This window comes from Varroa destructor, unplaced genomic scaffold (genome assembly GCF_002443255.2).
Source record: "Varroa destructor unplaced genomic scaffold, Vdes_3.0 BEIS01000003.1, whole genome shotgun sequence".
NCBI lineage: Eukaryota > Metazoa > Arthropoda > Arachnida > Mesostigmata > Varroidae > Varroa > Varroa destructor.
In genome coordinates this window covers 17,331,344-17,453,239 of record NW_019211456.1, presented here as the reverse complement: position 1 = coordinate 17,453,239, position 121,896 = coordinate 17,331,344, and the positions used below count along the sequence as shown (strand labels likewise).

The 121,896-nt window shown below is 41.5% G+C and overlaps 2 protein-coding genes, 2 long non-coding RNA genes and 2 pseudogenes across 10 annotated transcripts; 2 read left to right on the top strand and 4 right to left on the bottom strand.

Annotated features, from left to right (window-relative positions):
• Positions 1 to 2,425: 2,425 nt before the first annotated feature.
• Positions 2,426 to 7,888, top strand: LOC111247110 (toll-like receptor Tollo pseudogene; annotated as a pseudogene). The gene has a single exon (XR_015322738.1). The product of XR_015322738.1 is annotated as a toll-like receptor Tollo pseudogene (transcript).
• On the bottom strand, positions 6,654 to 19,452 carry LOC111247175 (uncharacterized). Of its 2 annotated transcripts, XR_015322750.1 has the most exons (4): positions 19,315 to 19,452; positions 14,575 to 14,747; positions 14,142 to 14,474; positions 6,654 to 11,892 (listed from the first exon to the last, which is right to left on the bottom strand). It is a non-coding gene; the product is annotated as an uncharacterized LOC111247175 (long non-coding RNA). The 2 variants fall into 2 exon arrangements; XR_002671992.2 differs by lacking the exon at positions 14,142 to 14,474.
• On the top strand, positions 16,663 to 47,820 carry LOC147756602 (uncharacterized). 2 transcript variants are annotated; one of them, XR_015322758.1, is made up of 4 exons: positions 16,663 to 17,040; positions 17,541 to 17,714; positions 44,771 to 44,918; positions 47,440 to 47,820. It is a non-coding gene; the product is annotated as an uncharacterized LOC147756602 (long non-coding RNA). The 2 variants fall into 2 exon arrangements; XR_015322759.1 differs by lacking the exons at positions 44,771 to 44,918; positions 47,440 to 47,820 and adding an exon at positions 33,551 to 34,656.
• A 9,483-nt stretch (positions 47,821 to 57,303) lies between these two features.
• On the bottom strand, positions 57,304 to 64,606 carry LOC111247533 (toll-like receptor 7 pseudogene; annotated as a pseudogene).
• Positions 64,607 to 93,787: 29,181 nt separating this feature from the next.
• LOC111248009 (uncharacterized) lies at positions 93,788 to 100,394 on the bottom strand. The gene is made up of 2 exons (XM_022799675.2): positions 99,182 to 100,394; positions 93,788 to 94,352 (listed from the first exon to the last, which is right to left on the bottom strand). Exon 1 carries the CDS (start codon positions 100,225 to 100,227, stop codon positions 99,238 to 99,240), a length of 990 nt encoding a protein of 329 aa, XP_022655410.1. The 5' UTR covers positions 100,228 to 100,394; the 3' UTR covers positions 93,788 to 94,352; positions 99,182 to 99,237.
• Positions 100,395 to 110,816: 10,422 nt separating this feature from the next.
• LOC111246875 (sodium-dependent glucose transporter 1A-like) lies at positions 110,817 to 116,583 on the bottom strand. 4 transcript variants are annotated; one of them, XM_022797209.2, is made up of 6 exons: positions 116,319 to 116,583; positions 115,806 to 115,929; positions 115,312 to 115,438; positions 112,519 to 112,677; positions 112,182 to 112,329; positions 110,817 to 112,008 (listed from the first exon to the last, which is right to left on the bottom strand). In XM_022797209.2, the coding sequence occupies exons 2-6, from the start codon at positions 115,872 to 115,874 to the stop codon at positions 111,165 to 111,167; spliced, it is 1,347 nt and encodes a 448-aa protein (XP_022652944.1). In that variant the 5' UTR covers positions 115,875 to 115,929; positions 116,319 to 116,583; the 3' UTR covers positions 110,817 to 111,164. The 4 variants fall into 4 exon arrangements, with proteins under 4 accessions (XP_022652944.1, XP_022652946.1, XP_086838447.1 ...); XM_022797211.2 differs by having other exon boundaries at positions 116,346 to 116,583; XM_022797214.2 differs by lacking the exon at positions 112,182 to 112,329 and having other exon boundaries at positions 111,833 to 112,008.
• Positions 116,584 to 121,896: the final 5,313 nt, after the last annotated feature.

The following is a 121,896-nucleotide window of genomic DNA, read 5'->3' as shown; positions in this document are numbered from 1 at the left end:
AGCTCGGAAAGTTAACCAAACGCATGAACATTAAGCCTCACGATAATAAACATCAGGGCTGTTTGTACAAACCGACTTATTTGTTCAGAGCGAGAAGATCAAATCTAAAAAGGTGCAAATTCGCAGGGTATCGGGAGTGACTCTGCGCAAAACCAACAAGAAGGGCTAAATGTTCTTAGTATTGAAACGTAGGTTTGCTTGTTAACGGTTGACCAGACGGACGAGTTGGAGACGCTGGAGGACGAACGCAGTGGCGATTTTGCCGCATCCGAGTTAGTGTTTATTTATCTGTTAGGGCCGCTGAGCACTTCCCTCGTTCAACTTCAGCTCATAATGAGCCAATAGTTGTTTAGATCTGTTTGCGCTGAGTCCCTTGTCGTCTTCACATTTACAGCTATTCGCTAGCCGTCACAAGGACTCCGTAAGCCGTCACAGCGCCAGTTAACTCGGTGACGGCACGTCGAATGTTTCAGGCAGGCCGACGTCGGCAACAATCAAATTTCTTTGAAATGTCTTTCAAAACAATTGTTCGGTGCCAATGCTATCTTTAGGCTCTAGTTTTCTTTATCTGTTTGGCCGCCCGGCAAAGACTCGTTGTGCACCGATCAGGGATATTCCTCGGATGTTTTGAACTTGGTGGCATAGCAGTCAGCGTTGCATGACGAAGCACGAGTCTCGTCCGTCAAAATCTGTGTTGATTGACGATCGCTTCCCGTGCCGATGCTCTTGAGAGCTTGAAAGGCCCACGACCGCAAAAACAGTAGCAGCAGTTATGGCGGCGTGAAAACAGCGGCGGAATTTCCTGCACCTTTTTTTCTTCGTTTACTGGATCTCGTTCTCAGTGCTTGATTCAACCGAAGGCGCCAGCCGCAAAAATTAATGTCTACTTCTTTCTACCAGCACTAATGTTCTCGTTGTACGCTGTTGTTAGCCTTAGTCCAATCAAGGGCGTGTGTATGTTCGGTGAAGTATTTGACACTTTGTGGCTGTTTTATCTCGACAACGCGAGTAGTTAAGGTAAAGTGTTTCGACTACCTCCGGGTAGCCGACGACGTGCGCTCCTTGTAGCTCTTAAATGGCACACATATATTTTCGCTGTCCACTGAAGGCTTATAAATTTTATATTATATAATATTTTGCTATTATCCCGCTATCACATTATGTAGTAGGTAGGTAGTTCAAATATCCCCTACAATATGAGGTTATTCACAGGTGGATTTAAAATGTATCGACAGTTCAGTAGCTCGATTGTCTAATGTGATATAATGATTGGACTGGCGAACTTGCAAAGAGGCCGATACCGGCCAATGAGTCACCAGGCCGCTGGAGAGGAACAGAGACGTATCGAAAGAAAAGGCAATTGCTTGGGTTTCCGAAGAAATCCGCATGAGTTTACCATGTGGTGGACTGACGCTAACCTGAGGTGGTGGATCGGACCCGATATTTATCAACAAATTCACCTGATAATTATTAGAAATTTGTAAATTTTTTCATGAGCATTTGTTATTCGATATAATTCGCGTTATCAGAACAACGCCGCTATTCAGCCGCGCGAATCCATGGTAAAATGTTTTGCTATTCGCGTGATAGTCAATCCTGGACTCGGGATGCGTGACAGACTGCTAGAAACCTCCACCTAGAAATCTTCGTCATTCCTTACCGAATAAGAGACGCTCGGCTGATAATTTGAAGTGCGAGATTGTGGGGCTGATCTACCTGTCTGCTTCGTCGCGTTCCGTAAGACATTAGAGCATGTCAATGGTCCAATACCCGAAAAGCAACGCAGTGTGTACGTTCGCTCTGTGCTTTGTTTGAGCCTAAGTAAATACTTGTACTCTAAGTATAGTTAGCAATGTTGTCGTCGAAAGTGCTCGCTCTGTTCAAAGCGGCTCTCGCAAACGACAAAAAATTATTGAACGAGCTCGCTGATTCTAACGTCCTAGAATAAAGGACTTTCCCTGTTGAGAAGCGTAAAGTTCGCTCTGAAGTGCGCCAACGCACGAAACACTAAATGAAATTACTAACATTACTTCAATTAAATTTAGTTTAATTTGTGACTTGAGGTCCAGTTAAAAAAAACACTCAGATAAGTTTACTTCGAACACTCTTCGACGAAACGTATTCAATTTTTTTCAACGATCATGAAGCAACACTGGATTTTCCTTCTTCGGTCGGTGATCGCTTTTATACAAATTGTTCCATGTTTATTGTTGGGTTTTTATCGGTTAGTGCCCGCCAAAGTAGATTAGACATCTCGTGCGGTCTCTATCAATGAACATCGGACATCAAGAAGATCTGCACAATGAAACTAGGCAACACCCGCTCAACGGCGCTGCACTTTCCTTTTGATCCTTCTCGCCGCGCCGATCCTCTCCCCATGGGAGAGGGCTGCTGCACAAATCTAACAGAGGCACCCAACGAGTTGGACCAAATCCCCGATCAGTTCTTGACTGAGGTCCGTTCTTGAGGGCTAGCTGATCTTCGTCATAGAGTTCCCGCTGATGTAAACAGACTAGGGTCTCTTGTATGAAGATTTAATTTTCGATGGAAAGATTCCGTTTGTTGAGTATGCATGTTAACGTATTTGCCGAAGATTTGCTATCTGCCTAGCTTAAAGGACATGCGCATAGCAGGATATTGTGCTGTGTTATGCCGTGTAATGACCATTGGATAATAATATGAACTTAAGGAAAGAACCTGACTCGACTACTGCCATATTTGAGGATGATCGAAACAACAAGCAGATTTATGAATACACGTGCAAGTTCGGTCATGAGTGTCCAGGACACCTTTTCCATCGGCTGTGCCAGCATATGGACAATCCTTTGGCTCGCATTTCTATCGGCGGGGTGCTGCGAAGCGCGTTATGTACGCCCAGAAGACTGCACATGGGAACCGGTAGCCGATGCTGCCGGCGTTTCGATCGCGTGCAGTGTACGAACTCTACAAGCCGGAATAAACCCTACAAACTTCTCGCTAATTATGCCAGCTCATACTGTTCAGCTAGCTGTCATTTGTGGTGATCAAATATTGCAGAGTGAGCTGGCGAACAGCCTTTTCGTGCACTTGTACGGATTGCGCGAACTTTCCATCGAGCACTGCAACCTTGCTCACTTGCCATCAAAAACCTTCGAAGGCTTATTAGACCTGAAGAGATTAAGTGTGAAAACATTCAACATTAAAAGGGGCCGTTTCTCCTTGCAAGTATCACCCACAGCTTTCAGTCCGCTTAAAGCGATCGAAATGATTGATTTGAGCGAGAACAGTATCGATTTACTACCTCACACGTTGTTTTGTGGTTTGGAACATTTACGTTTTGTGAACCTTTCGGGAAACGCGTTCCATGACAGTGCTAACTTAGGTTTATCCTCAAAATCGCGTTGTAGGCCAAATTTTCGCGGGCTAGATGTTACGCGTAGTAAACTAAAGGTTCTCTCAACGAGAGGCCTCGAGACGCTAGTAAGCCTTGAAGAACTGCGCATGGAACGCAATCAGATCGCCAGAATTGACTCTGATGCTTTCAGTGGACTCGCAAAACTCACACGACTTGACCTGTCGCATAACTCTTTTTCTACATTGCCTTCCAGACTTTTTCAATCTACGTCGAAGCTGGCCGAGCTCTACATGCGGAACAACTCTCTCAATGCATTGCCATCCGGCCTGTTAGCTGGACTCCGTGAGTTGACCCTACTCGATCTGGCACATAATCAACTTTCAGCGTTAGGATGGCTACAGAGTGCCCAAGACCTCGCGCAACTCGCCGTACTGGACCTCAGTTATAACCGACTTACACGTCTCAATGCTAACGTGTTTACTGCTCTGAGCGAGTTGCAAACTCTCCAACTGCAAAACAATCTCATAGAGCTCATTGCGGACGGTACGTTTATCCAACTTAACAATTTACAATCGCTGGTGTTGAGTCACAACCGATTGAAACGGATAGGTTCTCGTATGATTGGGGGACTAAACTCTGTAACGACACTACACTTGGACGATAACCGGATCAGTGAAGTCTCTGATGATACGTTCGCTAATATGACTATGCTTCAAGAGCTCAATTTAGCCAGAAATGAACTTATAGTTACACCGCTCATTGTGTCATCGCTCAATATGCTGCGAACGCTGGATTTATCGGACAACAAAATTAATGACGTGGTCAATTTTTCGTCTCAAGGTCTAGGCCAGCTTTATGCCTTAAATCTAATGGGCAATAGGATCGGCAACCTCAGTCGAGGTGTTTTTAGCAGGTTGCCTTCAGTTCGTATTCTCAACCTAGCCAACAACAGCATTCAGACAATCGAGCAGGAAACGTTTGACGATATGCCGGGCCTCCATTACCTCCGACTAGATTCAAACGTGATTGAGGACGTTAACGGATTATTCAGCAACCTGCATGACTTGATCATGCTCAATATCTCCGTAAATCGAATACGCTGGTTTGACTATGCGCTTGTGCCTGTGGGTCTTCAGTGGCTGGACATCCACGACAACCAGATTGAGGCTCTTGGCAATTACTTCGACCTTGAACAAAGCCTCAAACTTCGCACACTAGACGCCTCCTACAACAAACTGACCGACTTAGATTCGTCGTCTCTACCAAATGGAATTGAAATAGTCTTCCTAAAGAACAACAACATCAAACTAATTCAGCCATTCACCTTTCTCGGGAAACACAACCTGACCCGGGTCGATTTGACCAGCAACCAATTGAAGGTTCTAGAGAAACCGACATTCCGACTGAGTGAAGTATCAACACGTCGACCACTACCCGAATTTGCTATCGCAGGCAATCCATACGTGTGCGATTGTAACATGGAATGGCTACAACGTTTACATAACCCCACGGCACAAACTAGCTCCGATACTAACTCGCTCCGCCAATATCCACGGGTAATCGATCTGCATAGCGTCGAATGCGAGCTAACCTTCTCGAAAAGTTTCCAAAAAATGCCACTGGTCAAGGTGGACTCGTCACAATTTCTGTGCCCATACAAGAGTCACTGCTTCCCACTTTGTCACTGCTGTGATTTTGATGCCTGCGATTGCGAGATGGTCTGTCCCGCTAACTGTAGCTGCTACCAGCATCAGACGTGGAGAACCAACATCGTCGACTGCAGCTCACGCAGTCATCTTTACAACCCGAGACAGCTGCCTATGGAGGTGAGCGAATTGTATCTTGATGGCAACAATATACCTGAGATCAGCAAACATTCGTTCGTAGGCCGGAAAAATATGCGAGTTCTATTCCTCAACAGCTCGAACATCGTGACGGTACAGAATCGTAGTTTTGCAGGCTTGCACGAGCTGCGAGCACTTCATCTCGAGGACAATCGGATTTCTGAATTGCATGGTCATGAGTTCGATGATCTTGACCGACTCAGGGAATTATATCTTTCCAATAACCAGCTTAAGCATCTGAGCAATATAACATTTACCCGATTAAAAAATCTAGAGATACTCCATTTAGATCGAAACTATCTGGTCGAAATCTCCGTGTGGAGCTTTCAGTATAATACGCGTCTGACAGAGATTCGTCTGGCAAGAAACCCTTGGACCTGCGATTGCCAGTTTCGAATGGACTTCAGTCAGTTCCTGTTTAATGAACGCGGTAACATCGCGCGCGATCTTTTTGATCTCTTATGTGTCTACAATGAAACGAAAGCATTACCATTGTGGGAGCTGAACGTGACTGAATGCTTTAGCCCTTCAGAAGCGACGTCATTGGTCCGATCGTTCCACATTCATCGTGTCGAAGATCTGGTGCCTGCCCTCGTCGTTCTTGGCGCCGTCATCCTTCTATCAATGGCAGTTACGGCGGGAATCGTCTACCGTCGCAAGTTGAGCGTATGGTTTTTCAGCCGCTATGGAGTTCGAATGTGTCACCGTAACCCAATTGAAGAAGAAAAACTCTTCGATGCTTTCGTGTCGTATAGTAAAAAGGATGACGCCTTTGTGGCACAAATTCTAGCTCCAGCATTGGAGTGCGGCAGTCCGCCGTATCGGCTGTGTTTACACTATCGAGACCTGTCAATGGCTGGGGGCTACCTAAGCGAAGCTATCCAAGAGGCTGTCGAGAGTTCCCGGCGAACGATTGTTGTCCTTTCCGAGCACTTTCTTAAAAGCGAATGGTGCCGTTACGAGTTCAAGACAGCCCATTACGAAGTGCTGTACAACAGTAATCACAAACTTGTCGTTATTTTCCTCGGCCGTGTGTCCTATCGTGAACTAGATGCCGACATCAAAATGTGGTTGAAACGGAGTACGTTCTTACACTGGGGTGAGAAGAACTTCTGGGATAAATTGCGCTATTCTCTGCCTGATGCACGCCACCGTAAGGTTCAACGCTCGGACCTAAACTCAGTCACCGTCCATATCTGACAGTCACAGTTTCAATTTTGGTCTAGACAATTTGGCAATCCATAGGACACGTAATGATCTTTTATGCGCTCTTACGATCTCGGCATTTAGGCTCATGTTACCACTTTTTTAAACGAACAGGACTTCCCGAGGATCAGTTGTAGGGAAGGCGGTAGGAAAAAGTCCATAATAGGAAATATAGCGAGTAAATAATTCAAAATCATAGATTAAGTATCAATACTAACGCATTAAGGCCAACACTGTATTTCGAGCTGTTGACGATTGTTTGGTAAAGGACAAAAACGACGACGACGACGACGACGACGACGACGACGACGATGACGACGACGACGACGACGACGACGACGACGACGACGACGACGAGAGAGAGAGAGAGAGAGAGAGAGAGAGAAACTACGGTACGATTGCAACCCTCTGTCGACTTATGTCACCGTAAACTAAGTCCTAAAAGCTATCAATGAATATGAAACTAGGCCAGTAACGGGAAATCAATGAAAACAAGTCAAATGGTGCGAACACTATAGAGTGCGCAATGAGCCATTGAATGAACTATAACAACAGGTTATTTTTTTAGTTTACTTCCACGTCGGTTGGTATGTACACATTTGTAAATACGCAGACAACTAGAAATAATAGAAGGATGTGGTCGTTTATGTAAAAAGTTCTTCGAAGAAGTTATGTAAAAATGATAGTAATCAATTACGATAATACATGGTGATAATGATTAGTATGACATGCAAGAAGCAGCGTCCAACTGCGGAGATCTGTGATAGCCTATTGTTGTAAATAGCCTGAAATGTAACCTATCAGAATGATCCAGGATCATCGTTCTAGGCACGGTAGTGACCAACAATGAATGAAGGTGAATTATTTATTCGGAAACCCTGTATACAATATTTATTTGAAGAGATTTAGAAAAAGCTTCTGTGACTAAACGGACAATGTTGTAATGAATCATCATGAGCATGGCTGAAATAGTTTGTATGTCATTAAATTATAGAGGTTGCGATGCCTTCGTGTTGTTGCCGAATTATCTCCGCTACTGAATTTTGCTCCTCGTTTTCATTACTTCGGTTAATTCCATAAACAGGATCAAATCCATTGTGCGCCATCAATCGATGTTTGGACTACGCCAGGCAGTGTGCTATGTTAATGCTTGCAGAAGAGTTTGCTTTTCCCAGGCAAAAACAGACTTTACCTCACGGCGCGACTTTTTCCTTCAATGATTAACTCGTTTTTGGGATCCCGATCCGTATTAGTCAACAACGTTGGAGTGAACATTTACAAATAGGACAAGTTTGTCTGTGTTTAGAGTGAAAAAGAAGGAAGACATCGACGCTTGAATATACGGATATTCAACTCATAAGGCGTTAAATACATAATTTCTATATGAATTTTTACAAACTATGTCATTAAAATGAAATGTTTTTGTCGCAGCTAGAATGAAGGAATTGACAGGACGAAGAATAAAACAGGCCGAGAATAAGTTGTGACCTGAAAAAGAGTCTAAGTATTCTACTATTTATTAGTAATTTTGATATGTTCTTCTAACCAGGTAGGGGTATTTTACTGTTTAGAAATTAGTATTCGATTACCGTTGAGTTCTCTGAGTGGGAACTAGTTAAGAAATATTTTATCGTAATTTACATTTTCCGTCACCTGACAACCATTGCACATTATGCAAAGTAGGAAATTTCGGACAAAAATTTACACTAATTCCACCCAAAGTCGTTCAGATAATCATCTGATCCAGCCATGTTTTCGGAGGTACCTTTTGCTTGAAACTTACGTTTACAGCTACGCAAGGTCTATTTCTTTTTCATCCAAGAGTATCATTGAAATACATGATTTGCCCCTCACAACATATTCAATAACTATCTAAGGACACCTAGTGGACATGAGAGGAAAACATTGCTTCCCTAAATTTACAGATGTGGCTACACCCCTGCGATACCGGTAGGTCGGCACAATGTACCAATAAGTTTTAGTTTTCCGTGCAGTTGCAAAGGACAGTTGGCGATACGTGTTCGTTCAGTTTTTGACAAGGTAAGGCGACTCAACTTCCTAAGTAATTGTGACCTCCGACAAAAATTTGTCCCTTCCGTGCCGTCTGTGCATTTTGAGCGGTAAACCACCAATGAAACCGAAATGCTATTCAGCAACTAAGAAGATTGCGGAGAAAGCTTCGTCTCCCGGTTGGTGCGCTTATTCGCAAGACTCGATTGCTCCTTTACTAACCCGACCCAGTTGTGTGCATGTCAAATCAAATTATTAGGCTCAAGGTTACAGAGTGTGCTGATATGCAATGATAGAAGCATCTTTCCGCCCATATTTCACTCTGTTTGAGCGGTAAACTCCCCTGCGTTGCTACTTACCCATCATCTATGTGGGTCTAGTTTGTCGCCTCGCCTCATTTATAGAACCCATTTTGTAGATTTTAATAATGAGAGCGACTAATTTTATTCGATTTTTCGAACGTCTTTACATTCTCCTATGATACGTTGTTTGTATATTATATTCATTCGTCGTGCCATAGGCACTACTACGGAATGCGATATTGGCGCTAGGAGATTTCAGTCCTTACATGAAACTTGTTGAATAAATTTACAATTTACAAGTTGACTTTTCTGCTTGCGTTATTTTCTTTCTCCGCTCCTAAGCGGTAGAGTAATAGCTGAAGTGATCCGTCAGACGCTGCTGTTCGATGGTAATATGACTTCCCTTCGAGTAGCTCAGCCTTCGAGTTGTTCCGGCTGCCTTCCACTCTTTGATATGCGGGGGATTCGAGAAAACGTGGCAAGCAGCTGCCGACTGGAAGAAGAAGCAGCTCTGCAATTTCATGCGTGGCTACGTGACTCGATGCAACTTGTTCGATCTGGTTAAAGCAATGCCAGGACCAGACTGCGTAGCGAACATACGAAAGTGCCTTTCGAGTTAGGCTCACGGCGAAGTTGCCTTGAGCCCTCTCCTCGATCTTTCAAAACGTATGAGGTTGGTTTGCCGACTCTAGTGCACGTTTCCTATTTTAATACGTCTTTTTCCTTCATGCTCATGAATATTAGGCTGCTATGTAGGTTTGACAGAATTATTCCTTTATTGATAAGGTCGAAATTTCACCTAAATTCATACAACCTATGTGACCACATAGATTCATTCAAGTGCATTACAAATTGTCGGCTGCAGACTTGCTCATAAAGAATTTAATTTATAACTTCTAAGAATTTTTTTTTTGCTATTTGTGGAAAAGCGTTACTTGCCGTTCATGAAGCATTGCCTGAAGTAGAGCATGCATCAATGTAAGCGCAAGATATCAATGTGCATACCAGCATTACAAACTTCTTTTCGTATCAGAGTTACCAGACACCATTGGAGAAACAGCCTTATACTCAGACATGGCGGTGTTTTTGATGGCACTAACATGCTCAGCCTTTGTCAACGTATCTCTGATTCGTTCCAACATCATTAACGATAAATTTAGCTTTGTGACTCATCGCTGTAGCACACTAGACCTGTACTCTAAGGTGATTTATCTTTATTTTTCTAAGCTTATCTCACCGACCACAATGTTGAGTAGAACTGCTAAAGGCGAGTGTCAGCAAGAATTGTGCTTCGGGAAAAAAACATCGTGCTTGCAAACAACAGAGCATTTTGGCTCACCAAATATCACAAGCTCAAGTCCGGTCGGAATAATGAGGATTAAAGAAACATAAGCCTGCTGAAAAAATCTTTTTAGAACGAAATCGTTATTTTTTTTTTTGGCTTGCATCGTATAAATGGAATGGAATGGACGCTTCGGTCGGGCGTCATCTTTTGTATTTGAATCTTAAAACGTATTCAATATAAAAGGCCCCCAGGGATTGGTACTGGGTAATCGCGAGCGTGATACAATGTTTGCATTCAGTGATCAGAATAAAAACGAACTACAAAACAAATATTTCAATTGAGTATTATGTTCAAAGAGATTATGACATTTTGAATAAAATAACACCCGTACAGTTGATCCCTAAGACAGATTCTACAGGGCGTGTACAGCTGACGCGTGTGCGTGTTGGTGGCCTAATGCAATGATTAATATATTCTAGGTCTGAGCGAAATTTTGTGATCTCGGTACCGTAAGTATCGCCCCGCGTGGCTTGAGATGCCTTGCCGTTGTTCTCGCTGCTATTGCTGCCAATAATAAACATCACAGCATGACATCACATCTATTTCTCCAATCCGTTGCCTCAACCCCCTGGATTGCCTTATCCGTAAGATAATAACGGTCTACTTACAGCTCCAGCACACTACAAAAAAGCGTTGCTAGAGCTACACCTTGTACATAAAAGGCCTATCAGTAAAAGCGCCCTGCAACAAGGCTCGTTACCTTTATTTGCGGTTTTTTTTCTTATTATTGTCAACAACAGCAGTTGAAGAGCCGTAACAGAACGCATCAACCTAAGCCACTTAGCGAAGTAGCACCAAACGACTTGAAATGGTTTGTATCGTTTGTTACACGTGTACGATCTTTGTGGCTTGGCAAATTTCTGTAGATAATTCCCCCTGTAGTATTCTCGAATCGATGAGTTTTCGATTTGTGTGCTTTGTTGTGCCTTGAGATAGTTTTTATTATATCCTTCTAATATGTACGTACGTATATATATCTGAGTTTCGATTCGCTCATTTGCGCGAACCTTCAAGGCTTCTTGTCTAATTGTGTCTCTGCGCGCAGTTATCGTAAACACTGCAGAGGGGTGGGTCAAGATCAAATGGGTGACCAGCTTATATCTGTAGAAAGATAGTTACGTAGATCTGAACAGGCGATGTTTTAATGAAAAACAAAAACTAATGGAGCTTTGGATAGAGTTATGCATGAATCTGACGCATCGACGCCATCCTCTGCGCTGGTAATTATTTCAATTATACGCAGAGTAACACCTGCTGAAAGAGCATGGTCTGTAACGCATCTGCTAATGGGGCCATTGCAAACTTCTACAGCCTGCTTTGTGTATTTATTATAAAATCAAAATATGTCACAGCATAAACCGTACTGGCATCAAACACAACGCTTAGCGCACAGTCGTGATTATCTGGGTCTTAATTATTCCCCGTCCTCTACATTCATATCGACAATAAGTCATAAAAGAAAATATCAGAAAAACCTGAAAAATAAGGATATAAATTCGCCCTCTCTATCTCTATGATCCTTTTAATAGTGGCCTTCTATTGGTGCGAAGATATTAAATAGACACTAAATACAGGTAACTGCGGACATGGAGACATATTTGATGGGTCTATTTACTATTACATTGGTGTATGCAGAAAAACATTAATGAAGAGCTATAGCCTTCACAATAGTGGTTCCTCGGCCTTGCCATGTGGTTCAGTCAGGGCGAAAAGAATGCAGACGTTATGAACGTTTCAACAAGTCACTCAGGCGCAGGTTACACTTTTTTCGATGTATTCCTTCTCAACTTCAATTCTTCAACCATTGCCCAATATCATCTTGCCTACTACTATATACATGTATATTGATTGCTGGAAACAAACAAGAACAAAAACAGCGTTATTTTCAATTTCTTTGTAGACAATAGAAGACTTTTCTCTCTATAATTCCGTTCAGCGAAGGGATATTGCATGCCAGTAGTATATAATACGGTGATTCTCATTTTTCTTAAAGGAACTTGATTGTCATTCCGGGTGCATCTTTGCAGATTTCTGTTACGCTTAGCGTGGGCATCTTATTAAAATTAATCTGTCAAAAAGAGGAAAAGATACTTATCAAACTAAAATTAAGTGGCCGACAGCCTGATAATGTTGTTGGAAAAGAACCATAATAGTAAAGGTCGTAGTACCTATGTATATTAGCGTTAGTGCACTAAATGCAAGAAGAATAGAAAAAGCGCATTTATTTTGAGTAACTCTAATTTGAAGAATAGTTTGCCTCATCCTGGTGTCGCGGACCTGCATAAGTAATTGATTTTGCTTTGTTCGAGGATGGTTAAACACACGGGACTTCTCTGAGGATTCCGACGCTTTAACAGCATCGTCTGGATTGTTGATGAATGATTCAGCAATAGCTGGGCCTTAGTCCACAACAGCAGCATTCGACGTGACCCAAAATTTTACTCGTCCCTAGCATTAGAACATACTTTTCTAACATCTTTCGTTACATCCGAGAAATCAGAAACAATATGATCCTATATTATTTGCCCTTCTCGAGATGTCTCTTTCGAACTGGTCGTCCCCTTTCGAAATTGTAAATTCCTATCGCACTTCTTATGTTTTACCGTGTGATAGTTTTGGGGCTTGGCTATACGCGTAAATGTAAAAATCATCTTCAAGTCCTACAGAATGAGGCCTTGCGTGCCGTTTTCGTAGCCTTTCTATCTCTGTACACTACCTTCGTCATGCTCTTTTTGATATCTCTCAGCTCTATAGACTGTGCCTTGGTCTGTCAACCAATAAATCAATCAGAAGCTCCTTTGGCAACAACCATCACGATGGGTTCTATTGCCTTGGCCCGGACCCTACCTGTGGACATCGTTCACCGTTTTCACATCCGATATTCGTTGAAAATTACTGCATCAGGGGATAAAAAATCAATTTCCCATTGGGCGAAACTCTCCATCTCTCTCATCGCCAAAAAAATCTCCTCGTTTCAAATTATCATTATTCAAGATTAAAATGTTTGTATTAACCTTTTCTCACAAATTTCGAGATAGCTGCAGATAAAGCTAGTCCACTGTCATCCTTTTTATTGAGCACTGCTTACCGATTACTAGCATGGTTTTGCCGACCTGCTGTGCCATAGTCTATGTGTATTTTTCGAAAATAAAGAAAATTACAAAAATGACAACATAGAACACGTTTGCATCACCGGATGTGACCTACAAACGTGAAGATGTCGTTAGACCTATCCTAACTTATCTTGGAAAGAGCATTTCGTCTTATGTGCTATCTTGATTTTTACCTAGATGCCGTCTGCACCTGCCTAGCTCTTCGGAGTCGGTTAGCGATTGCGTACTTTTTGCGTGCCGCTGGCCATACCATGGGCTCGAGGTCGTATGCATGCTCAGATGGAGATGCATGATTCTGATTCCCACATCAGACTTCAACCAAACACTACATTACCCAAAGAATTTGTACGCGTATACGTCTACCGAATGGTTTATCTCTTTCCAGCATTGTTGCTGTTGGCGCTCGCTGTTTCAATCACACAAAGCCACTACGCTACTTTGATTCGATGTTACGATGATTTTTCCCGGTAGGCGAAGCACCGACTAGAAACGATGGCTATAAATGCGTTGCAAAACGTGAGGTGCATCAGTAGCGAGATGAAATGGGGCCTGTTAGTAGCAGCGAAATACAAGTATAACAAGGAAGTCAAGCCTGCGATTCAAACAACGACGACAACAGACAAAAGAGGTGTGAAGAAGAACGCCTAGTTCGATAGCCGGCTAGCGTCTGTTCACCATTCAAGGCACAAATCATAATAGATGAATTCGCCAACCCGAAAGTCAGCTTTTTCGTGCAGACTCCTACAGATACATTACACAGGCCGCACACATCAATGGAAGAGAACGACTGATACACTCGATGAGCTGTCAACGGAATGGCCTAAACAAAAGAGCGTAAAGGATGAACGCCGAGGATAAGTTGGCTAGGGATTGGAACGTGTGACAGACGCCTGTAGAAAAGTTGCCGTTTCGCCCGTTCATCGTCATTGCGCCTATCGTCGAGAGTCAAAATAATAACAATTGTAGTTCACAACAATGATCGCTCACCGCACTAAGCGGTGTCACCACATGTTACAACGGAGACGTAGTGAGATACGAGCGAATCACCACGAAAAACCGGCGACGCTGGGGCACGATGACCAATGCCACGGATATGCTAGGCAAGCATGGAGTCGTTTACTGGGGTATCGGTGGTCAGTGTTTGTGTTGATTATCGTGATGTTCGCGCTGGCGATGGCTAGCCAACCGGCCAGAATTTGCTGATTAAATCTCAGGTGAAACCGCCTTTGCTGAAGAGAGTTTAATCGATCGGCCAGGAAAGCAGTCGCCGTGTTTCCACGAAGATTAATCCTGACTACCGTAGTCGACATTGCTGGGAAGCTGAAAAATGGGCCTCGATGAGAAATAAAGGGAAGAATGGTGATTTTTACAGTGCGATATATAGATATATTGTGCGCAGTGAAACAGCGAAGAGACGTACCATAAAATATCGGGTGGCACCTTCTGTTGAGGGTAGCTTCAGTCTGTGCCGTGATTTCGAAGCAAGATAACGGAATGGAGCAAACAAAAAGATGAATAACTCGCAAAAGAAGGTTGAGCCGCTGAGCGGTTCGACTCGAGTCTTGAAAAGGTGCTGTACCGTTTGACGTGGAGCTGGAAAATGGCGGGGTACAAGACGAGAAAGAAAAAGTTCATTGGCGTATGGCTAGGCGAGATCATAATGCAATGAGCCTGTAAACCGGTAATATTTACCAAAACTATCCCTGACAGAATGTATTTACCTGCAGAAAGTTGAACTTTTCTGTTTTGAAGGGATTCGAATAGTTACATATGGAGGCTTTTCGGTGATGTGGGCGTCTTTCCTAATTGACTAAATAAGAATAGAGAACTTTTTGAAGAAATAGGCCTATTTATTGATGTTTTGTTGAAGCACTTTTCCAATAGATCTTCTAATTATGCCTAAATTACATAGTTTCAGCCTATGCGCAGATTAGACAAGTCTCCAACTCAGTTATTTGTCCTGATGTTGTACCTACTTTGTTCCGATTGTCTAGGTAGTAAAGCGTGCTTTAACTTGGTAATCCTTGGTGCGGATATTGTTATTTTCTAATCGTTATTATTAATGGTCATCTTGGAATAACTAATCAGCTTTTAAACAAATTAAGAATATAGACTTCGCGATCGGTCGGTAGAAGCAGATAAAAAACTAGATCCACGGAACAATCTAGTCGACGATCGATTCGGGCATACCGACACGTTCAGTGGATTCTGCTATTGATGAAGATTCTCCAAAAATCACTTAAAAAAAGAAAAATATTTAATCTTTCTTCGCAGAGATCAATTTAACTTAGCTCGAAGCTGTCAATAGCTAAATAGCTAGCTTCTTTTCAAAAGTACAAAATTAACATTGTACTTGACATTTTACGCGACGCCATCATTGCCGAATCAACCTGTGCGGCAGCTATTACACATAAGAGCTGCAGAACAAACAGCTTTTTTGCAATCGCCGAAAGTTCCTTCGTACTGTAAACTGGACTTGCCCCTATTGGTCTGCATGGAGATCTGAATCTCGTCCGCTCACAAGACAAAGGACGCGATGTGTAGGGCATGGAAGCAGACGATTTCTTTTCTTTGGTAAGCTAGCCGTTCCAGGCTTGCAGTGACGGAGCAGGCCACCTCCCCTAAACGTGGAAGCTTATCCACTTTTGTGCCGGCTCATTTTGACTGCTTCGCTTCACTGCTTCAGTGCACCGACGACGGCGTTGCTGTTGCCGCAGCCGTCGAAGTTTCCGAAACCAGCGCTACCGCCGAATCTGCTTCGGTTAGCTACTGAGAAGAAGTCTGTTCTCTTCAAGCCAGCCACTGCTGGTCCCTAGTAGTCCATCCTCCTTCTCGTTGCACTCCTAGTTCTTCTTGCGTTGACGGCGATTCTGCTTACGCGACCCCTATCTCCTTCCGGGTTCGCGCATGGCTGGCCATGTAGCCGACTAGTTGCATTGAAGGAACGAAGAGAAAACACAGAGATTGTGGCGTGATCAAAGAAATTGGCTCCGCTTAAGTCTGGCGAGAACTCAGCCAAGCTACGTGACTACGCTGAACTTGTGTGTCTTGATTCATACGACAGAAACACGTATGGCGAAATGAGGCTTGTTCTTGGTTGGTCTTCGAACGGATGGCGACATAGCGATTGAGGATCTACTCTGCTTTGCAAAGCGGCGAACAGATAGAAACCTGCCAGAGGCCCCTACCTCATTCATTCCTATCTACTAGTAGCACTGACACTCCGTCTTAACTCTTTAGGAAAAGTCAATACAGTGTGGCCGGCGCTGCGTTGTCAAACTGCAGGAGCGACCTCGTTCCTGAGCTCTTGTTGTCAAAACCTCTCACAAGCCGCCTGAGAGGATGATCTGGCGGGTCTTTAACTCTTTGGCCGGTGCATAGCCCTGCTCCGACGGAGAGAAACAGGGGGAAGGGATCGACGAGCGAAACGTCAGCAGAGTCTAACCTGCCCTTCACCTTTCTTCCCGGTGAGTTGCTCATGCATTCACGCTTCATGGCTTTCCCCACTTCGATGGGAAGTGTTTCCTTGCAGGCGGCTAAAAGAAGAAGACTTTGTGTGCGCGCATGAAGTCTGGCGACAGGCCTGCGTATGAAACATTGGTTGTGTACGAGGTCGTTTGATACGCTATCATATTTTCAATTCGAATAGAATGGCCTGATCGACGCTGTCTAACGCAACAACTGCACTCCGATTGCCTTCGTCAGGCTGAACGTACCATGACCCTTCTCGTCATCGAGATAGGCCAACATCGATTTCCATTTTCTTGCGCTGTTCGCAAATGAAATTGTTCATCTTGTGTGTGCTACTCTGGTTTCTTGAGGTGTCTGTTTGGAACTTGAATTCTTAGTGGCTGTTGTACCCTACAGCTTCTCTCTGTGCGCACAGGTACGTCATAAAAAAACATTTTCTTATGCATTTTTCACTTGAGTAACACTTCTTATAAAATCGAATCCAATGTAGCTAAAGCGCAATCGTACGTCGTAGATTATTACTATCGCCTTCTTTTCAAAATCGACTTTGAAACAAATTCTTCTAATATAAGTGATGCTTTAGGCTACTAATCGTTGTCCCCTTAGCTACAATAAAGATGTCGCGGCGTTTTTATCCCAGCCACAAACCAAAATAACGTCGCACTTATTGAATAGCTCCATTAGAACAACTTTATAATACGTACAAGTTTGATTTGTTTTGTTTTCACTCAAGTGAATTACCTTCATTTCATCGTTACCATTTATGCTGTTTTTTCTATTTCTACGCTCTTTGCTTACCAACCTATATATTCTAATACATGTAGAAAGAATTGAACTTATTTCAATTTGGGTCATTATGTCCTTGACTAAATAGAGATTGTCTGGTTACGTCACACGATAACGACTGGCCTTCAGTCTGCCCACAGGGTTTCCCAATAATACCGCTAGCTGTACCCGCCAGTCTGAAACGTCCTGCTGCTCTTTTTACCGTGGCGATCACTGCTGCTGCTGATATTGCCGGCATTTGTCAAGTGCGTCGTCCCCAATATTCATACGGCGGAGAGAGAAAGATGGAGGAGCGAAGGGGAGGTAAGAACAACTCGTTGTTTTGTGTGGCTTGCGCTTGTTAATGTCCGTTTCGTGTTGACTTCGTAAAAAGGTAGCCTACTCATGTTCTGCTTAGTACTAGAAAAGTCAGCGTCCTATATTTGCTTGACTCTAAGTTTCGTAAGTATCGTCGTTGCAATAATTCTCTATCGTAGAGGCAAGAGGTGGATATACTTTGAGCGCAAATAGATTGGTAACCGAACTATTGTGAGCAATTTACACCAGCTAACGTTAAGAGCTCACGCAAGGACGACTGTACATAGGATAGCCATCGTCTGCGTGTCGCAGAACAGAAACTAGTTTCAAAACAAGCATTATCTTCCATCGTAAAATTGCTTTTTTTCTATAATTGTATTTCTCAAGGATGTATGAACTGAGACAGCAAAGATCCCTTCTATTTTGTGCAACTTTTGTAAGGAACGATTGTGTGTGTTCGCAGGATAGGTGTATGCGATGTGATACATGCGAATTTCTAAAAGTTTAACTTATCCTGTCATACATTCAGATCATTACCTGATAAAGGAAAGCCCGTGGTTGTATTTAGAGAAATATCGCTCGAATCCTATATTTGGTTAATCTGATTGTAGGAACTATCGACACTCACATGTATTTCATTGATTAAGCATCCCTAATTCGTTTGAAGTCAAATGGGTTTATCTGTACACACAGCAGTGAGCTTAGCATGGTATATGCCCATCCGCGGATTGAGAAAGAAGTGATTTGGCCCAAAAGTATTCGAATATTGTTCAGGCAGCAACTAGGTCCAGCTAGAGTAATTGACCCTTCTATGGAGATATGATGAGTCTGATAATAATTGCAATCTCTTGTACAGCAAGGCCAATAGGCGTAGGTTAGGCGTTTGCCGACACAAACATCACAGTTGTGCTGCTAGTACTGCCATTGTTAAAGCGATAGGTGACGTACGTCCAGAGCGTAAGGATAGTTTCTGCGTGCAGTAAAGGTCTGCGTCGCCCTCTCTATTAACTATCCTCACACATTCATAACAATCACGCACTACAGCGCAGGCCGTAAAGCTAAATGAAAATAGAGCTGGTTCCGTAAATGAATCTGAGGCTAGGAACTAATATATGCTAGTGATTTTGCACAATTCAGTATGAGTTGACTACATTTAACAGGTGGATAGCATGGGTGTAAGGCTGATCAGGGCAGGACCGATCTGAAAAGAGTGTCTAGCATTTACTCAGATTGTAAGCAACTATTTTAAAAAAATAGTCGTGTTTTCTTTTGTTTCGTGCGGTCTTCTGCTGTATTTTGACTAATGTCGATTTCGTCCGAACTGTGTACACTTGCTGAGTGAATTCAGAAACCAAATCTCATTTTTACTTTCATTAGAGGTAGTCAAATACAATTGATTGAGAAATGCCGAATGAGGATACGAAGATATATCGTATAAGCGAGAATATGTTTTACGAGACTTCTGGAAGGTTCTTTTGTCATATCAAAGCCTTAAATTTGGATAAATATTCTGTCACAACGCCAAGAGGATAGGATGAGGAAAAGCGGCGAAACGTTATATTGTCATTGGTCAAAAATTGAACAAAAATCAATTTATACAACCTACCTGAAAGATAATTGCTTACTAAAGACATATTAAGTTGTCCCAAGTGTGAACACCGTATAGGACCAAAGAACTACACATTCTGCACCCGCACCATCCTGATTCACATTGCTCACACCGACATTTAACCATAAATGAACGGTAGACTCATGCTGCTAAGGTCGGACCTTAACATGCCACGTAGGTTAGTAGCACCGACCACTGCGCCGCCCCTCACCCACATCGACGCTCGCGCAGAATGCAACCCACATTAGGCGGCTGAAACTTCAAAGCATCTATTCAAAATACACGCAGAACTCCTAGATATAATGGACTCATGCTTCAATGTAGCACACGAAGTTGTAATCTACGAAAGAGTGTGGCGAATAGGAATGTGGCGCTAGGCCTGAAGATGGCAGGTGCGCATAGCGAACACAGTCGTGTGGCCGTTCGTTGAGAGGAACATGCAAGAAGTAACCACTGTCACTGCCTCGAAAGTGACAGTTACACCGTTTTGATTACAAGTTACGAAAGTGGCCGAAAGGGATCGCAGCTAAACTTATCCACTTCAGTCTTATCCTTCTAAGTTGTCACAATAGCGAACTGCATTTTGCCATAGATTCATCATCTTATATGGTAGATACGAAGTTACCCTTTGGTCACATCCGACAACCGTCGTTAGAAGGGCCCCCAGTTGAGGTATGATTAACTAGACCGAAGTAGAGTTCCGACCACACGTGACGCGTAGTAAAATTTGATTTGCCTAGGATTATCTAATACAATTAATATAACTAAAATAGCATGCAGGTGGAAAAACAAAGCTCGTTTTTGTAAAATTTCAACAAAATAGCTTAGTTCTTACGTAGATATATTGTAAAACCAATTCATTTATATGCTTCTGTTCCTTTAAGTTGAAAGGGATTCTAGAGTTTAAATGGAACCTTTCTATTCTAATGCTCTCATTGAAGTTAATTGTCCAATGACAATTAGGACGATTTAACAACTTTGCGTTGTTTGTAAACCTTCTTTCATCTGTGTCGGTTTATAGCATAATGTAACTAGTTATTCGGTCGTCTTGACTAAGTAGACTTTATATCCGCGATATTTTGCTAACTATTGGTAAGTTGCCATATGCCTGACTTGTGTAAAAAGGTGATCTACGTCTACACTGCTATGTTTGCCCATAACTCTTGCTATATGTATCAAATACCGTATCTGTGTCTAACTACATAATTCCTACATGCTACTCTTGTATCCATTAAGGCGCCCGTAACAACGATTCCGAGATACAAGTGACAATATGTCTGCTCTCCAGCCTATAGTGATGTGCTTACGTTCCTACATATCGCCGTATTATAATTTTGAGCCCTACGTAAAGTATGTTTGCTTAATAGGAACTTGTCAGAGTTTCACATTTGGCTAGCCTGCTTCTAATTACTATGGATTAGTTACGTTCAGTTTGGGATGCCGAGAATCCAGTCATTTATGGGGCTTACATTCTCCTCGCTACGGTGTTGGAATATCGGGGAATCTCGCTGTCCATTATATATCAGAAGCTAACAAATGAGCACTTTTTTATACCTGTATATAACGGTGCCAAGTGTTTACACAAGGAGATCATTTTGCATCCTTGGACAATTATCCCTTCAGATGTATCTATAACCAATCTCGATGGAACTATTCGATGGATCAGTAACAATATATACATATACACTGGCGAATATATCGGGAATATTTCGAGACAGGATCTATATCAGCATCATCAAAGTTATTATTCTTTAAAAAAAAATGTGCGTGCAATTACGGTACAATATGGAGCGAAGGCATTGCTGGCTTCTTCCGTCACTGGCGTTTCGATTAGACTGGATCTCCTCGAGAACAATAGAATTGTCTTCACCCGCGTTTTGGTGAGGTTGTCGATTTCGTAACCGGAAGAAGCATTGATCTCTGTTAACTAATGTCCTGATTTGTAGAAGGTGGTCAGCCCTGTAGCACTAAGAGTATTAAACTTAAATATTATACCGGTCCCTTTGCCGCGTCGTCTTCGAAAGATGAAGTCATATTGTCTGGCGCGTGATAGCAAATTGATTCAATAATTAATCTGAAATTAGCATTGCAAGCCTATTAGAGACTATGGTCTGGAACATATAGCTTCGATTTGTAGAAAAACAAGATACGATATAGAAATCTAGATTCGAAAAGCATATACAATAGTATGTATTCATATCAGAGGTATCCAGATGCGCAGTCCAGATCAGTATCTCATAGACAACTGCCAAGAAGCATTTAGTCAAAAAACCCATTTGATTTTTTAAATATATAACTAGCAATGGGTTAATTAGCACAATTAAATAGCACCAGAGAACTAACAATCAGTGGGTGCCACCGTAGTACCATCGTAGTGTCCGTAGGCCGCCGTCGTGAAAGAACTTCAATTGAAGTGAGGGATTTACGTTGGCGTAATAATGACTAACGTCAAAGCAACAATGCACACCAGATATATTATTATCGCATCATTACAATTGTGCTTTATAAGAATGCGTATTTACAGAAGGGGGTCGAGAATGTTTCTTGGAGAGCTGTACAAATTGCCTCCGAACGGCCCTCAGGATTACAGATCGGTTACCTATTAAGAAAGATTCATAACGTACCTCTTACTAGGTTTCTCCGTCTAATACTTTTACTAGGTTCGTTATCTTAAATTTAACATAACTGGGTTCTTCAAGCCATTAGCGTTTGTAACTCGTAACGGGTTAAGGGAATTCGAAAGGCAAGGGTGTGCTCTCATGTAAAGATGTAAACGTTCTTGCCCGGTTAACTGCAAATATGTCGATTACCTGACCCGTGTCAAGTCGACGACAGGACGATCGTAGGACTGACCAGATAGCCAAACAAGTTTCCCTTCCAACTGCACACGTACTACTGTCTGTCGATCTGTTGTCTAATGTTATGTGATCGTAAACAAGCTTGACGATATTGAAAGAAGTATTAGAAGCTTGTGTTTAATTTTAAGCGTCTGGAGTTTTTACTCAAGCGGTTACTTTACCAGTTACTCGCTTACGTCGTGCTATAACCTGACGCTTCCTAATTTTAGGGAACTCTAGCGTAACGTAAGTCCTAGCTCCTCTGCGGGTATTCATTAAAACATGTTTTACTACTTGACTGATCAGCTGTTTGAAAAGTGTCAGTAATCTTATTGTAGTCGCCGTACTCCATTATCCTAAGTACTGAATCTCTCTGATGAAGGTGACGGAATTAAGTTCTTGGCCTACGGCATAAACTGCAGGCATTTTAAATCTCCGAAAGTTTATACTGGTCCTGCCCGATCGTAAATAACATTACCCAATAATATTTGTTTTAAACAAATGTCTGAAACTGCTTTACGATTCCTACGATGACAAATTCAATATGTATGGGTCAGTTTCGATGGGTCGGTTATATGGGGTGACTGGGACTAGTCTGACACAGATTTCTGTATATGTGATCTGAAAGCGTTGTGCGGCTAGATCGGTTCTCCTCTCCATTGAAATGGAACATTTATCGCTGAAGCTGTGTTCAAGGACACAATTATGCAAAATGAAAAGATGAGTATTTCCCGGGAGCTTGAGACACAAGTTCATTCGTGACGGAACTCAGTGTCGGTCATGCTCGTCACCTAATTTAGTTGCATTTCGGTTTGTCGTACGCGCCACGCTAATTACTCCGCCTTCTTGTTCTTCTCGTGACGAAAGCCGTAGGCAACCATAGGGCTTGGAAGCGTATGGAAATGAGTTGTCCGATAAATCATGTGGCGTTTCGGGATATGTACTAACAGAACCCGAATTCCTACAATTTATAGAACATTTAGTTTCAAATTTGATCGCATTTTATCTGGGTCGCATAATTACATTGGTCATTTTGATAAAATGGGGCGTAGTATTGAGTTTAAATGGATGCGACTCTCGTCACCAGCCATTATCCTAATGCTGATTAACTTTATATGATTTTATAGTTGTGGTCGATGTTAGAAGAACGGTCGTGACAAGACTAGCAGGTAAAGTAAACAGAACACTCCGAGATCGAATGTATGTATATTTAACTTCTAATTGCAGGTCTACAGCATTGCCCTTGACATATCACCTTTTTAGAACGTCACCTTGATAGTCCCTTCTGCCGTGTCGACTGTGAAGCTACGATCGCCGACTTCAGGCTTGCATGAAAATTCTTGTTTATCTAAATATGCTAATGTTTTCTTAATTATGCCGTATCTCTTACACTGTATTCGTATTGAAACGCCGTTCTCTCTATGAATCAGTGATGACGAGTGGGCGAACATCCTGTGGATGGGTCGACAAGCACAAATGTCGAAAGGCCCTTGTGGCTCTTTTTAATGTATTCTATGTTCCATTCATTCATGAAAATTACCGTCGAATTAGCCTTGCCTTTTTGTAGCACACTTAGTTACAGGGATGACAATGTGCCGTTAGTGACTGACAAATATTAACTTTTAAAAATAAACCATCAAAAGGAACCAAGTGATTTCTTCGACTTGAAGAAACTTAAGTACACAACATTTCTTTTGTGGAAAGGTCGCTCTAATCCGCCGTGTGATAAGTTCGTATTGAGACCCTAGTCATGCCAACATATGAGGACCTGAACTTACTAACGGAGGCTGTCAGCAGCATATAGCTATGTAGAGTGGGTTATCACCTAAAAAGCTCTATCAAGACGACGTGCGTATGCTTTAGGATCATTTGAAAGTATTTTTCTAGCCGGCACCGAAATACGTGATTGTTTGTCCAGACTCGTCCTCAAGAAGAAACATAGGCAATATAGGCACAATTAATTCTCAGAATTCAATTGAACATATACCTGATTCATATCTAAGACTGCCCCTGTAGAGATCCAAAGGAAGACAACAGGTTCAGAAGAGCAGCTTTTTCCGATGGCTATCTAACAAGTTTTTTTCTCTTTTTATTCGTTATCCAGACAAAACCGATTAAGATGTCTACATTTGCGTCATAACTTGATACACGCCTACGTCTAGCCACTGCGTTGTCTGGCACTAGAAAACGCTATGGCTTGTCGCACAGTATATTAAACATACGCTCTACGGCAATAAGTGACAAATAGTGCTCCCGCATGATCCATATTTTACAATGATTTCCAAAAAAATGCTCAAAAACGAATCGATGGTCGCACTCTTGGATGCATCTGAATGCCGTCTGTCACGACGCTTACATTTTGAACGAAGGTCGCGTCTAAGTTTCACCACCAGACCACGCTCCCCAACGTAAGAGGTTTAGACATAAAAGGGCGTGGCGCCGGGCGCAGGTCTCCAACCCAGGATTATAATGCTCGCTTCCCTTTTACCTCCCCTAACATTAGCACAGTGTCGGGATCGGTTGGCTTCTGTGCGTGGAGTTAAGCTGGGCCACAAGGCAAGTCTACCATCCCCAACCAGACAGTCGACTGGCGCCTCTCATAGAAAATAAGCCAATGATAAACCCCCCAATCCTATTTCCATATGTATAACAAGGAAAAAACGCTATTACTCCACGACCACCCGGTTCCCGTGCCGTTTTCCCCAGAATTTCTTTTTGTCGTCGGGTTCGGACGCCACTGCTGCTTGGTGCTGGCTACCAAGGTCCACTCGAACCTTCCCTTTTCTTCCTATACCGTGGTATATTGCCCGAGAGTCTTTGCAATGGCCACAATAGCGAGATACTTACCCAAACCACTCCCTAATGATATCCGCCGCGGAATACTGCTGCCTTATATTGGTACTGCGTAAATGTCCACATTCGGCGGCTCTTACGACGGATTTAGATTTTCACCGTCTCCTGCTTCCTTTGTCCACACAAAAACATACTCGAGTAGCACGAACGATGCTTTCTAAACGTCGATGTGTTATAGTACACAATGCGATGCAGTCCACTGAACATTCAATGGTCGGTGACCGGAATGGAAACTCGTGGAGAATGTCCTTAACGGTAACAACAACAACTGGACTATGCTAAAATAGGTCAAAGTACTGCGGTCTACACAAAACTCAATGAAGCTGTCAGGACGCAACTTTTTTTTATGGAAAAAGAAAGCTCAGACGACCAGTATAACCTATGTTAAGCAAATATCATGGAAAGTATTTCTGGTTTTGGAGGTATGTGCAAGCTCAATTTGGGCCTTCTACCTATGACTTCATTCATTATATCGTACATTCAATTTCTCTAACCCGATGTGTATGCACCGCATCGACACAACGGTCAGAGTATAATGGTCAAGCAGCCTGCAATTGGCTAGCTTGAATAACGATTCCTAGCGGTTTTTAGTAGAGCGTCCATACGCTCGCCGACAAGTTTAATCTATCAGCTCTATTCGAAGTATTACTGAATGAAACGAGTAACATTTTCATTCCACGTTGACCAAATCTCACAACAATTGCTTGGCCACATATGCACAAGTCAGGGCAATCTGTAATGAGCTTTTCATTCTTCGACGGTTACCGCCCACTGCGAGCCTGTCGACCATTGCTTTACTGCAACAGATTGAGTTTTCCGCATTGTCTGTCCGACACGACGGTCTTCCTAATCTATTTGTAAACGTAGTCAGCAGGTAATAGTTATGGTAACGTTAGATAGCCATGATTATGGCTGTAGTGGTTAGAAACGATAGAGCAACGGTTCGCGTGCCTATGAATAATAACGCTGTAGACTGTTTCGTGGACTCACAACTAAGCATAGCCTCACCTGCCTGAGCGCGAACACCGCTCCTCCACGCGTTCCGACCTAGCTTCAGTCTTTTTTGCAATTTTAATGCAATTTACCTCTCGCCTTCATTTCCTGGTTCCTAGTACAGATTCGTGACCTCAGATCGTCTGTTTTTCTTGTAGATATTCTTTCTTCTAACTTTTGATCCCTTAATTTAACCCTTCCTTAGCCCCGTTTAGTCGGTTCGTAATGGCAAAGCAACAGTGAAGAAGAAGCAGCAGCAGCAGCATATTGTGGTCTCGTATCTGGGTGTCTACACAGCTTACGAATTATGCCCTGTCTATCTGTGTTTATGTATATGTACTCTGTGGCTGCTGGTCGTTAGCGTTCCGTTCACGCTCGCGTTCTATTTTCTGCAACTGCAACTTGTTGTTATAGTGGTCCAATAGAGTTTTTACACTATCTAAGTGGCTTATAGAATGGAAGAAGCTTTCGACACATCGAAATGCAGCAGTCTGTCTTTGCACGGCATACGCGTAATGTTTGAAACCCATAGTCATTCATTGTGCATAGATTACAAACTTGTGCATGTATATTCTATACCAAGTCACTGGATGGAGTATGTATGACCTCATAATGTGGTTGTATTTTATAGCTATAGTCTTCAAAATATCCTACTTGACTATTAATTGTATTATTATAGAGTGCATATAGTTTCCTTTACAAGTTCTACTATATTCTATATGAGATCATTGTGTACTGCTACGTACAATATTTAGACACATTTTTTTCTACCTTTATGTACAATACGCATTACGTACGTAAAAAATATTATTATCATCAAGAGTAGCATCGTCGAAGCTCTTATAAAGCCGTTTCATGTTTACCTTAGAATCCTACGATGGCAATAAACAAGACTCGATATTCGTCGACGCTCTGAGGCGGCTCTGAGCTGTCTCTAGATCCGTGGTTTCTGCAACGGAAGCTTTTGCATTTGTCGTATCGATTAAGCATACGGTAGCATTCATAATAAAAGTAACAACGGTAGTCATACTGCTGTATGGTGATAGACTATCCATTTGCTTGTTCGCGATTCGTAACGCCCTTAGGCCCCCATAAATTGCTGCAGATATATAAAGGCTGTTCGGATGTATCTATTGTCCTAACAATAGCGCACTCATGTAACCGCACGTGGAAATGGGTCAAAATAATATTATTATATTATATAAGAATATTAGTCAAAAATGAGCAGGTCCGCAGACATAGAACGTCTCCCGTTTGATAAGCATATGGGGTATGCACGCATGCATGGTTAAGTTAAGTGTGCAATAGCCATTAAGAGCAAACGGGCACGTGCAACAAGCTAACGACCGTTGGCCTATGCTAGCTGAGTCGAATGTCATGGCAGTGAACGCCTACGTTTTCGGCGTTATGGCTTAAATCGTTGCTTAAAGACGATGCGAAATGAATTACAATGAGTTACGAAAAGGCAAGACCGATACCTGTCAGACTATGTTCTTCAATAGCACTATTTTGTTTCGGCCTAATTGAAGGTGATCATAGTGGTCCACGTCGCGTTGCCCTAATTTTTTTTTTGTCGATCATATAATTCCGCGCGTATCCCGGCTCAGTAACATTTTCGCTGTCGTTATGAAAATAGTCTGAGTGTCGCCCCTTGCGAAAGTAAACCTATTAATTGACACGGTATGTATCAATACTAAATGTAACCCCAACTAATCCCGTCATTACCGCTAGATAGGACTAACATATCATCTGGATGAGCTGCATTTATGCAAGAACTAGTGCGAGCAGGCAGAGGTCGGATCGTTCGAGTACAGGGATTAGTCACTTCGATGGTCGAAGTGGTCGGTCAGGCTGTGACGCTAAAGTTCATAGTAAAACATTTCACAGAGGGTGTAAAAGACGTGGTGTTGCCACCGAAGCCGGGGCTATGGACTAAAATGCTGTAAACAGTGGCGTCTCATTAATGAATGTTTGAACGGGATTGATTCAAATCATTTGTGGACAGCACTGGGATGTGCGGTACTTCAAGCCTCGCAGTAAAAAAATGTGTTCATAGAGTTGACGAGGATTTGTGCCCACGCATGAGAAACGGTTTCTATGAAAGTGTGTTGGGTTGCCTATTGAATTCGATATGTTTCTATTAGTCGTAAAAAAAAAGCGTACCAGTTCGACGACGTTGTGAGTCACCTCACTGCAACCTCACTATTTAATTTCATAGTCCTCACGCGCTGGCGAGGCCAGCCGCTAGTGTGCTGTGTAGCCCAAGAATCTGTACCTGCAAACCTGATGTCTTGCTGTACATCTCTAAAACTTGCATTCTTTTCTCGTATAATTACCTATTTTTTCGTGTAATTGATTAACTTATCATCGTAGCACATAAAGGAATAAGGTAGCGTCATGGCTAAATCTCAAAGTCTTGCATATTTCAAACAGAGCACAATTGCTCCTATACACAGCATGTACAACTCGTGCTTCTTCTCCTCCCTGAATAACTTTTCAACGAACTACGAAGTTATGGGCGATAAAATCAGAATTGTTTTATCAATATTTTCATGCATTCCAATCGGAATATTTTTCTGAAACATAGAAAACAAGCGATCCTGAAAGGCTAAAAATAATAGCAAGACATATTGTGCCTAGTTCCCTTATCTATATTTTTAGTTTTATTCGTTTACATTACTCGGCGATTAAAGGCTAATTTTTTGCTCTAAATTTCGCCATTTAGGTTTAGGCTCTTTCATAGGATAAGCAATAGTTTAGATCTTTGTTATTGATCCACCAAAGAGCGCCGCGTTCACTCTTCTCCGCTCTATGTGTACTCTCAGTGCATCCCCTCCTTCTTGCTGCTACGTTGCTGTGCGTAACGGTCAAAACCATTTGTGAGTCCGTAAACTACACAAAAGGAGCAGGAATTAAGAAGAGATGTTTCCCTAGCTTTCGTGAGGGTAACGGACTCATAGGATAAGGCCCAAAGAAAGGACATGAGGAAACCGGACCCCTGGACCAGGTAGATTGTTTCCTATTGCCCGATTTTCGTTATTGCCCCCGCTGGCCTGTTATTCGGAGATAAGTATCATAAATCACTAGGCGAACGATGTACGGTGAGCGGACGATAATCCCACGCACCGGCATTTTGTCGGTAGGCTACCAATCGTGTAGAAAAGGATGAGCTACCGACCACTGTCCGAAGTACTGTTACTCGATCGCTCCTACTGGGTCTTCCGATTCTTAGACAGAGCACGCAATATTTGCTGCTTTAGAGGTCACATAGCGAGGATATCCAACGTAGATACTGTACATAGGAAGGCAAAGATAAACTGAGGACAATCAGTTAGCCGACCGTGCCTCTTATATTGGAAAACTCTATCGATAGTGGAGGGCATTACGGCGTGCCGTTCCATGCTACGTTATGCTACGGTTGACTGTGACTTGAAGCCGCGTGGAAGGTTGTATCGCAAACGAAAGTAGAATCTTATGAAAGCAAACGAAAGTGTAGAACGAATAGAAAATCGATTTTTGGTGGACGTGAAGAAAAACACGGATTATATAGCGTGTATATATAAAAAGGGCCCATCTATCACTCGTTATCCGCCGCCCATCTATTCATAGGCGTTTTTTTTTTCGCTTCTCTTCGTCCACCAAAGGACAGATGATCGTAAAGAATTCACTTACAATAAATCTTCTCAAATTTATGAAGCAATAGATTAGTTAGCTTCTGAACGATTTTAACAAAACACGGAGAGCACCGAAAACCTAGTGCTAAAGAAATAGCATACCAATGACTTTCTATATTTCGAGCTTAATGAAATTAATTGCTTATATAAAGTATAACACACTTTGTGTATTAAAATAATATCGTTAGTGCATGGTAACCAGGAAAAAAGCGTTGTTAACGAGAGTCGACGCCGCGATTCCTATCCTCTAACAACCAAAGGGGCGACAGCCTAAGCCACCACCTCTACGTAAGGTCCTGTTCTTAAAACGTTTGCTTCACGCTATTAAGGTAATTTAGCATTTCGACCATGAAAACAATCTAATCATTGTACTAAATATCATCCAATCTAGTTGAAAGTAGAGTAGATTACATCTGGAAAATTATTAGCGGGGAGGAAAAGGCCTGTTTTTCTGCGAGCCATGCGCGATCCAAATGATACGCTCCCACGACTTCGATTTTATTTTTTACAAGCTACTCAATGAAACAGTTCTATACAGAATGTACGGAAGATACTAGCGACAGTCCTATGACACATTACCGTGATACGATTCAAAGATCCGATGTGTCGAGAAAACCTTCCGGGTTAACGATACAAAAAAAGCCTAGGTGAGAGAGCTTCAGAGCTTGGGTGAGGGTATGATACCGGCCATAACAGAGTGTCCTATGTAGCAGAATAAGTATACAGGCGTTCAAAGTGCTCAAAACACCTACTTCCTTCCCATTTTACTCGATTGTAAGGGGGCTAAGTTTTCAATGTCACCGAGTCGCATAATAGAAACGCTCCGAGACCTTGCGTTCGGGTATTTTTCCACGACGAACAGTGGCGGCATTGGTGAATCCGGGCCAAAGATATATGACTGGACTGGCAGCGCCTACTGTTTACTGGATGGGTTTCGCTGTCGTTGGCGCATCATCGAGAGCGATCGGTCCGTTCTCCGTCGTACGTTAAAACAAAGGAGTCGAAAGCATACATGAACACGTGACCCAGTATCCGATATATGGGCAAGTGAAATGTACGATGGTATACATAAATCTAACGATTCGATCGATTTAGAGGGCTCAGCGGTCCAGATTTACCCGACCACTAAGCAGAAAGATTGTCCTACTCCACACTGTCCGTGACCTCTGTGTTTTCAAAAATCGTGAAAGAGGTACGGAGAGTAGGCATGGCGACTCTGGGAAACATGGGTGACACTGCATCCTATCAGCAAAGAAACGTCAAAATCTCAACGAGCGGGAATGCTTGGCTTGCGTCCCAAAGGGCTGTCATTACATATGCCATAAAGGCCTTCTCATCAGTGCGAGTAGCAGACGACAAGAAATCAGCGTAACTCTGAGAAAAAGCGGCAGAGAATTTCAGGTCTTCGTTGAGAATAAGACAGTCATTCAAACATTGTGCGTCCCGCTTAAATTTTGATAGAGCTGTACTCGATATCCAGTTCGTTCATTGTTTATAACAAGGCTATCACAACCGTTTGTATGCTCATGTGAATACAACTAATTTATATTTTGTAAACGGCCAGTACATCTTGTATAGTCTCTTGTAAAAACTCGCAAGCCAAAAAGCACTAAGTAATTACTCGGCAATTTTTTGGGTTTAATACATTTACATAGTATGAATAGTGTTAAGGAATAGGAAATTAACATATAGTGCTGCGCAAATTAGCCAAATTCTTAAAACTTCTTTAATCGTAAATGCGGTTTCGTTGACGATGTTCTGCTGTATAGCGCGTACAACGTTGCACATTGTACCTATTTGGGCCACGAGTTGAGTTGCCCGAAAAATGGAGGAGTTCGGTGAGATAAAACTTGCTTTAATCTGACTCAGAGCCTCATCCAGTACATGCACACAATGAAGTCCGAATATTTCCTGAAGTTGCGATCTAGTTCAGATTTCCATCCTGCGGCTCTATTGAAATATTAAACCTCTATCTCGTGACACCCAGAGGGTGAGAACTGACGATGTTCTAACTACGAAACTACGACTACAATTTTGTTCCCTAAATAAACTACGTCACTAACAACCATTCTTAACGTACCGACGTTAGCGGCACCAAATCCTTGATGTGAAGCCGGCCAAATCCAGTGACTGTAACACGAACTCATTTCAATAGGCAAGTTTGGCTTGTCAAGATATCCACGTCTTTCTGCCCAGATGGTGTCTAGCCGTCCGTCTCGTTTTCTGATTCCTAGATTCCCTTCAACTGGATTAGGTCCTTTGTTACCTAACTCCTTGGATTGCACACAGATTCTGTGGTCTCCTGTTGTTGGTCCAGCAGAAACAGCAAAGGCCTAGGCTGACGGTTTTGCCGGAGCAACACTAGGCCTCATGTCATTAGGATCTAACTGTCGGAACAGTGTTGCATTTTCAGCTGAATAAGAGTAAACATATCGGATGCCAATATGGTCATTTGTTCTCCAGCTAACATCATCGTCAAGCATCAGCTGCGTACAAAAGAAGGCATCAGTTGCTTGCCATCCAATGTATTCTTAGTTCTTAATCTGATTGAATAAATACCATTGAACACAAAAGCGGGCCCGTGCATGTTGCCATCATAATAGTACGAGATAAGTACTCGAACCTTTAAAAAAACTACTCCGATTCAGTTGTACTAAGGTTTACGGAAGCTTGACACTACTACTACGGAAGCAAATTTTAACTCCCACCCGAGAAACACAATATGTGTCAGCATATTAACGGTTCAAATTCTACGTATTACAGGCGACTATATTGGTCTACTTCTGGTTCAATAGTTACCTACTATAGTACAAATACAGATATTTTCCCATATTCGTCTTTTATTTATTACATTCTCACTTCTCCATATATACTCACAGTAACCTTGAGAACTAAGATTCATAATAAAATTAAAAAATTGTTTTCTTAATTTTAGCTGTTACTCATCCGCTCCAGGCCTTTCGTGCTGGTTACTATATATATATATATATATATTGTAGCAAGTTCATTAATAAGAGTAGGTGTCAGACAAGTCTCTTACATTGTCAACTAATAATTGTAGGTTTACTACTAAATACAACTAAATAATTATAGGTTTGGCGTTTCAGTTTTTAAGAAAAAAAAAAACTACGCCTTCATTGTGTGCTGCTTTCAGACGTAATGTTCAGCCGTCTATGCTTTACTGTTCTTTGCGCTGTTTTCATACTTTTACCATAGAGGGCGCTACCTGTGTTGCGCCCTTTTCTAAAAAGCAAATTGCCATCCTCCTTCATTGAGCTGAACTATACTGTACAACAAAGGGAAATACTTTTTTGTTGACTACGATAAGTATGGTCGCTGTTTATCGCTTTCCGTTTACAATATCTCGTTCACTCAGTGGTAAAGAAAAGAATTTTGGTAGTTAATCCAAGATTTCGAGTAATAAGCGGGATCCGCGGGCGTTTGAATCGGATTGAGTGCACAAGGAAGCATATATGTACATACAGGACAATATATATGTTTGTAAATATCTAGAAAGCTTTACTAATATATATTTCTTTATGTTTATTTAAATAGATGCACTCGTTGTGAAAGAGCAGGACAAGAAGCACGTTAACACTGTCATCTACGTACTATTTCGAAATGATGACTACTTTTCGAGCTATTATAATATTAAACTGTTACATTTTTGTGTTCATGTCTTCTCAAAGCTGCATTTCTGACTTCATATAAGCTAGTAACTTGAATCGACTGTTGCTCATGGGCTATCATGACCTGGTAGGTACGAGTACGCTCACCTCTTCTAATCATCGTTGTCCACTTTCAGCGCTGTAAGATAGAAGCTTCTACAAGAATAATCTTTTGTTTTCGTTCGACCCGTTCCTCCTTTTCCAATAGTGCTCCAAAGGCGCACAGAGATAACGAAAAGATTCGAAAAATATGGCTTTCGTAACTAGAACAGCAGCTGCTGCACCGAAAGAGCAACAAGAAGGAGGAAACGGAAAAACGGGAAAGTTCAATGGAAAAAGCGGGGAGCTGGAGGAGGCAAGCAGCAGGAGAAGGAGGAAGAAGGTGCACTTTTGATTCGGAGCGACAGAAATGGATCGATAAATCTATACATTGCTGCTTCAACCCCCTAGTACGATTGCCTTCACGCACGACTGTCTCTGCGCCATGATGTAGGACATATATATATATATATGGGGTGTCCCAAAATAGTGTATATACTGGTGCCAATTACTTAACTCTACTCGGAGAATCGGTCGAAGAAGCACACATTCGAGAGGGTTCGGCTCAAATAAAAAATTTATATTCTACATGAAGGAACACCTGCATACTATCATTTTGAGGTAGCAGCATATCTTGATCAGAACCTTTCAAGCATATGGGTTGGACGAAGAGGTCCAAAATAATGCCGTACCGGTGCCTTAGACATGACGCCAATCAACTTCCTTTGTTAGAATACTGTAAGTATCAAGTTCACGTCAGAAAACCGAAAACACTGTATACTCTGAAAGTTACGATTGAGCACGAGTTTACCCCAACACCAAGAGAAATATCACTGACAAACGGGCGCCATTGAATACTATATGATTAAAGGCCCTGTGCTAAAAACAACCGATGAGAACATAACAGACAGAAACTTGTGCTAATTATTTAGCATCTTTTTACCTACCCACGGTTAGTATTGATGTGGACTATTTTACCGAGCAAATTTATGTATTTAAGTTACTCAAAGAAGTTAGTTCATAAAGGTGCTGATGAACTTACTTTTATTTATTCATAATCGCCTTTCTTCGGCTATACGTTCGTCACGGTAAATTGATATTTCCCATTTGTGTTGAATGTATCGATATGAAAGAACAAAGCACTTAAGAACACAGTTATATTAAGTTGCTTTTAGATGAGGTAGGGCAATCCGTTAGCAGCTAAATTTTCTCCTTAAGGATGGATTTTTTGTACTTGTTATATACCCTTTGATATAAATACATCGGTCTAACTTATTGATGGTATTTTAATTTATATTTTATTCTCTCTGTAAATCGAAATTCCGCTCAGCAATACTGATACGTCATACGCGATCTAATTGCTGTGTTCGGCTTTCTTCATAATTAACTTTGTTTTGAATATATGAAGGATAAAGCGTGTTGGGTTGAATCACTCCAAACGTTGAACTTTTTATGAAAAGTAAGCGTTGACGATTGTTGCTAGATATACGATTCCTTCTTTTCGTCTGGCACATTGTGAGGAAGCAAACGTAAAAGGACAATTTCACCCTAGTAGACCTGGAGAGGGTCGGTTGACGGTAGAGGAAGCAGGAATTATTCAGTCGAGTGGCTTCAGTTAGGGAGTGTCCGTCAGTGGGGTAGAGATGTCACCCGACGATGGACCTCTAACGCGCCGCCGTCCGACGACAGTGGCCAAAAAGGACTGTAGTTGGCTGACCAGTTTAGGATCATCCGGATCCACCTTAATATCTGGTGGTTGGAGCGTAGTGAACGGTGGACGCTATAGGACAGGCAGCGTGGCTCGGATCAGTCTAGCAGCTGCTAGGAGCGTCAACGAGAACGCCAGGACACACACACACACACACACGCAACGAACATTACGCACTCACTCAATGAGTGAAGATAGGCAGACAGACAGAACGACGAAGACGACGACGTTGAGTTAAGGGTCGTTTTCATGAAGGGAAAGCTTCCACCCGGCTAGCGAGCGGATAGCTCAAAGGATGGGACAATGCACCGCCGTCACGGGGGTTGCACTATTAGACGATTGTGCGAGGGCTCTTCATCAGCTCTGTGTTTGGTTGGCTGGCCAGTGGAGGCGTTTGACTGCAGATGGGACACCAACAGGGTTATCGGACGCGGCCATGGGTCGCAAATGGAGCGACTAACTATTCTAGCATGCGAATAGAAACCAGTAGCGATCTTTGAGAGAAATACTGCAAATGCAAATTATCGTCGGAGACACAAGAAAGGCAAGGGACAAAAGCAGCGGCACGGAGAGGCAAAGAGCCCTTAGCAGCATTGACGTCAAAATAAAGAGAACAGCCATGATATGAGTCTTGTAAATCCCATAAAGCGGGAAAGCGGGATTAGTCGTGATGTCAAGCTGAACAGACGAAAGCAAAAGAGAAAAAGGGGTTAAACGGAATGAGCAGGACAAGATGGATGGGAACTGAAAATAATATCAGCAGCAATAACGTCCGAAAAAGCTAAGGGGGGAACCGAGGGGATGGTGGCAATGTCATCCGAAATTAAGCAGATGCCTGTACATTTTAAAACATTTAGCCTATTACGGGCTGCATGCTTAAAAAATTAACTAAAGTCAGTGGTTCAGGCAGAGGGACAAGAGGAGTTGGGCTAGGAGCTGGTACGTTAAGTGAAGGGTGGGAGACAAGAAGACCATCCTAGAATCTCGCCATACTTTTTAACCGCGAAATATAAAACACATAGTAGTGACAATGCAGTGTGTTCTTAAAATATTGTCTTAGGAAGTAAGATTTTTAGATTTCAAATAAGACCAACAGAAATCGTTTGGGCCTGTATAAAAAGCTTCCTATATTGCATTATCTTGTTAATTCGAAAATTTCTCAAAGAAAATTGTCAACGATAAGTGCTTATGGATGCTTGCAGGACCGTGCCATTTATCACCATTCATTTAACAACAAAAACTCATCTACGGTAGAATCACCAGCAAAGACCACTTGATCAAACCAAAACTAATTTTACGCAATTTGCAGACTACTCATGATGAGATCAATACAAATCATGCAAGGCCACTCCATTTGCCATTCTCGACAGATTCCTGTTTTGCAGGGAAACTCACGCCCTGTTGGGCCAAATATACGTAGTATGTAAAATCTTTTTGCAAAAAACATGAACTTACTGTCAAAATTACGCTCGGAAACGCTATCGAAATTTGCTCAAGCCGTGATAGTCGCCATCAGCGTAGGCCTAAGTACGTAAGTTCAACCGATCAAAAAAAAAGACTGCGGATGATTAATGAAGGCATCAAGCAAAATCAGTATTCAAAGGTATAGCTAAACTTCCGAAAATTTAAACAGAAAAATTTGATTTGTAGAATCCATTTAGGACTTTTGATAAGAACCCTACGTCCTATTAACAATTTGAACAAGGTACATGGTCCCATTCCATTTAAATAGTCAAACAGCTACATTCTACGTTTAGAGACAAAAAGTATAACAATCTGAGCTTAAAAGTTCCTCCCCTTGTCATTTAAATACTCTTAGTGGTGTTGTGGAGGTATTTTCGTTTCCTTTGGTAACTTCGCCCCTACCGATAGACAACGCGTAGGGCAGTTAAAGATTTACTACAAAGGCGACGCCTGCTGCTGTCTATGCTGCCGTTGCTGTCAGTTGCACATGGAAGTCTCCGAAGACGCCATCAGGCCTTCGTCTGCACGTGCTTGAGGCAAAAACTCGATCAAGTAACCACGGGCGAGGAGCGCCCCATATTAGTTGAAGCATCGGTATGACCATCAGCAGAAACAACATCATCAGCACCTTAGAGCCCATGAAACGGGAAGCACCAACACTTCACGAGCATAGAGATAGATCTGAAGGCTTCTGCAATAGACAGGTTTTTGGGCCATAAATCTCTTTGGCAGCATTGGCTATCATGTGTACGCAAAACGTTTAACTACTTCCGTCAATCGAATACCTTCTCTTAATCGAGAATAGCAAATGAAACGTAAGATTTCTACAACAAACTTCAAGGTTAGTTTTAGCGGATGATGATCGTATGGTAGTTTTTTGAAGTATGCTAAGTTTCCGAAACGATTAAACGTCGAAATCATCAGTAGAATGATGAAAATATTCCATTGCTAAGCGTTATAGAAGGTTAACAGAACAGCTGTAAGTTACTTATTATTATTCGATAAGTGACGTGCTCGCAGTTATGAAGATGAAGGGAAGAGAATTTATTGAACATAAACTACGAAAAAGTTTTCTGCCAACTTTGTAACCCAAACCGAACAAAAGGCCAGATCATGCATTGTGAAAAGTTTAACTTGAAATACACCAAATTAGATAGTAGTAATTAGAAGATCTGTGTCAGTATGTGCATAACTCATAACCGCCGCTACTTCAGGCAGCAGAAAATGGTACACTCTACCCAACGCAGCTAGCGATTAACGGCTGCAGCTTAACAAACGTTGTGGCACCTAAATCGATCTGAGACGATCGAATGCTTTTCCTTCAGATACTGAATCGGAAGTTCATCCCATCGTTATGGGCTGCACCTTGATAATTATAGACAAACAATTAGAGTATTACGATCGTGATATATATTGCCGCTAAAGGAGCGGCCGTGAAAACATTGAGAAAGGAGAAACATGATTAATTGTTATTACGCCAAAGCACGTAGACTCAATTTGGTGCCAATGCAACCTCATCAATACAGAATTATTACAGAACAGAGCTCCAACTCCGAAACAATCTTTCCACTCCTTATCAATAGACTATAGCATGATACAGTTAGTTACTTTGGTGAGCTTCTTGTGTGCATATGATTGGGAGACCTTTAGGCCGCTTTGACAGGAGGAAGCATTGACAATAGACGCGTTTTAATATTACGGAATAGTTCACAATGCCATTCGTATAACTTCAAAAGGATGATACGACAACTGTTATTATTCAAATGATAATAAGCGACCACATCTATACGTTTATATAGTAAGTATTTGCTTTCGTGTTTCCTCAACACGCAGAATACATGATAAATGCTTCGTTTCTGGCCTTCACATGAGTCTGTGTCGCAGTGGGATATTTATACTGGCTACTGATGTAAAAACACACGTTCATACTTACGTACGTCTAGTTTCTAACGCTTTTCTAACCCCACTGGTTTTTAGTCATCGATAGGAAATATGCTTCCGCAAACTTTACTTTCTGGGATAAACGTAAAAAGAAAGTACATTCAAAGTAAGTTGTTGACAACTAAATTTTATAGCTTGGTGCCGACAACACAGACCAGGTAAAACTCAACTACTTAGCTTAAAAGTTACTTCATTTTTCGATATAAGGTATATATATTTGGCTAGCCGCTATACACTTCTTATAGGATACATTTAAATGTTAATATGATCAGTTCGTTTGGTAGAATTTGGTAGACCTGAAAATTTTAAGTAAAAATTGTGCAATTTACAACAACCAAAACGATTGTCTGCCGATTCCAGCAAGATGTATAATCTGTAATTAACTTATAATTTTCAGTGATTTATCCGCGCGAATGTGCTACCTATTTGAAAATTATCTGAATGTTACTGCGTTTTCTTCTTGACAAAGCACATCTGAAAGACCTGATACATCGCGTGTTACCCACATACTATTTGTGTATATAGTATACTATAAAGGCATCAAGGTGCTAGCAATTGCATAATAGGTGGTTTTTAGGACTACTTACAAACCTTTGAATCCACCAGAAATCAGCGGAACGTGCACATCTAGTCGTAAATCACCGCGACGGGCTATAGTTGCCTAATATCGCCGTAATATCCACGCGCGACGTTTAAAAATAGCCGCAATTCCGGGTATGGACGAGTACTTACCTGACACTTTCGCTTGCGAGGTAAGATGAACTTTGCTTTCAAGGTAGCGTCCCTTTAACCTTGGCCCCGCTGATAAGTCACGTTTTCTCCCTGAATGATTGCCTCGTGGCGCCGACACTCTAAACTGCGGGTCCTGCAACTTGCTTAGTTCGTATGCTCATATTTTAGTACGACTATAATTTCTGTTTCTTAGGGCTTTTACGTCGTCAGTATCGGGCAGGCGATTGTAAACTATAAGTGACGAGTTGTTGTTGCTACGTGACTGGGCTAACTGTACACGTCAGGCAATTCCCTACCAACTCCAGTACAAAAGCAAAACCTCTTGCTACGATGGAGTGTTTGTTACATTAACGCTGCTTCTGTGAATAAGACGTTGGAAACTGACCTAAAAAGCTGGGTCCTGTACACAACTTTTTAAGTAGTTTGAGCCTTATCACGTGACGTAATTGTAACTAGCGGCCTTTTGGGAGGCCAGAACAATTTTCACTTGTCGCGCTTCGATTGGACATGACCAGACAAGAACAAATCTGCGCTTAATTTAAGTTCATACTAGTTAGCATAGCATAGTTATCTAAGTTAGCATAGCGTACTTACTACGTTTCTGCCATATAAAGATCCTAAGCAGCGTAATTCTTCCTTATGTCTAAACATTAAAGCTTTGTTGCGAGATATTAAAATTTAATTCTAATAAAGAATTTAGATAAGCCTTGGTTTACCATATTTTCTTATGTGGGGTATGACGAGAATACACACATATTTTTTTCGAGGACTTTAAGGACTAACGGATGATGCAGGCCGCACTTGAAGGTATTTGCCTGATTCTGTGGGGCCTTCACCCCCCCCCCCCCCTAAACCCTGGGGCCTTGTATGCCAGAGTCGTAACCCAGAACTGATTCAAGTATTACTGCAAACTATGGCGAAAAATTAGAACAAAGCTAAATGGTTAGAATAATTGTACTCCGCTCTGTTCGTTCAAAGGCTAATATAGTTTAATGGTTGGTTCTTAATTTATTAATACAAAGTAAGTATTAACATGTCGCATTTGATGGAGTAATGTTTCTATATAGATTTTGTCAAAAGCTAGAGGGTAGACCTGATCAACTTACTTGGCCTAAGTAGAGCGATAAATATGGAAGGATGCTTTTTTATACATCGTATATAATCTGATCAATTATATAGCAAGCAGAAACCTTTCTAGGGTTTCGTCGGCATCATTTAAGTTGACCTATATGTTATCGTGAACAAAGCAGGGCTTTATATGGCTTGCAGGCTATATGTTTATCATTACACCTCACGATAAGGCAAAATAAAGCCTACCTATTTACTTTCGAACAATTATGACTGGCCCAGTTTATTAATCGTCAACCCTCGAATTCGAAAAAACAGACCGGGCCATATATCATAGTATAATGTTTTTTCATTATAAATAATTTTCTTTTCATATATGTGGTGTAATTATATATGAAGCGTTTTATCAGTAGACAGCCAAAGCCACTATCACGTGGGACAGATCAGCTTTGCAAGGTTGAACAGCGTCGATTTCTGTAGATTACGCTATGTCCGCCCGTTTTGAATTCAATGCGGTATTTCAAAATTGACAAGTGAGACTCCGATTGACTGAAGGCTTTTGAGCCTCGGAGCAGTTCCTCGACGATGACATCGATGTCTCAAAGCACGTCATCCAAAAATTTACTAAGGTAACTGCTGACATGACAAAATAAAAAAATCTCCCAAGCTGTTCTTCGCTTTAGGCGAAACACAAGAATGTATTTAGTCAAGACGTGCTAACTGTGAGATTTTTTATGGCCTGAAGACTTGATACAGGATTTGCAATGCTTCGACAGGCTTACCGTTATTTCTAAACAGCAGTAATACCCAAATCCTTGCTGTACCCTAAAATCTTCAAACTAACAGGCGTTCGATAACTTTTCCAGCAATAGGGCAAACAAGCTCTCGATAGACCAACAAGTACGGGTTCAGGTTTCCTTAAACTGGTTTCTAATTAAGATGGATGATGAAGACGCCGGAACAAATGATTTTACGCTGAATACATGCTTTTAACTCGAACCAAACCTATGCATGTTCCAAAATAAGGTTTTTATTTCTCTATTCATTATCCGAATTGGCATTTTACGTTAGTTCACTCTGCTTATTGGAATCTCGCAGAATTACGTAGGATCCTCCAATGTTAAATATAAAGGTTTGACGTGAATAGAATAAAAATGCAACCCTTTTGTAGCTTCGGAACGAGACGAAGGTTGCAAGTTCAATAAAGAACATTGAGTCTGTTTAAGGATAGGGTTGCCAAGATGATAATCTATCTAGGCGCAAATACCACAGAAAGGTCGAGTACACAAAATTGGTGTGATTTGGAATGAACATTGATGGAGTTCGCCGATGAGGTTAGTTAAATCCGTACGCGCGTGGGTAAAATTGAACGTGATAACCCTGCTACTAATGAACGCTAGACAGCAACGGATAGCGTCGCGCTTGGGTCAAGTAATGGCATAAACTTGTATGGGTCTCAACAATTTATTCATACAATATCCAGAAAGCCATAATATGAATTCCTACGGAGACACACTAGACACTGCTTTAGCCATTGTAATTAAACTTTAACAAAATTCGTATGATTTTCAATGGAATATAGCCGCAGGTTTCTTTATATAAGTAGCTTACACAGAGGCTTCTCTTAACCTTCCGAAATCAACTTAAATGTATGTGCCCACCATATAGACGCGGGGGCGTAGAAACTCACCGCAGATACAGGGTACAAACGCAGGCTGTGGTGCAATTTCCTTGATGCCTTATGTGCATGTGCAGAAAAATTTCTCTATTCTAGTACTTGTTGCTTTGGACCGCGTTGGGGACAGTTTCGATTATTTATTCAAGTTGCTACCCAGGTATAGAATACTATTTTTACAAAGACGAATTTGGCTCGGCATTGGGGGGTGGCTCAGACCCACAGAGGAACAAACCGCGACGTCAATAACCTCCATTCGATCTCCAGGCTTCACAAGCCAGGCACCGGCTCACTTCAGCGGGCTTTTCCTCTGGAGAGCGAATCGAGTCCGCATCCTTTAGTGTCGGTTGCTATCACTGTTGCTATGAAATTGAACATTCAGTAAAAATAGCCTGTGCTATTGCCTTCTCTACCTTTCGAAGTTCCTATTTCTCGTTTTCGTAGTACGTACGTCTTCAATGCAGAGCAACGCCGCCACGTTGCTACGACCACCGCGGCTCGTTGCAGCCTGCTTCCTACATCAGTTCGGCTTTCTATTCCTGCGTCTTTCTTGCTCGAGAGTGGGACCGTATGATAGTGGTAGAATATGCAAGACGGCGTGCGGATGTCGGCAAGTGCAGTTAGCGGGGTGTGTATCTGTGTGAGTTCGAGAGGGCCGGCTGAGTATGGCAAGCTTGTGACTATGTTAGATCATGCAAGCGTATGTTAGCATGCATATCCAGCGAGAAGTGCACTCGAGTAAGAATCCTGTGGATTTGCGGCACGGAGAAACAGAGCGGCAAGGGGAAGTGTAGAGAGAGACGCTGAAAGCGCACCCGCCAGTTTTCCTGCGCCGAAACTAGAGCTTACGGCGAAAAGCAACGAAAAAGCAAGAGAATAATATAGAAAAACTCCGTCGTTGCGGAATCTGTTGGAGCCTGTCGGCTCAGAAGCCTGCCTGCTGCCACTGGCAAGGGGACCAACTCGGCGTTCACGCAGTGCTGTGGCCAGACGCAGCACTAGCAAGCCAAACGGTCGTTTTTTTCTATAGGCATCCTGCTTCCTATAGGGCAATCCCTCAATTCCCTAGAACCGCCGCTGTGCACTCACATTCACACAGGCAGAAAGACGGGTAAACGCACACGTATACACGCATCGACGCAAAGGCTCTCAGTCATACCACCTAGCATGCGTGTTTCTATCGTAAGCATGCCTCTAGTGCCGGTGGCAACTAGGGATCTTTCTTTTCGACTGAACTTGGCAATCGCCAGACAGACAGCCGGCTTGACAGCACAACGAAAACTCCCTGAGGAACGAGGGATACCAGACCGCGAGGTCGAGCTACTGACAAGAGGGATAAACAGAAAAGTGACAGACACAGGAATAGAACCAGGACATGGCAATTCGTAACGGAACGAGAAAACGCACCCGTCAACAAGACGACATCTACGTTTTCAAGCAGGACGAAGTTGTTTTTGTCTTCAGGTCGGAACAGGATCTGTTCTTAGGTTTCTCCTGTGCCATATGGATCAGTGTGGTACACGGTCAGCGTACAAACAACGCGTGTGAAGCATGACGGCATATTGTCCGCGGTGGTGGCCAAGTACTCTACTTTTCAAATGGTTTGCATCCGGCACTGAAGGCTTAGTCAAAGCAAGGTTTCACCTAGAAGGATCCAGAAGTTGCAGAGTTTTCTTTGCTACCTCACTCTTTTGCATGGTTATTTGCAAGCCAGCTACCGGTACCAGTCAGCTCTGTTGGTGGTTAAGACCGGGCGAAGCTCAAAATAATTCTATAAGCCGATCTCAAAATATAATTACCTGAGCTGCTATAATTGATATAACGTTTTGCAGAGTGCGGTTATAAAATGTTGTTTACCACTCTGCACAACGGGATGGAGCTGAACCCTTTGAATTAGTGCCTGTCTGGACACATTGCTTCTTCTTGTTCGTGTCACTCGTGACCTAGTACTAAGGTCGCTACCAGCAGGTCAAATGCTACCTTTATAGAAATCTTCATAGGTTTATAAGCTAAAAATAGGTTCACATCCAAGAAAATAATTCACTGGTGGATTTCCGTACCGTTTCGCAACTACTACATAAACCGGATACAAAGTTTCCAATGCTGACAGGAAATAAAACAGCGGTCCGTAAAATCAGCGTCTCCGATATCCGGTTCACAGCTCACTGTTCACAAGCTGGAATGAGCTATTTTAATAATATATACATTACACCTCCAGCCAGGGTAGTTTACACAATCGGTAATAGTTATTTCCGGTAATTTGACTTGTATCCATGTGTGCAGAAATAAGGCCAAGGACACTGTCGAAGGAAGTACTCCTTGTGTCGTGCATTGCTTTGCTGCATGTTTCTATCTATCTCTTGGGCAATACAATAATACATCAATTGCTGTGTCATCGCTTAATTTTCAAGCTTATAAAATACTTGTAGATGCCATTAGGTAGTAGCCAGTTAATGATATACGATTTCTTGACACTAGGAAGCTTAAAAAGTTTATCCTTAGCACGCGTAAGTACACGCGTCGAGAGACACGACGACAAAACACGTAAACTTACAAACAGCGTTTGCTGAACAACTTGTCGTTTATTGTAATATTAATTAGGATAGAACGTACAGTCGTTTTATTTCGCGTCTGGACAGGCATTTACGTAAAACCAATTCGCCTTATAGGACGAAATAGAAATTCACGTTTTATAAATCCCTAGTGTCCTATTACTAAACTCTGTAAGCAACTGGTTGAAGCATTGACCTTTCGATTACTGCTTCATTCTTGCTGATCGTTTAGTTATGTTTCTATTACAGGACCTAATATAAGGTTCGTAAATTACAACATTCGCACTACCTGAATCATGCGCGCATGGTCCTCACGTCAGCTGGGATACGACGAAATCGAAAGGAATCGTTGCGAACGAAACCGTTTCTTGTTGCAGGTGTTTCACTTCTCCGAAAGGTAAGTTGCTGTATCGTGGAATTGGTCTTAAGGATTCGTCCGCTTGGTTGTGTAAATATGACCTCGTCCGTTGTAATCAAAAGGCCTCACCACCGAGGCGGTGCAAGCGAACAAGTTCCGAGTAGATAGTTTGGTCCTTTTCACGAACAGACAAAATCTTGTGACTCAAGGACGTCGGGCCTTTAAAGCTTTTTCCGCATAATTACGAAACTGACGAAACACGTTGCTTCTCGAAGGATTTGGCTGAGAAGATCTGTGAAAAGAACGCTAGAAAACGAATGCTATACAGTCGTTGACATATTAACTTTCTGAATGGCAAGGAGCTGGCATGTTATGTGTAGCAAAATTTAGACAATAATAACTTACGTGGTACCTACTAAAATGCTGCCACTTCTCTTTGCTAAAACTATGATCTGGTAGCGCCAATATTTTCTGAAGCCAACTTCCTGAAAATAAGGATAACCGATGCTAATTTTCGTTAGAAGATCGCTCAAGTGTGAGTAAATTTGTTAGTAGAAAGCTGAACAGGCAATGATCATGGCTTTATAATCTAATGTTCACCTAGTACACGTATCCCGTTTATCCTAATCATTTAATAGATACGCACATAATTATATAGGATCGATTAAAAGAGTGTGGGAGCAGCTCGGATTGCTTTCCGCATGTAATAACGCGTTGTCTACCTAACACAACAATAACGCATTTCCAGACATTACACTCAAAGCATTTTACAAGATCGTATTGGCTGAAACACGAAAAAAGCGATACATTTAGATCACGTTTTCTGGAAAATTGCATCAAAGAAACAAATCAGCAAAGTGGGCATGATAAGAAATTCTTCGTCGATTGGTATTTCCCGTACACAGTCCTTGATAAAATACGCTACAATAAGATAAGCTCACTGAATACCACCTAGGAACCCTGGGGGCGCTTCATGACCGGGTCTTATCAAATCCTGTCGTTCTTTACTGTGGAGATTCTGTCCTGTTATTGTTATCTGTTCGGTTGTTCGTTAATCCTATATGGTGGTGAGTCAGACGGAACACTTCATAGGAGCCTTTCTCTGCTTGGCTGGTGACGAGCCACTAGTTAAACAGTGAGTAACTGGCATACAACCAACATTGTAACATGTACGCATGCCCTCTTCTCAGGAAGCAAACTGCAGCTACAGGAAAAAGACGTCTGAGTCCCAATCACAAAAGAAACGTGTTATTCAAGTAAACAATTTCAAACTAAAACTAGTAAGAAAAGACGTCTTTTAAGCAATGCGAACCCATTATGCAAGCGTAGGATTTCGGAAACCCCTTTATCAGAGCTTGACGACTTAGAGGCATTTTTGCTATCACTGCTTGTGAGCTAATTTTAGAAATTTGATTGTCTTTTATACTTTAGCATTTAGCAAGTACGCAATTGTACATGGCACAGACCATTAGTTACTTAAATTGGTTTGACAAGAACTTGCAATTTCCACACAACTTAGTAAGGCAACTGCTGGGTCTAATTTGATGGTACTGCCGAAACTGGAGGAATAAATTATGTCCTGGGGCAAAGAGCTCATTACGATAACGTGTCATTACGCCGCTGTTGATTTGGAGACTGTGAACTTTTACAAATTGGCTCTGTTCCGCTCAATTGACCGGTTGTTCCATCGGTTTCCGAAAAACCTGGCTAATTGTCAGACCACTGCTTGCGCATGCTCGAAATAGTGACTTAATCAGGTGAGGCGCTGCAGTAGACGTACGTAGCAGTCGTAGCCTCTACTTTCAACTAAAGCTTCACGAACAAATTCAATGAACGTTTAGCCAATACAGAACACAAGTGTACCTTGCTAGCCTTCTCTTTCTACCACATTCTATTAAATGACCATCTATTTCCTTAGTGAACCCCACATTCCTTAAAACCATAAGGTGAAGCCGGAACAACCGGGTATGATATCGGCGTAAGTCACCAAGCATAAAGGTCTCTTTGATTGGGACGCTTCCGGTGGCCCGTGTCTGATAAGGGGATATGTATGCTGTGTAATATCACATACATACATATATGTGATAACGCTTTGTATATATGTACATTGGCCTAAATGGCGAATAATTAGAATTCCGTACGTCCCGGGGGCCCTGAGCATGCCGTTATCAGGACGCCTCGCTTCAACGTTAATTATTTCTACTCTGCTTCTTTCCGGTCTTCGCCTTCTGCGGACCTAACTATCAATTATACACAGGAACTTATTGAAGGGTCAGTCGTGTCCGTCAAATGGAAACCTGCGTTTCTATGGTACTCTCTTGAGCGGAATAGAAAACTTTAAAAGAGAAAAATAAAAAAAAAAATGATAATACCTTAACATATGTTAGTATTGTATTTGACTGAAATCGTCAGCTAGCCCAGACGTAATTTCGCTCCCAGGATGACCTGAATTTATGTCATTGTGTTCAGAATTACCAACGGCATCACTAGTATGGTCTGCGGCACGTGCCTGACACATAGAGTTAATGCAGTCTGTCTAATAAATAGTCTTGTCTTGCAGATTCTCGTGATGGCACGAAAAAGCCAGTTAGCTTCTGCTTTCGACCCACTCACCCAGATTACCGCGGGCGGACCTAATTAAATTCAGCGAAAGAACGAGGTTTTAAGTAGCTGTGAACGTACCCCACTCTTTCTTTAACGGCAAAAAAAATATAAATTAATATGTTACATATCTTTATTTATACGCATCAGCTTATTTTTATAAACACTTTCGAAGCTCAAATGTCATTCTTCAAACCGTAGAAAAAGAATTAAACCGAAAGCTCTGTGAAACACAAATCATAACCCTCTTTAAACCGGGGATTAACCTAGCGGAGATTCTAGCTTATTTTCATACGATGGTAAACTGATTGCACGAAGGAACTGTTCCACGATTTTTTATTTGAGCGAGTAAGCCACACCGTTTCTATGGATGCGCCTCGCTAAGTGAACCTCAGTTTAAGCTGAACCGATTTCGACGTTGACACTAGCTACCCAAAAAAACAAAATGAAGCGGTAGAAAAACCAGGACCCGAGTCTAGGCTAGGGAATTTATAAGATTTTTTTATGAATCGCGTCGGAAATGAAGAGATATCACCAGGAAAGCTTAAGAAAACTCCGTTAAGCCAAAGATTATTGGCCAACTTCAAAGTTAACATCCAACATAAGAAGTTCTTGTTTTTTTCCACAAGCATATCAATATTCGATTAGCTATACAAATCAGAGCTTCGTCGTATGTAGTCCAGCAAGTTATATCGGTCTGGTTCCTATACAGCACTTCAAAGTAAACGTTAGCTCAAGCACAAGTTAAGTTTCTCGTATGCTCGACAAGCTATATTCAAAAATTTCGCTAGCTTTTGTCTTAAGTCGGAGAAAGTTTTTAACTAGAAATAAATATCAGTTTGTAGCCCTTGGCCGATCGTAATAAATCGTTATTCCCTAAGGAAATTTAAACAATTAGCGAGCGGATTTTCGATCGCATATTCCTTTGTGTATTTCTATGTTTATTTATTTAAAAATGGCTTCATGCATTTAAGTGAGCTGAACCAAACGATCCATTGTTCTATCTCGTGGCGCAGCTGTGCGAAAATTCATACCAAAAATGGTTGCATTTTGAGTTATCTACGTCCAAGGGTATTTGTTTCTCGAGCACTGCGTCATCAGCCCAGCAAATCCGCGGTGGAAGTGGAAATCTGCATAGACATCTTAATATTTCATGATATAGTTGTCATATAATAATAGTAAAAATAACAATTGGCTCTTATTATAGATGTTTTATGGAATTAAACTTCCCTGCGAGATGTTTGTGTCGTTAGAACCGGACCTGACTAGGACGAAGGTAGGACTACTGTCCGAACGAGTAGCACCTGATCGTTCGCCAGTAGGCGGTGTCGGCAAAGGACATTAAACCCACTTCCAAGGTGTGGTTCGACACCGGACAACTATATATATGCACGATGGAAGGAAACAATGTTGACGAACGAGGCTCTCTATCTATATGTAGACACGGAGATGTCCAAGAGGAAGTAACGATTGTACGCGGCGTAATGAAAGAAACTATTAAAGGAAATATTTTTGGGAGTGAACTGACCACTCGACTTAAGAGCACCTATAATAATATCGCAATGAGAGAGAGAGAGAGAGAGAGAGAGGGTTCTTCTTTCTCTCTGCTACATGTATGGACGGTACGTTACGTTGAGAGGCGTTCGTTTGATGATATTCGGATGTGCTGGGTAACTCAAATAGAGTAATAATTATTTGCATGGCTCAAATTGTACGAGCTGCTACTAAAGCTGAGCCGATTGTCTCCAATTAGCAAAATGAAACTCTTACATGATTTTTCGTTTTTCCCTCGTACTATTGCACCCTTTCAACGACGCTAATAAGATCCGCTTTGTCTAGGTACCGTGAAGTTATGTAACTTCAATGACAATTTTCGAAGCACGAAGAGACGTTCGACTGCTGTAAATTGTTAACCTGAGTGATGTCTAACGATAGACGATACGTACGTCTATGCAAATCGCCATTGTCAACAAGACTAAACCTTAGCGACGAACGAATCGGCAAGGCAACATTGCCCCTGTATCGAGGTTTGTATGGATTGTCTAGGCCATTACTACACATGGCACAAGACAGAGGCGAAGTCATTTAACTAATTAAAGCACGCTTCCATCTTCCTGCGGACGACGGATTTACTTGCTATGCTCATCGCAGGTCTATTCGTCCGTAAGGGAACGCTCCTATGCGTTTGAAAGTGTCACTTACAAAATGGATACGACTGGATTAGTCTGCCCCTAGAGCAGTGTATGTGAATAGAGAAGAAAGTTTTTATTTATTAAGAAGCTGTAAACAAGCCGAACTTTCTTAGTCAGAGACTTATATGAGATATGTCAGTTGTAGATTCGCAAACACATGGTACTTTCACGAGAAAAACGTCTCCCTTGAAAAGACTCCAAAAGATAATCAGTTATTCATTTCCTGGCTTTTTATTCCGCTCTTTGTGTAACAATTGTCGTATGTGCCGAAAAGCTACAGCGGAGGAAGTATCTCGAAAAAGAGCGTTGCTTATCGAACGGTATATCTCTGGAGAACGAAACAGGTAGGTAGAGCCAAAGAAAATCTAATACAATTGAAAAAAACCATACATTGATTGTAAATTGGCAGCTACCGATACGAACATTTTGGCTCCGAATTATTTAGACAATACAATTATGGTAACGAGAGTCAGCCTTTTCTCTTCACTCAAAATTGGCGAAGCTCTGTTCCCATTATCTGCCCTTGCGGCCGCTGGTTTATAGCGGTAGCGACGTGTACGACTGCGGTTACATAGAGTCATAGTTCAACGGTCTTGTGCTTTAATCGTGACACACCGTACCTACCTCGGACTACAGCTACTGAGAAGTCAACGTTACGACCATTAAAGGTTTTTGTATCTTTGAGAAGTAGCGTTTTACAAGCAGGTCGACGGCATATCCGCCCAAATGGTGTTTTTTAGCTTACAGGATGCATTGACAGCGCTGTCCTACGGCCTGGTACGCCCCTATCATTCGGCCCATTACCTCTTCGGTAGACGAGAAAGAACTACTCAGTTATCAAATATTGACCTAGCTCTGTACCTAAAGACAATACTAATACATACGGATATACTGCTTACTAATACCGCGTAGCTTCGAAGTGCTGTATCCACGAGTTGGAAGGTTCCACCGATACAAGGGAACCTTCACCGTAGATCCAGAACTTTCACAGTTCTGTTCAATCATCGTACGCAGCTGCCGCTTAAATGGTAAACAATGCTACTTTACGACTTCTCAGAATAAGAAAATTTAAAGCACGTTCTTAAGTCCACGTTAATTACAAACACAGTATGTCCTCTAGCAAGATGATCAAGGGGCGTATACCTACCGTATTTTATGAACGTCATATTACTACCCGAAGCTCGGCCTTTTATTTTGCTGATAGAAAGCATACCGAATTCAGAAGATGAGGGAAATTTATCCCCCCAGCCCATTTCCTTGCCTTGTAGCTGATGGCATACATAGTTCATATACGATGTATTATACCTAGCTACCTACCATCATCCGTCGGGAAACGCGATGTTGGAGACCATTGGTGGAGTACAAGCGGGTCCACCAACGCGACGATTCATTCACGACGGCTTTATATGCATTACCATTTGTCACGCAACGAATCTTAGCCAAATAAATGAAAGACACCAAAAACGTCATGGCCAAAACTGCTCGTTGTACTTCCTTGATTCTCCATCTCGTTCTAAAGTTAGCTATACTTCGACCGAATCTGAAAACTGTCAGCTTCCGTCTGTACTCTGCCCCTATAATAACAAAATCGGTGTAGAAAATACATTGATTGTCCGGGTCTAATGGTTTTAATCGCCATGGCATTCGAAAATTGTTGTTACATGTTAATGGGGCGAGTTTTCGGACGAAAGGCCAAATACTGTACCTAAGACGAGAACGCTTGCGTTTAAGAGCCTGCTGAGCAAAAATACCGTAGACGGTCATGGCGGACGTTGCAGGAGTCAGAGCAATAAAATCGCTCGTTATAGGGATTTCTACCACAAACTTTTTTTCACATATACAAACTATTTCGTTTAACATTAAAGTATAATTATTAGAGTTCGATATAGCTTTTTGCGGTTGGATCGGCTTATTTATGAGGCCAATATAAATGTGTTGGCTTTGTCTAGATTTCGAAATCTAGATAATGAATCACCGTAGTAACTAGTAACATACCACGCTTACCAGTATCTATTTAGACCTTTCGGCAAGTATCCAAGTGTCCATTAGAAAATCGAACCTAGTTGTTTTAATAGCTCTATTCTAGGCTAGCCAGCGATATATGGAGGACAGAGACGTACTTTTTATTTAAGTGTAATATAAACCTACTACACCTATTATCTAAAAGTAGTAAACACGATGCAGTTTTATCAGACTGTAGATTTGGCTTGCGCTCATCCGTTTGTGACCGGCGATTACTGAATGTAGAATAAGGTAATATTTTTAACAGTCCTATTACAAACGATGTTTGTAGGATTGTTAAGAATTGCTCTCAGGTGGAACCATGAAGAATTTGTGGCCAAAGACGGTAATAAAAAACTAAATACAAAGCAGATGCCCAGTGGTGCCGCTTGCTATAGTAGGCATTTTCTAAAGTAAATTGTACAACTGATACATCAGGGGAAAGTCTGTAAACATCGTATGATGTTCTCTATTGGCTTCTATATTTCACTTGTAACCCTCGTTTCACGTCTTTTAATGTATGATTGGGGAAACAGGCCGTTCGAACCTTTTTGTTGTATGTCAACTCCATCGTTGCACATAACCGCTCTCGTCCTCCCTAACCGTTGTCGAGAGCTAACATTGTATTTATGATTGCTGATTTAGCTATACTGTTAATTAGAAGTATTTACTTTGGCACAAGGGTAAACAAAAATATTTCCCATATATATTCTTCCTATATTTGCTGCATTCATAGCCCATTCAGCGCATAGTTAGGAGGTGTTCTAAAGGTTCTGCGCTATGCGTGGTTAAAAAAGCAATGCATGTTTGTTAGCATATGCGCAGCTCGACTAACGTACACCCCCTTCAAATATATAGTTGCGGATTTCATTGGAAGTCTCTCATGCTCCCGAGTCTTTGAGAGTACTTGGCGGCTGCAAAATTGGAGGGAATTTGGTGGCTTCATCTAGGTACCTCTATCCACAAAGGCAGTCATTTTTTAGCAATAACTTTGACCATTAACACATATCTTCCGTCGACCTCATCGTAAAAAAGGTCGATTTTAATAATGGTAACTGGGTACGCTAAGGTGTCAATGGTGATTTTTCCATCATTATTTATTTACGAGTAGTTTTCACACTTCTAATTCAGTAGAGCAATGCTATCTTCTTAGTGATATTTAAAGGAAACGCGATTCAAGCGCGCCGTCATCATGGTGACGAACAGGGCAGAAAAGTGTTTATTACGAATGTGCTCAACCTTCTCGCGGCGATTCTATAGGAGAGTAGGACAGCTCTTAACGACGAAGTGACCGAACTCTTGTCTTTGACACAGACAACTGACCTCGCTCACGAGGACGACCTTGATCTACGCTTATTGTCCGTCTTGCTGATCAAATAAAATGGCCGAAGAAATCAATCGAAGTCATCTTGTATGCAGACGATTTAGCAATATATGGTAACTCGAAATCGCATCGCGCATCTCCTAGCCGATACGCCACTGTTGCCCGAGGACCTACGTCGTTACTTTGAGCTCCCAGCAACGAAAGCATTTAGGACCGACCTTAGGAAATGGGACCAAAAGCTCGCGGAAAATGATAGGGATTCTTTTGCTTTGGGTGCGATGAAGAAAAACGAGTGAAAGGAGGCGAACCCGCTGAACAGACGTGTCGTCACTTGTTTTGCTGTACATGGGTTTCACTATCGGCTCTGCAGACAAGCGTGTTTTCGTGAGACTAACGATGCATGTAAGCGTTTCAGCTGCATAGGTGATTATGATAGATGCACGTTTTTCTTTGATGCCACCTTTAAAACGTCTGGAAAATCTCTTAAATGGGTTTCTTAAACTTAACAAGACATACGATGCAAATTGTTTGAACTAGAAAGAAAAAATACATATATATATATATATATATAGCCTCTCAATAAATTGAAAAGCGTGTGTAACTTAGCAACGGACACCTTCGCAAATTTGCATATCAACATAGAACTCTTAACCGTGTCCTGTTTTAACCCGGTTCCGTTTAATTATGAGATAATATGACGCATTAGTCTTTGCTTGTCCCCTGCGTTGTTACCTCAGTTGGATTCGTATCGCTATATATATATTCGCATTAGCTATACCAAAGGCATCATTAAAGAAAACATTTTACTAACATAGTTAGCACAAAAGTTGTTTTTATTGCATTATTTGACTATGAAAGCGAGGAAACGTAAGACTGTGCCCCCAGACAACGAAACAGATTTATTTTGTTTCAACTGAAGGTATCTTGTATTGAATTGCAGAGGCAACCGAAAAAAAAAAAACCAAGTACTTTCATGTCAGATTTGTGGGTATTTTAAGGATTCTCAAAATCCGTCATTGTAAAAAAATTCTGTACTTTACAGCTAGAAATAAAGTTTTGACGCGTCAGATTGGCTTTACAGAAGAGAGTTTTTTTTTTTTTTGACATATGAAACAAGTTACGGAGGAGGGTGCTATATCTAAACTTAGTCTGACTTCTAATATGATACTTATGTAAGTTTGTGTACTAAATTAGGATAATTATTTGTTAAAATGAATATTCAGAGTTACTCGACTAGCGATCTACGTATTCGATGTTCACCAGATTTTGCTGTCATTTAGCAAGTGTTGCAAGCCACTCTGTAAGGGTTCTACACAATGTGTTCCCCTGCTCCTGCCTGGCTATTTGTCTAATACATTATTTATAACAGAGTACATATTTATAGCTTAGAGACGGTAAGTAGTCAACGGGGGCCCTTCGAATCTCCTTAATAGCGAACAACAGATACGCTGATGCTATATATGATTTGTTCTTGATTACATCTCAGAGTGAAGCGATGAGCTTGACGATTTAGATTATACAAAAACTCCCATGCGTTCTAATATAGAACGAACCGCAAAACGATTTTGGTAAAAATTCGTATTGTCTGCAGAACAGAATTCTTATAACTATTGCTACCAACAGAGATCGTCAACCACTCAAGGGACTATGCAGCTAACGTCTTACGACAGTGTCCTGTTTGGGACATACGTATGTACATTTTCGCCAACCAGAAAAGATTCTAGTAAGCATTAAAATATGCTGCACTGTACAAAATCGTGTAGAAAAAAAGCACCCGCTGACGTCTCCACGAGCGTAGGAACATATGCGAACACAATCAGCCAATAGAGAAGCGGGTACAGGACGTTTATTTCCACCCTAAACTGACCGCTTTTTATTGCATCTATACTTGCCTATTCAGGCGAGACCAGCAGGGGCAAAAGAATAAGTGATAAAGAGGTGAAAATTGCTGTGCCACAAAAGTGGAACTTGTTGTGCTTCACGACCGAATCGTCGCATTGAGCTAAGGTCGACAATGAACTTCCGATACGTTTAATGCAAAATAATAAAGACATTGTGACGTTGCTCGTATATATATATATATATATATATATATATATATATATATATATATATATATATATGGCTTGTAGAGTGACACGTCTAGCTTTGACGGTTATGGTGCCTTCCGTATACTCTGATTCTACGTGTTGGAGCTTCGATTTTACAAAAGAAACATTGAACGGAGCGACCACTTGCATTGAATCTATTATTTAATTCCCCCATTATTTTTTTTATCTCTTTTTTCTGCTCTGAAGAAATGATAAAATGCATCTTATATCGAAAATCGTTACTCGTGTCGTACGCTGGCTAGCGACTAAACTGGAGATATATATCTCCAGTTTTATTGTATATAAATGTATTAGCTTATTATTGTATATAAAAGTATTAGCTCCAGCTTATAAGTTAGCTGTTATAAGCGGATCTGGCAGATTTTAAAATTAAAGAACTTTTAAACTACTACTACTACTGAACTAGCGTTCTGGCAGCTTTTAGGCCGTCTACCACTCGTGTTTTCCTATATAGATTCTTCATCTACGAGCTCTCAAAGTAAATCGAACATGAAATATGTTAGCCCATTAGTTTCTTTTTTTGGGGCACAGAAAACCCCGTAATCACACAGACTAGGAGGGGAAGAATAAGCGGATTGAGACCAACATTGGATATTCCTTTGCTCAACGCAGGAAATGATCGAAGCATGACGATGAGGCCTGACGTTGTCGTTAAGTAGTCCGACTGTGTGCTTTCGATTACCATGCCCACGGACCATAAGTAGCTTGAGGAACTCGAAATAGCCGGCTGCGTTCATTGTTTCCTTTTCGGCAAATATAACAGCGGATGCCCCTGATATCCGTTGAAAGTACTACCATCCAGTTACGTGTGAATCTATCTGCCACCGCCACCGAACTCAAAGCGACGCCATTCTTTCCCCTGATCCTTTTACAGATGATGGTAGAGGCTGACCCTCATCTCATCTCATCTATAGCAACCGCTGCTCCAGGCGGCTTTTTTTTATTATTAAAGTTCCGCAAATTGCACACGGAATACACCACGTACATTTTCAATTTGGCCTGGAGTGAATTCACAGAGGACCGTTTTCTACTCAGTTTCAGTATTTAGGTTATAACACGTTACATGTCAAATGCCATTTTTAGCCAGTAAGACTACAAGCTCTGCCTTCTAAAAAGCCTTCTAGACTGCGGCAATCCGTTGCCATCAGATTGCTTTCTTGTTAACTTCCAAGACATTAATCTCCGTTCATGAGACGTCTGCACCATTCACGTACTGGGCTTTCGCTTGAAGTCTCCTTGCCTAATGCTTTCATTAATCGTGGATGAATTTGCGCACTACTGTGGAAGACAACAATTCGATTAGTAAGCGTTGATATTTACGAATAAAAAATGTGTTTCCTTTCGAATTTGTTCTTCTTGAGGTGAGCGCGACCGGTTTTCAGTCGTAAGTTTTTAGAGGACAGGAGTTTACCATCGAAATTTTAGTGGGTATATCAAGGGCTATTCAATTTGAAAGTCCATCGGACATGCTTGAGTCAGCTTTATATATATGATCACGCTTGCAGCCCTGCTATCGACTACATAACATTTTTATTGAGTATTTCCTTTTACCTGAAGTCGGTGTCTACGTTTTTTGGTTTTCTTTTCAAATATTAAAGTTCCTCATGGCTTAACTGATGTATAACTACTCCATATTTAAGATATATTATAAATAAATAATAGGTATCACAGTCAAAAAACCACTGCATATCGATAAAATAAGCCGTTCCTTTGAAAAATTCTGTGAGCGTATCAACAACTACGAATCAAAAGATGCTGTATAAGGGAAAATCCGTACGTTGATTTAAAAAATCTTCGCCTTTCCTTGAATAGAATCGCTTACTGCCATTATCACTCCAAGTGTATAATCTTGCATTCACACAACCTAGCTGAAGGGCTTCGCTCGAGTAAGCAAAGAATCGAACCATTTGTCTTCTTAGCAGAGGTATGGGTGCAACGGAGAAAATTACCCAACATTGTTCTCCCACCTCCTAGCTCAATGCGTAGTCTTCAGGGCACCGTCCCACAGGCATAGACCCCGTTCCCAGTTGCAAGCAGCAACTTGTAGGCAGCAACAACAAGATCAACTTGGTGCGCACACGTTATCCGCAACCTTCTTAGAGCACATACACACAACCATTGGCAAACTCTTCCCCGCGAAATCTCTCAACATCGACGCGCTCCGGTCAAATTGAGCTCAGCACCACCGATTCCTTTCCTCTGTAGCTCATAGCATACATCCACGAATAGTAGTTGGACGAGCTCACAATCTTGTAGACGGGAACGCTGTGCTGCTCTTCCCCTATTGAAGACTCCAATTTCCAACCCTCAACCCCATAGAGTATCATCACAGTGATATTATTCGTGAATCAGCAATAGCAGCACAGGCATCTCATCACCACCCCACCTACATACGAAATGAACGACATTACCAATATAGCTTTAGCTATCCGGCGGATCCAATCGGAGAGCATAGACACAAATGGACGAGATCAGCGCCCGTTTGTCCGTGCCTGTGTTGCTTGGCTTCGATTCTGTGTCCTCTTCGGCCGCCAGTGTTATTTCTGCCCCGCTACGTATACATGCCCTTCAGTGTTTCCATGCGGTTATCACCGCTGCTAGTACGACCGTCGCTGCTACCGCCGCCTCGATGTATTTACGATCGACAATGCTGTTCGCTCTGGTACCACAACCTCCGATATTCTGAAAGTAAAGCAGGTTGCTAGGTTTATTCGCATTCTCATTGCTTAGACAGACCGGTACACGCCAGTGCTCGTCGAGTCACCTGAAAATCAGGTCGGCATTAGTGGAGCCGTCGATGTGCCAGTCGCTGGGGTCTCATAAAACGCTGTAATGGAGCTTGATGATCGTGCTTTAGAAGCAACGCCACAAGAGAAAAGTCAGTCAGGTTAGAACAGGGTGTTTGCCGGGTTTCTGCCTCTGGGTCGAATTGTATTCAAGAGAATGGCATATTTATATATAAATGCCTCTAGCATGTAAAGACTAAAGTTTAGACAAGCAATGCCCACTTCACGTAGGAGACATTGAAAAAAAAACAAAAAAAAAAACACAAAAGAATCGTTATTCTTCTGCGCACAACTATTAGTTGTAGATGCAGTTAAAATAAACGATTCTTATGGGGAATTGCTCTTCTGAATTGCGTCCCTCCCAGTCTCAAGTTAACTTCGACAGCTACGGCGATTTCACTGCTAACGCTACAACTCGTTCGGTAGCGAACTTAATTTCATCCCAAAGCTTGTAGTTGTGACCACATAGACACCTCAGTTCGCCTCTGTTGCATGTCGATGCCGCAGCCTCTATTATATATAGATTTTTGTAATTGATCTTATTCAAGTTCCGCATGAGTAGGTGTACAAAATCTGGATCTTTTGCCGTTACAACCTATCGCGTGTAATGAAGGCAGGGGGTCACTCAACCGCATTGTTGCTACAAGGACGACTATAGTTACTCAATTTCCAAGGCGGAAAATTCTGTGCGAAGTTAATAGTTGACAATAGACAAAGTGCAATTATTCGAGAAAATTCCAGCATGCTTAAAAGTGCAAAAATGTATGGTTATAAAATGAAGATCATTATGGATTTTCGTCGAGATAAAATGTTCTTCTAACGAAAATAATTTATTCATATTAATTATATATCAGTATGTCCATTGCAAACATGTTTTTTTTTTGTACATTCCTCATATATTGTACAGATCTGTTCGTCATTTCTCAGTCAGTCTTGTCATCATCCTCATCACAGGTGGGTTTACGCACGACGTAGTGAGCGAAACGTACTCCTACCGTGTGTCAGTCTCTTTCAATGAACGAATAAAAAAAATTTTATACTGGTTATCATAATAAGGTTTTATGAGTTTCTCATTCGACCTCGATAGCGTCTGGCCAGAGTCAAACGAGCATGTTCAAATGTAAAATGTTTATACGATTATCCATTGAGTGCTTTAAATACTGCCGCTGTTCTAAATTTCCTGGGTCGGTTATATCTTTTAGTTAGTAGTTAGGTTGCATGCCAAGTGTCGATAGTCTGAGGTCGATCCTCGTGAATGGAAGTGGGTCACATATTTCCATATACAGATCGTAGACGGTATGACCTAGTAAAGTAGCACGCTGTCCTGGGTAGCGCGTGGAGATCACCTTTAGGTTGCGGGCCCGGACGAGACGGTGGTTAAATTAAATCACGTTACACTTAGTCAATGAACGTAACCAATGTTGATCAATCACTAACCGCTGAGATCACATCTACCAGTTGACATATTGTGTATTTTACTTTAACGTGACAAATTTATTCCGCCACTATAATCAATATCTAAACAACTATTGGCGGGGAAACACAAGGCGCGTCGATGAATGGGACGTACCCAAAGACTACGAACCTTCATCCGCTATGTGATAGCGTTCAGCTCACGCTACAGACGCGCGTGCTAATCATCTTGTATGACCAGCTTCAATGCTCAAACAATATAGTTTACCAAAGTTTTCTCTGCATAGTCATATCACGCTTGCTTCAAAATCGAGTACTAGTAGAATTCAGGAATAATGAGCAAACTTTTATAAATCTAAATCTCGTAGCCTAAGTCCGTGATCGGTAATTGTTTGTATTAGGCAAATCCAGCGGATCGGATGTTACTATGGTTCCCAGATGTTGAACAAGGTGGATTCGCGTACTGAAAAAGGGGTTCGTTGTAAAAAACTGCTTGGAAAAATTTGGCAACGATTCACAGCTGCCAACACTTCACATGAATCGTTTAAAGTAATGAACTAAAAACGAGCACAGCTGCTCTAGATAAATTCTATGTAATGATGATAAAACTGTACAGTGTATAAATAAAATGTTATTTACACATTATTTTCTACATGTCTGGATTTTTACCTAAACGTCGTTGTGCCATTGTGCTAGAAAAATACGTTATTTCGTTCAAAGCATTCATTGGTTCTGTACGCAGTCCAATAGATCACTCCGCCTACGCGTGGGGGGATTTAGGCTAGGGTTTCGGGCAAGAGATATTGGCGTCACTATGTCGGCCGAATTTGCTTTCATTAAGGACAAAAGGGACCCATTATCCGAACTGATGAGAGGTCCTATTTGCTGAGGCTAACACTGATCGCCATTTGCTATATGTGTTAAAGTAGGAATGCATAAGAACAAAGATCCCAGTTTCGGTCGGTCAGTCTTAAAAAAACTCAAAAGAATTTTACAGGTATGTCTTTTGGCATTTACCGATTCAATATATATTAAATATGATAAAAAAAATTCTCCACTTATTGAAAGAGCTGTTGCTGCATGCCGATCAATGTAGGGGAGATGTCTTAGAATTGGCGATTTAATTCGACGGCTCGATTTATCGAGGTCTCGGTTGTGACACTGTCTTTTGATTGCTAATGGCAGGCAAATCGAGCGAAGACAAGGGCTGACTTCAAGAATTGTCTAGTCGAGTTTGGTATATTGGTACATCATGCTGCTTAGGTTGTCCGCTGCGTCATATGTGCACCGCCACCGAATTGAGGTCGGAACGTATGATCTTACGATTTCGTGCGCCAGGCAGCGAATGGCGTAGTTTGTCCCAAAAGCTTTTTTCGCCCCAATGCAAAAAGGTGCTATGCCTAAGCCACGTCCGAATATCAGGATCGAGATCACTGTACGACACTCGACCCAGGAAGATGACGACGAGCTTGTAGTTGCTGTTGTTTAGAACCTCGTGGTGGGCGGATTTGAACTCATAGCGGCACCATTCACTTTCTAGAAAGTGCTCGGACAAGATGACGATTGTTGTTCTTGAACTCTCGACAGCCTCTTCGATAGCTTCACTTAGGTAGCCCATAACCATGGGCAAATCGCGGTAATGTAAGCAGAGCCGGTAAGGCGGATTACCATATTCCAGTTCTGGAGCAAGAATTTGTATTACGAAAGTCTCGTCCTTTTTACTGTATGACACAAACGCATCAAACAGCTTCTCTTCTTCGATGGTCGTACGATGAAACATGCCCATCCCGTAACGGCCGAATAACCAGAGGCTCTTTTGGCGTAGATAGAAAATTACCGTTACCGTTACGCTTACCAGGAGTAGGACGAGTGAACCAACGACGAGGGGCATCGGTACGGAATCACCAATGCGCTGGAACCGATACCGTTGAATAGAGAAGACATTGTTTGACGAGTGGTGACATTGGGTCACGTTTACTTCCCACAATGGTAAGGTTGTCGTCGAGTTATAGACGCACGAGAGCTGCAAAATATCACCAACTGCACTTCCGTGCTTTTGTAGAAACTCTCCTAGCTGATCTGTAAAGTGACAATCACATGTCCATGGGTTACTGCTCATATGAATCTCCGTTAGGCGCATATTACGCTGGAAGCTCCAAGCGGCAATTTCTCTTAACCGATTCCTACTGAGATGAAGAACCCCGAGATTTTTTAGATTTGCAAAAGTCATATTGTTTATATAGCTGATTTGATTATCAGTTAAGTACAGCTCTTGGAGCTTGAACAGTCCGTCAAACTCGTGGCCGTGAAGTCTAGTGATCTTGTTATATTCAAGGTGTAGTTTCCTGAGCTCTTGTAAGCCCAAAAAGGTTCCATTCTTAATGATCTCAACGTTCGAGTTGTTAAGGAAAAGCGTTTTCAGGTTTGTCCGTCCAATAAAAGCGTCCGTCGTAAGATGTGCGATTTCGTTACCGTCAAGGTATACCACGCTAGCCTGCATCGGTAGTCTTTTAGGAATTTCTACGTGTTGGCGTGAGCTACAAACAATAATGTTGCTATTCCACGTCCGATCGTGGTAGCAAGTACACCCAGCCGGACAAACTATCTCACAATCACAGCCATCCAAGTTACAGCAACGGCAAGAAGGAAAACAGTGGGCGTTATATTCGCACAAAAACTGCGAAGATTTCGTTTCACTTAATAACTGAAGTTGAAAATTATTGAGGTAACTTATACTGCATTCGATGTTATGCAGATCAATAAAGCGAGGGTACTGACGCGAATCCTCATATGTGGTAGCCGCCGTTTGAATCTGCAGTCGTTGAAGCCATTCCGTGTGGCAGTTACACATGTACGGGTTACTGGCAATGGCAAACTCTGGAAGAGGCCGTCTAGACGGCACCATACTAAGCCGAAACGCGGCCATTTCGAGTGTGGTCAGTTTGTTGCGCGTTAAATCCACAAGGCTCAGGTTATGCTTCCCCAAAAACGTAAATGGCTGGATACGTTTTATATTGTTATTCCTCAAATAAACAATCTCAATACCATTAGGTAATGATGATGAGTCGAGATCGATAAGTTTATTTGATGACGCATCCAGGGTACGCAGCTTTAGACTTTGCTCGAAATTGAAATAATTTCCGAGTGCCTCAATTTGATTGTCGTGCATATCTAACCACTGAAGGCCAACCGGAATAAGCGCATAGTCAAACCAGCGAATGCGGTTTATTGAAATGTTCAGCATAATCAGGTCGTGCAGAGTGTTGAAAAGGCCATTCACATCTTCAATATGATTGGCATCGAGACGAAGGTAGTGCAGACTGGATACGTTGTCAAACGTACCTTGCTCGATGGCTTGAATTCTGTTGTTAGCTAGATTTAGTATGCGTACCGCGGGCATCTTGTTGAATGCACCCTGGCTGATGTTGCCAATCTTGTTGCCCATCAGATTTAGTGCGTACAATTGATTCAGACCCTGATACGAGGCGTTGGCTATGTCACGTATGCCATTGAATGACAGATCAAGAGAACGTAGCATCTTCAACGATAACATGTCATCTGGTATACAGCTAAGTCTGTTAAAAGCAAGACTGAGCTCTTGTAAGACCGAGGTGTTTTTAAATGTGTCTCTGTGAATTATCTCTAACCGGTTATTATCTAATTGAAATGCCACCATCGAGCTTAGTCCAATGGTCGCTTGTGGACCGATCATTTTCAGATAGTTTCTACTGAGCGTAAGTGTCTGAAGTCTCGTGAGCGCGTAAAACGTGCTGTCGCCAATGTAGTCAATAAGATTGCCTTGCAAATCGAGTGCACGGAGATTAACTAGTGCACGGAACGTACTGGCATCTAGCCGAGTAAGTCGATTATGGCTGAGATCGAGCACTTTTAATTGAGTTAGATCAACTCTCGAGTCCGGTGTACCGAGCGATCCCAGCGTCGCGAGCTGATTGTGCCCCAAGTCCAGCATCGTCAGCTGGCCCAATCCAACGAAGAGGCCCGGCGGTAGATCGTTTAGCGTGTTGTTTCGTATATATAACTCCAGGAGTTGAGGTGTTGACTGAAACAATCCTTCGGGGAGAGCGACAAGCCTATTATGCGAGATGTCAAGTCGTTCGAGGTGCCAGAGGCCAGCGAACGCACCGGACTCAATTGTTGTAATCTGATTATAATCTAAATCCAGTTGCTTCAGATGAAGCAACGATGCTAAACCGTTGTCCAGTAGAACTTCGATTTTGTTATGTCCCATCTTAATTTCACGTACCGTTGGCCTGCAACGCGAATTCAGTGACAGCCCCATGCTAAATACGTCAAAAAAACTGTTCCTTGTTAAGTTCACGAACGCTAGTCGATCCAGCCCACAGAGCAGTCCCGCATTGAGTGATTCAATATTGTTCTCGCTCAAGTCAAGCGATTCGATGCTCTCGAGAGGTGTCAGGCTTGACGGCGAAACCTTGAGCGGCGTACGATATCCCGAGTCGCTACTGAACGTTCGCACCGTAAGGTGTCTAAGGCTTTTGAGCCCTTCGAATGCGCGTGGCGGCAAATAGTTAAATTTACACCGTTCGATCGTAAGAGATCGCAGACCACGCAGGTGTCGGAACGAACTATCGGCCAAATGACTCCTCTGAAATGCGCGTCGTTCACCTGTGCAACAGACTGCCAATTGTTCGATGTGGTAGGGCACAATAAGTGAAAAATTGGTAGGATTGGCGCCACTTTCGAATGCGTGAATCCCGCACGTCATAGAGACGCGCGCCGAGTCGGCCATTGGTTCCCATGTGCAGTCCTCTGGCCGTACGTATCGTGCATCCAACACATACGACTGGGGTATACAACAGGCCAACAAGGTAATGTATTGGATTGGGGCGATTACGGTCCGCATCGTATCCATTCTGTGTTAAGCCGAAAATAGGACACACACTTTTCATTCACTATCCATCGCCGCGCTCAGATAATTCATGTCACAATAACTTCATCGTACGTTACATTACTTACATACTTCAACATTGTGATAATCGTCGTTATTTATTAAATGCACAGTTTTCGGCACGTAAAGGCGTACGTCCAACCACTATTTTTCTTTTATTCCTACTAGATAATTTTAGGAACTGATTAATGATAACAATCATTAAACAATTCAATTGTTCAACACTAGACGCTTGTAATGATTAGTCAGTCGTTTCAAACGTTCTCTTTGCTAATGTTCACACCCTATGTTTCCATTTCGATATAGTTCGACTATTGATTAGGGTAGCACTTCGTCGACCTATTATACTACGTCACGAGGACTAACCAAGGTACGTTACCGTTCAACTGCACTGCGAGATGCATTGTTGCTTCAGGCCAAATTTACCCTCCCCACTTTGGGTGATGGTAGAGTCAAAGAGAAGGGAACACTCGCAGAGCGACTGGTCAGTTGGATTCATTCCATGGGACCTTCGTTAGATCACATACCGGACTATGCGGCTAGACAAATAGTCGATCTGGTCGGAAGTAAAAATCAATTTTATCACCACCACCATCACTCAAGTTGATTGATCGACTACGGTTAAGCGATATCACATGTTTTCGTGGCCTACCCGTGAATATTTAGTTCGATTCATACGGCCAAATCAGTTATACATAGAATCATAAGTTAAAGCAAGTTAGCTCGTCAAAACTAGCATAGGTTCACTTTCTAGTTATAAACAGCCTGCGGGAGTTTTTTTTTTCGTATCGCTCCTGTTTTTTTGACAAAAATCGCTCGCACATTTCGAAAACGTGCTTGGATAAATTCGAAAAGGCCTCGCTGTTTTCTACCTTAGCACGTTCCTTAATGTAATCACAATTTCCGCGCCGCAAGCAGAAGGTCGTATTCGATGAAAATTAGACTGAACGGCCTTAAGCTGCTCGGCCTGAACTCGAATCAAACTTGAATCGGTACGAGCTAACGGTGGATTTTCTCACTCGTATAACACTTATCTGTTTACCCGCTTAAATCGATACTGGAGGGAATAGGCCTTCGGCACTGCCATGACCCTTCCTAACTAAGGTAATTATTATAGAATCATTGCCTCGTGAGATGTTGCTGTTTTGATTGTCACCATAGCATAGCAATCGTTCTATGCGTTACTATAACAGCATGCAAGGAAACACAAACAACCTTAGGTAGTTCTTGTGCGACCGATGATTCGCATTTCTGCATTTTTACTGTTATTTATACATTTTGTTATATTTGCCTGCCTATTTCATATTGTGTCTGCTACGTAATATATATATATTATCATCTAGAAAATTCTCCGAGATAAAAACCGTTTCACAATACGATCTATGGTTTCAACGAGACATAGACATTGTTGTCAGTTCTATTGACCTCTATGGCGAAACATTTTTGTCACCGTAATTCATAAACAGTAACGATTAGGTGTGTGCTTGAAGTAGAGCATATATTTTATAATAAAACAGAAATGTAATTTTCCCACACGACGAAGCGCAAAATTTGTTTCTCGAGCTGGTAGCGCGCGCGTTTGGCGCCATCGGGCTTTTCACTTAACGTTTTTATCATTGCGAAACGATACTTTGTTGCGCTTAACACTGTTTCATCCTTCATCTTACTAATGACAGTAATGTTTTCTTTTCCAGAAGGCGCAGACATGATACTATATCACAAGTAAGAAAAGTCTTTGTCTTTTATATCAGTCTCACGTATGGCAGCACATATACCAGAGGTCGAGCAGAAATGAAGAATTGCCAAATTGTCAACAATGCCACACCATCACCCCGCCTCGCCGCGTCTTACCCAGCGCAATGACGGACACAATGGACCGGCGGGGCCGCTGACAGCTTTAGCTTATCTTGGAACAGTTTTTTTACACTATAGCGGTCATCATAGCGCCAGTTGCTTCGGATGTAGTAGTTTCGGCATCGTAATCATCATGACCAGCAGCAGCAGCAGCAGCAGCATCGTCATGGACAACAATACCGCAAGAGGTGATAGGCTCACGTCGCTTCTGCGGCTGATTTCAGTTTCGTCAGAGCTTACTAGAGCGGCAGGCGGACCGCATCTTAGCTTGTTGTCGTCGTTACTGGTGTCCACGTTGTGCCTGGTCAGAGTGGTTGTATCGGTAATTGTGCCCGTTATGGCAATGCGATGTTGGTGCTGGTAATGATTTGGGTGCGAGGCGGCCCCTCTGCGCGCCCCGTCGATGGCATCCAAGCAGAAGGCTAAGTCGGCGTAGCAGCGAAGATTTCATGGCAGCATCGAAAGAACACGATTGACTACTCGTTCGCTGAAGGACAGTCGAAACTTCGACGAAGGCGACAACGATGACGATGCAGAAGAGAGTTGCCGAAGCAGATCCGACAATCGAAGATCAGAATAGGTAGGGGTGCGTCCCTTCACCAAGGCCTGTGCGCGAAGAAGAGCGAGACAGGCCTGCAGAAACAACAACAGCAAAACAAGAGACGCGCAGCAGCCCTGATGATGGTCTCGCCAGCTTTGGCTGGACATTAGATGGCGATGACGGCGAAGAGATGGACGTGTGGTACTAAGACCAATCGACGGCCGAGCTGGCGAACAAACGAAGGGCACTGAAGAAGGGCATCACCTGAATTGGACGAACGTCCGACGCGGCCCCACCTGCAACACTCGCTAGGCGCCGGCAGCGGCAAACTCAGTGCTGGCACGCCAACGTGCCAAAATAAGACACACACGCAGGCCCATGGTCAATAACATAATCAAGAACAGCAGCAGCAACAACAACAACAACAAAAACAATGACGACGACGACGACGACGACCAGATACACAAGCGAACGAAGCAGAAGGTGACTTTGCGAAGGAGGGAACCGATCTAAACCGGGCGACCACGTGTTCGATTCAGCCTTACCCACGTTGTGAACCTGATACAATCTAATGTTTACCGGCGAATCTGCCAGAGCATCGAAACGACTGCCTCTCTCCTTTAGCGAACAAATGCGAAACGTTTCGACTGTAACAGGCCGTAACATTATTTATCGGCGTTTTTTTTACGCGAATGATTAAATCGTGTCACGAAAAGCGCCACTTAAGATAAACTAGTAGTAATCAATTAAAGAAGACATGCGCACACAAACATAATCTGTTGTTGCTCAGAATGTTATCGAGGTAGTTACATGAGAATCGGTCGTGCTTGGCGAAAACTTTTTTCGCATTGCAATGGACGAACACACATGAGATTTAGAGCAAAGCACGGCCTACTGTTCGACATCAGCTCCCTTTTTATGTCGCCGTTTAATAATAATAAAAATCTTCCCATATCCCCGCTCACGTAGTCGATTAACAGATTTCAAAGTATTTTAATCGGAGCACCCGGTTGGCTGATAGGCCAGGTTAGAAAGTAGGATATATAATCATGGAAAAACGTAATTTTTTAAAGGAAACTCTTCTGCTGGTAGGTACGTTAAGGCTATCCGCATCACTGTCAGGCGGTAGCCGAAAAATATATCATCGATTATTAATAGCCAATTGATTGTGTGGCTCAATATTTATTTAATGAAAACTTACATGTAGCTACGTTCGATCTCTGATAGTATTTTGCGGTATCGCCATTGCAGACCGCTATCAGAATGAAAAAGGTAATAGCAAAAGCAATTTTACTTCAGAGCATTGCAGGAGAGATTTTTCGAACGCCGCAAATAGTCGCGCTCGCCGTACGGTCGACAGAAAACAACAATTCATACATGCGCTGATTTCAAATATCTTTAGTACAATACTGTCGAAAGGTCTTCTAGGGTGTTGTCGCGGTCACCTAATAAAACCTTTGTAGCATCACTTGCTCTACTGAAAACTTCCACGAGACTTCACGTTAAGATTTCGACTTACGAGAAACTGCATGCAGTAGAATTGTTAGGTTGTTTCTTGAGATGTCTGATTGGCGTAACACGTGCAGCCATGACCAGTCCAACCTAACCTAGTAAAGAAGGTCAGGTTTACTACATCGTAGTTTGATATAGTCCAATACGAGATAGTTGAACGCTGTCGTTAATTTTCGCCCATCGCTTCTGGTTGGAAACGTCACTGAACTTATAAATATCTGTGAGTAAAGTTCTATCGTGTGCATAATATCAGGTGGGCTGGACAACCTCTTACAACGACGTGCATCCATACGACACGACAAGCGAGCTATAGTGCAAAGGAAAGCTGTGTTATATACGCAAATATTTATGTAATATATTAGTTTATATAATAAATGACTGAACGTTCGTAGATGCGGTTTGAGGCACGACGGGCCAGAATTTGCCCACAAGCTAAGCCAATCAAGCTAAATCATAATCCTTATATGGTCGGCGATAAAACATGTGGCACAGAGTCTGTTTGTGCAGTTTTGACACGTAGCAGAAACACCATATAAATGTGACCGGTGTTCTACATTGGATCATGAAGAAAACATACTGGTAATCGAGAGCGATCTAGTAGGTTATACATGGAAGCACATTGTTCTCATTCGAAAGGAAATGTCTTTTCCCGACAAGAGAGCTTTTCGAAACAGAGTCAGTTATAAATGCACCTATTTTAGTCCTGACTGTTCAATAGCTGTTAATCAGATTAAAGGATAGGCGTATAACGGCACCCTATGTGGTCACGTAGCATGCTAGCAACGTGCCCTGTTCTCTATGGCGCGTGTAAATATGCCGACGACTAACACTGGCACTGTTATCGTTAGGTATTTTAAGTAAGAACTTCGCTATCTGCCCCACTGGAAATTCTGTTCATATTCAAGCTGTAAAAATGTTCACTTCCTTCAAGGTATGTTACATTAACAGATACCTGCTGTGAATTTTTGACGTTGAACTTCCGCGCGTGCGTTACAGTCATCTACGAAGGCGTAAACTTGCAATCGTTGAGCTTGACCGTTTTTCCAAACGGTTCTTTTATTTCGCAGTCTAAGCATATATACGGCGGCGGATTTGCACACCAGTCGGAATTTTGAACGACACTTAACAACGAGCCAGCAATCATCCTCACTACCATCACCGTCACAGTTTCTCGCAATGGCTCGCGTCATTGGCTGGCTGCAGGCGTATTCGCAATTCGGATTGTTGAGCGAAATCAAGGGCAAACACTTCTTTTTTTGAGCTAATGAATAGTACGTCGGCTATCTGACGATGATTGCGGTGATGCGATCTTTTCTGCGGTTCGCTCTTCTGTGAGCTTTTGTCTTTATAACGACGATGGCAACGGCGATTTTTTAGGCTATTCATTCTACTATCCTGAATACTTACTTAATCTTCTGATAACATTGCTAAGGCTCGCCCCTTAGCATGTCGTTGTCGTTGCAACAGTTAATGAGGCGTCTGTAGGTATGGTCAATGTAGACTACAGTAGTTCCCGGATCTGCTTGCCTATACGCAGTTTCTTCATTCAGCGATTGCTATGGCATGACGGCAAGACTACGATTCTGGTACCAGCGGTAGCTACAAATCAAAACTAGCTCAATGTCATGCCGTTGCCGAATTCTGCCGATACATTTCACACCTCGTTAAAAATAGGCTGATCAAGAGATGTCCTGCTGCTAGTATCTGGATTACTCGTTTACGGAAGAATCAGCCGCAACGACGGTATTAAGCGACTGAAATTGAATTAGTGATCGCGAAATGTACGATTCCAATTAGGACATTTTTCTTCTAGGAAAAGTAACGCGACTCGACCCAGATCTTAGGTTACCAGGTCAAATAAAAAAAAAAGGCAAAAAACAAACGAAGTTTCGAAAACTGAGGTGTCATTATCAAACTTATTTGCTTATCCCTCTGTACGGTCACTTAGCAGTGTAGTCGTCTGATTGTGAATGAGACGTAGGAGACAAAATCGTTCCTTCATGATAGAATACAAATTGAAATCCTATTAAGAAGAGGCTTATCTGTATACCACTGACACATACGAGATATGGCGAAAAGAAAAGAAAGTTGAAAATTAATTATTTGTTTTATCTCTCAATGTAATATTCCGGTGAGGGATATTTTGGTCCTAATTGCAGGCAACTTTGTATGGCGATAGACAAAGTAGCGCTCAATTTTAACTAACTACGTTAAACGAAGCTTTAATCTACAGCCATAAATGGATAAGTTACTACGTTGTTCTGGAAGAAACTAATGCCCTCCCCTTATGCGTGCCTGAAAAGTATCTCTGTGTTCCAGTACCGTTGTATCCAAACAAGTTCATCCAGCATTCGGAGTTAGATATCAGCTTCAAAGCCATAGATGTAGTTGCCGATAAAATGCGCCGTTTCGTAAATGGAACGATTGACTTTGATGTGAGTATGTAGCAAATGAGCCAAAATATCAATTATGTTCCCCTTGGAGTGTCGCAATTACACAAGTTCTAACTTGAATTAAAAAATATAGAGAAAACTAGAGACAACGAAAGGGACGGGTTTTATCACACGGCAGTGTTAGCCTTCAGCTGTTGTTATTTAGCAAATGGAGATATAGCAGTCTGTTTGCAAAATGTCGATCATAGACCTCGGCTGGTTATCGTCGTGTGCTTACGAGTCCCCAACTTTCCACTGCGAGCATACGTGTCTTATCTTATTCTAGTGTTTAGATACTGTTATTGGCTTCTAGCTGTGCATCTGTAGAACACGTGGGCTCGTTTTTGATCCGCGAATACGAATGTTAGATTCACTTAAGGCCTACTCGGTCCACTGGAATTTATTAATTGACCACCAATAGTTCGACGATAGAATCGATACATGGGCGGAGGCTGAAGGCTTAGGCTGCGGTATGTTGACCATCATTCCAAGCCGTTACTAGGATAGGTTGGTTGACCGTTTCGATTCACCTGCATCGCTATTCGAAGTTAGAGAAGAAACTTCATCTCGTATCCTTTTACTAATGCTTGACTCGGGTTGAAAAACTATTATGGACTTAACAACTAATTATAATTTCAAGCATCTTCTAAATAAGGGCATAATTTATGTATACTAATATGAGTGTGGTCCATCCGTAATTTGAAATCTCTTCACGGCCTCTTGTTCGACGTATAATGACTTTTGTTTCAGAAAAACACCAGGTAGCCAGCCCCTGAAATACGTTATTTACCTTATCATCAAGCTTTTACCTCCTTGTAGTGAGCAACTTACTACGCCGTCATACCCTGCGACTTTGTTCAATAAGATTAGAATTCTCCAACTAATTAAGGTCTTAGCTGTTTTGTGCTGCTTCGCAGTTGGCATGGTGCACTCGAGCTATAGTTTCTTACTAAGATCAAGCAAAATATCCAATGAAGGCTAACGATCTTTTATTATGAAAGCTAACGTGTTTTTTTTTTAACGTTTTTTTTTTATTTATTGATAAGCATCCTGATGACGCTGTTGCTTGATTACAGTAATGTAAGTATCGCATCGACAGGTTCTTCCTCCATATCTCTTTATTGGAGTAACAGGCTACTGCTAAATTACTTGTTGGTGAGCTTTGATATCATACGTGATTTACCGCCTATGAAAAATTTTTGCCTAAAACCGGAATACAGTAAACGCTTCCGAAGTCTATTTGATGCAAAAATTTCATTAAGTCATTGTTATGGTTTTCTATTCGTCTCTTACGGTATACGCACGTCTACGGAACAAACCGTTTTGACTATTAGGGCGAAACCCGATGAAATCGACAGTCGACCATATTCTCACCAACGTTTTCACGCTGCTTTTGCTGCTTAAACGGACTGCTATGACAAGGCGGGGTGAAAGCGATGTTTTTGGGGGTAAACCCATTAAGTGCACGATTTTCTCCTGACTCATCCTGTTAAAGTTATGGCTGGTGTCGTGCCCTATACAGATTAGACGTCGTTGCTTGATCAGTTGGTCAGTTCCATGGCTGTCTGTTTGCCGCGAATACAATCACGATGCATCAATGTTCTGTACGACGGCAGGACTTTTGGTGGTCAGATTTGTGCGTTTAGCGTTTGTGTGTGCGCGTGTGTGTATGTGTGCATATACGAGCTCGTCACGAAACATTCCGCAATAGAAACCACGACGCCATAGGAGGCTATACAATGAAGATGAAGATGCTGACACACAATGGTGACCAATGCGTCTTGTTTATACTTGACGATCAAGTGTTCTTCTTAAATGTCTTCTGCTTGGCTAAATGCTCGATAGTACCATCAACAAGATCTCACGAGTAGTTTGCAGGGAACTTTATTACTACTACAACCAGCAATGTTATCGTACTACAGCACTGTCAGGATCGTGGGGTAACGATAGTCACAGAATCGTCCTGGCGGCAACTGAGTGAGGACTTGGTGGCGGGCAAATCTCTTAAGGCGTGTACCCCAGGGGGCTACATGCTGTCACGTGATTACAAATAAGCTTTTTTGTTGATGAACGAATGCGCAGCACATTTTGACAACTCTATAGTGTTATTGAGTTTCTGTTGTTGTGATCGTTGCAAAATTATGGATTAACGAGCTTTATTTTGTGCGTTTGCGGTTACGACGAAGACACTACGTCAGGCGGCTACGAATAGCTCATTCAGTCGCGTTATCGTCGGAAATGGTCGTGCAAAACCGGACAAAGTGGAAACTGGAGAGCAAAAAGTTACCAATAGCGCTACTTCACAAGAAGTATCGTACATGACGTATACTTATTGGAAAGGTATTGGATGAACGTATAAAACGGCAATGATGTTCAAGATAATGAGCCCGCTATTCTTCCATCCATGAGTTCATCGTACGTATGGTTAGATTAGATGTTACGCGCGCTGTTTCAACAATGAAAAAAGTCAAATAACGAACGCGGTATTTATCGTCGGGCAATTTCAAGTACTAAGAGTCACATATAGCGATCCTTGGTACACTTGGGATATTTTTCAAAGATAGGCAGCGATTTTCTTAGGTGGTATAATCGATTAGGGATTTATATACTGCTAGTAAATATATATAGAAATCCAAGGCTTTTTGCTCAAAATGCTTGAGCATGCACCCGCAATCAATAACAGGTATTAAGTTCGTCATATGGCAATGTCAGTTGTTCCCCCCGCAGCATAATAGAAACAAATAAATTTATTATGTATTCATCCCTCAATCAATGAGTTTGTTCTGTCCTGCTCGGAGCATTAAGCTTGGCAATTGAGAAAGTCATCTCGTCAATTTTTACGACCATTTTCATTATCGAATATATGGCCACGAATTTCATTAGACAGCCTTGTTTACTCAATACGACAATGCCACATACAGATCTGTTTTTTAACTGTTTTGTGTTTCTCAAACGTTGCTCCATGTATAGGATCCTCTTTCCAGTTGCATCGAATACAAATCTGAGTCTTTTTTTGATGGTTACCTAGGAAACTCGCATGAATAACCGGAGTGAGGTGTTTCACTTAGGTCTGATATTGCATCTTTAAATTGGCTTCGAACTAAGCCAGCTTCAAAAGATCCTCGTAGTTATGGAACGTGAGTCGTATACTGGGCAAATATCTTGAAAGCTGTCGACGAAAGCGGAAGTAAGATACGTGTTGTCTAATCTATGGGTGGGTACAACATTCAATCTGCTTGGTTAAGTGACTGAGGACGGTTTAAAAAGCGGATGTTTTCCCATCCGCTTTTTCGTTGAGTTTACGATGCGTTTGAGTACATAATTTTCATAAGTACGTAACTATTGAAACGGAAACGTATTACTGAATTCTTACGAGGAACATTTACCTACATTCGAAACGAAATTCCGCTCATTGCCGAATTATAGAGAAAAAAAAAAACAGGTAGGGACAGATATTGTTTCAAAGTATCGCTGACTAATCATGAAGTGTTATGCACCGCTCGAGGACTCTTTGTCACTTAGTAATTGTGTTCTTGTCATGCTTTTCCGCCAGTCGATAATCAAAGCTCCTTAAATTCATACTATAAAATGGAAAAAAACAATATTTTTGACATTTTTTTCAGAAATAGAGAACAAAAGTGGGTGAAATAAGGAATGAAAATGAAGCACTACGAAGAAGCAGACAGATGTTACCTATGCACTAACCTAAGAAATATTGAATCGCAAAAAAATTACTCTGTTTAGAGCCATCTATGCACGTTAGACTTTAAAGCTACATTTTAAGTGAACGGTAATGCTTCGTATCCCACATTTAGAAATTTGTCCGAAAATTGGTTTCCGATCAAGGTTTAACCGATCAGGACGACACAAGGCATTAGTAAGGACAATATCTACTCAATTTACAGTCTCGTACTCTGTCAGGCCGAGGCCGGACTATAAATCGGAAACCGCTCTCAACGTTGGACCTCTTAATAGAATCTGTTGCATTTTTGGACACGAATGCAATACAGTACAGTAGAAGTGTCACCCTTGAGGACACCAGAACAAAAGAAGCCTTTATTTTCTAGCGAAAGATATATACCAGTTTATAGCCAAGAGGCCTTGTTCAACACCTTTGTTGTCGCAACGTCTGAATGAGCAGCTGTGACAATTTTTGTCCTGCATCTTAGTGCCATGCACAGACAAACGGGATAACAAAGAACTGGACTTAACATGTCACTTGAAGCTTACGTGTTGTATAATCTATAGGTGGATACAACATTCAATCTAATTGGCCAAGTAACTGAGAACGCTTTGAAAGGCAGGTGTTTTCTACAAGTTCATGAGTTCAACTTAAGTTTACGATGCGTTTGAGCACATAACTTTCACAAATGAATTAAGCCACTTGAGATAGAAAAAACGGCCGAACTATTTCGAAGCTCGCTTTTGTGTAATCTTTCTGTGTTCGATGTTTTTATGCCATAAACATCGGCATCACTGCACCAGTTTGCCTATAGCATAATCGTTTCGCTATATAGTTATGTGTCTGCTGCTTAGATTAATGCTGCGACTAGGCGTTGTGCGTAAGATTCCCAAGGAAGCTCGTCTCGACAATAGCAAATACGCTTACTAGAGAAAGTCATCTATTTTAATTTCTTAGTTTCGAGTTGTGTTCTTCGTATGTGGTGCTGCCCAAGCCTCAAAGACTCCGCTCTAAACTAATCCTAGAAATTGGATGACATGTCCTGCTGGCGTGGGCGGCACAGTAGGCCAAAACAAATCAAACTCGTACGTTAATCAGATCAGTCAGTTTTTGTGTCTGTTCTTTTGCCCTTTTAACTTATAGGAGTCTTCATTTTTAGCTGGTTTACACATTGTCAACTAGTACTTGAAATTATCATACGAATAAGTTGAATAAAAGAGCCATGTTAAACCTAGATAGAATTCCAACGTAGGAAAGATTAAAGTGTTTACTCGAGCGAATTGCTAGTCTGACTGAGTGCAGCAAAATTAGAAGTTTCGCGGGCATGTAAAAACATTATGAAAAATAAATACGATTGACTTTTTGAGAAACTTTAAGTACTATTGCCTTGATGTGTTTTTGCCCCTATTCGACTTCGATTGATTTTCTCGGACGGTCGAGCAAATCTTTCATGAGGTTTACTAGGGCCACTTCTTCTGCTTGAGGTGAGCTTTAAACGATGTAAAATAGAATGTGGTACCGCATCGTGGTACCGCATCGTGGTACCGCAAGAAAGGACAGCAAAAAGTGGCCCACCGAAATACCGAAATGTGAACGTCGGACATGCCAGATCTATGTCGTAATTAAATGGTTCGGTAAACCGATGTGCTTATCTAGTGTACATACAGTGTGATTTATATTGTATGCGTTCTAATGTTGTTCCTTTCAAGTTCTTACTTATTCATGAGTTTGTTATCAAGCAGCTTCTATTATCCGCTGAATAATAATGATATTGAAATCGTCGTGCCATCACCCAGCCACGGCACATCAGCAATGGTTGTAAACAGAGCTTTGTGCGGTATATGAATGTTTTTGCGAGCAACACTTACAAAAAAGATTATTATAATAAAGTGATAACGGCCGCGCAGTGAGTATGCCTTTGTCTCATTGTTGTTCTTATTGTTCATTGAGAAATTTCAATCTTCTCGTTTTATTTAAACGTCTATTGCTCTATTCCCGAAATCGGTTTCGCGCACGTCGAGATCGTACATCACTGGTGGGGATCGAGGCACCCCCGTGCCGATCGCGGCGCACCCATAGAGTTTGTTTCTTCAGATGAGCACATCGCCACTATTTGTTGGTCAGCAGAATTTATGAACGAAGTAGAACTATTTGTTCGCTGAATTTCGATTCTAGAACGAACCAAATCAAGGTTTGGGAATCAGGATAAGCTATATTGCAAAGGCGTACTTTTTTCCTAGCCAGTCGTAGTACATGCAGACTGAATGATGGCAATTGATCGTCTACTAACTGCCAGTACGTTGACCAAAGGCGGTCGTATAGCCTCCTCTTACCAAACCAAATGTACGATATGCCTGCATCGTTAGCGCACACATACGCGTATATTCGACTCGAGTCAATAGTCCAAAACGATTGTTATACGAATGTTCGTCTGGCGACGCTGACCACTTTCAACGAAGGCTGTCATTGCCTGTTTTTTGTTGTTGGAACAGGCCGCAACACGGTACCGGGACGTGGTAGTAGCAGCAGCAGCACGTTTAATATGCCAACGCAGCTCATGTTGTTTACTACGTCTCGCTTCTGATCGGCTCTCCACTGGGGTAGCCAACCCTCTTCATATATGAATAAATGATTCTGCTATTATATGGACACACGAGCGAATATGGCCGACTATAGCAATTTGCTAGAACATCGAGTTCGATTGATGCTTGTTTACACCTTTCTATCCTACCCGTTGCATATAAGTGAGGCCAATTGCGGTACTGTTCCCTGCCATTTCTACTCTAATGTTATCTTTTAGCGATCCTTTATAACGCATCTGCTGCTACGATTGCCTACGTCCCGCCGCTTCAAAAAACGCCAGCCGTCGTCAGCCAACAACGCTAGCTTGTACACTCTCAGCTTTTTTTCCCTATGCTACCAGAAGCTTCAGATTCTATTCTCGGTCCACATCAAAATGCTGCGGTCGTGACAAAAAAATATTGCAAAGTTTCATACCCGACCGTCTATTTTTTAACCGGTAATTTTTCTCAAGCGCAAATTACGCGAGGCGTAACCTATCGAAACTTCGTCTGATCTGCAAACTGTAGGCAGTCTTAATGTATGTCTTATAGTAATCCATACGTAGAGTACAATATGATTCTGTTTATCACGCTTTTTCGCCGATGCCTATGGACCGAAAATAGTATATCGTATAGTACATTACAATAGCCTTGCAGTTTGTTCTAACGTCTACGTAATCGTGTTCCGTCAGCTGTTCGTGCAAACGATTTAATAAAGTTACTATTTTTACCGAGGGACAGTAACAGGCATAAAATAGAATTCATGCATTTGAAATTTGTGACTTAGCTATCTTCTGTTGTGGTGTGGTGTGATATATCGTTGAACGTTTTGAAAGGTATACTCTTCCAGCTTTATCGTAGGCTTTATGACATTTTTACTGCAAAAATGTTATAAAGCCTACGATACATTAACGATAATAGTAACACTAAAACGTATAAGGGAAACATCGTTTAGATGTCGTGATAAAATTCGAAGTTTGTTGTAAACTTGACTTTAACCTAAATCCCGTAGGCTTTGCCTGGACTTTATAAGTAGTAAATACGGAAATACAAAAAATACCCGCGTTGCCCTATCGTAACGGAAGCTTGCCTCCCTTGTCTTGCGATGTAGGTAACTGTTTTCTTGGGTGTCCAAACGTTCGAAGAACGTTTGTAGAACAACGTTCTACAAACACGAAAATGATATTATATATGCTGATTAAATAACCCGTAAAACATTTAATGTGCATATATGTCATAAGGATAAATAAGGCTGCGACAATCGTCGATATATCCTTCAAAAACTCCATTCTCTTCTTAAACTACTCTATGGGAGCCACTAAACCAATCGTTGCGGTTCAGTCTTATAGCGTTTATTCATTGGAAACGACATAAACTGTGATAGTATCTGCAGTTGAAAGTGCTTCATAAGCGACACTAGGTGAGAAATATGTTTTTTTTTTTCTTTGCCTCCTGCGATCACCGCTAAATGGTGAGTTGAAGAGGCGGTAAGCTTATTCATTGTTCGTATGTACGAGAAAGTAGTTCCATGGTCATTCCAAATAGCCTTTGTTCCCCTTTGCTGCTGCTGCTCTACAGAGAGTGCTTATTTGTGTTACCGGCTCCTTCTAGCCCAAGACGTACTTGAAGTAATTATGAGAACGCTACTTCAGGTAACAAACGATATGGGCTTGCTCCAGTTCCACTATCATTCCGTACCACTCATTTACTCGATGTTACAAGGTGATGCAATGAGTTTAACAAATATGAGGCTCTTGAAATGGCGCACTTTCGGAACGAAGCTATTTTATATATTATTTACTTTGTTATAATAAACATATGTGTTATTCTTCGTTTGCATGTGGACAAATCCTATTTTAAAAACAATCGTGTATACGATGGTTGTTTAATTATTCGAACTTAGTTCAAGTTGCACTAGGAATCCCCCAACTCAGGTGTAATTAGGGTATGTGCAGTCAACTATTTAAATTGACCAGTATGTATTCTTGCTCTGATTCGCATACCGCTCTTTTTTCTTCTAGCAATTAAACAGCTTGCATGCCTGTGGCGTGTTTTTATTCACCTTACATCTGCTTTTTTATAATATGTCTTGCTATCAGTCATTCTTCGGCCTTGTGCCGACCTCTTCGGCCGCGTATTGCCAGACACATGTCGGACATCCATTGAAATGACTTTTAGTGACGTTGTAGCTTTGTCATCCCGCGAAGCAACACACTGTCCGTAACCCGAATCCAAGCACATAATAATTTTAAAGTAAAACGAGAGCACTGGACGTTATAACATTGGTTACCCCATAAGACGACATAATCAGCCGGTCAAAACGAACCATGTCCGACATCAGGAAGCGACGTGGGGAAAATGATCACCGAGAACGAAGGATGTTTGCTACAAACACCCGACTTTTTCAAACCGTTACATTAAATACACACTACCTAAATCCGATAATATCTCATTGCAACTCGCAAAAAAAATGCGAATCGAGATAATTCTATGGAACGTCGCTCCCATGGTCCGCTTTCCCAGTCTAAATATCTACTGAATCATACTTACGGCCAATACGTAGAAAGGACCATTATATTTCTTTAAAGCGTTTGTTAACTGGTACAAATAAACACATTTTTGGATATTAACATAGATATGCTCGAGCAACCATTACAAAGTGGATGACACGCCACCGTGTATCATTGTATTACCTTTGACATAATGGTCAGAACAGAAAAAACAGACCCCACAACAAATAGGTTCAATAACTCATTGATGTCGAGCAGGTTTCACTGTTTAGATCTTTGCCACAAATCGAGACCCTATATCCATCTAAGTTCATGAGACTGGCAATACCATCAGCTTTACCATCAGTGCGCATTTCTGCTGCCAGACTATTGAAATGGCCATGGTGACATACGGTTTATAGCGACACGTAACAGCGTCGTCACATCACGGCAACGGAAAGCGCAGCATCAATGGCACACTCACCGGAAACAAAGCGTTTGCAAAGCTGCCTCTGAACAGAACCAGCTCATGGAATCATAATGCGGCGCTGGCGATAGCGTATTCTTCTTGTCCAAAGACTATTTATATTATCCAACTGCGAACTTTATTCGCACTTGCATACTTGCTAGACATAAAATGAGCCCAATGCATTTTTCAACATGTATCTCTGTTTAATCCGTATAGTAGATTTTGGCCCCGAGATAGTAGTAGGTTTTGGGTAAAAATCAGTGGCGTAGACATCTGCAGATTGCGTCGGGTGCGGGGCGGAAGAGGGAGGAATAGTAATACAATATTAAAATCAATCTTTTTTTCACTGGCCTGAACTGAATTGATGCTTAAACCTGAATGACGCAAATTTAAACGATGCGTGTTATATTCTGACGGACAGAGGTGTCGAGTACTGCTGATGTAGCTCACGGCATCAAGATTTCGTTGTCTTTCGAGATTTCAGGTACCATCTGCTTGTTTCCGGATCTTGGATTACACTCACACGGTTATAGCTTGTAAGTTATCTATTGACTTTACCAGTGACAGGTTTAGCTAACATAGACGTCTGGTTACGTGCACTAGCCATGCCCTTAGCACCGAAGTTCTGAAGACAAAACTTTTGTTTCATCCAAATTTCAAGTAACGGTACTGCTTATTTTAAACAATAATCTATCAACTCTACTTTGCAAACGAAGCTACTATCTATCCAGGTAGGATCTATGTTGCAACCCCAAACAACAAGCGCTTTCGTCGTAAAACAATCCGTTTACATAACGTTACGATACACGATCGCATGCGCGTGCTCTAAGCGAGAAATAAATCGAGCCACACATAAGTGAAGCGTGATTCACTGCCAAAAAAATAAAGAACCCCTTTTGGCTGTGGCGGCCGACCTGGGTCTGAATTGCCGTACAAAGAAGCGCTAGAGAAAGCTCCGTTATTTTCAGCTACCCAACAGATAGTTGAACTGCTCAGACGGCGATATGTCAACATGAAAGGCCCAATGCAAACGGTCTCATGCCGTAGTGTTCAACTATGAACCGTTTGGATTGTTGCGGAAGGAGTGTTTGACCGACCCCGGCGAAAAGACCATCCAATCTCAGATATCCATGCATGGAATCTATAGTCAACCGCTTCGACTTCTTGTGGTTGTTGAAGGTGGCAGCAACGCTCATTTTCCGCTGTACCACGAGACACCTCCTGTTATGCTGATGGACACACACCCCTTGGGGCAGCCGGCGATCGTTACTGGATATTATATTCGGTGGGTGCCCGTTGGCCACAAAGTCAAATATTACCCAGCTCAGTTCTCCACTAGTCAAAAACACTACGATGCCAGAAGCGACGCGCATGGGAGCCACCAAATTCAACCCAGTAAGCTAGCTAATAGTCACAAACCTAGCCAATAGCTGGGTCAAATGCCATTAAGATACTTCAAGCTTTTCTGGGGAGTCGACGGTCGATCTAGAAATGGTATAAAAAAGGGTACTAACCGAATATTGTGCGACGGTAAGAGTTGAAATTTGAAATGGAGATACTTTCTGGCAGGGTCATAGTTCGACGTTAGGAATGCAACTACAGAGGACTTTTCGTAGCACATGTCTGCTAGTCTAATACAAAGTTGGTCAGTCGGCAAAAACCAGAGAATACGATCACAACTGGTTACCCTATGTGCAAGTATCGAAAAAACTACGAGGACGCCAGCCGTGAATTACTTATAAGCAATCTGTCAAAAAGCTCGAAATTTTATATGCTGAAAAAGGCTAAACATTAGTGAACAAGGTAAGCCCGAATCTTCTAACAACACTTATCGATATCGTCTCGTATATTTCACACCAAAGATATCAGTACGCGCGTCCCCTATATGTCCTTTACGCGTTCATTATAGCGCACATTGTCGACCAGTCTTTAGCCGGATCAGTCAGATTTGCGATCAGATTTTGCGAGATCAGTCTTGAAAAGCTTGCAAGCGAATTTTCGCTAGTCGATCACGTATAGCAGGATATATTAATCTGCAAAAAACATAATATATATATTATACAGGTATAGGGATGTATCTTTTTACGATTTAACGGGATTGGTAAATTGCTTGAAAATCATACAACTGGTCGAGCTATTTAACAAAGCTTCTCCAACTAGAGCTTATTGAGTGACCCTAATCTTAATTAACGCCGCTACAGTATGTTTTGAGTTTTTACAGAAATGACACATACGAGGCTAAATCAAAAAAATTTAACGGGATCGTGTCCTTGTTAGCTAGACAATAGCTCGACGTTATTAAGCGTTGTTATCGGTGAAAGTATTTTCCCATGTACTTAAAACATCATCTATGCCCGTCTGTCACCTGGGCCCGTATGTGGCATCAAGAACAGGACGCAAACCTCATTTTCGGGTTTTGTTTAGGGCGGGTTAGAAGTTCATGTTTACTTCAATGCGCCAGATGGTATTCAGTGGTGAAAGATCAACTATTAGTTAGCATAAGATCGCGTATCAAAATACTACTACAATCATTAATATGAGGCTCACGAAAGAAGATGTGTTCAGGTTTACGTCTGCTACTACCGTTAATCATCACTTCAGACGGCTAGCTCCCAGAGAAAACAACGTTTGTGTACGAACGGTCTAAGACTTATATCACTTTGTGCATTTCTGGATTTGCTAAGCGGACACGTTACCGCTTCATTGTCACGAGAAGTACTTTAATGTTTACCGCTACCACTAAACGTTCGGTAGCAAACTTTATACACAGTAATGATTCGTATCTTTAACAAAAGATACGTTAATAATTGGTCGTTTTTATTAGGAAATTGTAAAGGATTTCATGATACTGCAGCATCTTTATATAACAATAATTAACGCGCCATGGACAGTTAAAGCTATCATTCACTATCAAAGCACATAGATCACTGAGGTAACAGGACTTTTTCGCTATTACATTAGAAATACATAGAAAATAAATGATCATCCATAGCTATCTCTTTCCTCATCGCTAAGTACCCTACGTATGTAAGTGTTCTGGCTATCAGTGTGATCGATACAAATATTCTTCTAGCACTACACCTCGAAATTAGTATTTTTCTACTTCATAGATGCTACATATCAATATAAGTAAATGTTTCTGGGGAATTGTAACGCATGCAGTCTATCAGTAATATATTATAACGTCTGACGGTCGATCTCCGTGCATGTGTAGCTCGAATCCACCGAGTGGCGTGTGGGGTAGACCCGCATTACGCAGCCGGTAATCCTCCCAGCAGCTTACAACTGTCATCTATCCATCCATTGTCACCTGGTCGCCTCACCGTTCGGTGCCTGCCTGCCTGCCTGCCCGTACTTTTGCTCACCCAACCTCCGATAATACAGTGGGCCCGTTGCTTCGACCGAGCAGGAAGGCACGATCAGCTTAAACAATGCTGAAAACACAACGCTCATTAGCACGACTCTCTACCAACGCACTTCGGTGTGTACTGCTAGGACAGAATGATAAATAAAATCCTCTAATCAGTCTGCTGCCCACCAGTGCTTATTAGCTACAAATAGGACTAGACAGTTTTCATTATTAGGTCGCCATGGCTTGTCCTTCCGTCATTTGGGACACTGAGCCAAGACAATGCTGGTAAATTTGCGCGCAACGATCGTAGCAATTGGGAGAATATGTCAATAGGCCGGGCTGTGCTTATGGTGAAATTCCAAAGCTCAACAGATACTAATGGCATAAAAGTCTAAACCGAAAAGGAGCAATCTCTTATACCACATTCGACTAACGGAGTCGCCTAAACGTTCGAATACATAGGGGCCTAATATATATAGGTAGTATTTGCGGGCCGCATACCGACTATTGACAGCAGAAAAATACAAAAAAAAAAAAAAGAAAATCAAAGACTAGCAATTTCATCAGATAAACGTAACTAAGCAAGTTTAAATAGGACTAAACTCTATGAGAATTATAGGTATTCTATGGTAAATACGATGAGACATCGACCCTGGCTAAGTTTGCACGATAGGAACGATGCTGAATAGAATTTGACGCAGGGAAAAGGTTTCGTGTTGGCAAGACTAAGCGAGAAGTGAATAGCATGCAATCAGAACGTGCTCTTCACCGTTCTAGCCACGTGTACGACGTACTTTTAGGCGTCAAATCAACCCAGTCATTTACAAGGTCTATAATGATGCAATCAAGAGCGAACTATGTTAATTAATAGCACTTCATTGATGCATCATCAGGTTTTTTAACGTTTGTCATTTGTTTTCTAAAGCGAATTGGTAGTCACTATCAATGCCTGCTACGCTACGCTAAGCTTTAATCACAACCCAGTTATGGGTTTCCGTGTCTATGTGCGTTCACAAGAGAGCGAAACAAACGCTAAGACCTCTCTGTAATCGAGTTCTTTTACTAGTGTTTCATCGTTAAGCGAGTTCTTGATACCTTTAGATTAATATTGAATATGTCTCTTAGAAGACTCGGGGCAATCGGACACTGTGTACTGACCAAAGATTGTCAACTAGTAATCAACAAAAATCAGCCTTCGAACCTCATCGCACAGCGAACCGGTGATAAACGATGAAGATCTTAATCTTTCTCGCGCGCTTCGTCTAACCTATTGTATACGCTAATCTACCGTTTAGAAGGTAACATGGAAATGAATGTATCATTTGCCCGCATGTATAGAAAATACACAAAGCGATATCTCTTTCGAATCATAGAACACACAGTCTGCAAAATGGGAAGTTCAAAACTTTATGTATATAAATGCTGTATTATTAACGTTTCTCCAGTTCGCTGTACTTCTTCGCAAAGATGAGCACAATTCGGCTACTATAAAAATTTTGTCTGATATCGAAATTCATCCATAATGATCGGGTGCGCGCATGGCTGTTCGAGGGGCCGATGAAATGAGGCAGTAAGCGCGAACCCGTCGACCGCCAGCCAGTCGAAAGAGCGCCTAATACGCTGAGACCGAAAAATCACAGCAACGATGGCTAAGATAATACACACTGTTTAGTCCACCACCGTTTGTTTCTTGTCCCGAGGTCTCGTATGAAATCGAAGAAGACAGAAGGTAGTACGCCCCTTTTTCAGCGACAGGTCCTTACCACTCCACATACTTTCATACGTTAATAAACGACCCTAAAGAGACATCCCTAACGCGCCCATGCGCACACGAGTAAAAGCTTCAGCTCCCTCAGAAAAAAAATCCTTCAGGTGCAACCTTTCGCAGTTCCTGCTACACAACCGCACCTATCGCTCTTGTGTGTCGTCAACAGCAAGATTTAAAGAAGGGTTGATGATTTATTATCGATTCGTTTCTTGGATGAAGCCGGTGTTTCTATCGCGCCTCCTAGAGAATATCGAACACCTTGTTGTCATAGGACTAAAAATGGTACGACAATATAGGCAACTATGTAGTATCATAACCTGCCGCGTCTACGGAAGGGAAAGCACAATCCCGCACAGAGTCCCTGTTTTTCGACAAATAGCTAGCTAGGATATTTCTGTTTAAAGCTAAAGATCAGCGCGTAACAATCGCTAGGCTGCGTGAGCATCTTCGAGACGAAATGCCTCAAGCGCTGCCCCAAAGTTCGTGTCACGTAGTTATTGTTGGTTCTATGTGTGCAAGAATCCAGCTCTTAATGCGTTTTCGTACGAGTGGTGCCTGATCATGAAGGTTAAGACATTACTGTATGTAAGATTGCATGGAATCCGAGAATCCCCGTTCATACGACGCAGAGAGATAATTTCCTTATAATGAATATAAGCCCAAGGGATTAGCATTCTTACGATTTGAGGTCATTATTAGTTTTCTGAAACATTGTAAACCTAATTTACTGGTAATGGAAAAAAACAGTCCCCGATTAAATTGAGCAATAAGTGTTGAGGGGCATGCAACGTTTTACACAACAGTCGAGTATAAAAGACGATTAAAGATTCGAAACCCTTATAGCGTAGTTAAAAATCTAATTTAAGACTTTTTACATATGTATCTAACCTGTTATAGCGACCATATACACTCTGCTAATGCAAAACACGAACATCGTGCACCTAGCTGCTTTAGATATATTTTTATCGTACCGAGAGGATCAGTCACATGGTGATAACGAAACACTCTGACGGGCCCGTTGATCCGCAGGTCTTACTACTAGCGACAGAAGAGAGCGATAGTAAAATTGTCAGTGAACATGAGTGTCGAAGTAACTCAACTCCTGGCTACACCTTCAGACCAACATCAGCAGAGAGAGCCTGCTCAGTACCAAGCAGTGTTGGCCCAACAACAGGCAGCCCAAGAAGCACCTGCTCTGTATCGAGTAGCTCAAGAAGACCAAGTAGGCCAAGCAACTCAAGGGCCTGTAGTAAGTCTCGCGCTAGATCCGAAAAATATCATCGTTGTGGATTTTGCTCAGGTAGTACAAGTCGCGGACGCACTAAATCAGCAACCTCAAGTCGCTGCACGAGGCAACGTACAATTCATACATCCACAATTAGCCGCTCAACCGTTACTGCTTAATGTACCGGCGTACCAGCCATGGTCGACACAACCTCAATACCATCTGTGCTTTAGTATAAGCGACGTACAAAATCATTAGTAGAGGAAAAAATGTTGCCAGTAATAACCCATTTTTCACAAATTGCTACGAGAGTGTTTGCTTTCTGCTGCTATATATATATATATATAATATATAATATATATATTTTGACCAGGTTGACATAAAATGGTTAAAAAAAAGTGGTGGGCATAAAATGTGGATGGTAATTAAGGACGACAATTTTAATATAGTGGATTTCAAACGAGGTATAGAGGTATAGTTTTTCTCAGAAACTACTAAACTATCTACTATCGAAAAATTATGCAAGTATGCGTTGGAACATCTATTTACAGAAACGTTTTTTCAGCTGTTGTCTTTCAGTTTCAGTTTTGCTGGGATGCAAGTTTCACACTCTCTCTCAAACCGTCCATGAAATATCTCATTCTTTTAAAAATAGTTTTGTACATCTAATTTTATAGACTGGATTGTGAAAACATCGCCGGGCTAAATTTAAAATTGGTGTTTGGTTTACCCTCGGAGTTACCCAAAAGTGTTCCGTAGGTAACAGGGTTGCACCTAACAAATTTCGGTGGTCTTTTCCACGATTCTAAGCTTAAGGTCTCCGTGATAGATTTTTTCCTGCTAATATGAGGGTAGCTTAAGCTCTAGATTCTAATCCCAGCATAGACAGACTTCGTTCCGTGCTAGGAGCAAGGTAGCCGTCTGTTTGACGGAATGCTTAACGGCAATACCGGACGTAAAACTCGGAAAAAAATGTGTAAGCCTCAGTGTGCTAGGCTGACACGTGCTTATCTTTAATGGACGGCACCTTTTTTGCTGTCAAAAGTCTGCAGAATAAAACTAGCTTGAAGTTCGTGTCATATCAATCTGGTAAAGTACCGTAACTTTGTCATTATGTAAGTACTGACCAAAAGCAGTGGATCGCAGGCGACACTATAAAAATCTCCTAAGTAACACCTTTAAGATTTGCATCTTAGTTACCGCGCTTACTAAAACAGCAGGCAGTGCTAAAAATTACCATTCACCTAATCTTTGCTTAGTACAAATACAGTACCTCGGACCTTGTCCATTGTGTAAGCACCTAGCCTTCGCTTTAAGCCACGATCACACCCGATTCTGCATTGACGGCAGAGCATGATTTTTCTTTGGCCCTCATTAGTAATCGCCATCATCATCATCAGAATTGCTCTTGCCATTCAGTAGGTTACCGGAACAGCGCCAACTGTCATATTCTGTGGTCATCATGGGTGAAAAGTTCTTATATCATTGTAAAAGTGCATTGCCCCTTTACACTTCTCCCCGTTCCAAGTCTGTCACGACCCATTTAAGTGCGAAGAGGCTACGCTATTTCTAGCTTCGAATCCGTTTCCCGTTGGTTCTGAATTGTTAATATCATTGCTGCAGATCTATTCAGGATTAGCCATCATTGAATGATAGACTTGCGTTGACGTTGCAAATACGTTACAGCAAGTAAAATACGTCACGTGTTTTTTTTTTAAACATATTGCCCATCGTCTATTATGTGCAACAATGAATATTGTATGAATGAAGTTGTACACTGAGTAGAAACACGAAGTAACTTTAAAACCCTTTGGCCCATCTCATGGGTTGTGATTGTTTTCGAGACTACTACGGCTTTTAGCTTACGCGACGCCATTACATACTTAAACAAACGACTATCTTAATCCTACATTGCTTTAGATATTATTAACGTGCTTGCAATGGTTCTAGTTATGGTAGAATTTCAAATCTCCTTGCCAAAAGTTCGTACCCTAATCAGGATAAACACGTATATGGCCGCAGACAGACTTTTCCTATACCTTAGATTTTCTTGCATGCTAGGAATTAGATATCTCAGCAATGTTTATACAATTCATTTCGTGTTTGACTCCTCTAATAGTCTAACACTCAAACGTAGGGGCACATTAATAGTATTGGTGAAAAAAACGTTTGCCCATGTATCGCGGTCATTTTCTGTGAAGTAGTTTATGTTTATTGAAGTAGCTTATGCCCACTGTGACTCAGTGTAATTTACTGTGATTTGACGTATGATGCAAGAAACTGTTTCATTCGAAAATCTGAGTGTCATTTTGGCCCAGACGTTTCCAACAAGGAGGTGGGGGTTCGGCTGTCACGGTTCCACTTCGTTCATGTTATTGGTACTATTCGGCTGTAGTAACTTCGTCACTTTAATTTACTGGATGTGGCTCCGTCGTGACAGCGCAGTCGTATCGCAGATGTATTGCGTGCCTAGGACGCACCATCGCGAAACGTTCTCGTGGCTTATGGTTTAAGGAGTGCATTGCTTACCTTTTCGTGAGAAAGCACTTGCTGATGATGCCCTCAAAATGCTCGATTCGTCGTAACAACAGGTTTACATGTGGCGCTCAGTGGGAGCCACTTTCGGTGGATTGTAGTGGTGTCTTTTAGTCTGAAGTCCCGTTTACGGGAAGTGACCATACGAGTGACCTATTGTATAGTGGGCGTGGGTCGCAGTGGCCTGCATTCGCCGACACATCTGCGAGCATACTGATTCATCGTAGCTTGATTATTGTACCCTGTGAGCAGTTTCGCATGATGATGACTCGGACATGATTGGTCCACACCATTTCTGTGTGTGATCCTTATGTGAGCACGTCATATCATAGGTAGCTACGGGTGACCATGAATTTCAACTTACTCGTTTCTTTACTATAGGGAACGATTCAGACATTTTTAGCGGAAATCTACATACGAGTTTTAATTGCTCAAAGTTTTCGACAAAGCGTCCCAGTCACTTAGTTAACGAACGATGAATATATACGAATCAGTAAAGCAGCAAGCGAGTGAAAACAATCCTTCAACACTCATAATTCCTTAAATGCTAAATTACTAATAGCGAAAGGTATTTCTATATCCAATTTTAGCTAGATAGTAAGAAACATCTGTTAGAATGATACAGTATCATTATAGATTTGGCTGCAAGAAAAAAGTGGAATTAGTGTTGTCGCTGTTAAAGCAATGAACTGATTGTTTTGTTCAATGCGGTTTGTTAGAAAAGAATCCCCACACTTGTCGGATCTCTGGAACACTAGTACCATATGAAATTAATATGTTTTTTGGCCAACGTTCATAACCGCGTTGTGTTTTTCAGTCAGATATTTGAAGAGGTCCTGGCTGAAGTCAGTCTCATGTGACCAAGAATTCCCATCTAAAAACACATTGTGAGGTAGTTGCGATCTGAATATGATGAAGTGCGTAAATGCATCCATTCACAAAAATCAAATCGCATGATGTGGAAGGTAGATCTTGGCCAGGTTTGGAATTTTTGATTATGCAATGCACTTGTGCGATTGTTTTTAAGGCATAACACTTCGAAACTTCGGAAATGGTCAAATACCTTCGGTTCTATTGTCATCATGTTAGAGCTGTTCAAATCGAGCGCCTTCGGTAGTTTGTTATTGACAGACGATGTGTAAGTCAATGTGCGGATGTTGTTGCCGTATAAACGGATCTCAGTGGGAGACGAAGGAAGCCCTTTAGGGATTTTACTGTATCCGTGGGCATTGCACCCGACGAGCGCCTTTAATGACCGATGATCATAGCACTTAAATTTTTTGGGCGAACCTTTTTCCAGTCACGCCCATTGGAGCGACGGCACTTCCAGATGGGAACGCAATAGGCTTTGTACGTGCATAGTACTTGGGTCGATATGATACCTATCAATAACACAATGCGACTGCCATGCCGCTCTGAAACCGTGCTGTACTAGACACGATCGAGGTCGACGATGTGGAAATAGCTATGCGACCGGGAATACTTTTTGGTGTCATAACTAAAGTTAGTTGGCGTAACCTTTTCAATTTACCTGCTACGGTAATTTGGGGCGAAAGGCCTAAGGTGATGGCTTAACTTGGGCTAGGAAACTAAATAATGGTTCTACCGAATGGCTGTACGCGGTTGTCTATGATGCTTTTTTGATAAGGCGGATGGTGCGCTACCTATGAACGAGACAAAAATATTGAGCAATATCAGAGTGCTATAGTCGTGTACATTTCACGACTAATCACGTTAAAGGATGCATCAGTATTAGGCAAATAACTTTAGTTTACGAGTTTTGCTGTACTGATCAGACTAGCGATCCTGAGCAGTTCGAAGTTCCTAGAGACATCGGAATAATCAAAATAATGCAGCTGATTGAAATCAATTGGAGCCGTTGAAACTTAGGCATGCGAGTAGCTGGAAATGTCAAGATCCATATGATAGATATTGCTGTTGGCTAAATTTAGATGCCGATGGTTAGAGAGTCTGTTTTGGATACGTTTCCGATGTGGTTACTTGTTAAGTTCAGATGATCTAACGTTTGAACTTCGCGAGTTTGAATTGCACAAAGTCTTAGGCGATAAGGGATCATCGGGAGTGCTTGCGAGCATATTTTGGATCGACTTGAATAACCCAAGGGTCCAAAGTCCTTTAAAACTTTCACGTATATGCTTTTAAAAAACAGTTGGAGTTTAATTTTACGGCTGCTAGAAAATCTTAGTCCGGTAGAGGGCTCGCCATTAATGATCATGAGATAGTCATTACCTAAAAAAAATCTTAAAGTATTTTTATCATGTTCTTGTATACGAACTTGTTCAGCCGCTCGATGCGGGTGTATTTTAGGCGAATTCAAGTCGGGAAATGATGATTGGAACGTCAACTTCATTCGGTCAACAGGTGGTTACCTGCCAGCTCAAAAATTCGCAGATTTGATATTCGTTTGATTGTTGGAAGCTATTTTAATAGTGTGACCTTATTTTGCCCAATATAAAAGTCAATCAAAGGTTCAGCGGCAACGCTGCTAAGAGCTAGCATCGCCATTCTCGGTGTATCATAAAAGGGCTCAAATAGAACAAAGATCATCATATTCTGCTCTGAGTAGATTACGTAAGACGCTCCAGAGTGTTAGACTACATCGTAGTGCTCCGATTGTATCTTAAATGCAGCTTTATAGGATGGATTAATATGCAAACGCTTTTACTATTTATGATGCAGTCAAGTGACTAAGCGGTAAATTGCTTCGTAAATCCAAGTTGATCGCGGCGGAACTTGGGAAGAAATTTAGGCTGTTACAACGTTATTATAGAATATAGTTATAACGAAAAAACAACTTCGCTGGTAAGAATCTAAGATTGTTTTCTGTTCTGTTCAAGGGCTCTGCTGGTATTTGATTGTTTTACAACAAAGGCTAGTATAGTATCACTGGCTAGCAGTGGAGATTGAGGCGTACAATACACATCTCTTCCTCTGTGACACCCACGTTTCTTGCGCTCTTGTAATTCCCGTTGAAGCGTTTCATCGAACGCGAACCAGAAAAATATCTAATAAGATATTTTTTTGGACAACACTCATTTGACCCAGCCTGCGCATCTTCAGGACAGAGTAGCTACCTGTGTAATTTTGCCACATTCGCATTATCTCGTCACGGGAACAATGGCTACGTGCCAACTTCTTTATCATGTTGGTGTTTGAACGAATGTAGTTCAGTCGATCATCAGCCTCCTTGAGCACTGAGGAGACACGCACCACTGCCACGCATGTAAACATTGTCACATATTTAATGTCGATCGCTGTTTCTCTTCTAGTATATAAGAAAGCTTTCCAATATCATCAATCTAATTACGTACGATGTGAGATTTTGCTTGGCACCACGTCCCGCTTCGTTCACTGTTCACATGGTGTCGAAAGTAAATAATGGCTTCGAACACAACTGAGGAATTAGTAATTAACCCGCTAATTCATAATTTTGTTACCTACCTGCTGCGTAATTAGAACTAGACTCTTATCATCCAACGCTATCTATACTTCGTATATCGTTGTCTTCGAAACACTGCCGTAACAGATGCGCTATGGAATTCACGACGGTATTGATCTTAGGCCACACGCTTTTTGTTTCTTTCTTACGCCGAGTACTATGAAATACTCGAGAGTTCTGAACATAAGCTGCAACATTTTGTGAAAGCTCATCCGCAAAAACTGCTCGTTTTTATTGTCTCGCATCAATTTTAACCCTCAGTCACTGCTGCTCTACAATTAAACCTATGGCACATGTATTTTGTGTTTCAATGCGTCTTACGTATGAAAGGTCTCGGTATTCATCAAAGGTTCGTGAATTTCACCTTTGTCATACAGCTGAAAAATGGCATATCTTCATGCTGGTGGTATGTAAAATAAGTGCGTGGTATAGTTCATGCTAGTGTATATATATATATATATATATATATATAGTTTGCTGTCTTAACGAGCGTCATGCTAGTTGCGAACGCAGGGCCAGTCACCCTTCTATCCTATGACTAGCAACACAGATCTCACTACGATTGGATACCTATTACTGACGATAACATGGCAGGTTCTCGAAATGGCGATGATTTATATATAGACGCAATTCCTCATATGTACTGTATGCTCTAACAGGAGGACGGAACGCTGGAAGAAAGGTAATCACATCTAAGAAAAAGCAGCTTTTAGTGGATTTCATAATACAAAATAGGCTCAGAACAATGTACCCCACCGTAGGAATAGCATGTGTTTTATCGATGAATCGTACTACATTTTTGGGTAGGGGTCTTTAATCTTGTGTAGCATAAAGTTAGAATCAAGCTAGCTCAAATGATGTAACAGGGGTATCGATTTAAATGAGGTGGCAAACGAGAGACAGGAGAATGTTGTCCAAATAAAGACTTCCTAGCTTTATTAGTTAAGATGATTGGCTGAGCCGACATTGTTTACACCCGTTCCTGTCTTCTGTACATTCACACACCTTGAAAGATTTGGTATTCAAATTTGAATAAGGAAATGCTAGCAGGTCTAAATGTCTAAAGTTCAAATTTTGCCAAAGATTGTCCACAGTCGCATAAAATCATATCCTCCGCATTTTACTGGAGTTAAAACCTGCTTCCATCCGACTTGATTATCTCGCATTTTCACGAAAACGGACAATAAATGTAACAATACGCATCGACCTATAATCAAACTCAATGCGTTCCTATTTGAGATATCACCATCGCTGCACAGAGGAATAAGGCTCAGCATCCGCACCAAGACTAGACTAGCAACAGGTTCTACAGAACTTTTTTTAAAAAAATACAATATTTTTTTAGATTGAAAGGTACGCGAAATACCAAAACATATCAATGGAGCAAGACGGAACTGTTCGTATGTCTAAAAGTCGAACCTTAAAATGTATTGACTGGCACATAAAGGGCACTCGGTTATGAGAAGGGTAGGCAAAGAGAAAGTGGAAAACAAAGGTAAGTGTAATAATCCATTTTATGTTATGCTTAACCAAAAGATCATCTAGAGTTCAGAGCAGATGAACGATCATGGATGGGACGATGCACCTAAATGATCAACACGCTCATAACATGAGGCAGTTTAGAAATTTGAAGTGAAGTAACGTTCTTCCTTTAATTAGTAGTCGTTCACTATAACTTCTTATTTATATTATAATGACATAGTGAATTCGTTCGAGGTTTGATATATATTTTTTTTCGTTTCGACGTGCTCCTAAGGTGGGATTTCGAAAAATCCACTGCGGAAAAACGTTGGACATTCATAGATCTAGAGGCAAGCACTCGCATAGAAGACACAAAGTATTAGAGGAGTGCTTACAATCTTTGTAAAACAACATATGTGCTATATGCTAAAATTCAGCCCGAATGAAACAGCATTGCCCACCATGGTTAAGGTTTAACATACGAACTTGATACCGAAACTTCCAGAAATGGTCGTTTACACAGACGTACGTCCTATGGTTCGACGTTGTCAGTCCTTCAGAGCGACTCGTTTACTTCAGTTCAACGTGGGAATTCCCAACAGTGTCGGTTGCCTTGCGACGACATTCAGTCCATTTTGTCTTGCTCCCTGGGCCTGGATACAGGAAAATCTTGATCTCTTCATGATCGACACAGAAAACACATAGAAGATCTATAATGGTATCGTAGATTAATTTTCACCTGCAGACGATGCACGGATTTTGATTTCGGTTCATCTGAAAAATATGCTATTCTCTTAGTCAGTGTCCTAAAGAGTCGTACAGATCCTATTTGAAGTTACCGACATTTAACATTCGGCCCTTTTCCTATCCTATAAGCATGCGCTAAAGAAGACTACACAATCCATAGGAAGAGATAGGTCAGAGCGATCTTGTCTTACACATCTACCGAGAGATTTTGCATTAACCTGGTAAAATATAGTGCTGGCCATCCAATAAGACCTTTTTCAGAACTTTTTCCTACTGTTGATAACGAAGCCAGGTCTAGGCCAATGGGCTAAACTTGTCCGGTCGCCGTTCTTCTTTAGTATGTGTCTTCGTTGTTAAATAAATCATCGTTTACACGTTCTCGGTCCTCACTTCTCTCGATCAACCGCAATCATACTTCAGCAAGTGGGAAAGTAAGTAATCTAAGGGTAAACAGTAGTACAGCTGTTGAACAAAGAGCGCGCTAATGTTTCGTAGCTGGCAACAAAGACAGCCTTGACCTCAAAAATAGATTGTTAACTATTTGGGATAGAATGAAAGTCTGGGCGTCTGTTTCCAAAACGTTAAGTTAAAAAGAAAACACCTTTTGGTGCCATGACCTCCATTGTCGCCCCTCAAATTGCTACTGCTGTCGCGAAGGTAAACTTTGGTAGATGAACAGATTTGCCTGAAGGCAACCTATAGCGCCTTAGGCATTATTTACTTTTCGCGTATTTCCTTATGAGGCCAGGCATTGTGGGGTGGAACAGCGACAGACGGGACACTACCTCTAACAAGGAACAAAATCTCAGCCTTCAAGACTGACAAAGCAGCACCGGAAGTCACATGTACGCATCAAAAGCAAAGAAACGTCTTTATCCAAAAGAGAATATTCAACATTCCGCAAAAGTTCTTATGAGCGGGTGAAGCCGCTGCGCATGTCACGGTTGATAAAGGAACATGAGCGTAGGAGATATTCTATCGGATTAAGTGGTTCATTCTCTAAGCACCGTTATTATTTACAAGGATCATATTTATCTAAATTGTGCTTAACTTGCAGGGTAGCTTATAACTTATTGAACATACTAGCTTTGGCGACTCCATACACTATTTGATATGAATGGAAAATTTCAACTCTTAGGGTCATGAATTTCACTTATCGATTTCACAGAAATATTTCCAGCACAAAGATATTTCCAGTAGAACCAAGCACAACGGATACTAGACACTGATAATTGTATACGCCGTTCGCACGTATGTAAAAAAAAACCTATGGATGAAAATCAGCTACTGCCTGTTTTAAAGAGTGCTAATTGTAGGCGTTTATATTCTGTAAGGCTTGTTTACCTAAACGACCGACGCAATCTATGGTGACGATTATTTTTTGGTGTGTCGTTGTGGAGTCAGGTACATGAGTTTAGTCTTTCTCTCGCTTTACTCGCTTATCGAGAACTTTTTCTTTATTATGCAAACAATTCTACAAGCAAATGAAGGATTGTCAAAAACAGGAGGAAAATATATACACTCGCTAGTTATCTAGAAAACCGTTTAAAAGAGAATCAAGAGTTTTATGCTCAAATGATTTCAGTGAGAGCGTGGGCGTTCCACGTGTCAGTATTTAAAGTGATGTACTTCATAGCCAATAAGGACCGAACCATAATAATTTCAAAGGATAATTGCTATCAGGCAATTCGAGTACGATTTTAGAAGCCCATGTTAACTTGCCAGGTTCACGCCGGTACAAACTCACGATTTTTTCGAACGGACACGTTTACTGCGAGGCCTTGTCGAAATAAAAAGTGGTAAGCTTCGGTAAATAATGATCCGAATGCTCCCTAGCTAGGTCTGCCTTGGCTCGCGACTTGCATGCTCCAAAAAGAAAATGCTACAGCCTTTTAGAAAGCTCTGAATGAACGAAGAAAGGATTTACTATGTTGGAGTAGCTTTTTCCCAATGCATTTCAGTCTTCCTTTCTTTGGCTCACAGAGGTCGCTGGTCCTCCCGCACATTACTGTTGACACTACAGGCGCAACACTCCAATCTGGCGAAATATCCCACGCGCTTCCGTTCATAGGAAACGGCATTATTTCTCAAATAGATTTTTGGTATTAAATGCATTGGAACAGTTTTTCCTTTTTAGCTTCACTGCTTTATTGCTGCTGAAATACCCTTAGGTTTGTATTGATTGATCGTTTAGAAGTACGTAAATGGCCTGTTCAGTAATTTAATATTCTACAGAACAAATTGGTTTTCAGCTCTGGTTAACGGCAACTGAACTTCGGCAAAACTTCCCACATTTTGTTTATCACTATCTACAGATATGCCAAACCTAGTTACGTTAGACAATGAACCACACAGATGAAGTGTTTGTTTCGATTTCCTTTAAATCGTAAAAGCTTCTTTTCAGACGGTTCTGAGATACGAAAAGTTACTCCTTTTTTGATCGCTTGATACATCTTAAGTTTACGTTTACGAAAGGAAGCAGACGTCGAACTTTTGACATGACATTACTGTAAAGTATCAACCTAGTTATTTTGGAAACAGCTTTTGTACTCAGGGGCATCAGCTGTGGTTACCGTCGACTGCTTACCATAGCTGACTAACGATGTGCTTAAAACAGACAACGGCTTCTTATCGATTGAACTAAGCTGTTGGCTATAGAATGGTCATTGCCGATATCTTCTCGTTTGATGTCTACCGAAAAACTATTCATTGATTCAAGGTACTGCTTTCTAGCTGCTGGGTCTGCTGAAATGCAGTTGCTTGTGGTCTAGGGTTTGAAGTTGCTTCTCGAGCGAATGGATGGGCGCGAGTCGAGGTAGGATATTTTGACGAGCATCGTACTCATGTTGGCTGCTTCATTTAGAATTGGCTGTGTGTACGTCGTAAGCCGACCTGGAGAGTCACTACCTAGCGCTGGTGATACACATCAACATTGGTTTACTGAGTATATTTGTGCTTTTCCTCTGACTGGTCTTCGATTAGGAACATCTTCGTCCTTCGCGTTAGCGTTAGCCTGTCGCGCTCCGTCAACATTAAATATGTGATATGCAAAAACTTTATGCAGTATGATGCTACAAGCGTTCATTCTGTGATAACAGTGTGAAGTATCGCTGAAGTGATTATCGATTATGCCGCGTGCCGAACAATTAAAGGAAATAAATAGATTATTCCCTATATATATATATATATATATATATATATATATATATATATATATATATATATATATATAGATTTGTCGACAGTACTTTGCTTTAGTTATTAACTTCTACATTGCACATCTGTGAATAGGATTTTGCGTTAGTACGAGGATCTCTATAGGCCAGAACTTTAACGTAGTCGTGATATCGAATATTCTATAAATTATTTTCCTCTGTAATCGTTGTCACGTTCTTCTCACGCAGTATGACCACCCGAAGCGGTGACCTTCACCTATCGTTTGTTTGGTATTTTACTTATCGACATTCTAGTTCCTATAGGGCCATGATACTGTTGACAAGTGGTAAAAATATAGTACAGGGTATACAGCAATGTGCACCCTATTATATGGCCTGGCTAGAACGAAACAACACCGATCAAGCAGCGATATGCTGATAAAAAGGTCGTGGACGAATCGGTGACTCGCAGCCAGCTAACAAAAGTCGACACTGGCAAGTGCTATATAAGGAGGACAGCAAAAATCAGTGACAGAAAAACCGTTAAAATCTATCCAACTGCAGAGCAGTAAATACACTGTGCGAACACGTGACCGTTCTTCAGACCGATCTTCACTGCTATAAACCAGTACAAGTTAAAACGAGGTACTATCGAAGTGGCCTCGGCTGCAAGTCGCAACGCTAAATGTACGGTATGAAGGGTCAAATTCAATCAGAAAATGCTTCTCTCGGGTCAAGTAAGTGGCATAACTAGAAAGGCGAACGAAGGAAAGGGATCCAGCGACGCGATAAAAGTAAAGCGGATAGAGCCTGTATTAGCGGATCAGGCACGGTACTGCAATTACGATAACGAAATTAGAGTTCAACGAAGTGTCAATCTCAAAATGGATTGTTTACGGCTTAGATGAACGGGAAAAGAGCAACAGCAGGACGTTCGACATGAAGTATAAGCATCAATGATTAGATAACGTTAAGATATGCACTATTTACGGGAAAGATTATTTGGCTACTGGAACTTGTAACTGAAAGTTGTTACTGAATTGCTCGATAATATCGCTAGTATCGATATAGTTATTTGAATTCAATGTCGTCTCTTCTCGTTAGTCCAAGTTATATCCAGTATTAAATATTAGTATCTTTAATAAAACCTTACGAAAATCGACACATACAACTGCTCTTCTTGTGTTTACGGGAAACTATTATTACCAACTACGATTACAGATCTTTTTGAACATTGTTGCAAAAATGCAAATTTAACCAATGCCGTATCAATAGTGCCTGCCATATATTGTCACTGTCATCAACGTATCGCTGGCGAACACCCGAAAGAATGGTATCGTCTACACTGATTGAATGGAATACGTTTCGAAGAACCCAAACCGTCTCATCCGCTTAAAACACATTTTACGTGCTCGCGTACATTTTCTCACGGTTAAGCAGAAAAATACGTTTGAATTAGCTGCATGTTACCTGGCGGGCCTTGGGCAGATGCTCACGTTCATGTACTCCAGCCGAACTGCAGGGTTCATGGCCCATTCAGGCTGGCTTCAGTTTATAGATATCTGTATACATGTACGGTCAATTTATCTCTATAAGTATACGTAATGGCGGCAACCTTCACCGCGGAACAGGCAACAACAAATGTAAACCAGAAATAGCTAAGTTTTCTAAAACTTTTTTCGAACACCTATAAATATTTACCATGATCTTTTATATCACTCGGCTCATGTTGATTTTAAGCTTGAACTTCACCGCTTTCACTGGTGATGAGGTTCTTTACAATTTTTGCACGGGGTAGCTATGGAAATACGCGATTGGTGAGAGGCACTGTTATCCTTTGGCGTCGTTGAATGGCCTCCGTGCAAATTGTCCTCAGTAGATGCTTTGCAAGGCAGAGCTTGTGGTATCAGCGAGAACCCAAACCCTGGGCATGGTTCTGCTATATAATGGCCGAAAAAGTAAGGCGCTGTCGGTATTGGCTGTGGGTTTACTTGGCCTGGCGCTTGTAGCCCTGTTTGATTTATCGCTTGCAGCCCTGCTTGGGGTATGGGCTGTAGCACTGCCTGGTAACGTGAAAGGTTTCCAAACGCCGTCTGAGGCTGGATAATACCAGTCGCTACACCAGCTGGCTGTAAGGCAGCGTGAATCGGCAGCCCCGACGGAAAATTTTGAACGTTAGGCTGTATGGGTTGCAAATTGTACACATACTGTGGTTGTACAAAAGCGTTCGGAGGCGTCAGTCCTTGTGGAGCCTGTGACGAAGCCGTACTGCCAAATGTTGACGAAGGTGATTGTTGCGGCGATGAAAGAAGTGAAGCAGAGTCGAACTGAGGGCCGTAGAGCGCTGGTACATAAGGACCCGTAGGTTGAGCACCATGCTGCTGCGCCGACTGCACCGCCTGAAGATTGAACATGGGCAGTTGTGGCAGAGACTGCTGTGCTTGACCCATAAGTTGTTGTGGTGGGCTTGGAACATGACCTTGCAGGATCAGCGGTTGCAGCGCAACGTGCTGTGGCAAACTATGAACATTGTACATTTGCTGATAGGGATAAGGTACGGGCCCAGACCCATGGGTCTGGTTATTGACTACGAAGGGTAGGGCCCCTGCAGCGTAGCCGGGTGCGCCTGCTTGTAGACCCAGTTGTGCAGCGGACTGCTGTAATGCGGCTTGAATGACTTCTGGAGGTATGTTTAGCACCACATAATCGCCGGGTTGCCCCGTAATTGGGTCCATCTGCATATGCATTCTGATGAGTTACAGGAGTCACTAAAGAAAATCGTCTACTCTGCTTTCCGAAGTTTGCTACTAGATTACATACAATATACTTATGAAACTCGCATTACTTCGTTGTTACAACACAATAATCCTACCTGAAATCATTATCGGAAGCTTTGCGAAAACAAAACAAAAATAGACCAATGGGTAGATTGCTGGTCAAGTTTAGAGGTCGTATTAACATAGGACTCGAAGGATTAAATGTGACGGAATTAGTTGCAGGTATCATAATAATAATATTTGAAAATTGAAAAACAGGATGTGCTGCCTAGGACAATATGCAAACGAAATTTTCGCACCAGCGGACGCCGAGAACGAACTGCATTATACCCAATGATTAATTTAAACCACACTAGTCATCGATAGTCAAAGAAAAAATCAACAAAGTGGACCCTGTATAAGTGCACTCTCGAAAACAGTCGTTTTCTTCACAAATGCACGCACACATACATCCATCAGCCGCCGTTTATATCAATCTAAAGCGAAATCAAGCTTATGTCATTCAGTCAGATTGAAATTAACTACTCAACTTATGTCTTTCTATAAGGTCGAGAGAAAGATTAAGGATAAACACTGCTAACACACGATTATATTCATGTATTCGAGTATTCAGCAAATGACGCCGCTAAGTTTCGTCGCGGTATCGAGGCCAGCTAGCAGACGTCGCAGGCTAGGTGAGTTCTGTGCAATTGTTCAGTATTCAGCTAAGTTCACTTGTATTCAGGATTAACTCCTGAATCGCTGACGCAGGATTTGCTGCTGCTGCTGCTGCTGCTGGTTCTGATAGCCTGGCAAGGAAATGAAAGCCCGGGTACAGAATTAACAAATACAGAGATCTTGCAGTGACCGAATGCAAAGTAAGGGCAGAAACAGACCTGGGTACTGCGAGTTGTAATTATAGTACCACAATCTTGCGAACTTGCAAATTGTCTCCGCAGTCGCCATGCGGGACAAACAACGACTACAAAAGAGAGCTACAGGGCTGATATCAAGCAAGCTGAAGCACCTGTTGATTGCGGGCGGTGGTTGGAAGACTGCGAAGAGAAAACTTGCTATGCACAAACCTTACGATACTATACAAATGTTCATAGCAATCAACGAGAAAATAGAAAGTGCAAACAAAAACAGTCTTACACGTCTAATCGCGCGCAGTCGTGCAGAATCTCCATAACGCGAACAGTACCTCAACCCAGGTAGTTCCTGACCCCCATCTGCTAAGCAACTGACAAGAACCTGTAGTATGAATGTGAGTCGCTTTGACTGCGCTGGAGCTATCGTATTCATTAAGCAGGCTGATTACCCTTTTAGCGTCTTGAGTTGGAGAAGCCACGTGTCCCGGGCGCCTTAAAAACCTGAACCTAAAAAAGCATTTTTTAGGTTTTTACAGACGAAAGTGGAGTCGGCAAGCAGCTCCACCAGCAGACATATTGTAACAGTCTTTGTATTACCACCAGAAGGCTAGTTCATATTATGCTTATGTATATGTGAACTTATGTGCCGGAGTTAACTGTATGTTAACGAAGGCTATCCGTGAACGAACACGCAAATACGGATTCGGGTAAGTAGTGGTCGGCGAAAAGAGATAAAGCTAAATATGTAATCAAAATGACCTGCAATCAGCAGAATCGAACTAATGTTATTGATAGGGGCTACTTAATTTATAGAAGTATCACGAATCATTTTATTGGAAAGCTTTTTTAAGTTGGTAGCTTCTTGCCCATCCTGCCATGTTTAAAATAATTAAGGTAATGTAGTAGTCGTAATCATATAAAATAGACTTGGTGACTTTTAATATTGTGGAATATCATGAAGATACGAAGAGTCGTGCTGTAAGAAGCTGATGATGTCAATTATATGATTTATTATTACTGCCATTAGGACGTATATTTGTCAATTTTAACAGTGCGTAAAAAGACCAGGGGTCGCTAATTCAAACTGCGTCAACGACAAGCAAATGCTACACAATTTGTGTGAATAAAAAAAACATTTTTATTAACCTCATTGTCTGTATTAAGTTGTTTTTATTAAGCCATTTGCTTGGAAGCTGGTCAGCCACACCACCTCTGATATGTACCTAAATAACGCACTTTTATGCACCCCCTAATTACTAAATCATAGCATTTACATTTTTCACACGTGGCGAGACAAAAATCGTTTGGTTTAAGGCATGTCCGCGTAAAAGCAAGCTTAAGTACTGCTTCTCACCATATTTTACTTTTTAAGTGTTCCAGTGTGGCTAGCCTGTAGCATGGGTCTACCTCTGATTTTTACATAGTTGCTGCTTTTTGTTCTCATTATCACGAACATCTTCTCGGCATAAGCCATTCAGGTGGTAGGTTTCAAGCGCAGGCCATTCATTTGAACGCCTTCATACGCGTATGAAACCTTGTACAAATTCCTCTAATCCAATGTCGTCATTCTACTTTCTTTCCATCCCCCTACCTAAAAGCCCATGAAATAAATCATCTTTAGTACAAACCTGTGACTTGCTACTGTGCAACAAGATTTTTTAACCTAAGACACTTTTACAATGAGGCCGAAGAAAACCACTTCATATGGCCCTTGTAGAATATTTACGAGCTTCTATTTCTCTTTCTTTTAGAGACTTCGAAGAAGGATACTAAGGGCGATACCCAACGCTTTGTTTCAGTTTATTCGCCTATAGTTGCAGTGGAGTTGGTAAATGTATAAATTGGAGTATGACCTACTGGTTTACATCATTTTGGCAAAAGTAGAATTAATCATTAGAAAATCCTTACTGCACATGTGTGCAGGTTTTCCATAAGTTGGCAAATAGTAGAAATACATTTAAGCGATATACTCCAAATTTATCAATATATTTCAGATTTATCTACCAGGGCCCAGGCTGCCCTTTTCTGCCCGATGTGTATCTGACGTTTACTGAACTTTTTCTATAGACGGGAAAGATCATTTTGTTTAAAAAATGTTTCTTTGAAAGTTGTTTTGTACAAATATTAATAAAGCTAAAACCTTTATCTTACGTACGACCTACCATATTTTTTCGGACTCTCATTTCAGGGAACTTCCTCCTTGCATCGTCATTTCAATCATCTCCATTACGAACTAATTTGTTTTCTCTATACGATTCGCAGTCAAAACTACAAGGTTCAAGACTGGAGTTTTGGAGAGAGAGAGAGAGAGAGAGAGAGAGAGAGAGAGAGAGAGAAAATACATTTGTTATAATTGGCGGCAATGAGCATCTGCCGTAACTAGTACACACAAACTATGTGTATTCCAGCCGATCACACACAGCATTTATGCATAGACACACAATACACATGTCTGGTATTAGCACGAGCGAATCGGACTTATCATACTGCTTTCCTCGATCATGGTATAGCTGATAGGTCACAGGGAAGGATTTATGCGAAAAGGGATTGTAAGGAGTAAATACCCTCAACGCTGGTCTCTTCCACTGCACGAAAGGCAACCGCACTGTTTCCTGTACAAGGGAGCCACTCCTCACAAGCAACCAAGAGTTCCCACCAATGCCCTTGCTGATTGGTATGTCAAAGTTGTAGCGGACAGACTTTCGAACGCCGTTCGCTACTACTATGTAATAGCTTCACCACGACCTTGCGTCAGGGGTGCTGTCCGTTGTTTACGCCCATGTCAACAATAAATTTCTAGGGTATAATTTCTTTGTGTATATAGGTGGAGGTGGACTCTGCGTGAGAAAGGAACGAGACTTCTCTCAACGCATGATAGAGATAATCGCTTATGTTATTGGTGGCTATCTGTCGTTTACAATCTGTCAAGCGTCTGCATGTTTCAGCCCACGGTGTAATACTGTTTCCTGCCTTGTGTCGCGAGTATCGGGAACAATGCTAGACTTCCAATGTATTCCTAGTTGCCAAAAATGGTGGCACAACTAACTCTACGAATTTTTCTAGTACGTATTTTTAATAAATTGATCATCTCTACAATAACACTTCTGCCATCAGTAAGATGCACCAGTCGACCGGTTTCTTCTTTGTGATGAGTGACCGAACGTCATTAACATTCCCTGACGACAGCTCGGTGAGCGGCTGTCAGCAAGCGAGAGCTTCGTTCATGTTTCACTGACTTAACGGCCATAAATCGTCTTGGCATATACGGGGCGTTCGTATTTTTATTAATACTACCGTCGCTGTTCTCGTACATGATAGAAGACGTATTTAATAACAGTCTATGATACCTTATGGTGAAGTAATTATGCTAAAGCATTGGCTGCATTACTTGACCCATAGACATGTTACTTAGTAGCATATTAATAATGTTCTTCGAGCATGGATTATTTGCTCGTTCTAAATGAAGCGCATAGTCAAATAGTCGCGAGTACAGATAGTAAACGAATGATAAAAATTACCTGAAGACAGAACCTTCGAAGTGAGGTTAGCGACTGACTCCATACGTTGTTCTCACGGTCATGCCGTAGCTGGACGTCAAAGCGGACGTTTCAAATTCAACAAACGAGAAAAATACACAGTTACTTGGTAAGTTGCAGGTTTATTCAGCAGTTCTATAATAACGTCTAAGTTGAAAATCTAAGACTGCAAAGCTTTTTACCTGCGAACACGGCCGTTATCACTGGTGCTGCAATCGTTAGCCATGAGATCACTCTCTGCGGCCGGAAGTAAAAATAAAATTGCCTAACAGACGTTTAATTTGGTCGCTAACCTTAAATTAGAATGTTATTAAATGAAACTGCATTTATATGCGTAATATCACATGTTATTTTTTGTTTGTATGGTACTAAACATTAGTTAGAAATATACGAATCACGTAAATATGCGTTTATTTCTAACTAATGTGTAGTATCATACAACGGTGTAGGAACAAGGTCTCCTATACTACTACTACTACTACGCACGAACCTAGGACATCGTCTTTCGCGCCATGCAACGTATTACATAAAAAAGTGTCGTGAGGGCTCATGGTGACAAAATCGCGCTATGTAATCGCACGGCTTTCGAAAACTAATTACATTAAAATAACGTAAGGGCACGAGGTAGGTTCATGTTTTTATTACGACGTGTCACATTTTTATCGAGATTTTATCGATATCAATGCATAGGAAAATTGTTACGAGCTAATCGATAATAAGGTGAATGATATCTAGCGATATACAAACGTATCTTGATTTTATAAGATATGTATCTTTACTATTTTCGCCTACAACACCTACAACAAACGATATTGATGCTTTCGGCACTGGTACAAGTCATCCGATTCAGATGTTCTGCCTTGACGCAGGAATTAACTTGCTCAAAAGATAAGATACGCTTTTTGTAGAGTGTGAATGTTATGACCAATTTCAGTGTTACCAATTCCCCGACGGTCTGAACGTTCGTACCTTTAGCTTAGCAGTAATACGGCTGGGCTATAGATCCCATTCACTAAGACCTTCACAGACTCAAAAAGTCACAATATTTTTGTCAAATCAAACGACTAAATGAACGCTTCACAGCCCTTTGCCTTTCCAGTTTCATAGAGCCTAATAAAGCAAGTTCTTATTTTTTGCAATTAGAAGCACAAGGCAGAAAAGGTGCAGATTTATCTTTTTTTTGTGCTTTCATTCATGACGCCATTCGATTTTCATCGATTTTAGCCGGTGAACGCCTGCTGCTTCGCGACAGTAAAAGCAGCAAACATGAAGTACACTGAACTTCGAAATATCGTGTTCGTCAAAAAAGAAACTCAGTTCGATGGTGCAGAATAAAGCAAATCTCCTTCGCGGATTTATCCTTTCCATTTCCTTTTTGGGTGGGAAAAGCAAGAGTGCAGCTTATGTGCTTCAGTGTAAAGTTTTCATTGCTCAATATCAGTTGCAAGCACGAGTTAATCATCAACATTGTAGTCGCCATTATGAGATGGATCGCGCTAATCAAAGTGGCATAAACACACCCCATTATCGCCACTGCCATTATCTCCTGAGACAGCCAAAGCGGCAGCATTCCTTGCTGGTCTCTATCCAGGCCTCATTACCCTATAGATTCTTTAACGTTTTTCACTCGCATGCCCCGTTTTGACTATGTATTAAAAAGAGACAACTCTTTCTAGGGTTGAGGACATCTAAAGGAGAGGCAGTTGAAGGGCTGGGGATACGTAAGCATGCCTTATTTGGTCGTCCCGTGATCTCGTTGAAATAGGCATTTTCAGCATAGATAATTTTGCTCTAAGCGGTATTTATAGTATTGTTTAGATCCAATCGCATAAGAAAATTTCTTCATTAAGTAATTCGTATTAGCTATTGGGCAGCGTTATTATTATACAGATTAAAGGATTAACTTCAAACTTTGTAGGACCCTATATCATACACTCAAATGCCGCAAAAAGGCTATTTTCGGCAAGCTGTTATTGATGTAAAACAGATCTTCGTTTATGTTTTATGTTACATTTGTACAAGAATGAGTTTTGCACATAATTGCAAATTGTTGTTTCTCACTGATATTGCCATGATCGGCCTCTTGTTCTTCTTGACGAAATGTGCTTGTTCAATACCACATAGTACTTTCAGTAGTTAGTTGCCGGGTTAATCAATGCGTTACTCTGAGTGTTTGAATAGAACAGACGATAGCAGTAAGGATGTACTATTTGCCTATGTAAATTAATTGTTTAAGCGTTTAACATGTTTTTGGCGCCTTTCACCTGTTTTTCTCTATCGACTCCTTTTCTCTCAAGTTCTCTAAGTAGCGGCGTCCCGCCATACAAAAATACTATGCCCCTGCCTGCGGTGAGTGGACTGACAAGCGCGAGGTGGCTCATTGTCATCGCCAGTCAAGCTTCGATAAACGGCCCAATTATCTAGAAGGAATTATAGACCCTAAGCATATCCAGATCATCAAAACGCCCACCTGATGGATGCGCAGGAAACCAGAATTAGTGAACCCCCAGATTTTTACAAGAAGGCTCACTTTAGGCATGTTGGATACTAACATAGCTCCAGTTTTCTGTATATGCTCACCTAGATTATTGAAAACACTAAGGAGCTTTTCAGCTTGGGGCCGCCGAGTCTCCACATGTCAGAGGAATATGAAGTGCTTTCGAACGGCTGACTGGCACCTTTCAGTTAGCTTTGCGGAAAATCGAGAGGCTTAGGGTTAACAGTTCTTACAGAGGGCCAGGCAGACCCATGCAACCTGGTACTACCGGCCAACGTACTGTCAGAACTTAGAAGACCTCCACTATCGGGAGCATCTTCCGCATAATGGGTAACAATATCAAACCAGACGAGGCCGAGATTAAGATAAACTCAATTACAAAGACCAGGGATAGCGACCTCGCCATAAAGGTTTATAGAACCAAATCTATGTGTGCGTTGTGGAGGGTCATGCAGCCAACTTCATGATACCTCCTGTTTTCAGGAAGGCGATCCTAGATTGTAAGCGAGCTACCAACGAGGAACCCGTTGAAGGTAAGGCTCAAGAAAAAAAAGCACAAGCTACTGTTCACAAGAAGCAGCAATACAAAAAGAGGAAATGGGTCTCATCTAACGCTGAAGAATACATTACGCAAGACTTCAGTCACACCGTGATAGTCCACGACGCGTCTGAAATACCCATTCCGTCCAATGGATCACCTCAAGTTGATCCAGGCTAGCTGTAATCAACGCTATCCACGCTATGCTAGAGGAAATTACGAGCAGGTGAGAGACGAATGAGACGTTTAGTTAGCAAGCGTAACACAGCATTGATAAGCAGCAGAACTGACCGGGAGCGTCTGTATCATTGCAGATTGGTTTCTGTAGATCTAACTATTGCTACGCAATGAAAGAATGGTGAACCTGATTTTTGAATGGCGAGTACGTATCACTGAGGGAAACTTCAATAATCACTATACTACAGAATACTTGTTATCAAAAGAAGCATGGCACCTCCCGCTGCCTTTCGACCCCGGTTCAAAATTTAAAACAAGAAGGACAGAAAGAAAGTTTTACATGGTTCTCGCACAGAATGGTCTCCTAGAGGCCGCGGGAAAATTCTGAGAAGGGCAAATAAAGGTATGCAAAATTATCAGCGCTTGAGCTGTGTAATCTAGGTGGGTAAAGCCGGTACGCTAAAGGTGTGGGCTGACTCTCTTCAAGGAATTCCCTGAAAATGTCGCAGCAACGGCTATCAAGGGCTTCCGAAAAGGCCAGCTCAAAAATGATCGAGATCGTACTAATATTAAAAAAAAAAACAGATTTCAGGCCTAGTCAGCTCGTTCGCCAAAGTCTTAAAGGCAACTAGAGAGAACGGACTAAAAATGTAATAACTTCAACAAAGAACGGATTCCGTAAACACAGACAAGGGTTCATCTCAATACACCACGCAATTGGTGAAGCACATTTCTTTACGTAGCTCGACATTGAGGATACAGAAGGTGTTCCTGGCCATCTTCCCGAATGTCTGTAAAGTTTTTGACAGTCTTTCATGGATGGTAGCTTCTTGACATCATAACCAGAAAATGAGTACCGCTTTATTTAATTTGAATGGTATGTAACCATTTTTAGCACTGGGCGGTCCAGACGTTTTGCGATGTCTGGGATGAGGTAACGCATTCGAATTCCATGCTTGGTTGTAAGAATTGCGGCCCGTTCTGCCTGCAGGCTCCAATTGTTCCTTATTTTTCCTTTTTTACCTTTGTTTCTACGGGCCATGTTCCCAAAGTCTCCATCTTCCTTTCACCTTCAGATTTGACGGTGGTGTTCCAGCCAGGACCTACTTATACAGAATTGGCGAGGGTTTTTGCAATCAGCACGTCGAAGACTCAGCCGTTCAGCCTTGCTGGTTTGCTTTAACCTAGAGGTGGCTAGAATTACAGCGAGAACAAAAGTTTTAAGACAATGGCTGCGAGAAAATGAGCCACGTGTAAGAAATATTTTTAAGGCTCCGCGAAATCAGCTTGCCTACTTGATGGAATTTATCTACACGACGATAGGTGAATAGCAGCTGAGCGTAACGATAGCTAACGAGATTCAAAAAGAAAGGGAATAGTTTCTTCGACTAAGAAGGATTATATCTCTGCAGAAAGAAATCAACGCAGGACATGCGTACTTATGTAAATGGCGCTGATTTATTGTTGGGTTTACGAAAGACCCGGAGGAACATCCTTCGTGTGAGATGCAGCGCGTTTGGTAAGGCAAGAAACCCGATGGGTGACTCCAGTCGGTCGCCGCGGTAAGTTTCTGTCACTCCCTTTCACCAGCCCGTTGTACTGTTAAATGAAGATCCAGGTTGGCGGAGTGAAATATGGGCGAAAAATTGAAAAGTAATCAATAGAGGTATCTGCTGGACTAAGTCCAACCATTGAGACTGAGCCCCAGATTCGGCCCACATGAAATAGGCTCTGCGCTACTGATAATTGATCGTACATAATAACTTTACTAGGCTACTGATTAAAAAGTTATTTGTTAACAACCATGGCCATGTTCATCGGATAGGTATTATCTACAAGTATTTTATATCTGATTAGCTTACAGGCATACTTGTCGGAGTACTAGCCGTAACAACAAGGGATGGCTGCTATGTGGTATTTTCGCTTCTCGGATTATTATCGCACGATGAATAAACAGAAAAAAAAAACGATTCTACAGAACAGCAGTCTTCTGTTCATATACACTAACGAGCGAGTCCCGGCTGCTTTAAAAGACCGCTCCCACTCAAAAGTGCAGCGTCAGATAAAGTGTGGTCCGCCGCATTTCGTATTGGCAATGAATCCACAATGTGCTCAGCAGAATGAGATTTCAACGAACAGTTCGCTGTTGCTAGTGCTATTACCATCGCATATTGGCATACCATGTAGCCATTGTGGGGGTTTGTAAAAGTTTACGTCAATGCTTGCTTTTCAATAGAATCTGCTTTAAATTGCCTTGTATTGCCATAACGATAGGATCCTTGCTCGATCATGCAAGTCAGTATAGATGTCCTGATTTTCTAAGGGCCAGCCCAGATATAGTTCATTTGCGTTAGGAGCGAAATTACCACTTGGAGTAGCATAGTTCGATGTGCGACCAACTTCTAAAAAAGGCGGTGGGTTAGGCTGTTTTTTTGCCTTCGATTGTAACCCAAAATGCAGGGTCGATCGTTTACACGAACAAGCCTAAAATAAGCCACAAGTGACTTTTCCCAAACCACCGCTGAGTGCTAACCCTTGTACTGAGAAGATTATTTTGCAACTTTTGATTTGTAGCCGCCAACCGTGGTTAACTGATAGTTAAAGGCTAGTTGTATTGAATACATGATGAACTAGCGTAAGTAATAAATAGAGTGAATTTCAACGAGATGCTGTTTCTCCTTTGTATTCCGTCAAGCGAAAATACAATATTTTGCAATGCTTTTTCCTACCCGCCGTCTGGAGTTTAATTATGATATATCTCAATTATCGCAAAGATAAAAAACCAAAACAATCAAACATTTTGAGGGACGCTTCTGGTCTGCAAAAAGTCGTTTTGCATTGATGATAAGTAGGATATTGGAGCTAAGAGTTAACTGTTTGAACTTGTGGTTTAGCAAACGGATGCCTGGTCAATTCAATATACAATTTTCCCACATAGAAGGAAAATGAAGATATTTACGACAGGTAATTTTAATTTTATTATAATTCTTAAATTAATATACAAATATCATAAAAAAGCCAGCGTAAAGGTGATTTATGGTTAACGCGCGTATTGATGATAGTCTGTTTATTGTTGAATCGCTAGTGATATATTTACACATAAGTATACAGATTTGCAGCTTGCGACATTAGTTTTGTTGACTTCCTTGACAATTCTAACGTTTATATCTAGCAGGCGCATTTAAAGCAGCATCGATTATACGATAGTAATAATGGTGAAACTGCTCATGAAGACATTGCTGAGTTCGTTTCATTAAAATGTATTCCCGTGACGATAATTTTCCAATTTCCCCGGAGACTCTGCCGCCCTAAGTTTTATCCTTATTGGCCTTTTTCCGCTTAAACTCTTGGAGTAATGAAGTTCGCCCATAGATCAGTAGTAAAATGGCACACCCCGTAAGAGTTGTCGCAAGTACTGCATGGCCCCACATCAATACCATAGGGTAACTGTCAATGAAGGGCCCAATTAGCAGACCTGGTATCGTCATTCCTGCACACACACAAATAAATATTACACTCATATGATTGTGCGTCAAAACTATATATTGAATACCCCAAACGGTCGCATTTCCAAAAAACGGTCCCAATCCAAATGACACCATGATCGTGCCCAGCCATACTACAAGCACTGATTCTTTAATATAGAATAGCATTCCTAATGTGGCTATCATCAAAATGAAATGGAAGACAGCTATTAACTTTCCGGGACTGAATTTTAATGTGAGCAGCGTTGCGAAGAGTCGACCGATCGTGAAGCTCGTCCAGAATGCGGATGCTAAGTAAGCAGCAGATGATTTAGACAAGCGTAAATTCTCCTGGCATACTGCAAACGTTGGCAGATACGCAGAAAATGTGACCTCGTCTATGATACCGAGAAACAGGTAAATGGATAATAAAGTAATGATTGTGTATTTTGACTTTTGCGGCAGATCTTCATTGCTTTTTGGAGAGTCTACGCCGGGCTTTGGATCGGTCCTGTCGAATGTGTACAAGACGATAATGGAAATGGCCGCTGCAAGCAATGTTCCGCCCATAATACCGTAAGCGAAATAGATGCGTGAGGCACTTCTTATCCCTTTTTCTAAATTCAGAGCCGTCGCTGCAGTCGTGTCTAATAGTACGGTGTCTGACGCACTATGTAATGTTCCTGATCTGCAATGAAATTCATATTTGTAAAGATAAATATTAAGCATCTAGCCCGAGAGGCTATTGAATTGGGGCACTTTTTCATTCAGCTCAAAGATAACGTATTGGGAAATAGGAAAAAGGGAAAATCTAAGATGAACTGGAGCTGTTTAACCTAGCGCGACGGAAGTATTACTAACGAGTGATTTATGTTTTGGATGCTGGAGCTTAGGAACGGTTCACAGATGAATGGCGCAACAATTCCGCCTAAACCAAATACAAGATTGTAGAGCTGCAGCTGAAAGCCAGCCTTATGCCTCCAAATAACTTGTATCCACACGTGCATCCCTGACAATCAAACCGAAAAGAGCATCGCATGCCTGGGTTAAATATAATTTCTGACTGGTGTCTGACCAGTCGTCTTAACTGACAGTAAAGCATGCAAAAGGCAATCATGAAATTTCATACGACAAAAAATGGTGGCCTTCTATTTTCTTGCGTGGCTTTACTAATGTCATTATGGTAATGTTTGCTTACCTACGTCAGCAGTCGATAAAATAGATCCGAGTATAAAGGAAACGATATGCAACATTATCACGTTCGGTAACAATGGGACGAGAACCGCTAATAGTCCACTCAGTAGGGCGCATACGGCCAGAACTAGTTGGATATTGCATAAACGGTACATCAAACCACCTGGAAACAAGCAGATTTGTGCTTTAGCAGATATGTATATTTGGGAATGAATATTGTTGCTCTCAGGTTGGATCCATGATTTGAGCATGGTCAAGCAATGTCTATAGATGACCAGATTAGGTTAAACTTTTAGGCGTTTTTACAAATAAAGTCGAAACACACTTGGCGTGTAAATAGATTGATCTGAGGATGCCTAGGTAAGAACGATGCAGATATTTGCTGAACTACTAGTGGAATGGAAAAATAGTGTAAGCAGAAGATACATTAGGTCTAAGGCTAAGGGGGAAGACCACATGATCAAGAGCGAGGAGAGGAAGAACTAATGAACCGAAGGAAGAAAAGGGGATAGGACGAGCTTAAAGCGACAAGAATGAGCAAGAGGAAGCTTATCAAGCATAGCAAAAGAAATAAATCGAACGAACGAACGAAGAGCTTATAGAAATCCGAACATGAGGGCTTCTGCACCGCATCGTCACAAATAAGCTAAAAAAAGGTTCACCAGACTACCACCTAACGCTATAAGGAAGATGATCGGATTCCTGTTTATAACGTAAACGGCTAGAGAGAAGGACTGCATACAAGTCAATAACGAAGTCACTTCAGACGGAACGATGGAAGAGGTAGAGGACGTCTGAGAAGGACTAGGAAAGGCACCAGAACCTAATGATGGCCATCCGGGCGCTGTCAAGCTCTGGGGTTTGAAGTTAAGGACTAGCAAACAGGTTTCTGAGAAAAGAGAAGTTTCTTACAGTCTGGGAGAAAAACAGAATTGGTTCTGACGTTTAAACCGGGTGGTTTATCCTACAGACAGATATGGCTGCCGAACACATTTAACGTAATAAGGAAGGTTCCTCTGGAAATACTACGAGAAAAGGATTCAGCAAAATCATGGGTTGTCAGACTTCCACTATGATTTTACAAGCACAAGACCCATGAATGCAGCTATAAGAAGGGTGCTCAATTAGGATGCTGGCGAGTTACTACCAATATCCCACAAGGCTCAGTTGTTAGATCGATACTAGAATCTGGGCTATGATGAAGTGTCGCAGTTGCTGACGAAAAAATCGGACCAGGTGGCATATGCTGATGATTTAACGCTGGTTGTCGCCGCATGTAACGAGGACCTTCTGGCAATGGACGACGGAGCATTACCTGCAAGCTGCTCCGTAGACGCAACGTTTTTTTAACGGATTGGAAGAAAATTAAGAAGAAGAAGAAGCTCACTCTTAACTTAGGAGCCGTACATATTTCTACAGGAAGAAAGGGGCAATCTGTAAGTATCATTAAGGACATGACGCTCATTAGCTCAACGCATGTTGAACATACGGCAGCGAAATACCGTCAGCTAAGCGTTAAACTTGCGAAAATTTTACCGATAATTGGAGAGAATAAAGAACACGCCAGAGGAGCTACAGTAGCAGAATATACGGTACTCTATGCCTGCCCCGAAAAGGCGGGTAGGCTTTTAGCACTAAAAAAGAACCGACGTGCCCCGCTATCGGCCCAAGGAGCAACCACGATCCGAGTAGCTATGGCTTATAAAACGATCGCGACTGCAACGATATTGATAATTGCAAGAACGATACCATGAAGTCACCTTGTGGATGAACAAGCGACAAAAGCAGTGGATGAATAATTCGATCTTACAATGGCAAAATATCTACTCTAAACAAATGAAGCAGGTTTTGGATCAGCTGGATTCCCGATTCATATACGGTCTAAAACACTTGCCCCAGAATTAACGTAATGGTCTGTTAACCCTTTTAAGGAGGTGTCGTACTACGTCACCTAGGCTTTCTCCGGACATGAACAATTTTAAGCGTACAGGGCACGGATTACAAAAATTGCTGCTAACATCTGTATTCTATGCACTTTAGGGTATACAGATCATGTAGCGCACACGATCAAGAAGTGCACCGGGCCTTAAGGACGACCCGAAACGATGCCAGACACATGAAACCATTGCAACTGGATACCAAACGCATTCTAAGGCAAACGATGAATGAGTGGAATGGAACACCTTTCACATAAAGGGTATCATCTAACGAAAAGAAAACTTCGAGAGGCAAAGGAGGAGTAACAAAACAAACCAAGCAATCAGGTCAACGATTGCTTTGAGCAAACCTGAGGAAGAGTTCATAAATTCTCTAATATCACTTCATAAAAGAAGCCATACGTTGAAAAAATGCTAACGCGGTATGTCTATTTTTTAGGGTAGAAAAACGTTTTATCAAATCAGGATTGCAAGCTCGAGTTATAAGCTTGTATAGCAATTTGAATCCCCACACAACATACGTAACTGTGTTCTCCTGATATCTTAAAAAAAATTTAAAGAAATGCGCCGTAGAGTACACTCTTCGTAACAATTCGATTTGGTGCATACTATCTTCAGTATTATAGAAATTAGGCCACCGAAAGACGGTTCCTAACCAGAACTGAGAGTCGCCAGGTTTTTCTTGGTGTAACCAGGCTCACTAGGCCATATATAGATAGTTTATAATATACTTGACACCTATCAAACTGTCCATTTTAATCTCAATTCTTACATTCGTTTAATCGAAATTATTGTGTAGTTTAAATTGCAAGATCAAAAGAAACAATGCTGTCTCGCGATTAGAGATAGACAAAACTTACTAATCAGCGCACCAAATAAGGCACCAGCCGATTTGGTGGTGAGTGTAAAGGATATGGCATGAACACTTGTGTGGAAGACTTCTGCCAAATCCAGTAGGGTTGCTCCATATGAAGAATCCATCATCCCCTAAAAGCGATTAATCGTCTGTTGTTTAGCTTAATTCCAACAGCGCTAACACCAACCATTCTAATTAAAGCTAAGTTGAACCTCTTTTAGGTAAATACAAGGTAAATTTATTTCAAATATATGACAACAGATTTGCTACCAGTTCGATTTGCTTTATACCTAAGTGACAAAACCGGAACCTGTTGAAATTACGTATTTGTACACTATATTTCTATGACACCATTCATCTGTGATGTCGAATTTGAAGACTAGTTCAGATTAGGTACATTTATCTAAAAATATGCCCAACTTTTACTTCGCCTATAATTTTCTTCATCGATTAGACCATAGGTTAGACCATATCATAGTACATTGTTAGCACTTTTACCATACAAGCGACGATAGTATTCATGTTGATTGTCTGGAGAATTTTAATCACTTGGGATGAAAGCTGCATTTTGGTTGGGCTTGATTGATCACTAAAATTTTCTTCTGTTGGTGTCCACTTTTATCTGGAATTCCGCAAAAGCACACAAAAATTCTCGCAGTCAACTATGTACTGGCATACCACTGCATTTGTATTTAGTTTTCACTATTTGAACGGCAAGTAAAATTAATGTCATGTGGTCGTGGTATTATTTCGATAGCTTTTATTGACTATTATTCTCCATAATAATAATAATAATTTCAAATAAAAATAAAAAAAAAACCGTAGATACTCATCTTCGATAGACTGTCACCACGGCTATCCTGGGCAAGAACAAATTCAAATTTTTCTACTAAATTCACCCTTGTATGGTTAACTCCGCAATCTGCCACATGTTAGTTATTGCCACTTTTAGAACAAGAGCCGAGTACGCCTGAGAATACCTTGGTAGAACATTACTATTTTTTTTTTTACCTGAGTCTGCGCTTGGCAATGCCTTACTGTTGTCTCTGAGGTCTCCTCAACGAAAACTGAAGGACACACGCTGACCTCGTAGTCAAGCAAGCTCCACAGGTGCGCAGTTTTCACACGCCACGTTCTGTTTCCTCCGTCGCGCTCTTATGACACACTCTTAAGTCATGTCACGTCCTAATACTGGCGATACCCGGTGAGATTTTACAACGGTTTATACTCTAACTACTCTCCTTTGTCTAGATGCCACTCAATAACGCATGACATCGCAAATCATACTAGCTGGCGGCTTTGTTCATAGAGATTACTGTTACGTGTATAATTACTTGATAACGTCGCTCACCGCTTCTGTCATAACGTCTGCAAATGAAAATCATTACCCATGGATACTTGGCTGATGCAAGGTCAGTCACTGATTTTTTAAGGCTTTATAGTGAGTCAACATTTATTCGAGAGCAACAGCTCAGGTAGGAACTTTTTCAATAGGTATTCAGTAAATCCAATGGCTGTTTCAGTTTGACAAATACTATATTGAATTCATGAAGGAGACGGATTTGCCGTTACGGACGTAGACGTGCGTAGCCAGTCGATGCATAGAGGTACCTCTTTTGATGACTAGAATCAACTCTTCAACGCCGCTGACGTCCTTTCCTGCACCGTTTAATCTCTGTGAAGTATTCCTCAGATTCATTCGTTTACAGCGCTATATTTTGCAAGCTTTAGTACTACGTTTGCCTTCATTGATTAAACACAGAATATATCCCTCGCAGCATCTTCTCGTTAGTCGCACTATGGCCATCCACTAACCGTCGGCGAAAAGTCTAGTTAAAATTGTAAACATAATTCTGCCTATGTGGACATAAACTAGTATTACGCTCGTATTATATAGCGTTAGAATCTAATACTGAACAGCCGAAATAATTGCCTATTCAAAGAATTTTACCCCAACATATCTCGATCCGCTACGGTAAGAGATAGACCGTAGATTATAAAATAACGACCGTTTATTTCGACTTTTTCGATAGATCACGTCGCTTTTGGTGGGGTTTGCCTCAGGCTTTAGATCGTTTTGGTTGAATCCACACAAGATGAGGAAGTCAATGGCAGCTGCGACGGATACTACGCCCATAGTGCCGTCAGCGCGTGGATGCGTGAATTATTATCGTTATAACAGCTTTTTCTAAATTTGGAGCTGTTGCTGCAACTGCCCTCGATAGTGCTATAGCTGAAACATTATGCAATATTCTTTTTGGCCTACAATATAATTCGTGTTCGTCACTTGACGAGTTAATTGACGAATACGAATTATATTAATTAGTTAATTAAAAATTCGGTAATTACTAGGGATTTAGATCAATGAGCGACTACGGCAGGTTACTTCGTACCGATTTCAAAAGTATGAATGATTTCAAGTAAGTTGGAGATGTTGAACGTAATGTTTTCGATGCAACACTAACGGCCGGTTGGTGCCCAGGACAGCAGAGCTTAGAAAGGGCACAAAATTTCGCCTAAACCGAAGACAAAGGCGTAGAGCTCCACCTAAGGACCTATTTGATGCTGCTGAATACTCAACAAGTCAAACTCACGTTCATTATAACATCGCAAGCTTTCCTTAAATCTGATTTCGGATTTGGTGTACTAACGCTTAATTGAATGGAAGCAAAAAAAGACAATTACAAAATGCGTCCTGTTAGGTCTGTGGGGCAAGAGGTTGTTTAGCTACGGAAATATCTATTTAACTATTTCCGAAATCGATAAAATACTTCTAAGAAAATATATGCAGCGTCAACGCGCTGAATAATAGCGGCACGGGAACCATGAACAATCCACGCAATAGGACATCTGTTGCAAAAACTAGCTGGCTATCGAATAAACAGTACACCAAACCACCCGTAAGTAAGCAGATTGTGTTCTAGTACATATACGTAGATGAACACTGATATCGATGCTATTAGGTCTGTGAATTTTGATAGGTCACTGGATTCAACTTGGTTCGATGTCCTTTTTATCGTTTAACAGAAAAAAGTGTGTTATTAAAATACAGGTCCTGTACCGAAACTGGCTTGTGTGTTAGGAAAAGGAAAGCCTTTGAAATGGCTGGATTGCTTTTCGGTACTAGTGGAGCCATTAGAACGCATATACGTTATTTACAATGTACATAACCCATCAAACTGTCTGTTATAGCTTCCATGACAGAGTTGGTAACGCAGCTTGGCTGTTTATGATAAACAAAACGTACCGATTAGCGCCCTAAGTGTGGATCTAGCGGTAAGTAAGAAAGGTACGCCTCAACAGACGCCCGCCAAAGCCGTTAGGAAGATGCTTATCGTTTCCTAAAGTAAAAAAAATTCATTTCATATGTCAGGTTTTCTAGCTCAAGCTTATACTCATAATTCAAAGCCGTTTACATATGGTATATTGATTTTTTTTTTTTTTTATAAAAACTACATTGCTTTATATTTACTACTGGTTACTGTACACGTTTTGTTGAATCGAAGGTGTTAATTAGGTTTTAATAAACTTAAAGCTTGCTTCGGTTACCTTTAATAACTTCGCTTTGCAATCGAAAACGAAAGATGTCGACTTTGGTATAACTATGGAATGGATCCGAAACCTGTTTGGCTAGACGTTATAGTACTTTTTTTTTACAGCTTTACTCACTCACACTGGCTAGCGTAATTAAAAGTGAATCCAAATAGGACAATTTCAGCTAAAATTCTGCCCTATCGTTAGCCCGTCCTTAATTTTCTCGACGAAATAGACTAGGTCGTATTAGACTATATTGTCAATACTTAGGTTGCTTCTATTGGACGACAGTATTTATGTTGGTGGTCTGGACGGTTCAAACTACTTGAGCAGTTAACAATTGCTGGCATAGCACCTGCGTCACTTACATTTGCTTATATTACTAGCCCAGTAACTTTCGGGGCAGGAAAATACCACTGTTTGATAGATGACATGCGGCATCCTCAATGTTCTTCGTACGATTCTTTGCTAAGTAAAACCTTTAGGTGTCATTGACACAATGTACGATGCTAACTCTTATATTAACTGGCAATCTTTGCTCGAAAAAAAACTACTGTTGTCCAAATAGTTACCAGATAACGTCATCAACCTCCATTCGTGGAGGCTTGCAGGTGATCGAACAAATTATTTTTGGACAAAAAAGTGGGTCGCTGATGCAGGGCTAAGCAGTGGGTTTCAAATAACGGTTAGTTCTGTCTGCTGTATCTAGTTTTCAAAACTTCCCTTTGTTAAATACACGTTTATAGCATTTTTTTTTTTGCCTTATCAACTTTTCTCTGTTTGAACTCGCGAATAAACAGAATTCGACGCTAGATGAGTATATATATGTTTATACATATGCGAGTTAATTTAAAATACACATTTTGAATTTAAAGTTTTTCCTACACTGGTACTCGTATGCGCAAAACAGCTTGCGCAGCGCATGGGGTCGTGTCCTCATCGGATTAGGTCATCTACACAAAGCAATTTGCCAAAAACTTTTGGTGAAATCTTATTGTAGGACTGAGTATTTGTTTCAGTTATGTCGAACATCGCTCCTTTGAAATTTGGCAGCCGCGTTTGAACATCTACTCATCAATTAGGTCGAATCTATCAAGGGCGCTGCCACTGTTTCTAACAAAAATACCATACGTACGTCATAAGTGCCTCGACGTTTATTTTGAGCCTTACGTCTTGGCAGACCGGTGTGTCGCTGCTACACTTGTTACATATCTCGTGTATTTTTGGAGAACTTTTTTGGCAACCTCTAAATCGTATTCAGTGTTTGTAAGTTAGGTCAGCATCGAACGTATCAAACGAATAAACAATAATTATAAATAGCACTCAGAAAAAAAGAAGATACATTACTTAAAAGTAACAAGTCGATTTTAAATAGTTCAATTTTAACTCATCTAAATGATTAAACAATAGTCTTAGATAACAACTACAAAAGTATTTCAAAATAGTAAATAACGCGTGTCATCGTTTTAGACGGCAAAACTTAATATAATAAGAAGGTCGAAAATAGAGAATATAATTTTTTTCAGTCGAAGCTTGGTTTGATAGCAGACGATGCAAAGTATCGACTTGGCATGATTATAAACTCGAGGTTTGGGATCCATGACGACCAGCAAATAATGTAACACAAGATTAACGGTTAGTTGCTTCGTCATGTTGCTAATAGGTTTACCTAAATTATGTGGCCATAGGTTTTTTTCTTGGACGCGATTTGGACTGGCAAGCTAACTAACGTGTATTGAGTGGAGTCTATTGCTCTGATTCCCCTACTCGGCGTTAGATTCCATAAAACGCAACAAATGACCAAAAAAATTATTCATTTTCATTTAGTATTTTATATTGCGTACTAGAAACCGCTTACTTTATTTACTACTACTACTAACGGTCCTACTAAGCAAGGTAATGTTATAGATCATAATCCAAAGTAGTGGGTAACCCGCACGGTTGCCCTGTGCTACGTCGATATCTTCACCTACTGGTGCATTCAAATGTATTTACAGATATCGTTGAGGATAGCCAGAGTGCGAGAATTATCGTTGCTTCAGAAAAAGTATAAACTTACAAATAGCTTAAGAAGATGTTTTTTTTCTATGAAACGGTCTTGGTCTGTTTTGGCGTTCCTTCCAAATCGTGTCAGGTTAAAATCTGAATATGAAACGTTTCGAGGGACAGAGCAGGGGCAACGATTCAAGCCGCATTTGCAATTTATTTGGATCTTGATTTATACGCTGAGAGGTTTCTGTGTTGAGATCTAGGTCAGCTATGCGTCTTGCCAGTTAGCAGAAGGACGCGCTACCACCGCACGATCGCAGAGACATTATAACAATCATAATGGAAGAATACCTAGTGTCTATATTACTGGACGTTTCGATCGATCTATAGAAAATTGCGTATTAATTGAACCTAATTCGTAGTCAATTGTGGCACAAAATTTCCTAATTAACTCTAATTTATCCTATGCACTGCGTTTTCACTTGAAATTTTTATTTATATATATATTATAAGTATTTATTTATTCTGAACATGCAACGAACGTCACGATTGTCGAAAACGGGCCCTTATACTTGTTAAATATATTTTTTGTTCAATTTCAAAAATTATGCTGTACTAAAGTGTGACAAAGTAAAATCCATTGATGTGTGATTGGATTCGAGCGTGCAGAATTGATTGAACTTAGTGATTTTTTAACTTGGTGCTTTAATTGAAGTGTTCGTGTGACAGCGTAAACATAGTTTCGTAAAATTGTCTCGTTGAACCTTCCATGACTTGTAATATGTACCTAAAACGAAAGAAATCGAGTGTTAGCGAAAACCACGAAACATTGCCATTTAGAAATTCTCCTCCGTAATCAAGCAGCCAGACAACAAAACAAATCACGACACGATATGGAAGTGCCTTGGATGTTGACAGGACGTCTAGTTCAGTGGAGCAGCGGCTTGTTATGCTGTAATAAATGATGACGGGGCTTTAATGAATCTCCGTTATATTAGGCAGTACTGGTGAGAAGAGAAAAGACGGCTTCACGGTTTAAACGGATGCTTCTTCAACCATTAGCCTA

Bases quoted from the DNA above. Each gene is read 5' to 3' on its own strand.
- LOC111248009 (XM_022799675.2), bottom strand. From the start codon at position 100,227: ATGCATATGCAGATGGACCCAATTACGGGGCAACCCGGCGATTATGTG.
- LOC111246875 (XM_022797209.2), bottom strand. From the start codon at position 115,874: ATGCAGCTTTCATCCCAAGTGATTAAAATTCTCCAGACAATCAACATG. The intron at 112,678-115,311 runs GTAAGTTTTGTC...GCTTGTTTCCAG, and splicing joins CTTATTTGGTGCGCTGATTA to GTGGTTTGATGTACCGTTTA. The intron at 112,009-112,181 runs GTTAGTAATACT...ATTTCATTGCAG, and splicing joins ATCCAAAACATAAATCACTC to ATCAGGAACATTACATAGTG.